This window comes from Serinus canaria, chromosome 2 (assembly GCF_022539315.1).
Source record: "Serinus canaria isolate serCan28SL12 chromosome 2, serCan2020, whole genome shotgun sequence".
NCBI classification, from domain to species: Eukaryota; Metazoa; Chordata; class Aves; order Passeriformes; family Fringillidae; genus Serinus; species Serinus canaria.
The window spans coordinates 86195373-86339551 of NC_066315.1; the positions used below are offsets into that span (position 1 = coordinate 86195373).

Here is a 144179-nt window from a genome sequence, read left to right on the forward strand (position 1 = left end):
TGCTACCTAATGATCAGAGCTGGGGTGAACAATGATGTTTCAAATTTTACCTCACTTCAAGACAGCAAAAATACCTGGAGAGCCTGGTTCATTGAAACACCAAGAAAAATGTGGCATGGACACTTGCAGAGCTATACACAAAGCCACACTGTGCTCAAGCCAGTTTGAGCTGGGCATTGACCCTCCTAGACCCAGACTAATTCCACAAGCCACAGGGGCTGTCTCTGCCCCAGGCTGCTTAGCTTCTCTTCATTCTAGCAAGACCCAGTAGTCTCTGAATGGCAGTAGATGAGTCCCTTGGCTAACAGGCAAACAAGACAGCCCAGCTGGAAGAAAGATGAGCTCTCTTTTATCTGGCTACTAGACCAGTATTCGTGGTAAATAAACAGTTAACCTGAACAGTAACAAAAATTTTGGGTGCCTTCTGACAGCCAAAAAAACCTTGCCTTTCTTTTTTTTCCCCTGGGGCTTCCTCTTTTCAATAAATAATTCACTGCTTGGACAGTGTTCAGCAGAAATTAGTCTTTAATTAGTATTTAGCAAAATACATTCCTTAAGCTGGCTGGCTGGACTTCCCTCAGCAGTCTCATTATCCTTCCTTAATGGAGTAAACAGCACATCTACAACCTTCAGGAGCAATTTAATATTTTTGCTTTTACTACTAAAGGTGCCTTTATATTCATTTCCTTGCATGGAATCAATGGCTGCACCATGAAGACAATGCAACTCTCCCTTAATAAGGTTAGTTGTGCCTGTGATTAATTACTTTTGGGTCTTAATGATTCTCAGCATGGGGTGTCTTTTCCTCCTGCTTCACTTCTTGGAACATTTGAGTAATTTTTTTCCCTTTCAGCTGTTGTCAAATATCACTGGTTTAGATCCTAATTAAAGCACTTAATTGTGGAGCTGATTTTGTTTCATGCAAGGTGGGACAAGATACTGTTTGCTTCTATTAATTCTCTATTTCTATCTTACATCTTTTAAGGAAGAACTTTCTCACTGCATTCATTTAACAAGGGCTTTTTTCTACTAGAGGTGAGTTTCTCTTTCTATCACATGCATTTTTCAGTCATTCTGAATATAATGCCTCTAATCTACTATCTGGCACGTCTCAATCCTCTGTTCAAATCACTTCAAAAAGGATTCCAAGCAGAATATTCAATTAGGAAGACATGACTGAAAAACAAAAATGAAATTTTAATGATTTAGTTAAAGTCCATGGCTACTTCAGCTAGGCTATATTCAGTTCTGCCCTCATGAGCCCAGACTGTATTCAATCAAAGCTGTTCTGGTTGTCATCTATTCATTAGCAAACACCCCCACCTCTCCCCACAAAAAATCCCACATAAAAACTAAACCCACCCAACCAAAACAAAACCAGAACCAAAAAAACAGACAAAAAAAAAAAATCCACACAAAAATGAAACCAGAGGAGGGGAAATAAAAAGCAAGATGTCTGATCACAGGTCTAGAAGAATATCTCCTGTAGAAGCAGCAGATCCAGACATAAGAAATGACAATGACATGGAGAAGTGGACTTCACATTGATTAGTGTTTATGGGATAAATGAGAGGTAATTTCTCACTTTTCACCATAGTGGCTCTTCTAAATCAGCACAAATGAATTGCTCAATAGTCCCTGTCCTAGCACATGAGTCACAGCATGGATTCCAGCTATGCTTAAGAATACAGGGGACAGAAACAGATAATCCAGATTCAAACAGATGGACGCCATCTCAAAAATTGTTTCTATTTTGTAACCAGCACTCTCAGGAGATGCAGCACACAAGACTACCTAAGTGGCTTATCATCCAGACAGCTGACTTTCACCTTGCAAGGTGGTTATGATTATCTACTAGATTATACCCTGGCAAGAAATTGGAATGCAGAACTGTGCACCTACAGGGCTTCTTGCAACATTTCTCAATGGGATCATTAGGGAGAATAAAAGCACACAAAAGTGGAAAAAGAGAACTTTCTCCCATGACTAGCTACATATTTTATAAATGCCCAGCTATCATTAGTAGCTATAAATATTACTATAAAAAAAAGCAGAAAAGTTCAATATAAAGAAGAAAAACATTTTTCAATATGTTGGTAATTAGAGGACTGATCGAGTCACAAAAATTTAATATGGGGGTAAGGGAAAATTCATTAAATGCCTGAGAGAGAAAAAAACATCAAGGCTGTGCTATGCTTCTGAGGTTTCATGAGCAAGGTGGAAAAAATCCTAGCTAAAATAAAGTACCACCAGGGCCTCTGGCCAAATATAACAAACAGTGGGAAAATCACTCCTCAACAACAGGATACATGCAAAATGTCCAGGGCATGATACCAAGACGGCTGCAGGCGATCAGGAAAACCACAGGAAGTAAGACAATCTACCTTGCTAGAAGATGTTAAAATATCAGCCTTGACAGAAACCGAAGGAGAGCAATTATCATTAAGGCCACAAGAAATTGCCTGACACCAGCTTTCCCACAGTACAAGGAAATTACCTAGCTTACCTTGCTTCTGCATTTTAGTCACACTTGTTAAACTGTTATTTAAGGCATTGAAAGGATAAGGATTAGAGGGTATAACATGGGTACCTATGCCCAGTCCAAAAAGTCCAACGCATTGCCAGAAGGGTTGTGGGGGCAGAGTGGGGAGCACTGCAGGTGGAACAGACAGTGAGAAAGTACAAGTGTATGCCAAAGGCATTACCAGTCCTCACTACAGCTCGGGATGATGCAGGCTCACATGAGCTCACAAACAGTTTACATCGAGGAGGCGAACTTGGCACTGAAGGAGGAATTAGACCATTGGGCTACAGCAAGCAAGGACTTCCCAGAAATCTGTGATTTTAGCACTACACTGGCAGATCATAATAAATATGTTATGGCAGAAAGAGTTCATAAGCTTAGGAACTTATGGATATGATGAAAGCAAAAAAGAACCTGTGACAAAATAAACTCCAAGCCTCCATTTTGCTGAGGTGCTGATGGTGTGGTGGACTTCATTAAAAAAGAAACAAACAAAAAAAAACAACAACCCCCCACCAAAAAAAAAAACACTGCACAAAAGAAATACTCCAAAACCACAAAACAAATTAAAAAAAACCCTCAAACCCAAACACCCAAACAGACAACAACAAGAAGATAAAACCCCATAAAATTAACCAAACCTATTTAAATGCTATATGACTTTTCCAGGGGTTTGTGTACATGGATGTAAGACAGCTACATCAGTAAATTGTACGAGAAAAAATAAAAAATAATTTGAAGGCTCTAGCACTCAAAGAAGTCATTTAGCATCATAAATGTTTCTACCAGAATATTACCCATGTTGTAGATAATTTAGTAATTTCTACCTTAAAGTACAACAGCCACTCACTGTTGAGTGGGATTATTCCACAGCAGCTTCAGGCTGCAGCATGCAACTGTGTTTACTATACAAAAGATTACTGTGTTTACATGCAATCTTTTGCTACACAGATTTTGCACATTTGGGCTTTTTAACCAAAAAGTGTTGTTTCGAAGAGGAGAGCATAATGCTTTTAAAGCACTCCTTCTGAATGTGGGATATAAGGTTTGGCTGGGATAGGGGAAGAAGTACAGTCTGAGCTCAGTTTCCATGGAAATTTAAGAAATCACAGCACAGACAAAAACTTGTTCAGAATGATTCTAGTTTTGCCTCCCAGCAAGGTTTTTGCTTCCCACATCAGTGACATGCTGAAATCAGGCATGCCTGCAGAGCTAAACCTTTATCATATTAAGATCTAGGGTACTTCTAATAAAACACACAATTTGAAATATTCATTTGACTTTTCTGGTTGTAAATTCTGGTTTTGGCTTCTTTTTCCATTTTGTTGCAGACCAAGGAAAGAAAAGTCTGAGCCTGGGTGGCAAAATTCTTCTGAGTTCTCTACTCCTTGTATTCAGAGGGGAAGAGGTGACACTATAATGATAAAAATGTGGGAAGCCAGCAAAGCTAGAATTAAATTAGAATTCATGCTCATCTTCTCTGCAACAACCTGACGGCTTCTCTTCTCCTTCATTAGCAGGAGGAGGCTGAAAGGGGAATGCAATGCAATAGTATGATTTAAACTGCAAATCTGAAGAGGGGGGAATGCAATAACCACAAGCAATCATTACCAAATGTGACTATATGGAAAATACCAGCATACAGTCATTTTGCTTTCATGTATTTCCCTTAAGGAAAACAGTATAATAATTAGACATTCAGCTATTTTGCAGTCACAGGAAACAAAATGCCTTTTGGAATAGTCACTCTGAACCAGTATCACATGACAGCAAAAAGTATTCCAGCATTAGCTTTCAACCTTTACTCTGTCTACACCTAAGGAAAACCTGGAAAAATAACAGCAGACTTCCTTCTGTCTAACTCACCTACTTAAGAAACCAAGATATACAGCAGCAGATATCTAAGGAACAGAACCACACATCTATCTAATGAGAGCTTATCCAGAAGGAAAACAGCTCATTTCTAGATTGTGTTTTATTGTGAATGTTGGGCATCTCTGATCCATTTCAGTGTATGATAAGTTGTTTTCTGGGAATACACAAGGTTGCTTTCAAATGGAGAAAAATGAGTTTGCACACAGATCTTAGCATAAAATGGTGAAGGCCAACGAAGAATGTATCTTGAAGAAATATTTGGGAGCCTATTAGAAGGCAACCCACTCAGGCTCTTCATAACCTTCTCCTTGTTCTCTGCAGGGAACTCAGATGACTGTTGGCAAATACCTTTGAAGGCCATACAGCCAAGTCTCACAGTTGGAAGCTTCCTACAAGGCCATTGGAATTTGACCTTAAACTTGCTAAGTGCTGCACAGAAGGCCATCAGCTCTCTGCCCAGCATATGTGCCACAGGGGCTTCTCATTTTGGGAAGAATAAAATTGAATTTAAAAATGTGATCTGCCACAAGGCTTTTGAGGAAACAGCTCATCTTATGTGAAGATCAGATCTAAAAGTGCAGCCCTTGTATATCCCCTTGTTGCATACGTTCACTGAGAGGGCAGATCTGTAACTTGTGAAAGAAAGAAGAGCTTTCTAAGTTATTATCAGTGCAGCCCCATCTGTCACTAGTTTTCAACACCAGTGATCTAAGGCTAACCAAAGGGATGAGCTACTTCACCAGGGATATTTTCATACACTTTTCAGGTATGAGAATGGATCATTTCCCATTGGAAGGATTGCTACTTCTTTCAGAATTGTCATGGATGCAGTGAATTGAAACCTCTATTGCAAAAGTTGAATAGCTCTGTTGTGTTCACTCTCCGTCTTCACACACACAAATATATATACACGTGCTATGTATATATATATACACACGCTATTTATATACACATACACACACTACATATATTTTTATATCATATATATATATATAGATATGTTGCTTTGCTGTTGAATAGCTGCAGTTGCTTTAGCCTTACAGTTCTTCTGGACAACCGACAGAAGCAATGTCCGTATTTTACAGGCAAGCTAAGCATCTGCCCAGTCTGTGACAGGGCTGACAACTGAACTCTGAAAATAAAAATATCTTTTTCCTGTTGAGGAAAAACCCAGAACATTCATTTTTCTAACTTTTAGTGAAGAACCAGTGTTTCACTGGTTGTAATAGTGTTGTAATTTTGGTAGATCAATCTATGCCATGAATCACATTAAGATTCAGTTCCAGACCAAGACAAATCATGTCCTCTCCACAGCTGCCAGGGTGACAGGACTCTTAGGCACTTTAGGAGCAGAGGACCTTTGGTAACTCCAAACTCTTCCCTTCCCACTGTGGTACACTCACTGATCCAGCTCTGAAGAGAGTAAGCATGTTCAAATAACAGCAGCACTGCTGGAAAATAATTCACAGACCAAAGCACAGCTCAAAGATCCTGCAAACATCTTGGCTGAAGCTAAGTGTTAAGTGTATATTTGGGCAGAAACACATGGGAGTGCCTTTCTGGCTAGGAAAGCCTCTGGTCCTTCCCCATGTATGAAATGCCAAGGAAGAATAAGGAAGTTGACAGAAAAGTTACAAGGCTAGTACCTTCTGCAGTCAAATAAGAGAGTTTTGTTTTGAATGTCATTTGGAGGTGAAGGCAGATAGTGATGAAATGGAAAAATTGAAAAAGGGTCAAAGCACCAGGATATCAAGAGCAGCCATCCCTCACAGTAACAATATGGATCTAGTACCATTACCAAATCTCTCAGCTCTTTGGATGGAAAAACTACAGCCTTGATGTCTTTCAATCTTTATTCACCTAAAAGACATGGCACAATTTGCTAGGAAAACAGACCCTCAGGTAAATGTAAGGACACAAGATGGTAGTAGGGACACCTTATAAGTCGTGACTAAGGGATGCACTGTATCCTCAAAGGATCTCCTTGACCCTGGATCTTGCAGTGCAGATACCTAGACCAGGAACTGCCCTGTGGTCCATTTCTCATCCCATGACCAGGCACAGCTGCTCAGCAGAGCACAGATCTAAGAGCCACAAGCACAGGGCTGATCTACAGCTCTGCTGTTGACCTTGCATCAAGGATAAAACAAGACCAGGGCTGACTGAGGGGTGCTGATGGTCCTGCACAGCACCTGGCTTATCCAAACCTCAGGGTGTGGGAGAGGCTTACACCACTGACAGGAGACTTCAGGAAACAGATTTTTATTAATAAACTGCTGTGTCTGATATTCTCTGACACCCATACAGAGGAGCAGGACTGTGAAACTACTGCAGAGTAACAGTGATGCTCAAGGCCTGGTATTCACCAAAAGGAAGTACTCTTTTTTTTTTTTTTTTAAATAACTGCATTTCTTTCAGCACAGACATAAAATTCATTTCACTTCTATTTGACACTTACTGTCAACATAGGGTCAGTCCTTTGTGTGTTGGGTTTTCACACAGTTCAGGGAAATGCCTGCATTTGTTTATTTTAAAAAGAGAAGATTTTTTCCCCTATCAGGCATAGTATTTTTTACAGCTTATTTATACAAGATGTTAACAATGGGTGAGATTTAAGCTGACAATGTCTCCTTAAGTTAAGGCTAGTTAATTCTACAGTCTAATAAATTTCAACGTTCCTATAAATATATGAACTTCTCCTTCACACCAGGCCTAGCTTGACTTTGACAGTCTTTGGGAGAAGGTTATCAGGTCCCTTTAAAAAGCTGGTACAAGAATGGAGAGCAACCCAAAAGCTGGACCACACTTTGAAGGGCATCTCACTAGTATGACAAAAAGGAGCTGCTTTCCACCTAGCTTGATATGATTGTCTCCTTCTCTCTTGCCAATACACTTACAGTAATGCTAGTAAAATATCATTCTTTAAATAGAGATGGTTCAGCTGGTACACAGGAAAACAATACTAAAAGAGCAAATTAAAAAGTGGCTTAAGAGCAAGAGAAAATATGACTGATTAGGCACACCAAATTACTGAGATACAGTCACTGTTTAAATGTGCCTGAAGAAGAGGGAATACCTTTTTGTTGCTTTAAGGTTAACAGACTCTTAGTTTTTAGCCATCATCACTAGGAACTATCCTTCATCTATGGATCCCTCACAGAGGGAGAATCTTGGACAGATAGGTCATGCAAGGCCAGCATCAGCAAGATCAACAGCCCAAGTACTTTGCCTCCCCAGTCTGTTCTCCATCTGCCTGGTACACTCCATGCCTCAGGTAAGAGCAAAGAGGGGCCTGAATTGGTTACAGGGCAGATTGCCTCTCTTAGCATCCAGTCACGCACAGCAAAAAACTACTACTGCCTGTTACTTCTTGCCAGGTAGATATTGAGATGCTATCCTTGGTTATTTGAGCATAAATTGTTCAGGTGACAGTGCCCTTTGGCTGTGTCCTAATGTTTTTGCATTCAAACCTGTCATTTCAGTGTAAATCTTATGTGCAGCTGCCTACATCATAATGAATGAATTATTTTAACTTTCCAAAAATAAGTATTCACATCCTTTAAAAACATCTAAGCTATTTGCACTGCCAAGGTCTTTCCCTGTCTCCTTGACATCTCTTCCTGCATTGGGATGTAAAATGAAATTCTCTGCTCCTTAGAAAAAACTGGAAAGAGCTAAAATGCAAGGAGAGGAAGGAGAGTAGCTTCTTGCCACTTTAAAGGAGTGTTCATCAAATGTCTGTAATTTGTCCTCATGTCTGTCCTTGCTCTTTGCTTCCAGTCCCCTCTGGCTTTAGCCAAGCTCAGCTGGACAGCTTCCAGTCATTTACAGGAATAAAAAGTTTAAAAAAAAAACAGGAGCTTTGATCAAGAAAGAAGTTTAGCAAGGAAGGAAAAAGGGAAGCACAAACACTGACAACTCAGGCGAAAACCAAGGCGAAAGCAGGTTCATTATGAGCTGACAGACGTTTCTATGTCTGCTTGCAAAGCCAAAACCTTCCCTGCTGCTCTCTCTTCTTCAAAACAGTCTGCATTAACAATGAAAATAATGTTCTGTTTTCACCTCTGGTTTTCCCCCATGTGGCAGCAGTCTTTGCTTTTTCAATTGTAAAAAGTTATTTTGCAGGAGACGTCAACTGTACTGATCTTTGTGCTTGTGCATGCACATGTACGTGCATCCACCATCATCTGCTCTTGGATTCCTGTTGATTCATAGCCAATTCTCCCTCCCCCTCCTTTATTTATGCCTTAACTTGAACTGTCCATGTCAGCTGCTGTTGGTGGAGAGATCTCTTCACTACTTTGCTATTATAAAGAAGGAATAAAGCTGGCATGGAAAGTACCAGGCTCCTCCCAAATTTTTCATTGTAGACATAACCTAGCACATTTTGCATTATATCACAAAGTCCTCCACCCGAATTCTAAACGTCCAAAGCAACCTCCACACAAACACCCTGCTTGCTTTAGTGAAAAAGATTGAAAAAAGCTGCTCCATACATGCAGTCTGCATTGTTTGGGACCTTCAAAAACACCTCTGCTTCAGGTGTGCCCTAAATCAGACTGGATGAAGAGCAGGGCAGTTCTGGAGAGTACCTTTACAGTAGTTGGGGTAGTTATACTGCGTTCATGACACTGGGGAGCCAACTGGCTGCTGCCAGAAAAGTGGTAAATGTCTGCAGAACAGACCTGACAGACAAACCTTTGGGCAAGAGGTCACAGCACTCTGGTCAATATATACTGGTAACAACAAAAGCAGAACCAGGTTATTGCAATCCTAAAATTCCTAGTTTCTTAGCTTAAACCAAATATCTGCAAATGAACTCTGGGTTCTGCCTCTTGAGCCCTTACTTTGTTGGGGTTTTTTAAGACAACAAAATAAAGTAACTGTCACACTAATTAAAAGCACAAGTGAACCAGAGGAAGATTATCCTCAAAGTCCTAAAACTACAGGGCTTATTTGACTAATTCTTTGGTATATTACACTTTCAGATCGTGTTTTGATATTGAAAGGAAAAAAAGCACACATAATCCAAATTAATGCACTCTCTGCCCTTCAGAGTTCATGTTGAGACACTGGAAAAATGCCCTTTCTTCAAACTCTAATACATGTTTTGGCTTGTGACTAGTTTTTTGCTTGGCTTTGCTTTTTACTTTATCCTAAGAAGCATAATTTTTGCTAAAGAAAAATTACAGCAAAAACATCAATTAAAGTAAGTTCAGGTACTGGAAACCTAGGTATTTTTGAGTAATATCACATTTCCATTTTGACAACTACCTTTATACCAAAAAGTGATTTTTTTTTCTATTATTATATATGTAAATTAAATCAATAAAAATTGCATGTGTCTTCTGGTGCTATGTATTTTGGAAAAGATGCTAAATATTTAGAGGTACAATCAACTCATATAGTTCAATATTTATTATTTTAAAACTACTGCATGCATACAGATGGACGAATAGATGTGTCATGTGCACAGAATTCTGTGTTTTAAAATCAGAAATGACTACTAGATAATTTACTTCAATCTGCCATACAATAAAAGCCTGTGAAGCCTTCTGCAACCCAGACATTTTTATTTTGCTACAGTATATCTTGCAACAAGGCATCACATTCTTCGTTGAAAATTTGAAGGGCTTGCTGGTTTATCCCAACGGTTAACCACTCTCCCTGTTAAAATCACATCCATCGTCCCAGAAACTCAACCGTTTCTCTTTCAAATATATTTTGTCTGCTTTAACTCCCAGACATTGTTTCTTGTTATGCTTCTTTCCCCAAGACAAAAGGGCTTTTTAAGAACCCAGCATTTTCTTCTCATAAAAGTACTTGCAAAATTCACTCATCAAGTCACCTTTCTGTGCAATGAGGCTAAAAAAATGGAGTTCTGTAAGTCCTTCACTAGAAGATGTATCTTGCAGTTTCCCAGTCATGCTTTGCAACCCTAGCTCCACTTTTTCAATGTCATTCTCAAAGAGTATGCAGGACACCCAAGCATGACATAACAATCTTCTGAGTATGAAGCCATTATAATCCTCCACAAGTCAATAAACTCCCACCTATTTTAAAATTAACAAAACTGAGGCAGTGAAAAGGATTGGCTCAGCTCTTTGAAGAGCAAGCATTAGAATCAGGATAAAAATACAAGAATAATTTGGTCACGGACCTGATTCTCATGCCTTATATATGACTAAAACTCTTGCCTCTACTACAGCAGCTCCTGGGCAACGTGCTACAGTGACTCTTTGCAGTATGTTTAAAAAAGGGCCTGTGTCCTTTTTAAACATACTGATTCTGGGGAACAAAATGTTGGAAAGAAGTCCCACAGAAAGGGACTTGGGGATCCTAATCAATGACAAGTTGAACAAGATTCAGCAGGGCTCTGGCAGCCAGGAGGACCAAGCATGTCCTGTAGGGCATCAGGCACAGCATCACCAGCTGGGCAAGGGAGGGGATTGTCCCACTCTGCTCTGCACTGGGGCAACCTCACCTCCAGTGCTGGCGGCAGTTTTGGTGCCAAAAAATAAAAAAAGATATTAAGTGATTAGAGAGCATCCAAAGGATGAGAGGTCTGGATGGAAAGCCTTATGAGGAGTGACTGAGGTAATTTGTCCTGTGTAGCCTGGAAGAGAGGAAATTGAGGGGAGATCATTGCGGTCTTCAACATCCTCATGATGGGGAGTAGAGGGGCAGGAACCAGTCTCTTCACTCTTGTGACCAGGACAGGACTCCAGGAAATGGCATGAAGCTGAGGGAAAGGAGGTTTGGGTTGGGTATAAGGAAAAGGTTTTTCACCCAGAGGGTGATTCTTGGGGGATGGCCACATGCAGGTCTAAGAGTTGAACCTAATTTTTGTGGGTCCTTCCAACTCAGGATATTCCGATTTCATGGTTTGCATTATGGAAATTGTTAGAGAAATCTTAAAACTAGAAAGTGAGTAACTTCCTCTCCTCCTTGCTAAGTGGCCCAACAGAAAAGTGAGAGACCAGGCACAATGGGCTGGAGCTCAGGAACAGTTAAGGCAGGTGGCTAATAACAGGATCTCATTCCAACCTCCAGCTAGTGCCAGCCCCCAGCCTTCTGCTTTGTGTGCACTGCTGAGATCCTCAGCACCTCTACCCTCATGTTCCTCAAAGGAGCAGCACAAGACACCAACCTGTCCCATTCATCTTCATGCCTAGACCCCACCAGTTTCAATTATCTTTATCTCATCAAGATACAACCTCATAATACAGTAAGAACAGGTTGCTTTCAAGGAGATTTAAGTGGCAGTTATTCAAATTTCACCCTTGTCTAGATTTACACTGAGTACAGAGGAAGTTTTCCTAATTAAAAAAAAAAAACTTTTTAAAATTCAAATATCAAAAAAATACCAACTGGTGGAAGGGTTAAATTGTGAATGGGAAAACTCCAGCCTAACCAATTATCCATTGTAAATAAAAGTGAAGGAGTCATAAAACACCTCACAGACTGTCATTACATTCAAGTTGGTCATATCTAACTAAGGGTAAGGTTTCAATGAAACTGCACATACAGACAACTGCTTGCAACCCTATTTAGTGCCTGCATGTGACCATCCAAGGCCTGGGGACATGCACATTCTATTCAGACTGGATGGATTCCACAGGAGACTGAAGCTTCTAGAGGAAAGCTCTCCCATGGTTGAGGGACAGCATCCAGCACCTGCACAGAATTATGGAGTATGGCAGGAGTGCCCTGGTGCAGGAATAGCCAGTATCCACCCACAGCACTGCCTCTCTCCAGGCGTCAAGGAGAAACACTCACACTGAACAGAAATTAGTTGGCAGCTATGTATGTGTGTGCCAGTTATAATCTATTAATGCCTCAAGATGGACAGTCCTAATACTGAGGGTTTGTTCAGTGTTTGGTTAGTTTTTAAAAGAAAACCAAGGCTTGGCCAAGTTTTCATCCCATAAAAACCAAAACAAGAATATATGCAATATTCTCACTACCTTTCTATTACAGGCACTCACAGCCTGCATTGATAGTTGTGGTTGTAGTCCAGAAATTGCTCCTACACTTTAACAACCATCCAGCTCCATGGAGAACTGACATTCAATTTTGTTTTAGCCCACCCTGTCGGATTCTATACTCATAGCTAGAGTAATTGCTGCTCCAAATTGAGAATGAATCTTATCTTCCCAAGATATCTACTCTACCCATTTCTCCCCAGTCCCCACATCTCTCTGGCACACAAACAACACGGTTGAACTCTGCAACTCAAAAAATTTTATGAAATGAGCTCTAGGGTTTGTTTTGTGGAAGTGGATCTAAAGGGTGGAGTAAAAGACATGTAGAAAATCATTAGCTTCCACTTCCTTTTAGAAGTCACAGGGCCATAACAAATAATCTTAAGACCTCACTATTAAAACCCAGTGACAGGACCAGCACTCCAGGACAATGATACACTTCTTCGTAAGGCAGGACAAGCCACAGGAAATCAACCTTCTGCCAAAGGATATGAAAAATATATTTTTACAGGGTTTCAGAGAAGGAAGTAAAGCACAAAGAAAGTGTCAATGCAACATGTTGTTCAGCTCTGGGAAGCAAAAGGCAACCACCTAAAAAGATAATGTCCCTACAGTAAAGATGTGGTGGAGTGCCCCACTTTCAGTTGAAAGAATGCCCATTTAAGAGCTCGCCCTGGGTATTGTGCCCTCATCAGTATTTATTTACAGGGTTTAGTAATAATTTTAATGGACAAAACCAACATTTTTCAGAAGTGTTTGAAATTATTTCCCTGAATAACTGCCTCCACTCTGGGGAGGATGCCATGTATGGCTGCCCAGTGTCCACTACAGACCTGTAGTGGACACTGGGCAGTAAAGGCCTCTGGCACCTCTGATCATGGCACCTACAGAAATGGGGTACTGGGGCTTGCATCTCCCTCTGCAATGGTGTCTCACATTTTCCCACTCAGGGAAATGACATGATGCCCAAAGACACTTCAGGCATTGTCACCGACATGTTTTATGAGAAATCCTTTCCTTAGGATTTTCCCCTCCTGGGAAGCTGAGAGGCCTCAGGAACAAACTGTAAACAATTCTTATCTGCTGCTGTGGAATGCAACAGGGGAAATCTCTGATTGGCCTTGTCAAGCTGTTTGCAATTAAGAGCCAATCACAGATCACCTGTCGGGCCGGTCTCGGTCTGGGAGACCTTTGTTAGTCTATTCCATTCTACTCTTAGCTTAGCCTTGTAGTGAAATCCTTTCCTCTATTCTTTTAGTATAGTTTTAATATATTATCTATCATATAATAATAAATCAAGCCTTCTGATACATGGAGTCAACTTTCTCGTCTCTTCCCTCATCCTGGGACCCCTGTGAACGAGACAACAAGGCATACTGGAGACTGAAGACTCCAACCTAAAGACTTTTGCCATAGCACTTTCAGAACAAACAGGCCACACCTGCAGACCTGGACGTGCTGCAAGTCTGTGGGTAAGCACTGCTCCAGCCACCACTCTACACCTTGCAGAAGAGCAAAGCTACTGTTCAAGGCACAGTGCTGGAAAACCTGCTTGTTTCCAAGGTTAGGGATTCCGGTAGCCAAGTTTAGTGATACATCCTCTACAGGCACCTCACACATGGGAGTGTGAAACCCAAACCTGTTACCATAGTTATGTCAGCTCAAGGGATGGAAGCCTGGTATTGTATTTGCAGGGACCCCTGTAGCAGGGAGGAATGATGAATCTGACTCCATGTTCTCAGAAGGTTAATCTATAACTTTAGGATACTACATTACATTAAAGAATACTATAATACACTAAAGAATACAGAAAAGATACTTACTGAATGCTAAAAAGACAATGAAAACTGGTGACTCTTTCCAGAGCCCTGACACAGCTTGGCCCTGATTGGCCAATGAGTGAAAACACTCACACCAGAATCCAATGAAACAATCACCTGTTGGATAAACAAATCTCCAAACACATTCCACAAGAGCAAAATGGAGGAGAAGCAAATGAGATAAAAACTGTTTTCTTTTTCTCTGAGGCTTCTCAACTTCCCTGGAGAAAACTCCTGGGCAAAGGAATTTTTTCAGAGACTGAACGCTACAGCCTGGGACAGGTAGACAGGGAACACATCTGCTTCCTTCTAAAACTGCAGCCTGTGACTATGAAAATTGATCCATGCTTGAATAATTGATCCAACCTTGAATAAGGACTACAGAAGTAACCTTTCCTCTTGCTTTCCACGTTCAACTACACAACTTCAACATTCTTTGCAGAGTTACTGGTGTTGTCCCAAGAGCACAGCTAATCACCTCAGAGCCAACAGTGTGTGTTTGACCTGCCAGTGAGGGTTTCATTCTGTTCCCATTTAGGCCAAGTGGTGGCACGTGGATGCAACATGTTTGTCTCAAAATTAAGTCATCATTGCACTTTGCAGTAGTTAGCACACTGGGTGGAGACCAGACATACATCAACCATGGAGATTAAACTCGTTTCTGTTTCTAAAAAAATTCCTTAAACTTCCACCTTCCATTCCATAAACGTGCAAGGCATGCTTGCACATTTAGGTATGACAATCACTTTTTCTAGTTAACTTTCTTCCACAGCACTATCAAAAGGACACCTCTCACCAGCACTACATCCACAGTGTTAAATAAAAAGGGACAAGTGGTGTGTGAGAGAATTATCATTAGGGCAAGAAGGGGATCATCTTTGAGTTTTAGAACACATCACACACTGAGCTATATAATAGCTGGCTACCAAATCAGTTCAGGAGTGCTACTTAAGGGCTTTCACTTAAATAAAAAGGTCCTCAAGAGTTTTGAAGGTCTCCCCCAGCACCATCAGAGAAGTACAGATGAGATCTGAGCAGCTAGAACCAAAAAAGAAAGGCCATAAGAGGATACAACAGTAAGAAAATACATCTCCTGGTGAAGAAATACGCTGGTGTTGCAGGTTCACCTTACCTGCAAAATCACTGCAGGCAGTTTTTTAAAAAATCATAGAGCCACAACCTATGTCAAGCGCTGTTTCTTCCATAAGATCAATAAAAGGCAGGTCACAGCATTGCACATACAATTACCTTTCTTTCCAGAAAGTTAGATTTAACAAGGGAAAAAAAAAAAAGAAAGAAAAAAACCCCAAACTGTAGATGGCAAAGAAAATTTCTAAGAGCTGCCACATTTTAACTGAATTTATTTCTATGGTCCTTAACCATAAGTTAGACTATCAGCCATCCCAGCAATAATCTTTATTTAGATAAATAGCCCAAAATATTCCTGGAAGACTGGAATACATGGTGGTAGCTTTGCTTTTAGTATTTAATTTATCAATTAATCTGCAAGGTGACTGTGAAGACTAACTTGCTGTTAGCTGATTGAAAAGTTCCATACCTTCTCGGTGATTTCTCTTGAGCAGCTCCTCACAGCACTAACTCCTCCTTCTTCACAGCACAGCCAACAAAGGCCAGCTCCTTCCTCACCCAGCTAACCCACTCTTTTATAGCACTCATCCTCATTGGACATGCTTTTATAGCACTCATCCTCATCCTGTTAAGGGCACACCTGTTCCCAGTCTTTGGTAATTAGCCCAGCTGCAACTCCTCAGGGGTGAGATTGCCTTCTGCACTCTTTATTTTCTTACATTCTATTCCCCACACTAAGTTACATTTCAGCTTACAGGTACAAACTGCTTAAACATGTCACAACACTTCCTGTACATTCATAAGTGCTCTCAGGTAGGCATCATTTAGAGATGAAGTTTTTCTCTAAATTCCTGTCAACCAAAAGCAAGAATGTGGGGAAAAGTATTGTGTCTTCATGGGTGATTGGTGAGTGGTTATCTGAGGGCTGTTTCAGTTAAATTGCAAAAGCTTAGACTTGAATTTACACATGATAATTGAGAAAGTAAACAATATTGATTGCAGCTCAGTATCTTCTTTCCATCAAGGCCAGAGAGAAGCAAGACTTGAAATGTTCTAACCAAATCAATTTCATGTAATTACCCTTGAAACATGACTTTACCATCATGATTCTGTAATGATAGTGGGAAAATAAGACTGACAACCCAAGGCATATTATAAAAAAAGGTAGTAATGCAATACAGATATTTCCATCACCTCTAGTTACAGCATTTATGCACACAGTTTTTAACAGCCACATTTTCTCATCAACCCCCCAGTTCTCCCCAGAAGTGTCACAAATAATTTTTGAAACAGTTGAAAAATATCTACAGAGAGCATTTCCAAAAATTGATGCCTCACCTGCCAAATTTGCCAAGTCTCAGAAATATATACTCTTTCACACACCTTAAAATATGTATAATAAGTCAGTAATCTGTGTCCCTCATTCTGACCTTGGGAGGAAGCCAGTAGTGTCACTGAGCATTATTTTTAGGGTAATTAAGATTTACATAAATGTGTGTAAGCAACTTTCTTGTGGAGCAAGTATTTTTGTCTTTTCCTTTTTTCTAAAGAAAATAACAGAAAATTCAAGCCAAACTTCTCAGAGAAAGTTGAAACAAAGTCTTCCCTGATCATGCCAAATTTCTTGTCTAAATAAAATAGTACCCTAATCTAAATCAAGTGTGAAGAAATAAATAAACAGCTTTTAAGTTATCCACCATGTAAGAAGACATACAAGAGTGATGTTTGTGGAGGTGAAATTGAGACAAATTTATTTAGTGTTCCTGAAACCTTTTGATAATGATCCTCACAGAAGGTTTATTTGGAAAACTCAGTCCACCAAACCTCCTCTCATTAGCTCACAGCATGACAAAAAAAGCAGGGAACTTCCAGAAACCAAACAAATAAAAGTGAACTTGAGCCAAGTCATAGCAAAGCAAACAGGGTGGTTGCAGGCACAAGAAGTAGTTCATCTACTTATTAGTGACTCACAAAGAACAGCAAAATACATTTTTTGGTGACATTAATGTTTTCTAGTTGTTAAACACTGTAAGAAGTTTTGGGAAAAAAAGAAAAAAAACATGTTAAATTAAAGAACTGAGCCCCAAAATGGCAGCAAACTTGCTTTTTATACATTGGCAATGTTCAGGAGTTGGCTGAGGCAGAAATGGTAGGTCAAGAGGGACATTTCAGTAAGAACCCTGGAAAAATTTGCAGCAGCTGAGCACAAGCTCAGCCTGAAAGCCACTGAGATGCTTGGGTTGGATAAATGCAGCATCAGAAACAGTGATGTGAGCAAGGAAAGGGTTGTCACAAAACGTGCTTGGAGGGTTTGCCAGAGTGAGGTAACCCCCAGGAGGGGAATGAGGTGAAGCATGGGGGTAAATGGCAAAGGTGAGCTATTGCTGTTTCCAACATTTACAGGCTCACTGAATTAGAACAGGTCCATACCTACATGGCACACACAGGGCAGGGGCAATGAACAGTCTGAGGAAGTATTCCAGGGGAAAATGAGGGCTCTGAGCACTGTAAGGTCTGAGCTTCAGGAATGATGCTTGCATTGGGAGCTGCTGGTGTTGTGTTCAACCAGAAATAAGCATGAGTTGAGAGAAACACATTGGGGCTCCACAAACATTCAAGACAAAGCAAACAAGTGAGAGAAAAGTAAGTCACTCACTATAATCTGGAGTTCCAAGAGCTGCCACAAAGTCAGGTAAATTATAAATTGTACTATGGACAACTTGCAGAGGAAACAGCAGTTATTAAAAAAAACCCAAAAATAAACCAAAAAACACCCAGACAACTAAAGCACCCTCTAAAGTTGCCATCAAAAATGACATGTCTAGAGAATCAGGTGATAACCCAAGATGGAAAATAGAGTACTCTAAGACTCTAATAGGTCTCAGAAAAAAACTACATTAGATTGATCTTTTGACTTTGTTATCAAAGAGAAGAAAGGAAAGCCTAAATATTTCATGAAAAAGCATTCAAGCCATGTTCAGACTGGCTGTAATATGACAAATAATTTAAGAACTGCTCCCTATAATACCTGACTTTATTAATTTCAGTGTTAATAAATTCTTATTTTTATCACTTCCAAGCATACTTTCAAGACTTCCTTTTCTTTTGTTTTCAGTTGATGTTAAAAAAAAACCAACAATCACTGTGACATAACAATCACAAGAATGGGTAACAATGCCTGCCATAGGAATGAAAGTGTAATTGCTTGAGCTGTATTTTCCCCTATTGACTTTTTACTTTTGCCTTCTATCTGTTACATTCTACCTCCATGACTATCTCTATTTCTGTCAACTCTATTACAGGGCTTTTGTACATACCAGATATTTTTTATTATAAGGTCACAAAATCAATCTGCTTGTGTGACCTCAAAGAACAGATTCACAAATCCTCAAAGGTTTCACTCATCCCAGCTGACTGCTGCCTTTGAAAAGGAGTATAAAATGTCATCTCAAAGCATTCCTCAAGGCATCCAAGTCCTGTGTAAAAATGAAAAATTGAGGCACTGACCACTCGCGGTTGTGGATACAATCCTGCAGGCAAGGACTAACCCAAACTCACACGGCCTTTTCTCCTCCCTCTCCTGTCAGCATTTTTTGTATATCCCAAGCTGGATTGAGTGCTTGCTAATGAATTCACAATACCTTCTTGCCCCTCTTTTTCTCAGCATGGACATAGCTGCATCCAGTTCTCTGTACCTCCAAAAATGCACTTAAATAGAAGAATTGCAAAAGGTGAGTTCTTTTTATCCAGATGTTTTCTAGTAATGGTCTGTAATGTTGTTGGCAAAGAGATGAGACAGCTGCCTCCCTAATAAGATTGGCATATACCAAGACTATTCATGCTTAACTCCTGTTTGAAGGTTGACATTTATTCTTTCCCTCCTTCTTCAAAACATATCAAAGGGAACTGATTTGAAACACATGATCAGTCTTCCACTTTTCTCTACCTTCCTCCTGAAATATTCAGGAACCTGAAAGTTGAGAGATTCACCATACTGAAACTTGCTGTATAAAAAATCTGGTTTTCACTTTACTCAAAAAATATCTGTATGTCACTTATATATCTTTAAAAATGATACTTTATATCATTCAGAATAGAATGTATCTCACAAACTTTGCCTCTGTTTTTCAATTCTAAAGGTAACACAAAAATTGTCTGGAATTACAAAAGCTATCTCTTTTCCATTTTTCCACCTCTAAAGTCTTTGTGTCTTGCCCTGTATCTGTTTCCTCCTTTCCAATCTTCACACCTGTTCTATTTCTTCTCATCTGGCTGACATGCTGAAAATAATCACAAAGTGTCCCTTGTCACTGCTGCCATATCACTTAATCCCTTAACTCCATTATCAGAGTGCCTTTACAATATGCTGGGCCTTAGCTAGTCATTCAGAGCTCTCCAGTTACACCAGCAGTGTACCAAAACCCATCTTTCAGAAATCTCTTCACACTCCACTGCATCCACATTCTACTTACCCCTTTCAGTCACAATTCCCTGGGGTCTTCCCAGCTGCACTGCTGGGCATTGCTGCCACCAAGCTCCAGTTTCCTCAGATCCTGCTCACTCAGGCTCTTTTAAGTCATCCCGATCTGAATGGGGTCTCTCGCAGCACCTGGTACATCCCTAGGTTTGGAATGCAAAGCAAAGGGGAAGGGTGTGGAGTCAAACAAAGGAGCCCACGTTCGGGGAACTGAAAATGAGCACTGAAAGGGGGTGAACTAGAGGAGAATAACTTCCAGTGCAGCTCCATCTCTGCTTGCAGTGACACCATCCTTCCCCTCCCCAAATGGATCATCACCTGCCTCCAGCAGCACAGGGAAGACTGCACAGGCCTCAGGGACAGCACTCATCTTGCATCTGAAAAATGTCAAGCAGGTCTGGACTGCAGTAGGAGGTGAGAGAGGACAGAAAAAAGATGTATTTTTATTTAGCTCCAATTTCACTATCATAAGATCAAACTAAGTGCTTGATAACTTGAGAAGTCATTCTTTCTCATCAGAAAAGTCTGTCACCAATCACTTGTCTTCCTCTCCCTTTCCTAGTACTTCCCAGCACATATTTCAAACATACTTGCTGCCCCAGAATCTTGGCTTAAATGCAGAATGCAACGAAATTTATCCTTGATGTGGCAAAATCTGGGCTGCTGAACAAGTCTAAACTTGAGGCAAGGTCTGTCCATAGTGATTCCGAATTTTTGCCCACATCAACAGAGCAGTGGCAGACTGGACCTTCAGACTTGAAGGTGCTGGAAGAAGCAGGCACAGAGCTGCTGCCTCTGGACATGTTACTCCCCTGTAGGGCAGCACCCTTGCAGGCCCACTGATGGAGGCAGAGCCCTTCTGGAGAGCAGCCTTTGCAGCCCTGAGGTTATTCACTGGCTAACACACCCTGCTTGTGCTCCCAGGTGAGCTCAGGGAGCTCCCACAGGAACAGCAGCAGCCTTTCTCCTGTCAAGGGCAGATTCACCCTGAGAGCAGCAGGGCTTCCAGGCTCCAGAGGAGGTGCCCAAACTCTTCAGCTGTGTCAGCACAAAAAGTCAGAAACACAGCTGATCACAGAGATTGCTGTTTGGCTAAATAGTCTCTTTCCTCACATTCACTGCTGTGCAAAATCACTTCCCCTTGCTTTAAGCTCTTTTATCAAGTGTTTCCCTAAGGAAATATTTCTTATTATCCAAATCAATATCCACTGAAGTGGATTTAAGAACCTTTAAGGCCTGGATGCCTGCTATTAACATCAACTTAGATAGCTACTCTGTTAAACACAGGCTTTCAGTGGTGATTCATTTGCTAGAGTCTATGTGCCACAGGCAGTGAATTGTTTTCTACCAGAATACTCTGTACCAGCTTCTAGAAGGCATCACTGGATTGTCACTTCTTGTGGCAGGGATTGTTTTATTAGAAACTAAAATATTTTCCTGAAAACACTAGGTTTCTTCCTCCTATCCTATATTATTACCCTGTGACTCCTATCCACCTGTGAGATGTTGCCATGAGTAAGTCATGCCCACTTCCTATTGGATGATCGTGAAGCTTTCAGAATAGAAAAGAAAGTCACAAATGCTTTACATGAGGTAAATATCCCATTTTTTTCATATTTCAAATGAAGAAACACATTGTAGTTTTATGAAAATGTGCAGATATTTTCTTGGGAAGCTCCTCTTCTCCTAACAAACTGCATTGGTGCCTGCATTTTCTCAAAAAGTAAACAACCCTGCATACTTATGTAATAATTTCCAACATGACTCATACCTTCCTCTTAAATGGTTTTGCAGCATGTGCATACTCCTCCAACCCATTCTTGCATCTTTCTTCACTGCTGAGAAGGCCTCATCACAGAGGGCTTGACCTCCTAAAGGAAAACACTCCTGGCTGCTACTGATTGCTCACAGTTGCAGGTGCTCAGCTTTTCCCAGAACTGAAATCTTCAAGCTGTCAGCTTGAATTGATTCCAAGGAAAATATTATCAAAATCAAATCTTCTTTCTACCTTCATATATACCTCCTTCTTCACAATGTATAGGAAACCAAGGCTGGAAGACAATTAACCTCACTTCACCTCTTTATTCTGAAAAACTAAATGGTCTTAGCTTAGCTTAGCTTGGTCAACCAAGCTGAATGTATTTAAATTGATGCACCCTCTATCTGGTTTTAATCTTTTAAAACTTGCCAAGCTGTTCTTAAGTGGTAGATTAATTATTTACTCCAATATTTATACAAATTCCTGTCTGTGTACACGTGTAGAAGAAATTGAAGTTTCAATTGAGGATTCTGATAATCCATCCTACATGAAACCTTGCAGATGTGGAATGTGTTCACTGTGTGTCACAGGTGCTGATGCAACAGTCTCTGACTTGGTTAAAAGTTGCAGAATTTAGCATCCTTATGTTTTATAGCAGGGTGGTTGATGGTTTTATTTTGTAGGGGGGCGAGAGGTTTAAATATTTTTTCATTATTACTTACATTACCTTAATCTCTCAAACTTGTATTTAATGTTTCCCTATTTAAATTTTACTGAACCTTTAAGAATCAAATATGAAATAGTAATTATACTGTATCAAAACAGGGAAAATGCATCAACTTCTTTTACACTAAGAGAAAAAATATCTTTAGAAAAGGAAATCTAGTGTATTTACATAGCCTCAATTATACTTTGCACCTGCATGAAAAACAACCTCTGAAGAAAGTTTAAATCTTCATGAAAGTCATATTTAACAGTAATTTTTCTTCCACACCAACTTGTAAAATATATGTTCAATCTATTCACAAAAGTGTGACATGGAATGTTTTTAGATACTTTATTTTGGTTTTTTGCTGGGTTTGGTTTTGGTTATTTTTTTTCTTTTTACTACAGTACTGGTTTTGCACAATTTTTCAGACTGAAGAACCTTATGGTTGACATTTCATCAGGCAGCATGTGACTCTGTTATTTCCACAATAGCAAACTGCATTCTTATGCTCTAAAAATCTCAGCTCTCCATGACACTGATTCAGAGGGATGGTTACAAATAACCAGTGGGAGGCACTAGCTGTGTTCACTGAACTGGAAAAATTTGCAGATGTTTGATAAACACACAGATGTAATTATCACTTCAGATTTTTCAGCTAAAGCTAAATGAATTCTTTGCTGTCTCTGCAACTCAGGCACAAACACACAACAACTATGAATATTTTTGGGCACAACCCTCCAGCTGCTTGCTCTTCCAATACAAAAAATTACTTTCATTATTATTTTGGATAAACATCATTCATATTTATAAAATGTTTTTTGTATTTATTCCACTGCAAAGAATGCAAAAACCAATCATCTGATAACTGTTGTACTTTTAGAGTTTTTCCAGTAGGAAAGGCAAGAGGAAACCAAGACAAATCAACATGTAATTCAATTGCCCCTCCCCTTTCTCCTGCACCTCAGAACACCCCCTTGCAGAAGGACAGGCTGAATTCCATCTTTTCTGTAGCACTATTGAGGCCTCAGGATTACCATACACAAAGGATATATGTTATCAGCTCCAAGGCAGATCTCACAGGGTGTACCACACACTTTCTAGATAACAGCATCTAGTCCTCATGGGCTACACTGAAAACAGTATTTAAAGAAGTCACACTTTTGAAACTTTTGCACTTTTAAAATATAACTATTACAAAGTAAATCCAGTGTTTTCTTAACTTTTCCTGTTAAAACAGACATTAAAATGTCAAGTTTTTAGCATAAAACATTTATATTTCTGTGCTTTACTATCCATGAAAAAAATTATTTTCCCCCCTATCTTTTCCAGAAGTGACACTTTAGGGCTTGAACGTGCAACCAGGATCCTATGAGCACTAAAATAGCTGATGGACATGCTCCAATACCAGGGAAAAGACAAAGGTAACTCTGCTGAAACACACTTTGTTAAAGCAATTTGCCTTGCATTTTCCCTGGGCTAAGAGCACAAACAGAGACAGGCAGAGCAGTTGTGACTCAGTTCTGAGCCTGAATTTTGGCCTTGGCAGTACAACTATAAAAGAGCTCCACATTAATTGGAGTGAGAGACTGAGGAGAATGGGAAATATCCCTGTCCCTGCACTCCCCACCTAAAACCCCATCATCAACTGCAGCTAGAGCATTTCTCTGCAGCTTCAAGGAATTGTTTGAGACAAAAGCAGAAATCTGTAGCCTGTGCCTCACTACCCACCTGCAGAACTTCCCCCCCACTGCAAAGCTCAAGCCCAGGCCAGGGCTCTGCTCAGGGTTGGGAAGAGTTATGGCTGAAGAGCTCTGTTGTCTCAAGGGATCTTTCTTCAAGGATATAAAGATGCATTCAATGCTGTCTTTTATATCTCCTTTTCACAAATCCAACTGAATCACATTTAAACTTGTACAATCATGCTCTGACTTATTTGCAGTCTCAGGATTCCTCACTTGTCTTGCTCAGGATGCATCTAAGCTCTCCAAAGATAACCAGGTACTCAAAATGAGACTTTCCTGTGCCACTTCAAAAATATCCACAAGCAGTGTGTGGCTGATCTCCTTTCTTTTGGCCAAAGACAAGACAGATGGTATAAAACAAAGGAGAAAATCATTTCAGGAACACCTGAAAATCCAGTGAGAACGTCAACAGCAAAAGTACCCTTTCCTTGACAGACTTCAGAATGAAACTGGCAGCAGTGTCATTTCCTATGAAAAATGTATACTTGAGGTAGAAATGTTCAGCTGTCAAGGGAATATTTATGAAAAGTTCTGTAAGAGTTGCCTAAACAGCTGCCAGCTCTATTATGTACCTAAAAGCCATAGTTGAGATTTTAAAAATATTTCAAGACAAGAAATAAAAAATTATTCAAATGCATGCCAGCATTATCTGTTAAATGCTAAAGCTTTTCAGTGACCTTTGCTTTCAGATGTTAATTATGCATCAGACAACACAGCCTTCCAAATTCCTGCTAAGACAAAGCCAATCAACAAATACTTTCCCCAAGATAAAACAGCCTTACTGTACAGCAGTGTAAGTCTCTTGACAACACTGCATACAAAATTCTGAAATGATCCACTGGAAGTAGCAGTTGCTCCAGAACTGTTGGCTTAAGAGTTGGCCAGTAATTGCACCAGATACTAAGCTGTTCCTAGGATGAAACTATTCGCTGACTCTGATGATCATGGGACTGTTATTATTTATCAAGTGTCAATGAGATAAAACTGTAATATATGCAAACACCACACATCTGTCCCAAGGTACTTAGAGGACATATTAGAAAGGTAATTCAGTTTATCATACCACAGTGAGTAATTAGATAAGTTCCCTGCAAATCAGGATCTCTTCCCTGGGAGTCACTGTTTTAACAATGTAGTGAGACCACAGTTCTGAACCAAAGGAACTGCCTTTATTTTCTAAGGTCACTGCTGAGTGCCTGTTTTACAAAAGTATTTGGATTATAGAAATATATTGAATATTACAGTAGACTTGGAAATTTCTAGCTTGGTAAACTACTACTACATTCTAATCCATTTTATCTTCCAAATAATCTATTTGTAAACTAAGGACCAGTAGCAATGTCTTTATGCAAAAAACATTCCTATTTACAAAGTTTGAAGCCTAATTGTTGCTTTGCTGATCCAGTATCTTTTCCCTTCCAAGAATGCTGGTCTCCCCAGCAGCATTGTTTTTTTTTTCAGAAAAATATACCAAAGCTGTAAATTGAGGAACAATTTGCCAAGTAAGTGATAATATTGAATGGCAATAATTATTGTTCATGTTAGACACAAGCCTTAAGAGAATTCTTATGACATCACTTCTATCTAGTTTTATCTTCTGAAGTCTGTGCTTATTTCTCAAATACACATTTCTATAACCAAACACTTTACACTCTTTTCTATCAACCATTGCACTCAACACCTGCTGTGCCTACAAATTTACTTAAAAGTAACACATGTAACTATTCATATCTAACTTCTAATTAGTTTTTAACTGTTTGCCTAAATGTCTGTTTAAGCTACTGTTCCAGGCTGCTCTGAAAAGGAAAGTAGTCATGAAAGAATTTGTGGGCTCAGAGCAGGTAGGTGTTACTTCCTGCTGCTCACCATGTTCCAGACCAGCACATTTTAACTCTTTCTTCAGTTGACCAAACAGTCCAAATCAAATATATCAAGGTAGAGTAAAGGAAGCATAGACACTTGAAACTTTCTTCTTTCTCCAGAGTCTGCTTTAGAGTGTCATTCAGTATGAAGCTGCCTGCAGAGCATCTGTCTCTCCCATGGCCACCAGTCTCTGCAGCAAGGTGCAGTAAAGCCCTGGGCTGGCATTGGGTTTGCAGGGGCGTTCCACTAATGATTTCATTGTAAAAACACACAAAGTACCTGAAAGTCAATAGACCCAGCACAATCCCCAGAGTGTTCCTTACAAAAAGGACTTTTCAGAGCAGAATCAATGAGAATTTTGACTTGTTGCTCCATGAAATGTGAAACAAGAAGCGTACTGAGAATCATTCTTCCACATCCTTTGGCTGTTGTTGAAGATGAAACTTGTATTTTAATCTGTTGTGCCCTAAAATATGCCAGCAGTAAATTTTTCTCTGCAGGACTTCTTTGGCTATTCTCCCATATCCTCTGAACCTGACACAGCTGAAAATTTTCTGTAAGTAATTCACCTCTTAGAAGTTTGTTAGTGGATTTTTTTTCCCTTACAGGGACATGACAATTCCTAGCAAAGATTTCAGATAATTGGTGAGGAATATTCCAGTGAAATTTATGGATTCAATGCAAATATTGGCCTGCATTCACCTTGGGAAAAGTAATTTGAAACTTGGTCAATGATCGATGAAAGAAACTCTAAATTCAGTTTTCAGGAAAACCACATTTTACATTTGCCATTTCAGGTGGGGAATGCTTGCATTTGCATGTTGTGCTATTTTCCCATGGTTTCACTTCCTGTTTTAATCACAATTTCATTCTGAAACATCAAAATTCTTTGCAAGATAATAATTGTTCTGAAGAGCTGCAGCTCCTAGAAAGAACACAGTCATCAACTGCAAAAAAGCAATATCAAAACCTGCTAAACATAAAGATGTTGAGAAGTTTCTATAATGTAAGCTGCCAAGCAGTTCTTCATTTTTAACTGTGCAGTCTCACCCCAATCTAGGAGAGCTTAGTCCTCCATGAAAATGGGGTACAGTACACAGCCATGATGCCTTCACTTTTTTGACAAAATGCTTTTCCTCTGAAAAGCCCTGTCTGCATTTCATGGAGTTCTAACCCAATCAGGAACCGACTAAGCAGATATTCTGGAAAAGGCAAGTTGAATGGACAAGTCCTACAGTACTGAGAATCATACCTTTGGGTTTTTTACTTCCCTTCTCCAGCACAGCCAGCCATCCTCTGAGCTCTGCTTAGTGGACATTCACGGCAAAGATGTTTTACAATCATCTTCACAGGTGCCTCTGTTGGCACTGCTGGGGCAGCACTTTTTGGCTTAGGACTAAAACTTGGAACCTCTCCTAAAAGCATGTTTCTGATGGACAAGAGCAGGGTATAATTCTTTCCTTAACAAGCATCAAACCCAAAGGGGATTGCATCCAGCCTGGTTTTTACCCAACTACCATGTGTTTAAAGACCTGCCTGAGAGGGTTCAATCAATACTCTTTGCTGCCTAAAACACCAAGACATTACTCTTGCCTCCTAACTGCTTTCCCCATGTAGAGCTGGGGAGGTGGTTTCTTTGCTCAGTTAAAGCTGTTCTGTTGCCCACTGAATATTTAAAAACCTATTAAAATGGAGTGAGCAGCAGCCTCTAGCCTCAACATAGAGAAATAAATTCATCTACTTCACATGAAGTTGTTACTGTAGCAGCAGGAAGGAATTAGCATCCCATTCCACAAAGGCTGCTTTCAGGAAGAAGAGTAAGCTGATCTTGCACCCCCAATTAGTGTTTAACCACCAAGCTGATTTAAAATACCCCATATATAATGCTTATGTAGGCCCTGCTTTACAATACAGTATCAGTCACTTCTCTGTTGTGCCAAGAGCCCAAATTCAAACATGCAAAATAGGTCAGCTGAGAGTATGAGCAGCTAGCAGAAGCAGAGGAACCACACCTAGTTACAGGTTTGGGAGAGCTCAGGTGTGTTTCTGCTTCTGAGCTGCTTAGCTCTGCCAAGATTCATCTAAAAACCGATTTTAGGGAACACAATAATAAAAACAGTAATCCCACAAACCTCAGTTTCCTCAAGGATTAAAATGAACTCAGTAGTTCATCACAGCAATTGTGATATTGGGCATACAAATCCCAATTCCCTTTCCCCCACTTTGTGACTCTGAGTGGATGTAGAGCAACACCCAAATAACAGCTTCCCTTGCTTGTCTATATTTTATACTAGTTGGCACAGAAAAAAATGGGTTGCCTGGAGAGAAAAAGAGGAATGAAACCCAAAAGATGATTAACACTCTCAGGGGTCAGAATGAGAGTCCAAGACTTGAACTGTGACAGAGCCTGAGGAAACCCTGATAAAGCAACACTGCCAGAACCATCAGCAGAGCCATGATTGCTGTTTAGCCTTTCAGTAGGGAAAAGGTGGCAGTAAATCCTCAGCAGGGAAAAGGCAGCTGTAAACCCAATCTGCAGTGGGCAACAAGAAGATTCAACAGTTTACAACAGGTGTGAACTTTAAACAATCCCTCAGAAGTTAGAAGGGTGTCCACTGAGTCAAAAGACAGCTTCAGACCAGACCCAGGAGGGGGGTGCCCACTTCCCACAGGTTGCTCCTGCTCCAAAGAGCAGAATGGCACCAGGAAGCAGGCACATGGACTCACCTCACAGGCAGCCTCATCCCTGCAGGATTTCGCTTCCTTTGGACCCCACCTGAGGCATTGCCTCTTGTAGTTACACCTCAAAAGCTCTTTCCCCCTGGCAACCCACATCACTCAGCTTCACCTTTACGAAATCCCACACTGGCTCCTGGTGAGGTAACATCCCAAAACCTGTTTCAGGAAAAGCAGCTTTGGTGGTAGTAGACACGTGATGTGGCCTGTATTCAGGGAGGACACACAGGAAAACAAAATCCTGATCTCTTCTCCTGATGTGCCACTGGCTTTCTCCATCTTCAAAGTGAGCTTTGCAGAGTGGGATTTTTCAAAATCACTTAGTACAGGGGTTTAACTCTGGTGCCTCTGAAGTATCTGATTTAACTCCTGCTGTTTGTAATGAAAGCAGTGGCATCAATGCTATTTATCCCACCAAGAATTTTCCACTACCTCATTTTATCTGTGAATAATAAACACTTAGCAGCAGTCTCCTGCTTCTCAGTAGGCTGAGATCTGCTGTTAACAAGTTACCCAAATACCCTAATCTGGAAAGAGCTAAAGAAAAAAGAACTGTCTGGCAGTAGGAATATCCATCTTTTTCCACAAAGGACTCCATGCATCAGCGAAAATGTTCCACTAGATTTTTGCTTTGGGTTTTTGGTTTTTTTTTGGTTTTTTTTTTTTTTTTTGATTATGAGGGGGGAAAGGTTTTAAAGATAAAACTTAGTCACGAGCAAACAGTACATGGAAAGGGTCTGTCTCTTTACAAAAATTGCACCACTGCCTCAGTATCACTTAGCTGTGATAAAGAGGCTGCCACCAGCAACAGTTTACCCAGTTCATCTTCTGAACTGGATCTCATCAGAATTGAAAAACAAAGCCAGTGGAATAAACAGTCAGGGCAGTGGGGCTTTCTTATACTTTTCCAACTCAGCAAATCTGCAAGATTATTCCTGTGTACCCTAGAGCACAATGGATTAGATTCCTCTCTCACTGAGGAGCAATTAATACTTGGAGGATAAGTAGTAACTACAGGACATTCCAGAAAACATACTGGCTCTGAGGAAAATGAAGCAGCACCTAAGCAAACCACAAAACTTGACAGCATTTTCCAGCACCTCAAGCAGCAAATGTTGCTGTTAAGAGAGATCAAGGCAAGGCATCATTTTTTTGAAAACGACAGAAAACAGAGAATGTTTTTTTCATTCGACTTCACAGGTATTTATTTGGAAAACATGAAAGTCAACAAGCTAACATCAAAGTAAAACCATACAGAGCTGAAAAATTTATCTGGCTTCAGCATGACTCATGAAACCATTTCCATTTCTAAATCTCCAGCAAAAATGCCCTTGTGCAGCCACCATTTTTGTGTTATAATAAAAAGATACATTAAAGGACAGGGTTCAGTAGCATGCAAGGATCTGTCTTGAAATTTCAGATGCTGATCTCACAGCTACCCAGACAGCAGGCCTTGCTTATCTCTTCAGACAGCCATGAATGCTTTAAATACAAGAGGGAATTTAACTGAATGAAACATTCCCCATTCTAAGTATTCACAGAATTTTGAGATAAAGCAATTCTTCTAGGACCTATTTTCCAGCCTACAAAACAGAGGCCGTAAGACTTTGTTTATTCAGAAACTCAGCTGTCCTAGACAGTGCAATGAATGATTTTAAATCTTCAAGGATGATTAATACTTTCATCAGTGAGATTTTTCCATTGGTTAATTAGTGTGAAAACATGTGCCCTAACTCGAGTCCAAATTTGTTTGGAATCAACTTCCAGCTACCTGATATTGACATTTTTTCTACTTGAAAAGAGGCCTCTGATTTTTCAATTTGCTTTTCCCTAGACTTTGATCAATCCAACATCAATGACCTCTTTCTTGGCTAAACACTAAAATGACATTATTTTAATCTCACATTAGAAAAAATATTGTCAGGACTGAATTGCCTTTTTCTGATTTCAAAACTCTTTTTTCAGTCCGACACTCTTTCCAGTGCATGAGCCTCAGGACTAGCCTGAATATTTTCTCAGTTCCATTACTGCCATAGACACACACATGGTGCTATCATTTTACACATCCCAGGATCATATTTCATGGAGTCACAGGATCAGTTCGGTTGGACAAGACCTCTGAGATCACTGAGCCCAACCTATGATCCAACATCACCACACCCACTAGAGCATGGCACTGAGTGCCACATCCAGTCTTTCTTCAAACACCTGCAGGAATGGTGACACCACCACCTCCCTGGGAAGTCCATTCCAATATCTGATCAGCTCTTCTGTGAAGCAATTTTTCCTAATATTCAATTTGAACCTCCCCTGGTGCAGCTTAAGACTCTGTCTTCTTTTCCTGCTCTTTCCTGACTGGGAGAAGAGGGTGATGCCCGCCTGGCTACGCCCTTCTTCCAGGTGGCTGTAGAGAGTGATAAGTTCTCCCCCAGGCTAAACAGCCCCAGCTCCCTCAGGTGCTCTGGCCTCAGCCATCCTTACCCAGCAAAGGTCCCTCCTGTCCAAGCTGAGGACTGCCAGCTTTTCCAGGAGGATGCTCCGGGAGATGGTACCCAAGGCTTTGCTGAAGTCCAGGTAAACCCGTGCACAGCCTGTCCCTCATCCACCAGGTGCGTGGTCTGGTCATGCAAGGAGATCAGGCTGGTCAGGCAGGACCTGCCTTTCCTGAGCCTGTGCTGGCTGGATCTCCTCCCTTGGTTGTCCTAGCCATGCTGTGTGGTCACACTCAAGGGGATCTGTTCCATGACTTTGGTCTCCACCAAGGCCAGGCTGACAGGCTGTAGCTCCCTGGATCCTCCTTGGGCCCTTCTTATGGATGGGAGTGAGCCAGCACTGATGGCAAATGACAGAGAGCAGCTTGGAGAGTCCTTCCAGCCTCTCCCCCATCACCCTGGCATGGATCCTGTCTGCTCCCATGGATTTGTGAGCATCTAAGTGGCTCAGCAGGTCAGTGACTGCTCCCTCCTGGATTATAGGAGGTCCTTTCCTCCTCCTGTTCCTGTCCACCAGCTCAGGAGGCCACTGGTCCTGAGGATAACAGGTCTTACTGCTGAGGACTGAGGCAAAGAGGGTGTTAAGTACCTCAGCCATTTCCTCACCTTTGGTGACTACATTCCCTCTGGACACCCAATAAAGAATGGAGGTTTCCTTTGGCTCTCCTTTTGTTTTTAATGCATTTATAAAAACACATTTTATTACCCTTTACAAAGCAGTCAAGTTCTAAATGACCTTTTGCATCCCTAATTTTCTTTCTTCATGACAGCCTTAAACACTTCCTGAGCTGCCTGCCCCTTTTCCTAAGGTGATACACCCTCTTTTTTTCTCTGAGCTCCTGCAAAAGCTCTCTTCTCAACCAGGCTGATCTTCCCTGTCAGCTCATCTTCCAGCACAAGGACAACCTGCTCCTGCACCTTCAAGATTTCTTTCTTGAAGTACATCCAGCCTTCCTGAACCCCTTTGCTTCTAAAAACTGCTTCCCAAGGGACTTTCCTAATCAGTGTCCTCAACAGGCCAAAGTCACCCTCTGGAAATCCAGAGGCCTTTGTTAAACTCTGCCCCCCCCCCACCCCCCTTACTTCTCTAACTATTGAAAATTCCATCATTTCATGGTCGCTGTGCCCAAGGCAGCATCAGACCATCACATCTCCCACCAGCATTCCTCTGTCTGCAAACCACAGCCTAGTGGGGCATTACCCCTGCAGGCTCATTTTTTACCAGCTGTGTGAGAAAGTTCTCTTCCACACACTCCAGGAACCTCCTAGACTGCCTCCTTGAGCTTACAGGAGACATCCAGCAGGTTAAAGTCTCTCACAAGAACAAGGGCTGGAGATGGTGAAACATCAGCCAGCCACCTATAGAATGATTTGTTTTAGTCATCATTCAACACCACTAATTTTCACCCTGTAAGATATCTAAACTGAATCCTGAAAGCTTTAAGGGGGATTAGCTTCCAAAATATAATCCTCATAAAAGATGTGTAATTCTGAATGCATCACCTTGCATCTGGCTCTATGAGTGAGATCAACTTGACAAGCAATCAAGATTTCTCAGAAAGAATTTTTACCTGCCATTGCAAATCCTCAGTTATCACACTTAACTTTCAAGTAGTTTCAATGTTTCCTCCTACATCACAGTGTTCTCTAGAAGTATTCTTTTTATTATTTCTGTTTATAATTTTATTATTTCTACTTATTATTCTATTTATTATTTCTACAGTCACTTACTATGTTTTAATTAAGTTTTAATGTGTGTTACCAATTTCTTATTCTTGATCTTATCTTGACATAGTGTTTGTCAGGTCTCACAGAAGTCTGTGAGGTCAACAAAATTCTTCACAGTCAATCCATTTGGGCAAGACCTGCCATGTGAATGACTGCCCAGAAGAGAGGAAACCTCTTCATCAGAGAAATTTAGCCAAATAATTGTTTTTCAAATTTTATTTAATTTGTTTGGACATTCAGAGCACTTCTACTTTGAAAGATAGGACTTAGGTGTAGAAAACCAGCTATTGTATCTAGGGAAGGGGCTGGTATCTTTGCTCTATGGTCATGGTGAATTTCTTACAGCTGGGAGAACTAAAACTCATTTTATTCAAATATTTATTCCTTAGAGATAAAGAGAACAGAAACATTTGAAAATGCACAGGCAAATCAGATGTTCTCGTACAGAAACTGAGAAAATTCTGTTTAGCTACTTAATAGCTAAGTAAGGTAGTTCATTCTGGCTAGAAAATTAAATATATTGGAACCTTTTGTCACCACAGGGCATTCATTTGCTCTCATAAAAGAGCAGAAGTGTGTTAAAGGCAAGCTTTTAAATGCTTTGAAAGCAGTGGTGATGGTAAGCGGAGAGCTCAAACTAGCTGACACTTTCCCAGATAAAAATGGCTAGGAAAACATTTTGGATTCTATCAATTCACAGTAACTGGCAACACTTCAAAGGGAAAATGAAATTTATTTCCTCTTGAAAGAAAAAAAAAACCCAGTTTAAATCTTCATGAAGAAATTGGCTTTACAGTGTACAGGCAGCTTATGTTTGTCAGGACATACCAAAAAATGGGAGCAGAAAAAGCACCATTGCAATAGTGCAGCAATGACAGTCTGGCTACACCTGCCTCCTGACTGTGTTTCATAAAGCAAAGAAACAACTAATTCTATGTCAGTTACAGACCACCAAGAAGCACAATAAAAGGTCTGACATTCCCAGTGTGTAAGCTGCTGAATTGCCCTGTCACTGACTCACTTCTTGAAAGCCTCCAGCTAAACCAGCATTTGACAAAAGCCAGTAGCCTTTGCTCTACACAGAACAGAATTTGTTTGCAAAATTGTAGAAGATTAACTTTAAAAATAAAAAAACTAAACTGAACTAAAGAAAACCTGACATTGCTGCTTCCTGAAGGGGATATAATCTGGTTTTAGGCTTTCCATCAGACATCTGAACAGGTTGCTGTGACTTTTACCAGGTTGAATTGAAATGAGTAAAATTGAACTGTCTTCACCAAGAAAAAGTTTCGGCACGTCTCAGGGAAGGATGACCTTTTAGGACCTTTCTTTGACAGCCATCTAAGCAATCATTTGCTTTGATAAAAATAAGATCTAGATTCCCTTTCTGAAATGCACAGATTGGTTCTTTGGGGTTTTTTTTGGAAATGCACCACATTTAAGCAAAATCTTACAACAAAAGTCCACACCACAAAGTCCTCTTGGACTTCACATTGCTCTCACTCCAAGACTGATATCTCCGTTGTCAGAAAAAAAACCTGCAGCTCCTTTCAACCAGCAAACATGAAATAATGAAGTTATTATTTAACTGCCAATCAATATTACTAAATTGTTTTGTTCTATATTTTGGGGCTTGTAACCTGTATGTGGACACTTACTGAACATGTGTCGTCTTGACATTTACCATGTAAACCCTCCAAATCACCAGGCCAGTGCCAAAATCCCTGGAATGATTCTGGCTGGTGGGACTGCCATTTCCCAAGTTTGCCATCATTAATTTGAGTTCTAAAGCTAATGAGAGTAGTCTTGAAAATACCTCGAGTTTGATAAACCTACCTGGATATCCTCCCTTGAATAGTAATTATAAATATATTCATCATTACAAGTCACTGACTGCACCAACCTAGAAAAGATTAATTATTTTAACTGTGACACTCCTGTTACTTTTGTTGGTAGAATTGAGGTAGAAGAGAATTATATGGAAATGCTTCTTTGCCACAGTGCTTGTTGCTAATCTGGTGATCATTAACCTGTTTGTACCATTGATCACTGATTAATTTCTAACTCTCCATATCAAATGCTCCCAGTCTTTCAATCCATAACCCCAGATGGGGGGATCAGCAAATTTAACTCACCAGCATAAGGGTGAATGTCCCAAGAAACTGTGGAACTGGTGAAGAGTGTGGAGGGGAAGCTGAATGAGGAGCAGCTGAGGTGACTTGGTCTGTCCAGCCTGGAGGAGACTGAGGGGAGACCTCACTGGTTACAAATTCCTCATGAGGGGAAGAAGAGGGGCAGACACACTGATCTTGTCTCTGTGGTGACAGTGATAGGACCCGAGGGAATGGCCTGAAGTTGTGTCTGGGGAGGTTTAGGTTGGATATTAGGAAAAGTTTCTTCACCCAGAGGTGACTGGGCACTGGAACAGGCTCCCCAGGGGAGTGGTCACAGCACCAGCCTGACTGAGTCCAAGAAGTGTTTGCTCACTGCTCTCAGGCACATGGCGTGACTCTTGGGGTGTCCTGTGCAGGGCCAGGAGTTGGGACTCAATGATCCTGATGGGTCCCTTCCAACTAAGCATATTATATAATTCTATATAAGTTCAAACAAGCCAAAATTTACCAAAGTATACCTTTTTTAAACAAGCCCAATTACATTCAGGACCCTGAGAATGAATTTTTTTTCTTTGGAAAACTGAGAAACACAAGGTGCAAAGCTTTCAACCTGACTTCTCTCCAAGAAGTAATCTCTGAGCAATCAAAGTGTGCAATCAGCAGTGCTTTAAAAAGGATATGCTAAGTCATGCAATGCTTCTAAATTAAAAATTTTTCTCTCCCATAAAACAAAAGGAGGGTTTAAGTCAGGCCAGCCAAAATTATGTGTGATTTTCCCTAAAACTTGTCAGACAACTTAAGCTGAAAGATACTCATCAAATCATTAAAGCACCAAAAGTTCTCAAAGTTTTATCACAATGGTCTCTCTGCTGTTTGTCTTCTAAAGCAAAGAAAAGCAGGTGTTTGCCAAAGCTAATCTTGGTTTTACTTTTTATTAATAAAAAAGATCAGATTCTGGTAAGAAAGGCAAAAATAAAGCAAAGAGCCTAGTTATCTAAGGCATGAGGATTTGATTCCATCTGTGAATCAAGAATGCAAGTGTGTGCACAGCTGTAAGTCTAGAAGGGAAAACAAAAGAAAGAAAACCCAATAAACCACTCCACATAGCAGTCAGTGCAGACTTTTGAGCCCTGCTTTCACCTGCATGTATTGCAAGCGCCCTCAGTGTTTAAAATCTGGTTACACTGAAGGGACAGGTGGAGATTTTTATAGTTATTATTACAACACCAAGAATGGCATAGCAGCAGTGGAGGAGACTAGTGTGCCTAACCTTCCTCTTCCTTAAACAATCCTGAATCTGCCAGCTTCACCAAAACACTTGCAAGGGTGAATGCTCAGGACTTCAGGGAACCAGATCCTCAAAGAAGTTGTCAGGGGCCCATCACAGCAGAGGTAATTTCAGCATTAATCCTCTAATTTCAAAGATTACCTCATATAACAAAACAAAGAACTACTTGCAATGATGTGAAACATGAACTTTCTTGAGAAAAATAGTTTGCTCAGAGTAATTTCTGGTTTGGGAAAGTAGAAGGAAGCTATTAATTGTTTGATATAAAGCTATGCCAACTGATACAAACCTCCTTCAGTCAAAAGTATGGAAGCTGAATTGTTCTTGCATTTGATATGATTATACACTATAATTCAGTAGCAGCACGAAATTTTGTACACAGCATGAGATACCATCTTGGTGCCTTTTTGAACAGCTTTCAGTTTTCTTCGTTATCATTTCACCATGTGTTTGGATGTCAGCTAGATGTATTTGAATGTCTAGGGTATATTTTTTCTCAAAATGCCAATTGCTTTTTTCTATGTGGTAAAGCCAAAAGACTTCAATCTTTAAAATTGTATCTCTGGTCAAACTCAAAAGCACATTTTTTTCTTGTTATCTGCTTGATAACTCCTCCATATTCTTTACCCTTCCACTCCCAAAATGTTAATGAACTATATTGGATATGTAACTCCTGAATTATTTTGAAGAAACACTTGAGATTGAGCGAATAGGTTGGTGCTACATCACTATATATTTATCTGAGATGGGTGTTGAACTGAACTCCTTATTTACTTTAATAAAAACACCATTATGTGCACAATAAAACGACTTAAAAAAACCATACAAGAGCTATGGATTTCTCACAGAAGAAGATGTGCTTTGGCTTGCCTGATTACAGGTGCAATTGGTTTGGTTCTAACTTAAAGGGAATTCTGACAATCTTGGATAACTTGCTTCAATTAAAAAAAAAAAATTAAATCATAATTATGTTACTAGAGTCAATTGTTAAACCACTCCTGCTGTATATGCATTAAACAGGTTTGACCCCTTCAGAGAACTAAGGAGGTACCAGCTAAAACTGACTCTCCTGTAGGAAATACTTCAACTGCTCCCAGAACAGTGAGAGGGGTGGAAACTGCAACCATCAGCCATATCTCATTTTTAAAGGTGAGGAGTCATGCAGGGAGGATCATGCAGGATTTTAGAATGATCTAAAACTCCACTTGGGCACTAAACAACCATTTCCAGTTCAGAGAGCAGGCCATAATGGAAGCCACTTGAATTACCTACAGGTGCTTGTGTAGGGCCTGGGTGTGTGGCTGTGGCACTGCAGGCAGTGCAGCAAACTGCCAGGTGCCAGCTGAGCCACAACTACCCTGGAGGCTGTGTCCTTCCCTCCCCACAGAAAATGTAAGGAAAAGCTAAGTATGGCTTCTCTCAGTGACATCAGTTACACACAGGGGCTGCAGATCCAGCTTTGCCTCCAGCACACGTGTTATTTCACCAGATTAGCTGCTGCCTTTGGGGCTGATTCCAAAGAGCTCATCATTCAAATCAAACTCAGTTCTCTTTATGTTATTGGCATTTTATTTCAAAATATATTAACCATTCTGTGCTTACAAAGGACTGCAGTGTGAATACAATATCAAGTTAAAAGCTTCTTAAACCTGCTACAAAACCCATTTTTTATTAGGATGAGGACTGGTGCATACAATCAAAATTATTTAGTTTAAATACCTCTGCAGTCTACACAAGTAGCTCCCAGCCTTAACTTACACATTTTATTGGGCCACAGATGGACACAGGGGTTATATTGTCAGTATTTTACATGCAAAACCAGGTACTCTATCAAACCCAATTACTCATACCATCAGTTTTGAACACAGTTCCATTCTGAAGATGTATCACATGTACAGACAAAATTTGTGTCAACAGACAATAGAAGTTATTGCTCCAAATCCCCATGGGGCCTGGTAGGAACACACACTAGAACAACCTGTGCTCTGTAATGCAAAACATTTGCTGTTAGGTTTGAGTAGGGATAGCCAGTCTTAGGATAGGATGTCAAAAGTTTCTTTGGATTTGGTGAAATTTCCCAAGGGAAAAAAACTCCAACCCTCCCATGTCTTTTGACCAAAACATCAAATGCTAGCATATATAAATATATATATAAATATATAGGTAAGAACCTAACTATTGATATAAGAAGTTGGTTTCCAACCATCCAACCATCACTAAAGCACAGAAAATTGGTTTTTAAATCAACAATCTGAACAAATTGAATGCTTGCTGAACATATTTGTGATGACAGATGACAAGCTGAAAACACTGATTTACACAGAGAATAGGTTATGAACAACACAAAAGTAGCTTGTATCAATACTTGAGAAAGATTCTGGTTTAAGCTGAGACTGGCAGGAAGAGTAGTAAATACTGGGATTTTTTTTTCCAGCCTTATGGAAAAGCCAATTCTTAAGCCTAATAAACTTTTGTAGTGTGGCTACTTTTTGGCTTTGTGATGTCTCTTACATTTAATCTACATGAATACCATGAAACATTTCTTTGACTTTAGGTCCTCATTGGATCACTGTCTATAACACTCTAGTGGGTAAAAAGTGAGGCTAGGAGAAGAAATCAACTTTTTGCTTTAAAAACATCACTTTAAAAGTTCTTCATATATATATATATATATATATATATATATATATATATGCTAGAGCACTCACTCTGCTTTATTAGCTTGCAGATTCACCCTGCTGCAAGCAAATCTGCCCTGCATCTCACTCAGACCTGGCTTTGGTGTCACCAAACAGTATTTATATCAAAAAATTAACCTTAAATTCAATGCAACATGAATTATATTTGTCCAAGTCCACCCATACGCAGAGCAGATCAAGGATGCATTTATTTCCAGCTAGCACTTCCTTCCTGAATTGGACATACTATTTCAGTATGGACGTTGAAAGCACACCTTCAGGTCCTGGAATCAATTCCCAAAGGAGGATGGAAGTATTACTCTCATGTACTAAACCATATCCAAACAAGATACCAGAGGAGGTGTGGATGAGTTTAAGAGTCTGAGGAACTGAAGATGTATTTCATTACCTAATTATTTTGGCAGTTTTTTAGAGGATGTGTGCAAATACTTCCAGGAACAGCAATCTCTCAGCAATGCATTATTAGCGGCTTTTCCCTACTTTACATGAACTACAATAAAACAGTGGTAGTCACGCTACCAGGATTTGCTTGGCTCTTCCTCAATCTGTATCAAGTAAACATGAATTGTAGAAAATGTTGCTTGTTTTCATTATATACAGGCACTATTTTGTTCTCAGGTATCTTAAAAAAATAGGAAAAAAATTCAGTTAAAGTCTGAATAGGACAGAGACTCTCAATATTTGTATAACACTGCATATCAATATACACATTTGCAAACCCAATGCAGAATCCCTGAATATGTTTATGACTTTTGGCATTGTTTCTTTCAAAACACCAAATTAATTTTCCATATTGTTTTTTTTTCTTATTTCCAATTTTATAACTTAAAATCAATTTTGGAAAAATTTACCATAAAGCATTAAGGTACCTTAGTAAAATAACAGATAGACTGTACCATGTCAAAGATCAAGTCTCCCTATTGTTTGTTAAGAGTTTTAAGACTAGTTTTGTACAAATAGGAATAATAAGGAAATTGTCAGAGTTGGCTTCAGCAAAAAGTGTAGGAAATAAGTGTAAGAACTAAGAAGAAACCCTTTGAAATACAAATCAATACAGAGTTTATAAAGATGATGCATCCATGGATTTAAGAGATGTCAGCTGACACTCAATAAAGATTATCTGGCAAATCAATTTTCTCCTGTAAAATTGCAAACTCCAAGGTAAGCAACTGCATCTCTAGAAGAATGCTACCTCTGCTATTAAACTAAAAGAATGCTACCTCCAACCCCAACACCCTTCAGTACCTTCAAAGGAAATAGCAGCCATTTCCAGAGGTAGCACCCTTTAAGGTGGCACTATCTACAGTGACAAATTAAAGTCAATATAATAAACACATTGTCTGAATAAAGGCAGCTGTGGAAACACCCACTACCAACGATGCAAAGCCATGGAGTCTCAGTAGAATAGTGGTATTTTTCCTTTCTCAGTGGATCAGGTCCATAGGAAAGGCCACACTGCAGTATTCCTAGTACTAGGGATCAGCAGCATAGCAATTCTGCTGCTGCTTTTTCCAGAGAACAATTTCATCCAGTTTTGTTTTTTCAGGCTTTCTGAAAAACAATGTTGAACACTGGAGCCATACACCTATTTCAAAAGTTATGCTTATACCCACAAAGGAAAACACTGGAGACAGCATCCAACTTTCCCTGAACAATGCTTTTTTGTTATTTTAATTAAACAGATTATGGATTTCCTATTCCAATAATCTCTGACAAAATACACATCCACTATATCCTTCTTCCCTATGTCTTTAAGAGAAGCCCCACTGAGCTTGAAATCAGACAAGCCAAAGTGTACCTGCACACACACAGCACTCTGCATGGAAGTATCATGTGAGTATCAACTTACCTTCTGAAAAATGTGCATAATATGTATTATTATAATGTTAAACTGTTTCTTTTTAAGCAGCCTTTCAAAATAAGTAACTTCTGCTCTCAACTGGTCATGGTGCACCTGTGCTGAAAGCCACCACATTGTGGTAAGTCTGCCAAAATGAATGTGTGACAGGTTCTTGCCCATTGCACTTTGTTCCTTGATGGATCCAATTAAGCCAGTATGTACAGTGACCTGAAGCTAACAAGCTGGGCCATGAACTGGCACACAGTCACCTCTGCCAGCTCTGCTACAGCAGTGCTCAGCCAAGGTACAGGAAGGAAAGGCTAACTCAGACTCGAGTGCTAGAAACAGCACCAGCCCTTTGGCACTACACTTGATTGCAATTCCCCAAGGAGAACGATAAAAACCACCACAGATGAATTTCACAATTCCATTGGACCACATTGCCTTGCATTACTACAAGCATTCCCTTCTGAATTCTAAATTATTGAACTCTAAATGTACTAAATACACTTAGCATGTACCTGCTCCTGGAATGGCTATTTACAGTAAAGCTAAAGACCATCAACTTCTTGCCTACAAGCAAGAAGAAAAGATGGCCTCTCCTAAGAAAACCACACTGCAGAGAGTGGTGGGGCTTTTTTTATTGGTTGGGTGGTTGTTGCTGCTGAGGGATCTAGGAGCGGGGAGTGGGTTGAGGTGTTTTTTTTCGAAAGCTACAATCCATGTACTAAAAACTTATCTCACCAAACTGCTGGTTGCTTTTTGCAGATGAGGGAATATAACCATGAACTGGCACTTTTCAAAGACCAGATGTCAAAATGACCAGTTTGATTATTTTCAAGACTGATCTATACTAAACTATTCTTACAAAGGCTGAGTCTGCTTAGAAAATAATATAGATTGCTAAATACCCAGTGACAAGTTCTATTTCTACTGGTAATTAGACACTTGCTAAACACAAAATCCAAATAATCAAAGTATGCTCTTTCACATGGTGGTATTTTGTGGGGTTGTGGTTTTTTTTCCTAAACATGGTGAAAAATCAGTGAATATTTCCTATTCCAAGAAGGTGTTATTGGAAGTTTTGTTCCTTATTTTTCTTTTCTTTTTGGCAATATCTGTTACTGCACCGTTACTGAACCATACAGTCAGTTCCTCAATCAGGTACAGCACACAGCATGAGCTTCTGAAGCTACATTTACTGATTAAGGATGTACTATGGATGGTTCTTCATGGCAAGTCTGAGCTGAATTTGGAACAGAAAGCATCAAAATGAAGCCTCATTTCAAAGGACGACAAACTAAACAACATTCCAGTAGATGTGAATCCTCTATATAAAAGGATTTCACAATGGAAAAGGAACATTTCAAAACAGCAATGTGTCTTCCCAGGTGATTTTATTCATTTGCATTACTGAAGTTAACAGTGTCTCAATCATGGTTTTAATCTTCACAGCAGAGACCCTTCTTTGATCTAAGGCAATTGGTTGAAGGGGAAGAAGAAAACTGAAAACCAAACAAAATAATGCATTTTAATGACTCTTTAAAATGACTAAATCTAGTACCACAGGAGTATGAAAGATTGTCTCAGAAAATGGGATAGCAAATGTGGACAATAAACACGTCTTGACCAGTGAGCAAAGAGGTGCTTTAAATGCTGTCTATAGAAGCGACAAGAATTACACAACAATTCAGTGCAAAACTGTGAACTAAAAAAAAAGTAATACAATAAAGAAATTGCCTAAATATCATGGTGGTCTCATTCCAGCTGGTTAGAAAGTTGCAGGAGTATTTCAGTAAAGCCTGAGGTTTCCCCACATCCTCCACCCTAGCCACCAACAATTATAAAAACATGTTTCATTTAAGCTTTTTCATAAGCCACCAAACTGAGGAGATGAAACAGATACTTGATTCAAGCAACATATACTTCTTATTCAGTGAGTGATGTGTAGACCTTTCAGAATTTAAAATATTAAATGGTATGTTTCCATATTTTGATAAACCTGAGTCAACCTACTAAATTAAGCCCAAGTCTGCCCCTCAAGCTCATACCTGCAAGTGTGCACAAAAAGCATATTTAACCCCTCTCATTTAAAACAATTTTATCAGTAAAATTGCAGCAGCTTTTTTTGAGAATCTGAGGAGCAGAGTATTTGTGTCTTGTTAGGCAGCCTTTTTATTGCAAACCTATACCAGGACTTTCTTCTTTACTCAGTACCAGAGTACTTCCCAATCATTTTCCATGGCAACGTATTTTTTCAAAACAATGTAAAAATACACACAATATCATAGAAAGAACCTTCCAAATCTGTCAGCACTCCTGGAACTCAAGTAAAACAAACATCTGCAAGCTGTTTGTGCACCAGTCTTAGATAGCCTTATCCCTGGATAAGATCCCTTTGTTTCAAGCATTGAAGTACTGTCAACAATAAACACAAGGCATGCCTGTATTTTGTACAACTCCTTATCAATCAAACTCTGAAATCAATTCGAGTTACTGGAAACTGAATGGTGGTTCTTTGGTTAAGCAAACACATCTGCTACTTTGTACTAGGGCCTCACTGGATTTGTGGAAAAGCTATGCAAGTATGAAATATTTACCAAAAAACCCCACTTCTCATTTACAAAAAGGATCCATTTATAAAGATCCATTGTGTCAAAATGCTTTGACAATCAATACAAAAGGCCTTAAATGTCACCAAAGCTGCTTTTAAAGCAAAAATACACATTCAGCATCTTTGTTAATATATTAAGGTATATCTTATTAATAAAGATATATCCTATATCTCAGTAGGATATGTGGCCAGATGCTTACAGGGGTAAAAAGCCCCAAATAAGCTAAATCAAAATCCATGCTCTCTCCCCTTTCTTTCTGGTAGTAAAATTTCCTTAAAATGTGAATAGAACTCAGCCACAGCATTTGAAAACCAACATTTAACAATCCTCATGAAACATCTTCCTACTACTGGAAGGAGATGTGACCATCCTACATTACTACTGTCTGAAAACACTTAAGGCCTTTGATAAAATTTAGTTGACAAGATGACTCCACTGGGAGGGTGGATAAACAGCAAAATATTAGATTTTGCTGAAAATGGGGGCAAGATTTAAACTACTTAAACAAGTTTTCCTATGTCAGTAAGAGGAAAAATCCCATTTAACATTTTGCATTTCTATAATTATCAGGAAGATATTAAAAATACCAGTCTCCAACAACATTAAATTTCAGTGCATGTAAGTGAATAATATTTAAGTGTTATTATGAGTTACAGATGATGGTCGAAGCTTATAAAGAAACACCTAGAGGAGAAGCAAACTATTATATTATACTTTCATTTCACAATGAGTGGTTTGCCCTTCTTTTGCCACCAGATTGCCTAAAAATAAATATTTTGGAATTACAGCTTTCTTTAAATCTACTACAGTTTAATAAGACAAATAACCCAATAAATAAAAGCCAAGTTAGTAATTTCAGCAGATAAGATAACGACTCCAGTGGATGTACCTGTCCTCTTAACTATTCTTTTGATAAGACAGAAGGTCTTCAAAGTCTTCAACAAGGCAGCTGACTGTGAGTTGGTATGCAAAGCCATGGGAAGTAGACATTCTCCTTCAAAGAGGCAAAGTGCACAATAATGTAAGGCCAGCAGATGTTCTAGTGCTTTCTCCTAAAACCCAATCCATGCTTCCCTGCGAGCTGCCCCCAGGCCCAGCTGGGAAGGGACAGAAGGCCATCCATGGCTGTTGTGAACCCAAGACAGAAGACAGCGATTCCCTCATGTTGCAGAGGTACAGCCCAGCACCTCCCTCACTCTGCAGACATTTTCACCTCCTCAGGACTCTCTCTAGGTGACCTGGGAGATGGGAGGAGGAGAACAAAAGTGAAAAGTAAGACACAAACCTGTCCAGTGATTCCAAACAATTGTTTCCTCTAAAACAGAGGAGAACCAAACACACATGAAGATTTTTTTTGTGTACTTGGAAGCTCTGTTTCATACAGGCCAACTGGAATGTAACTTTTACAAGCCAGAGACTACAGACAGGTCCAATTTGCAGTTTTTCTCCTTAATTACACAGATGAAAGGAGACAGCACTATTCATGTGAATAAGGCAAAGAATTATTTCTGACAAGCAGAGAATCCTCTTCAAGAAATATGTATAATGAGCTAACCTATATAGTTTAACAAGACAGTAGAAACATTAAAATAGCTACTGTTGCTAATATTGTCACAATGTGATTTACAATTCTAAGTAGTTATTCAATTATGAGTTTATACCTAACTGTAATTATTATTATTATTATTATCCCATTCCTAACTGTACAGTTGAAAGATACATTTCTATATTCCATAATTCTGTAACTTCAATAATGACATTACTAAGGACAATACTTTTAATGGGAAAATGGCATATAATGATATCACATTTTTATAATCTATGTTTATATTTTGCAGTACTGTACATTAGGACATAAAAAGCAAGTATTTTGGGGCAGGCCCCTTTTTAAGGGCAATGAACTCTTAGACAGCCAGGAATAAGAGTTTAAAAATTTTGTTCAATCATCTCCTAGCATAACAGCAACATATAAATTACAGGACATAAAGGTATTATCAGCAAATTTTCTAAATGAGCCTTCTGTAAGAGAACATTAAACAAACACTTCCTATATATGTGTTCCATTGAGTGCTTTACTTAGCCATACTTTTTATTTCTAGAATATGGGACAGCTGAATCCTCCTCAAATACTACAGTACTCATGCAGATGTGAGTGCACACTACTGTATAAAAGCCAGGCACACATTCCCTACACCTGTGAACAGGTACACTGATGTGTGTGAAAACACAATTCATACAAGTAAGGCATTTCCAGCTCACCGGTAGATCTGTAATGGCCACGCTGTCTGTGATGGAGTGGGCACAGAATTCGTTGGACTCACCAACATGGCACTATATATATTGGAAGCGACCACAAGTATACAAAGTAGAATTGGTCCTATGATGGCCCCTTCCAGTCCCAGGTAATATGCTCCACCAGCTACTGCAAGGCCTGTCAGGTAAGGGTGACCCCCTCTGCCACAAGAACAATAAAATTAAGTTAAGAACAACAAACACAATATTATTTATTAAGAAATGTGAATTAATACTGAAGTTTTATTAAGCTTAGGAAACGACCCAGCTAGCTATAGCTACCCATATTTACACTATAAACTGCTGTCTGAATGCCTGCACAAAGGTTCCAAGCTGTATTCTGTGCTGCATTTGCATGACAGCTCAAACACTGTTATAACCTGGAATGCTGGTAAGATCCACAGTGGAGTAGTTACTTTAGAGATCTGCTGAACAACGTCTGAAGGATTTAATGGCAAACACACTTCCATTGGTGTGGAAGTGTGTTTGCCATTAAATCTTCAGACATCATTCAACCATCTTCCAAGATGGTTGGTTACAGAGTTGTTCACACTTTATGGTCAGGAACTGTTCTTTATTTTAACACAATTAGCAACAGGTAATATGAGGACCCCTGAGCAAAGCCATTCAGGTAGCTGATGATAGCAACTTGCAGTGCATCTTTTTAAGAACAGTTAGCATACAGTCTTTAAAGAAATAGCCATGTCTTCTCATTTTGTTCTAAAAAAGCCTCTCAGAATAAGTGTTTTCTATCATTAGCTTTTAACCTTTTCAGATGAAAAACAAAGCTGGATTTTAATGAACATATTAATATTTACTGGAAAGTTGGGGCCAGAAGAGCTTTTTGATAAGAGCTCTTAAGGCACCAAGTAAACCATGCCATTTTTATTTTCTGTATCTCAGATTCTCATTTTGCACCTGTGTTCAGATGCAAAATGTGAATCCTACCAACAGCATTTACACAAAACCTGTTTGTCATTCTTCATTCTTTATACCTAAAATGATGGCAATATGGAATTGTAGAAGAAAAACTACAGTTGAAACTTGGCATACAATTCCCAGAAAGTTCCTTTAAATTCTGAGTGCAATACATAGGAAATACCATCTAGTCAGTTCAGACCTCCAGCAGCTCCTGAGGTTTCTACCCTGGTCCTGATTTCTACTCAACTCTCAAATTTTAGGTCTTTACCTTCAACACAATCGTGTGCAAAACAAGGCCAAGAAACATGACCTAGTAAATCTGACACACCTCAATCATGTCTCACCCAGATCAAACTTAGCCTACTGGCAGGACCAGACTGCTTTCCTGAGGAGACAAACGTGGCCTGAAGTCTTATGTTTCTCCAATAACAAGATATTATTAATTTCTAAACCTTTAAAAACTTCCTTTTTTCCCAGCATTTGAATCAGTTTAAACATTATTTTGCCTAGTTTTTCTAGATTAAACAATAGATCACCTAATGAAAAAGAACTACAGTACAAAGGTAATACATTTGGAAAACGCTGCATAACCTAATTACAGCTATTTCAAATAGGTTTAATCTAATCTGCAAGACATCATGATGCTCACTGTTCAATTTATTGGGAAGAACACAATTTTCCTTCACTGTCAGAAAATCTATTCCTCTCCCATATATTTTCTGGACAGTAAACAGAGTTTGTATCCTCTACAGTCCAAAAAAAAAAGTATTCTAGGAAGCCGAAGAATTATTGGCTATTTAAACAGCTACTAACCTTAAATTTATCCATGATTTATTGTTGGGAAAAATTGTAATTTAATTATACTTCACCTGTTAGGTTTAATTAATGCAAAATAACTAGAGCTGCAGTCTATGAAAATTAGTATTAATATTTAGCATATTATCATTAGGTACTCTCAGTTCAGTGTAATTATATTTACAAAATTAAATACTAATACTAACAACACAGAAAAAATACTAATTTCTAACAACACAGAACTGAACCTCTTTATATCCCTATTCTACATTAACTCTATTTTTTTTTTTGGTCCCAAAATAGCTCATGGTTTTATCTGCTCTGCAGCATTATCTGGCATTAGGAGATAAAAAGAAAATAATACACACCTTTACTCAGTAATTAGATAAACAGAAAATATAAACTAATTCTAACAACCCAACTGAAACAGTTCATTTTGCTGATGTTGAGTTCAAGACCCCTGAAGTGTCAAAGCTCACAGAAAAGTGGCCTGGGAAAATGAAGGCACTTAGGCCAGTAAAACCGCTTACTATTAGGTTATTCCTGAGCTTGAAGATACTGTTTTGCATGTTTCAGAAAAATGAGTTTAATTAAAGGCATCAGTGATTGTCAATCATTTTTACAATGCTAATTTTAAAAGGTGTTCAATGTACTTACCCTGATATATCAGAATAAATTGCTGTATCTACAAAATAGGTTGGCAAGAGGTGAAAAACCAAGAGCAGAAGGGCTTTGCATCCCTGTCCTTGCACAAGCCACAAATCTAGGACTGCAGGGACTGCTGCCCAGTATGTCCCCAAAAATGGCACTGCTCCAAGGATTGCTGCTAATGCTAGAGCACACAGAATCAGAAGTGAAAAAAAGATCACAGAAACATATTTCACAAATATATTTACAGCTACATTCTGACACTTTTGCCACACCAGTAAGTCCCCCTTCCATCAACTGCTATAAATAAAGCATTGAAGAAGTGCCACATGAGGGTCTTGGTGTTTTATAGCTGTGGTTTAGGAACATTCCCCATACAGAAGAGCTTCAGCAACTGACAGTCATAAGGAGTTAAGAGGCATCAGTTTAGAAGAACTTCAAGTTATACCAATCATACATTTCTTACTGATCTAACTTACTGCATCTCCTGCAGTTACCCGTAATAGTGAGAAAGCAGGCAAGCATGAGATTTATGACTTACATATTTCTACATGCAAGCATGTGCACACAGCTGCACACACTTCTGCTTACAACAAAGACCTGTTGTAATCTAAAGCAACACAGATCTGCTGTTACTATAATTTAAGGCACCTCCTATATTATAAACATAATACAAAGCACAACTAAGTAGCATCGTTTTTTGATTATTTTTTTTTTGGTCTCATTAACCAGAAAGTAAAAACCTTTAAGATTTTGCATGTAGTTGAAAAAAATAAGACTGATTACTTTCTAAGTAGGTATAGTGACAATCAATGCCTTTAAGACAGTTGCACTTTACAACACAGCCATTTCCCATTATGCTGGGGTTTGTTGCTTCATAGCAACAAACACATCCCTTATGCTTCCTTGTACACAAATATTTTGCAATTACTATTATTATCATTCCTTTTAGAGAAAGAAGGGCAAAGAGGGACAGGGAGAAGGTTTTTCTCTGAGAAACTGTCCAGCCATTTCCAAAACTAAGATTAAATAATAAAAGAAAGGGCTGGTAATACAGTCAGACAACGCTACTGAGAATAAGAAGCATTCCTCTATCATGCATTTCCATGATATCACATCTTCCTGCATTTAGGAATCTTAAAAATCAGCACCTGTCAACAGTGAAAGAAACAGAAGCTAAGACAAGTAGAATAAAGTTAAAACCTGAAAATACTTGTACTGAATACAAGAGAGAAGGAATTTGATCTAGCAAATGAAACAGAAAGAGGTAAAATAGCTGGCAGGGAATGTGTTGTGGAAACAGAAAAAGCAAGGCTCAGGGTAAGACAGCAATCAGGGCCTTCTCTCCATCTTTCCCACAGCCAAATTCTCCAAGACCAGACATAAGGTTGTCAGCAACACTTAATATTTCTGATTTTGTATAATAAATAATTATGTAATGTTATTTATAAATATAATTGCTCAAATTCTTACCAGATGGTATGAAGACTATGTTAATCCCAAATATAGTGTGAGTCAGCCAAGTGTAGAGTCCATAGAACCCAGCCATTTTGAGGGAAGCATCAAACACACCTCTAAAACAATCAAAGAAACTCTGTTTTAGCAAGAGGATTCCAAGAACTACAAAGACACACACACAGGTTGCTTTGAATAGTTAAAAAACCATCAGTGCCACAAATAACACATCTTAAAATGTAACACTGAACCCTTTATACATCTGTTCCCTCTGAGAAGAATAAATACTCACCACGTATGTAATTAAAAGCATTTAGACAGAAAACACAATGAGTTCCAGGGATAGATTCCTTGAAAGAAACTGCTCAAGTAATAGGCCACATTCTCTATCAAAAATAACCTGTTTTCTATGAGAAGCAGTACCATCCTACGTACTAAGTACTTTTTCTTTCCTCTTTTCCACTTCTAGGTGTTTATTCATTTTCTTTATCTGCTTACATTTCTATACCTGCCCTTTTTCACTGGATCCCCCAAGATTTTAGGTTGCTTATTAGGCTACATTATTAAAAACCAAATGGTAAATCTGGGAACCTAATTCAATCCTGCTGAAACAGGATTGAATCCAAAGTTCTCCTCTCTTGAGCGTGACCACGGCTTCATGAGACAGCGAACAGGAGCTAAGTGCTGTGACATTTTTACAGCACTAGGGCAGGTACACCTGTGGAATATCCCATAACTGAACTGGAAACCCATGCCTTATTAGATCCACAGTCACAGAAACCATCATCTCAAACTGCTAAATCTCATTATTGTATTATGTCAGTTTTTCACCCATATTCAAGAAGCCAAGTTTCCTGAAATCAATATTTCAGCTTGAATCCAAGAAACCAAGTCCCAAAGCTCAGAACAGTTTTTACAGTTCTATCATTGCATAACTGGTGGCACATGCACCCTCTTAGCAAAAATAAACATGAAGTTTCCTGATGTTAATTTCCCATTCATAACTCACAGTGATTGTGTCTTGGCAGTTTTGGGAACTCTGGCAGTAGAGCAAAGAGGACAGGAAGACACACAACAGCAATCTTTGAAGGGCATAGAAAAACTGCCCTTTCTGGATCTAAAGTCTGGAACAGCACAGTTTCCTTCCTCCACTGAGTCCATAAAGCCTTGTAGCAAAGAAAACTGTGATTCTGTGATATTAAATTACTAGGTAGAATCTTTCCTGAGCTATCAAGAAGAATTCCAAGACTCACAGTTTTTGTTCCTTTGGCCACTATCCTCATTTTTATTTCTGTAGGCAGAGTGCATATTTTTGCTATTGTTTCCTACCTAAGGACTCACTTTTAGATTCTTACATGACTTCAGAATCAAAATTATCTTATTTAAAATTTATTCACTGGAAGCTATGAGTGCATAATAAACTTCACACATCAACACTACTGTTCAAAATGTAAGATTCTCTTAAACTAACCAGAAACAACTGTTGTCAGCCATTTTCCCTCCAAAAGAGGGAAAGGAAAAATAAAGGAAAAAAAGCAAGCTTTAAAGAAAGACCTGAAATAACAAGTCTAATTTTGACAGGCAAGAATTACTTGGAGCAAAAAGAAAGGCTGAAAACATTTACAAATATGTGGCGGCCCCAGTAAAAAAAAGAGCCTCAATATTTTTCTGTTTAGATGAACTTATATTAAAATGGGAAGTCAGACCAAAATATATAATATCTACATATTCTGAAGTGTGACATACTCACTTGTATTTGAGTTATAAAAAAAAAAAAAGTTTCAGACATTAAAAAAAAATTGGCAAGGAGGCAGGAAAATCCCAAGACCCAAGGCTACAGTAACAATGCTAAATGTGAATTTGCATTAAAAATTCAAGATACTTTCATACTTTAGCTACTTAAAAGTCTTAATTTTCTGCATTTTTTGGTGACATTTAACTCATGTCTACTCTTTCTGAGGATATCAAAGGATCATAATATCTTTCTAAGAAGAACCTGTGCAGTAATCTTCAAGCAAATCTTTTTCTTATCCAATAGGAACTGTGGCACAAACTCATCACAGATGTAAAAAAATTTTATAACAGTCCTTGAGTACCTCCTTATTTCTTCCAAAAAGTTTTCTGTACTGTAGTAAAATTAACAAGGTCTTAACATTTTCTATACATATGCACCAAAACTACATTTCAGTGTACAAGAGATGAGACAGGCCGCTAGCTTGAGAAAAGTATGTGAAGTATCAACTTCAGCTGGAATTAAAATAGCCACCTACAAGCAGTCATTTTAGATTTTCCCAGAGAGACTACAGAAGAAGGAAAGACAGTGCTATTATGGTAACCAAAAGAGAGACAACAACCCAGGAGAAAAAAATGCTGAAGGTGTCTAGAAGATGAGTTGCTTTCTTAGTCTCAGCTCAAGGACTTGGCAGACAGATGCACTGGTAGAACAACAGCAAACTAGTCTGGGACTAACAGGTAGTCCTGGTCTGATGTCATTCTGCAAGTTGACACATAGTATGTTTCAAAGGCCAAACAGTGCATACCTCTGATAGAGGTAGAACAGTAGAGCATCTCACTGGCTCTGTGCTTCTGACACTCACAACTCATACACTGAGAGGAGAAGCCACCTCACAGTGCTGGAAGTTGAGAAGTGCCAGTGATCAAGCAGGAGGAGAGGGGAGGCTGCACCTAGTTTCATTCTCCTCCTCTCCCTCCCCCTGGTTTGTGTCTGCCTCAACTGAAGTCATAAAACATAACAAAGGCAAAAGGGATACTACTTTGTGGCAGGTGTGCACCATGAGAACCTTAATCTCTCTGAAAACACTATTTGTTACTTTCTGGTAACTGTCACAAAACCTAGAAATTGTATCTTAAAGTCTGGAAATTCAAATCTATTTTGCTTCATGGTTAAGGCAGAAAAAAAAAATCAGAAAACACTGGAATCTTATCAGCAATTTGCTTCAGCCACTCTGCACCTGAGATACCAGACCTTAAAGATGATGTGGGTGTGCCAGTGCCAGTGCTGCATGAATTTATTACCATCTGTAAAATGCAGACCTTCCTGGTGCAATTATGACAGTAAGTAAGTTTCATCTCTTAATACATTACTGGCACACATACAGCTTCTTTTTATATACAAGAGTAATTGTATGATTCAGAAATCAGAAAATCCAATTGCTGCTCACGTCTCACTTTGGCACTGTATCTGGATGAACCACTTTACCTGCAAGAGCTGTAATCTGCAAATGTGTAATTTATGAGCACTTCATGCCAATTTGGCACAAGGCACACTCAGACATACATATTTCCATTTAAGTGAGCTTTGAAAAGCATGCAAAATTAAAATAAATAAAAATCAGAGGACATGGGTCATGCTACATATTATTCAGATTAAAAACGAAGAAACTTCTGTGAAATGCTTCTGCATAGCTGGCCTACTTTTTTTATTTTTGGGAAAAAGTTCCTTCTACTAAGTTCTGTCCCTAAGGAAGTGAATTTACTTGTAGACTCCACAAGCGAAAGGGCCACTTTTTCAGGGTTTTGTGGATTTTTTTCTACTCTTTTACAGACTGGCCAAAAAAAGTCTAGAGCATCCCTTTTATTACTGCTGTAGTTTATATGTATGTCCACCTGAATTCAGGTGCACTTCACAGAGCCTGCAGGTAAAGTCTGCTCACTGTTACTGACACAATGAGATTTCAAAAATTTCATCCTAACACTGCAGCAACCCCAGCTGAAAAGAGCCCTTCAGCTCAGATCATGGGTTTTTTTGACCTTGGAGTTAATTTCATTTTCTAGATCTCTCTGCTCCCAGAGCACTGGAGGAAAGAAGAGCATATGGGCTGAAATAATGAGAATCTGAGTTACCAGAAAGATTAGAGTATGCATATCACAAGTTCAGAAGAGGGATTTTTCTGGTTATATACTAAATTCATATGAACCCCGGCTTGTGAATGGGCATGAGAGTAAAAACTAGAAAACAGTGGTATTCATCTTTGGAAAAGTTTGCAAGAAATAGTGTTTCTCTAAATTCCTTACAAAACCCTTTACAATCCATACAACAGTTTATAATCCAATTAAAACACAGCCCTCAGCCAAAGGCACTGTTAGAATAAGACAATTTCACTTTTTTGTCATCTTCCTCACACCACTGACGTTTGGTATTTTCCCACATTCTCTCAGTAGAGACTAAAAAGGATTGTACTACATCTTTGTTGCAAACCTTTCTGTACAGAGAACTGACTAATTCAAAATGATGCTTTAAGAGACACCTCAGCTATTCAGTTTCTCTTGGGAATACAACCATCACATTTTAAAAGAGAGTTCAAAGAATAGGAGAAATGCATTCAAAACTTCACAGCATGCTTTCACAATTTATCTTCAGAACAGGTTAGCTCAGAAGTGTCCCAGGAAAGGAGCCCTTCCATTCCCCTGTTCCAAAGATTCACTTCTGTCCCAGATCAACCCTCCTCTGTCTACTTGCCAGCACAGTCTTCATTATGTGCCATGACACTTTCTACAATGAAATCAGCTTTTTCATTTTTACAGTGAATTCATGACAATGGTTACATGAGAGGTTAGTTTTAACAAAATAGCTCAGGTCTCCACTCCCCAGCCAGCTCATAAGCAGTGACCTAAATAGTTCCATTCCTATCAGGAGAGAACAGTAGACTCATGGCTGGAGAGCAAGAACATATCAGTGCTGTCTTACCCCAGCTGAAATTAACACTCACTGTCACCTTAACTTCAAAACCAAAGTACTCTCTGTGGTGTGTGAAGAACTTTCTTTCTTCACACACCACCAAGATCTGTTGCAAAAGACAAGTTGCCAGTGACAGCTATTGTCTTTGAAAAGACCAACGTATTCTTCTTCTACAATGATCCCCCAAATTTCAAGTGATCACCAGGTGAACATTGAAGAATGAAATGACTTCAAGAAGTCCTTTTGAAAAAAACCTCTTAAGCTGTTCTTTGACTCTCTTAAAAGGTTCTGTTCTTTTAGGGATAAAAAATGACCCTCTTTATATTTCAGTTTCAAATTTAACATGAAAGTAAGCTGAGAGCACTAAGACAAATTCCAGCTACGAATAAAGCTGAAGTGGCAGGGAAGATTTCTTGACAGAGTAAGATCATCTCAGGAGCAATATAAATATGCAAATTACTTTCAGAGATGACTCCATGACAAGATTTCAACAGTTTTGCTGCTGAAACTAATTCCTCCTCATGAATGGTACAACTAAACAAAACAGCTCCAACATATGCAGGCTAGTAATGACACTAATCAGATAAAGTGATACAGTCTTCCATCAAAGCATGGTTCCTCCAGATGGTATAACTGATGCAAATATTTCATTGCCTCTCAAGGCAGGACAAGGCTCCAATGACTTTATCAAAACACCATTAAAGTGTGGCAACCAGGCTGAAGTACACGGTGGCACACAGGCTTTCTTCCCTAACAGCGAAATGTCTACATTCTGTGAAAAATAACAATTAATCTGTGAGAAATTCTATATCTGACTCTTTAAAATACCTTTGTATTTGTATTCATTTTTAATTACTACTTTGACCAGTAATTGTAAGCTTACAATTATTCTTCTGAGAAGCACATTTGAAAGGACCAGTTATTTCTGAATCACCTATTTCTAACATTTCCAGATTTTTATCAGGAGTAGACAATTTTTACTAAGTGCAATACTTAGTGGTCTTAAAATTGATCTTGGAACATAACATAATAAAAGGCAAACTTGTTCAGCCCAAAGATCTGTCTAGCCAGCTTCCCATCTCCAGCAGAGCCCAGAAGCAGATGTTAAGGGAACAAAAGAAACAGACAAACCTCTTTAACAATCCACCCTGAGCATTCTTCCAACCTCTACTTCCACCTCAGGGGATATTTTGAACCTCATGCAGGCTTTCTAATAATTAATTTTCAATTAATGTATCTTCTTAGTCCTCCTGTTCAATCCTGCAAGTTGCTGCAATGCCAGTTCTTTTGCAAGATCTTTCCCATGCTCATGAACCAATGCCTGCTTCATGAACCAATGCATTTTTTCAAAGTGCCTGGTCACTTTTTGGTGATGCACATATTATATCCTAGAAGGGACCACAGACAGTCCAACTCAGTCATCCTTTTTACACTGGTTCTGACTGTACAAACTTCAATTATGTAACATCCTTTTTTCTAGGCTGAAGAGTCCTTCCTCACAGAGAAACTGAGGCACACCTTCATTTCTCTAACCAGTTTTGTTGCACTCCTAGCTCTTTGAGATGCAGGAACCAGAATGGCACACAGTAACTCATACTTTCATACAATGGGACTATTCTGTGTTTCTGTTTTCTAGGTCTGTGGTAAAAAATCTTAACGTTTGATATGCCTGGCACATGTTTTTTAAGTTATAACCAAGCACTGAGCTAGACTGTGTGCCAGAAAATATAGCTCCCAAGTGATAAGAGTCAGCACAGCAGTAATCAGTTTATGTGTGAAGTTAGGACTGCTCCTCCCCCACATGCATCATTTTCATCTACATCACTACATTTCATCAGTCATTTTACTTCCCAGACATTGCTGTCTTCTGAGTTTGTCTACAATCCTGCTGCATCTACAACTTCTCTGGGAAACCTGTTCCAGTGTCTCACCACTCTCACAGTAAAGAATTTCTTCCTTATATCTAATTTAAACCTACCCTCTTCCTGTATAAAGACAAAACCCCTTATCCTTGAAAGTCTCAGGAAAGCAATACTGTAAAAAGCCTGTATCAAATTTTGGTAGAACATAACACACAGATTAACTTATCAAGGGTCTTGCTTGCCCACACTTCAAAAACCATGAGGAATGAGGCAGAACTTCTCATCTGTGAAAATTCCACTGATTCTTTGCAACTAAATCATATTCAATGGGTGCTGGCTCCTACTAAGTCTTACAGTACCAATACCCATCCAGATTACAAATTTGTACTTCCTGGGTTCCCTGGAATAATTTTTTTTTTTTTATTTTGCCCCTGAGATTTCTACAGTGACTTACAATCAGTCATTTCATTCCCAACAATTTGCTATTGCTCATTTAAACTGTTTTATTCTAGAAGCTCTTCTACAGTCACTGTAATTTCTGAGAGATTCTACTTTCCATAAGAAAGGTTTTACTATGCGATTTCCTCTACTTACCTTCACAGTAATAAGCAAAATAACATCAATTTACCTCCCCCCTGCAACAACCTGAGCCTTGTGGTTGCTGAGTACCCCCTTTCCATCCTCTCAGCCCTCTGACTGCTTGTTGCTCCTGTCAAATGTAAAAAACTATACTTTAGTTTTAATAGCACTTTATGCAGCTTTGAGTAAATGAATTCAACTCAGCACCTACTCTAGGTGCTTTATGCTTATTTCTATCTACTGAAGTTTATGATCCTTTCATTTCATAGCAAAAACTTCAGCTTTTAAGAGGATAGTTTCTCATTTCCATGGCCTTTAATATTTTGCTGTTCAAATATGCACTCTCTTCCCTTTAGCCTTACTCAGTTATTAGCATGCACTGGCATGAATATTTATTGCTCCCCACATCACTTGTAAGGATATAAATTCTTTAGGATTGCCATTTTAGCTTGAAAAGTTCATTAATGAGAGCAACAGCTGTCTTGAGTCAAAACTGCTTGAGATCCATTGCAGTCTTACATTCAGGAACTCCTAGGCTATTCAGATTATTCCTATTATAAAATTATGAAACACAAGCATAAAGGAGTATTTTCATTGCTTATGTTGGTGGAGACAATAAACAATGGATTGACCTTATAATTGGAAAGAGTGAAAAGCTAAAACTGTGATGTTAAGTCTTTGAAATATCAGGAAATCAGATAAAATACAGATCTGTATTTTAGACAGCAGAAACCTAATCAAGATTATAATAACATATACTGCAACATTAAAACACTCATAAAGAATTATCAGATGTGCAAACACAGAACCCTGCAACCATATACTAAAAATAATTCTAATACTATACTTTTATTCTTAGAAACACCTGATGGAATATCCTTTTCCAATATATTTAATTAAGTCTTTCAGCAACCTTTTTCTTTCCATCCCTTCCAGTTAGCTTTCCTCTTTGATTCTAAGGAAGGCTAACTGGCTGATCTAAATTCCAGATGTACCTTAAGCATCATTCTCTTTACTGGTAGAGTTAATGTCATTACCAATGAATGAATCATTCATTCAAATATTGGGTTTAGATATATAGGTAACTTTTAAAAAGTTGCTGTAGTAAAGAAAAGTAGTGTGCAAATAAAGCTTAAGTGCAAAACATAATTAAGGGACTTGCACCTAAGATGCAGTGTAGTTACTTTAAAAATTGCAGGGAAATCTGCTTATATGTTTAGATGTGCTCCCACTCACACATGCACTAACACACATCCTCAGCATGTCTACAGATATTTTCAGTCTTAAAAAACACTGGACAGCCAGAAAATAACACACTAGAAATAAGCACTAAGACAAACTACTGTTAGAACATAAAAAACATGCCACCTGCGATACGAAAGAAGCCAATGGCAAAATATCAGCACTGTCCCTCAAAAAGCAAGGAGTCCTCAGTAGCCTCTCAATGTGTTTGATACCAGCCTGCAGGGCAGAGAATGGAACCGTCTGCTTCAGCATCAGGTTAGGCACTTAGATAATCTTAAGGGTAGTAAACTGTAAAACTCAGAATAAATTTACAGACTGTGACATGCTTCACCAAAATTATATATGCATGATAATGAACATTTTTCATAGTTTCATGTAAATTTTGGATTAAAGATAAAGTATGAGCAAAAAAAAAAATTTCTGAAATTTTCTTTAAAGATCCATTTTTCTTTGAAATATTCTTTGAATAACTGATTGAAATAATGTGTACATAAAGCAATTCACAAACAGCTTTTGTTTTTAAGAATTATTTTCTATACAAAAGGAAATACAGGTAAAGACAAATCCTAGGGTGGTTCTTTCTGCAAATATGAGAATATTGAAGACTAAAAAGGTGGTGTGAGCAAGTCATGCCTTTATTGCTACTAAAATAGGCAGCCTAGAAATACTATTATCTACCCCACTAAGATAACGAGATTATGGTTATTTTCAGTTTGGTTCAGCATAGGTACTGAAACAATGTGGCATCTCTTATAGATTTATAGACACATTCTACTCTTTTCCCAATAACTCAACTGAAGCTTTCCTTTCCTCAGAAAAATTAAAAACAAAATCTAAGTGTCTGTTATTGCCGATTTTACACTGGGCAATTACTTCATTAGGGAAGCATTCAATCATTTAGGTTGGAAAAGACCTCCAACATCATCAAATCCAACCTTTGACCTATCACGACCTTGTAAACTAAACCACAGCACTAAATGGCGTGTCTGGTTGTGTCTTTAATACTTCTAGGAATGGTGATTTCACCACCTCCCTGGACAGTCCACTCCAATGCTTGACAACCCTTTCTGTGAAGAAATTCTTCCTAATGTCCAACTTGAACCTTTCCTGGTGCCACCTGAGGCTGTTTCCTCTCATACCTGGGAGAAGAGGCCAACCCCCAACTGGCTACAGACTCCTTTCAGGAGTTGTAGAGAGCAAGAAGGTCCCCCCAAGACCCCATTTCTCCAGGCTAAACACTCCCAGCAGCCCCTCACAGGACTCATGCTCAGACCCTTCACCAGCTTCACTGCCCTTCTCTGGACTTGCTCCAGCACCTCAATGTTCTTCTTATACTAAGGGGCCCAGAACTGGACACAGCACTCAAGGTGTGACCTTGATAGTGCTGAGTACAGGTGCCCTGCTCCCACTGTTGCTGATACAAGCCAGGATGCCATTGGCTTCATGATTAAGACAGAGTCATTAAAACAAATGTTCAATTCTAGTCCTATCTCATAACATACACCTTGAGTAAAGCTTGAAAAATTTCAGTAAGGTCCTATTAAATGCATTCCTGTGACATAACATTTCAGCAAGAAGTAACTCCTGCTACTAAAGAACATTCACTGCATGCAAAAATTCTGTCAAAACACAATCAGTTAACAGTTTTCTTTGAAAAATTAATCTGAAAGAAATTATTAATGTTGCAGTAAAACAAACGAGATCACACATTTTGCTTTTTCTAAGCATTAGCTTAACATGCTGGAAGATTATTGTTTTCGGTGGGAATTGTATCATTGTCTCATTTTCTCCATAATCATTGCCAGGATGCCACAGCAAACCAATTAGATGTTTAAACAGCTGAGATTTTTGTTTGTTTGTTTATATGCTAGCTCTTTACAGATTTCTTTAGATGTTGATAAATAAAAGTTGAAATTTCATTAAGAACCTATTTATCTATCAAGACACTATAGTTTTTTTCACATCAGCTGTTTTTTTTTTGACTTTCCAACCAATTACAGCCAAGGATAACAATTTCCTCTTTAGAAATAGGTATTTAAAATAATTTTTTTTAACCAACTAAACATCTGATTAAATTTGAGGAGTGCATGGCAAATGAAGAAAATGAAGCAAATAACGATAACCCTTCTCAAATTGAAAACAAACAGTACTCATCTTCCTGGCATTACTGAACAAACTTCCACTAATACATTTCAAGGCATCACTCCAAACACTGATCTGGGTTTAAGACCATTTCACAATGTCATCAGGCCCCACCAAAACTGAAAGCTGCAGTCACTTTAAGCCACAGCCATACCCGTGTGCATGCACTCATGTGAAAGTATCGCACACACTAAATTGCACTGAGGCCGTGAGAACATGCAACTTAGTAATGTGCAATATCTCCACCAGAGCAAGCAGAATGGGAGCTTCAGGGAAGAAGGGTATGGTGCATTCAGGAAGAGAACGACATGCTGCTCAGGGAAAGGAAAATGGTTCAGGCAAAGGTGTGCATGCTACTACTTGGAAACCTGTGACTTGGAGAATTACTGCTTCATCCATTCAAAAACAAAACAAAAATAAAAATCCAGACAAGAGCAACCCCTCCCTAGTTCAGGGGTAAAGAATTTAATTTTCCTACTTTAGCAGTAAAGTAGGTGACTCATAACAGATTTTATTTTACAGAACTCTTCTGAACAAAGCAAATCTCACACTGTTATGGGCAGATAACGATTCTCTTGAACCTTCAGAATACGACATAACTGACTATAGTTACAAGGAAGAAAATCACTAGCTACTATTGAGAATTAAAATGATCTAAATACAGTAAACTCATCCAAGTGGTCCTCATGTTTCTAAAGCAAGTCATCTTCCTAAACCTGACAAGAGTGGTGCCAAAAGAATTCCTGCACCTCAACCTACTCTGGCATATACCTTCTGTCACAGCTGTCAGGCTCCTTGCTGCTTCCCTTTTTTCGTTCCTATGGCTGACTTTAAATGGTTTCAGTGTAAGAAAATCATGTATTTACTATATTCACAGGCAGCTAATCACCACTGTCAGTCAAAGGAGACACTCACACATGATGAATTATTACCCCTTTGTAATTAATTACATTTTTGTCCTGATACCCACTTACGCGATATGGAAAAAACGACCAAAAAAACCAAACCAAACCAAAGAAACAAAAAAAACCCACAAACAAACAAAAAAAAAACCAAAAAGAAAAAAAAAAGAAGAAAAATTAGAGGAAATAAAAGAGGAAGAAAAAAGAAAAAAAAAAGACAGAACTGTGGAGGGATTAAATGCAAAAGACAAATGAAGAATATGACAAGAATTAAAAAAGAGTAATGAAATGTGGCCACACCAAAAAAGTTAGAATCAGACTGAGAATAACCTGAGATTGCAAGCCAAAGGAAAAAAGAGAACAGATACACCAACTGGCTTGAAGGACCAAAACTACTAGAGAACAAAAGCTCTTTTACTGCTGAGGCATTAGCAGTATTTGGGATGATTATAACTTTCCTAAATTTTTATTTCCTATTTATAGGCAATGGCACATGAAGTTCCAGCATGGAATTTTGAACTAGTTGGTTGATTTGAAAGAGAACCAGTACTTCATACATCAGTCAGAAATCCCTGTGGTCACATATACCATCAGTAGTAATCTTAGTTCCAGATTTTTTACTGTGTTTTAGGGAGTCATCACGTAACTACTGACCTTTCCTCTTCCCTGTAGATTACATGCTGCCTTCCACAGATGCAAACAATGAAGAGACACAAATGCAATATATGACAACAAAGCACACACAAGTGTTTAGTCTAATCATAGGAGCATTTTCATGATGAAAGTTACCCAAAATCGGGAAAACTGGTTTATGACCAATTTGCAAATCTGTTTGTTCCATAGTCCAAACACTGTCAGTTCCCATCTGGAGGGCTGCTTGGAGGCAGGCAGCACTGCCTGTGAAAACTGGGAAAACTCAGTCAAAGTCAGAGCAAGTGGCATATCTGGGGTAAAGGCAAATGCCCAGCCAGCTTACAGTAACATTCACAACACAGGAAAAGACCAAACTAGCAGCAAATCATTCCTTAGATTGCCATTTGCCTTCCAGTCCCAAGGGAGACCTAGAAAAGAGTTCTTTTGTTGACTGTCAGGGGTTCCTTGGCCCCTTCTTTCCCGCTGCCCCTCATAAAAATGTGCCATCTCTTGAGCGCTGAGGCCTGAAGGATTGGGGAGAGGAGGACCTTCCTTCCATCAAGCTGCTGCCCTCCCCACCTGGCAAGGGACACTCCCATCAGCTGTCCTGCCTTCCCCAGATGGGAAGGGACACCCATAGCCATGCAGAAGGTAACCTGTCCAACCACCACCCAAGCTTTGACTTCAAACCAACATCAGCAACAGCCCCATCACCGCTCTGAGTCATATCAGTGACAGCAGCATCTCCAGAGCTGGAATTTGTCCTGCTGAGCACACAGCAGAGCTCCTACAGCCATCCCCTTCTCCTGCCCATGCTCACCCAGATGGTTACTGAAGGCTGTCACGAGCCTTGATGAAGTCAGAGCAAGTGGCATCGCTGCTGTCCCCTGATCCTCCTTTGAGGACAGTCACTTCCTCAAAGCAAGGCTCCTGCTTTTCCCAGCACAAGTTGTCCTTGGTGGAGCTGTGCTGCCTGGTGCCTCCAAGTGATCTTCTGTCTTTCCCAGCTTTGCCTTTGTACCACTAGGTTTGCCAAAGAAGTCCTTGGCTCAGGCATAGCGTGATGCTCTTGTCAAATCCCTGCTCAATCCCACCACCTGATACATGCTACTGGCATTTCGCTTCTCTGGTGTCCTGGATGAATAAATTTCCTATCAAAGAACAGCAGGGCAATTCATCCTATGGTTTGCAGCAGGAAGTTCTTGGATCACACTCAGCTTCTTCAAAACTCCTATAGTGTCACCACAGCTGCGTTTTTTCCCACTACTCAAATTCAAATTTATAATCTGTGGTATTTTGACAGGTACAGTGACATTCAACACTTGGCTCAAAGCAGCCTGGAAAGCTGCTCTTACCCCTATACAGCTCATAAATCTACTTGTGTGAACAGAGAAAACTGCCACTGTATTTACAAACTCACCATCAAAGGAGTTAGAAAAGTATTTATAAAATTTATAGCTATTTATTGTCCATAAAATAAAAAACACAGTGCAGTTTCAATGAGAGAAACTGAAATGGGAAAAGTTCTTTGTTATAGAGCTTGCTGGGTAACATCTTTACATGAAGGGATTTCAACAAAAACAAGTTGCCAATTGCCCTCCTCTTCTTTCCCCCTTGCTTTTTTCCTCTGAAATGGCAAAGCACACAAGGAAACAGACTTCCTTTATTACATCTAAGTTTCCTAGTGCTTTTCACAAACACATTTTAAGTAAAAGAGCATACAAGTGACTGGCAACATGGAGGATGATTATTCTTATGTCATTTGGTTTATGAGCAAGAGAGAGATTAGGTCTATCTCTTGCCAGGAAGATCCCTGCCCTCTAAACAGGACTAGTTAGTTAGACTGTCTTAGCTGTCTTAGCTTTGTGCACATGGTATGTCGGGGTGAAGAGTGGTGGGAGCTGGAACACAGCTGGTGACTTCTGAGATTTATCAGAATCTTTTTGGTCAACTTGAAAGCATGGATATATTGAGGGTGAATTCATATTGTGTAATGCTGTCATAGTCTAATAATGAAAGCAACTACAGGTGTTTCATTATTTGATAATTCATAACACAAATGGAGCCTCTTCCCTCCTATCACCAAGCACTAATATCCACTTTGCATGCCATTTACAGATGAGGTGAAGAAGCCATTTTTAGGTTCCTGCAGCAACAACTCATCTCCAAAAAGAAAGAATAGTTCCTACCTTGGGACAAAAGAAAGGGCTTGAAGTAGCAATTGTTTTTCATATGACAACAGATTCATGCACAAATTCATGAAAAATTGTTACTACACTCGCCATATTTACATACTGAAGATCACAGTAGGTTTTGAGTGGAAAGCTGGCTAATTAAGAAACATTGGGATAAATCCTTAGGTACAACTGAGAAGTGAGGAATTTCTAAAAATCTCAAAAGAATCATTCCAAAGAATTCAAAAAGGCACCAAGTACAGGCGATTCCAATCAAATATGAGTGACTGATTCAGGCTACCTTACTGAATACACAGACCAAGGTCCCTTGTGTATGACAAGCTGCTTCCCATTCCCCATTGTCCAGATTCTCCAGACACTGGCTTTTTCCCATCATATTTGCAGTCACTGATGCATGCTGGCTCTTTCCTACTCATTTTCCTGGGGCTTCTCTAAAATTATTTTCTTTCTTTCCTCCATTCCAATTCTGAGAAATACCTTGGGTCACCTGTTTCACATACCTGTAAACTTGTAACTGCATTTAATACAATCCTCCTCACATAGTATCCATGCCCAGATAAACCATATCCTACTTTTTCACACTGTTCCCCCCAACCTTGGGCTAAAGAGAACAATGGGTGAGACTAGTATCAGTTTCTAAATCCGCTCACAGTATTCAGAAGAGATAGAACTGAGATACTAACCATGTGATCAATGAAAACTCAATAGCAGTCACTCAAGAGAAGGCTATTAACTTTTTGGCAGAATTCCAAATCTGTTGCCTTTTACCTGAATTGCCCCTTCATTTCAAATGACTACAGCAGTTAGCATTCTAGATCAAGATCCTACACAACATAATACAAACTTGCCATTGTTAAAATGGCAAACATTTAGCAGTGAGTTTGGAAAGCAGCTCTAATACCTCTCCAGTTTAAAGCCTACCCATCTATTGTATGTATGCACAAGATGACACTGAAAGCAGTGGTGTAAGAGGCAATGGCTAAATGAAATTCAGCACAAAGTCTGTTCACTTTGCCCAGACCATCAACTTTTTTTAAAAAGTAAACTATGACTTAAACATCTTATTTAAAATCCAATTTATTACATTACCAGCATGTTAGTGTTTCAAGCTGCTAACAGGTGAAAGCTGATGATTTTATTAATCTGTGATTAATGAACTTTACTACACCACCCCAAAAACAGCTTTACTGTGAAATCTTTGTGAACCATATCTAAAAACTAAAAAATTCTCCTTTAATTACTGAAGTAGTTTAGAGCCAACATACAAAAATGGTGACTCAGCATGAAACACTGTGCATGCATTCTGTAGGTGCAGCACAGCAGTGCTCCAAGTGTGATAAGGAGAGCACTCCCCTGGTGTTCCCTTTGATGTAATTTGGTTTATAGAGGTCATGAACCAGATTTCTTTCAGGTGAAACTGAACTGGAAAATATTCTCCAGAAGCATATCTAATATACATTCCAGGTACAAATGGGTACTTATTCTCCAACATCAGACAAAATATTTCAAACTAAATAATTCTGAAATGTGTACAACACTGGTGTCAGGTCCTCTATTTCTACTGTTTTGCTGCATGCATCTGCTCCTACTGAGCTGCACCAGCTGTTACTGCCAACACAACTCCAAATACTGCTTCCTGATGAGTTAGGGATATCATGGATGTAGCAGTTTTACAAAGCACTACTATTCATGACTGCACAGACCTCTGAAAATTCTTTAGCCAAGTCCAATCAAATTAACAATCAAAGGGGAAAAAATCATCAATGCTAGGTTCTTAAAATAATTTTTGCAACTCATCTTTGAAACACAAGCTGTTGCAATTGTTAATTATCTGCAGCTGAACATAAAATTTAAAGAATTTTAAACAAAGGGCAAGAAATCAGCAATTTACCTTATTGCTTCCTCCACAGATTGGCCAACTATATTTGAGGAGGGACCTGGCTGAGACAAAGGTGTCAGGCTTATCACCCATTTTACTGGCTTGTAATATTCATCACTGGAGCTTAAGAGGTAGAACAGCGTGGTCAGAAAAATCACCTGCAAAACAATTTTAAGTTTTAAATGACAAGGTAATAAATACTTCACAGAATTAGAGCATGCAGCTATGCTTCAGACATTGAATTTTACTGAAAAGGAAGAAGATACTCTTCCGCAAGCCTGGATTTAGAAAAACAGAGCTGAAAGAATTATTTACTCCCCTGCTCTAAAAAGGACTTAACATTTACAGCTAGACATTATAAAACTTCTGCCTCTGTTCAGCTTCTTTCCAAAGTCACATCTAGACCAAACAACTAGAATGCTGATAAACATCATAATTGTGGGGCTCTTTGGTTCTTTTTCAGCATGCTTAATCAAAAAATTTCAGCATGTTGCAGATCAAAAAATTGCTGAATAGTTACATCTACTCTCCAAACAAGCAAACAAAACTGCCAAATAAATTTGGGCTGTCTCAAGAGTCATTATGCAGCTGGGTATCATATATAAATTACACAAAAATTCACAACCATAAATTTTATGTTAAGCTGGCAATTCTAAGCAAATATTCCTCCTGTAAGTTTGATGAGTCTCAGCGGAAGTGATGGCAGTTCCACTGTTTCAGTTAAAAGACAAAAAAATTATAATCAGTTTGGATCAGCTTCCTCTATGTTGCAGTCAACTATGTTTCTCTTATCTTCCTGTCAGTGGGCTCAGCAACTTCTTGGGTAAGAATGAATCACAGAACTGTGTCCATCTTGAAACAGAATACCTCAATCAAGAAAAATCCATTCTGGATACTCCAAATGTAAACTATGGCTTATATTTCTTTCCTCCCAAGATTAGAAAGAATTCTTTCACTTTCCTTGTTTCCTACCTACTTGTATTCTAGAATAAACCACATCTTAATCTTTTCTTTATGAGCCAAACAGCCTGATCTCCATAAGTCTCTTACTTTCAAGCATTTTATCCAGTTTGCAGACACCTCATGCTCTTTTCCTTCACTCCCTCTGAAGATGCTCAGAAAACAAAATAAAAACAGCACTGCAATATTTCATAACCAATCTCAAAATGACATCTGTCTCTGTTCCTAATTTCTTTATACTCAGTAAAATGCTACTAACCATTTTCCTCCTACTCTGCCGTCTAAAACTTAAACTTGAAAGTCACTTTAAACTATTAACCTCTGTCCAAATTGCCATATATTGGTTTAGGCCATATTCCATCCCCCCAGGTGTTTAACTTCTGCCTTGGGAGATAAACCAATCTAGCTAATAAAACAAGTCATTACATTACAAGTCATTATAATAGCATGCTGTTAACATTAATTTTGAGCTTAAAAAAAATAATAACAATAATTAAGCCTTTAATGAGAGACATTCTAGCTCCAGCAGCAGTATCAGCTATGTTTTGCTACAGCTTCAAGCAAGAGAATCTTAAATCACATTTTAACATCCTTTTTAATTCTGAAACCATGGCTATTTTTCTTCCTTGATGGGCTCTGCCATTTCTAAGCTACTATATTTCCTGATTTCAGTAGAAAAGTCTATACTGAAGCAGGCACCCAGATGATGTTGTGTCTTCCTTCCACTGAGCAGATCCTTCTTCACATGCAGTTTTCAACACAGAGAGCAGCATATTGCCCTAAGCACAGTGAGTATAATATCTGCTTATCCTGACTTTTCTTCCTCAGTGTTTACAGAAGAAATTTGTTTTCTTAAGGAGACACAAGGCAGGCATACACACCCAAAGGGTGAAAGCCAAAGCAATGGCTGGGAATGAACAGCGGTGGAATAAAATAGCATTAAGCAGAACTCCAAGACAGGAAAACTTACAAATCCTACTCAATTTCTGCTAAAAGAAGGTGGACCACACAAAATTACTTTTGGAATTTTTGAGTATCTGCCTTTTAGGAAATTAATGCATTTCCTTTAACACAATAGGTGTAGAAATGCAAAAAAAACCCTGTAGTCACAGAATATAATAATATATTATCAAATGGCTTGCTGACTCTTCCAACAAGTAGAATAACCTCAATACTACATTCAGCAGCAAAAGATATGTACTGTCTTAGAGCAACTGGAGGATAAAAGCTTTCAGACCTCTTTTACAGGATATCTGAGATACCTAAATTGTTTCCTAAGCAACAATTCAAGATCCTGCTGATGACTATGAGAAAGAATTTACCAAAGACAAAACAGTATGACATTTCCATAGTTAAAGAATTGATGGATTACTACTTCATGCTGCAGAATTTTTCCTGTAGCTGAAAACATTAAATACTCTAAGCTGAGGAGGGATAGACTGAATACAAGGAGAAAACTCTGGGTAAACACTCTCTACCAAAATGATAATTCAGCATTTCCATAGATATCAAGAAACACACAACCTAAATACTCATGCATCAGGTCCATTGATTCCGTAAATATTTTTTTGTCTGCTTTTCATACTCAATTTTCTGCTGAAAAGCTTCAGGGTTTTCTTTGTTGGGAGTTTTTTGCTTGTTTTGGGTTTTCTGGATGTTTGTTTAATTGTTTGTTTAACAGCATCCAAAATCTGTGCATTCTCTGCAGAACTGTAGATGCCCACCAGCCAAATGGAGCTTTTTCTCTTCCAATCTTTGTCACAGAACATGAGCAGAGTGAGTAACTGTGTGCACGTGTGAGTACACACATGTGCATATAATTATTCACCCATTATACATCCATGTGCACATGTGTGCAGACAGAACTTGGATTCAGAAGTGAAATACAAGTGACATTTCAGTAACTAATGATCAGTTTTCAAAAGACTGTTGAAGATCTGAACACAATCTTACTGGATCGTGGATGGATGTGCTACACAGATTGACATTCCTACTTAATTTTTTGATGGAAGATGTATTTTTCAAAATTGAGCTTTTGAACAAAGTGTCCATTATTTCCATGCTTTAAAGAACAAATTTTTAAACCTAAAATAGAATTCAGTATTTTAATTTCTATTCAAGATGACTAAAACTGAATTGAAATGTAACTAGAAGAAAAGCCAATCACTTTGAGCATTATCTTGTTGGAAAATTTAAGTTAGTTTGTGTCACCCCAAATTACTAAAAACTTTTCCGTAGCAACTAGGAAACCTGAATGAACTTGATATAAGTCATTAGGCATGTAAAGATAAATTTTGTATCTGAGCCTGAGTGCCTTGAAATCATTGGCAATTAGTTCCCAAGCTTGCAATTTCTGTATACCAACATTTTGGACACAGTTTTAAACGTGCCAGCTTGGGTGAAGTTGTGGACTAGGAAGAAATAAAATGCACTCATGCAATCTTTTTTTATGGAAGACAACTAGAGAACAAAATTGGTGATTTCCCTGCAAAAATTTTTTCCATCTCCTGAACACAATGTCTTGTATAGGGATATTCTTATGCAGACATGCCATAAGATTTCAGTTATGTAAGACATAACAAACTACAGCTTAGTACCTTCAAAGACTGAAACAAGAATTTTCACTAACAAAATAGTGAAGACAGGAAGACTTACTACCTCCTAATCTTGCCCTCCGCCTAGAATGCCCCCAAAGAGATAGCAAATTGGCAAAAGCTCACAGAATTTTGGTATTTGATGAGTTTAGAAGATGTTTTCAATGCTTTAGGTTTGACTTTCATTGTTACAATATGTGCAATTAGGTTACTCCAGTAAAATGGACCATGTAAATCAATGACACACTACTCACCACTGAAAGCACAAAATTGAGAAGAGCTGTCCCACTGTGGAAGAGGATTGTCACTAATGCTGTAACCGTAGTAAACAAGAGGCTCACATTGCGACTCATCACTATCCACAGAGACTCCAGGATCTGAAAAAGGAGGGAGAAGACAGATTTAGACATTGGATGCTACTAGCAAGGACAGAGAACTACTTGCTGAGTGATTAATCTCCATCAAGCTAAACAAAGATGACCTAAAAAAAAAAAATCATCTTCCCTCACTCCTATACTACAGCAGGTTCTATCATGTGAAAATGTCCACTTTACCAAAGGTAAGTTTCTGTGCAGCTGATTATAAGGTTTTGGAATTTTTCTCTCAGTATTCAAAATTATTTCATTATGCCAAATTGCAAAAAAACTAGATGTGGTGACACTTGTTTACTGTGATTAACATTCCAGCCAAGCAGATTTTGTTTTGGGAGAAAATATTCACCTTTTCAAAAGCAGAAATATTAAGACACAAAGAACAAGGAGTAACATTACAAGGTAGAAATAAATCTGATGTTTAATCAAATAATAAAGTTACTATATCAATATATTTGTTGTTAAAAGCTTTCATGGTAATGAAATGCATGCTTTTAGTACGATCTGCAGAAAAATGCAAAAGTTGTGCTTTTGAGTTACATCAAAAGCTACATCAGTAAATCAAGTAATTATCAAAAACTAGCAACTATTAGTCTTGGTTTAACAAATAGCTATTAGACTGAATTAAAACAAAACCAATCAACCAACACCTCCTAAAACCAAAAAAACCTTCCTCAGTAATCAGCAATTGTAGAGCAGACATGTGATCACCTCTCCTTTAGAAGTGAGTGAATCATATTAAACATGAACTTGAGAGGGAATAAGCGCCAGGGGAAATGACAGGGAATTACAACACAGAAAGACCTACTTAGTTCATGCTTCCTACTATTTAATGGGAATTATGAATCTTAAAGCTCATCTTTTGTACAGATTTTATTAGTGTCTCTTGAGAATTCAAGTGAGGTTAGAAGTGAAGAGGACACTGCTGAAAAATGTTCTCTCACTGGCACCTATCCCTTTGCTTCTTCTACTGACTACAAATTCTTTCTGGGGGTGTAGCAGCACGAAAAATTCAAGCAGCCCCTAGGTAACATTATCATGTGCACATTATGTTAGGAGGACTGTAGACACACAGGACAGTGAATTCTGAGGGAGGGAATGGTTTGTAGCTAAAGCAGAGGCCTTCTGGTTGGTATTCAGGAAGGATAATGCCATCATTGTTAATAGCAGGCCTTAAGCTGTATGCAAGGTTCCCCTCCCAGATATTTAAGCTTGTTACTAGAACTTGGTGGGCAAAAAGGAGCTTCTGTGCCACAGGTCTTCTGTTATAATGTGCAGTTTAATCACAGAACAGCAGCAAAGGCCTTGAAAATAGGGACATAGGTTGAAAACAAAGGTCCCCTCAAACAGTGCTTTGAGTAAGAAGGCATTGAAGATGCACAACTTTGTGAGCTAGGAAGATTGGTTTTCCATCAAGAAAATGAGGTAGGAACTAAGAAAGGGGGAAAGAAACCACAACAGGCTAACAACAGGACAAGGCAGCTGTCACGACCTGTAAAAGTAATACTTTTCCCAAGTATCACAGCCCACAGTATGACAGGGCAGAGGCCAAAGGGTGGGAGCTGTCTTGAATAAGAACACTTTATGAAAGGACAAGCTCCTTAATCTGAGGGAAGAGGATGTCCATAAAGTTCCAGATTTGCATACCTCAAAGCTCTTCAGCCAGCTCATTTATACTTCTGTGACTCAGCCCACTAAGCACAGCCTCTATTGGTGACAAATACACAGCACCATCATGATGGTTTTTTAGCCTCACAGCTCATGTAGGACATGATTGTTAAGGACTGACCACTTTCAATACATAATGATAATGATTAGGATACTGCAAAGCAAATCACTGGCATGAAGCCTGTTGTTAAGGAAAAGTGGGCTAGTCAAGTTTTGCTCTAAAGAGTAAAACTACTCTGCTTTAACAGCCTTCTAACCAGTAATCACAGCAATTGTTAAAACCCTCACTTGCAAAACATAACCTGAGCTGATACCAGTGAGAGTTTACAAGGAGAGGCGCTTGTTCCATCTGCCAGAGGAGAGCACAGAATTGGTGGGACTGTGAAAGTTTTCAAAATAGGATTTTCTCCAGTATAGGCAGGATTTATTGAACACTTTCCCTAGAAGCTTAAGCCTGAGGGCTGATAACCAGGAGTATACAACTGCAGGTAGTTTGAATGTAGGTATCAGGTTGTTCCATTAACATCAGGAATGGCTCTTCCTGCGTGAACACCCTTGTTTTGTGGAGTCATTGATTGGAACTGTTGAACCAGTTATCACCAGCATCTGCTTTAGAGTAAGTGTAGATAGTGCCTTTCTACAGCTTTGGTATGTCTTAGGAAAGCAACTGCATCTTTTAGGATTCCAACTTTTAGTCTCCAACCACAGAGTATTCCTTGTTATGCATATGTATCATTAAAATGTCAAGATACAAGCTTTTCATAGCTAAGGTGAGAAGACAGACATAGCAGTCACTAATCATTACTGAATACAGTGTCAGAACGTGCTCAAATACCTACCACTCACAAAACCAAATTACATACAGCTGCACCTAAAGTTCATTATGCTGTTTGATTCCCAGAGCCCACTGCAGCTAAGTTGATGAGGTCACCTACTACAGTAAAGAATTGTTAACACCTTGCCAGCTGAGTGCTCCAAAACACAACAAAGTCACACACTATTTATGCAACAATGTTACAGCACTTTTGGTTACTTTTTTCCTACTAAATAACAGGAAAACCACACCTCTTTCCCCAAACCACTGCTCTGTAAGCAGCTGTGAGGGATCAGTGTTTAGAAGAGCTACAAAGCTGTACAGAATTCAGGACTCTCACACATCACACTGTGCCACCAGCAGCATCAGTTACTCTGCCTTTCCAATGTGTAACAGGCAAGAAAGAAAAATTCTCAGTCATCTAGAGTGTCCTCTTGGCCACTTTTAAACTGGTCAACACCTGAAAATGAGGATTTAAAAGGCACTTGATCAAAACAGTAATTTACTGAGAACTTCAAGCCAGCAAACTTCTGGAAGCCAGATAAAACTGTATTTAACTCAATTCTGTATAAAGGGAATAAAACTGGATGCAAAGATGTGAAAACACCCCCAACAGGCTAGTTGATATATTACTGAAAAATGGACTGAATTAACTATAAACTTACGAGATTACTTGAAGAAATTACTGGAGCCAGAGAAAAATATTAGGATGTGTAGCAACTCAGTGAAATATCTGAGGAGCTGACTTGATTTAAAATGCACAGATCAGTCATGCTAAAAGCATGGAAAGGGAAACCTAACTAAGCTGAAGCTTGCTGTGAATATCTCTGTGCAAAGTCTTCCATCTTCCTGTCTGTTAGATCTCTGAATTAGATACCACCTGCTGGTGGAATGATGATTATTCTTGTGCAAGGAGCCAAAAGATCAAATTAAGAAGACATTAGCAATGTCTCATGTAACATCAAGGGAGCTCTGAGTCATCATTCACAGATTTAGCCAGCAGCAATTCACTTCCTCAATGCTACAAGCACACAAGAAATGGAGAAAAAGGTTTATGAATGGAAAAGCAGGTGAGTGAGGAAAGAACGACTCTTTTATCTTTCAGAAATTAAATCATAATAGTCCAGCTACATGCTGCCTATTTCATCCATCTGATAAACTACCTTAGAGTGGAGTATGGGGTGCAATACAAAACAAAGTGAGGCTCCACTCTTGCTCTCTCTGCCAAGAGTGAGATTAAATAAACCCCACTTCAGAAACACACCGCTGATTATATTATGCTGATTTTTAATGCTACTGCCTCTAATACTGGAAAAAGGCAGCAGTGCTGCTAACGCCAAAGCTTTTAGAGAAAAAAAAAAGGCAAACTGATGACTTGGAAAAGCTTATCTTCGTATTAAATCTTCAGGCAATTTACATGTTTATATAGTAAATTACTTTAAAATAATTAAGTCTGTCTACATCAAACTGCAGCTAAGCATAACTGCTATAATGAACAGCACATTTTGAGGGGGGTACAGAAGTCTTCCAAGCTTTACCTGATACTCGAAGTTGCAAAGCTGAATCGATGAGTGTTGTTACAAATTAAATGAACACCAGCAATTCCCCAGCCCACCTACATCAGTAATCTAATTACATGCCTTCAACTCTTAAAATGAAAATTTCTTCCATTATGGGAAAAGCCTGGAGTGAAACAGTAGCATATGTCTTCTCTTAACATTTTTCTTACAGCAAACACTCCTCCTATTAAGGAGAAAGAACACTTCCTTTGATTTCCATCAATGGAAAAGAGCTTATCTACTTGTGGCTGTAATATGACTTTGTCAAACAGCTGTATTTTTAGAGAAAACTCATCTGTTCTATTGGGAAGTACTTCAGAAAGCCAAAGCAAGACAGTTATTTTTTGGTAAACTCAATCTATGCATAAATATTTGTTACATGCAAGTAGTGTAATCATGCCCATTTATTCTTTTCCAAAAGTGGAGGAAATCTCATTAGAACTTTGTATCTACTTCTTTACACAGCTCTTTACAGCTATCTCATTGTCTTTAAATTATCTGTATGTTAAAAAAAACCTGTCAACACAGCTTTGGGACTGTACCGTGTCTTGCTATATTCTTAAGAACTGAGAGCCAGCATTGATTTCAAGTGTTCGACTTCACTCTCCCCACAAACAACACCCTCAAGCAAAAAATAAAAAGAACAGTTTGGGTTGGAAGGGACCTTAAAGATCATCTGGTCCCAGTCCCCCTGCCATAGGCAGGATCACCTTTCCTTAGACCAGGCTGCTCAAAGACCCATTTAATCTCATCTAAATCCCACTCAAAGTTCAATAAAATATGAAAAAAGCAAACAAACATAAAACCCAAACTAAAGAATCTAAGCAACAGAAAAATTAAATTCCCCAGAACATACACTCCCAGAAGCACTCACGTAATTTAAAATATTAACCCTTCCCAATTCAGTATGCCATTCTAATAACCCATTGTTCCACTTCAAAATACCAGGAGAAAGGTTTTCATGCTCTGGTAAAAACATACATCTTGAGTACAGTAAGGCTGCTTTGTATCTTCGGCTAGGTAAGAAACTTGCTTAAACATACCAGACTTTGGCAAAAGCTATTCTTATTTTAATAATCTCCAAGTTTTAATGACCTAAACAAGAGCAGAGACTGTATTTTCATCAATTTTAATTAAAAACATTAGCGTGAGTAATATTTATGCAATGCACTGTAGATGAGCAAGCCAGGAAAGAAAATGCTGCCCAGTAAGGATGTGAAATCAGGATTTAGAGCTTTATACTAAGCTGACTGGTTTACAGTCTGCTATTAAGGACATGAGTACATGGAGAAAAAAGACAGGTGTTTCCCCACTGCTGATGAGTAATGAGTTCCTGGAAATAAACAGGAAAGCAAGTCAATCGCCAGCACTTTTTTCTTGAACTTTTATAACAGGCTTTAGAAATAAAGCAAGCATGTTAGCTGGATGAAAATTTTAATGTTTTTCATTCTTAAATATTTATTCTCTTTACACTTTACTTAGCCTCTCTCCAGCCTGCTAAGATTACTGAAGCACATTTTACATTACAGTTTCTGAGCACTGTGCAGCAATGCTGCAAATGACACACTCTTATCAAGTAGTTTCTCCTCCTTCTGTGCCTCTTGCCTAGAAGGAGGCTCCACATTGATTTTATATCAGGATGTGCTGTGCATTTTTAAACCCTTTGCCTCAAGCATGCATGGCCAACTTTGAGAAAGTACCAAGCAAATTTCATAACTAACTGAAAAAAGGTTTACTGCAATAAAGTTTCTCTCAACTCTTTTTTGTCTCACATCTTCTTCTATGGTAGAAGCTGTAACAATTTAAGCAGCAATTGGGGGAGGACAGAAAAAGCACACATGCCTATCAGTCTAAACCAAGGACTGCTTGGAGGCACATACTAGCTTCAACTACATCCCCAGATCTGCTATAGTGCCAGTTAGGTATAAATAATAGTCTTACAAAACTGAAGATAATGTAATGACAACAGCTCAAGTCAAGGATGAACTATACTGGGGATTGACTCTATGTATTAAGCATTTAGGATTTCACATGATTTTTTTAGTGAAAAACCTTAATTTGGATTGCTTTCAATGCTTCCTCTTTTTCTCCCCATAAGGTGAAATGTTTGTATTCAGGAATTGAGACTGTATAAAATACTAACTTCATTCTCCACATAACTTTCATAAAAGAAGAAAAAAATAAGCTGCCTCCAACTCAACAAATAATAGTAATTTGAGGTAAAAATAAAAATAAATAAATAAAAAAAAGGATCACCCCCCCCCTTTTATTGCTTGGTTTTGTTTTCACAACCTCTAAGTCAATAGCTTCTTCAGTTATAACTTATATCAATTGTTTTCTTCTTTAAAGAGAAAAGACTTCATAGAATAATGCACTGAAAATCAGCTTGCAGGTGACACAGGTAACAATATGCCTCAGGAAGACATGTAGGAAGCTGGTATCCATGAAGATACTGAAAGCACAAGAGCTTCTTTATCATAAACATTTGTTTGTTTTACAGTTATATCTTAAATAGGCTTGCAACAATTGCTTAGGCAATTGTAAATAACATTAACAGCATTTCTATAATTTTCCATTTACTTGAATCCATAACCTTAGTGGTACTCCAAGGAGAAATTGCTATCAGTTAAAAATTAGACCAATTTCATAGTAAGTGCAAAGAATCCGTACCGAGAGAAACGTTTCGATGTTATCGTGAACAAAGGATGCAACATCTTGCCAGTCCAGAATATCTCCAAGCCAGCTGTTCTGACGGTTTATGTGCCACTTGTGTCCTTTGTGTCTTCCAGAATGTGTTACATTCTTAAAAACAAAGAAAATAGACATCTGAATACAATTTAGAGATACGAGAAAGACAAAAGCTAATGCTTTAGAATGGTGTTTTCTTAAAAAGGAATAGATCCAACATGCATTTAAATACTTAGAGCTGCTTCAACTGGCATTCCCTAAAATACCTGGAAGTACTCTGTACACTGGAAAAATTAAAATCTGACAGAAAACCGTTGTTAATTATCCCATTTAATTACATATGTGTATATTGTATTGATTCACCTCAATTTAAAGTTAACTTTACTGCTTGACTGATACAATAGGATCTATTTTGCTCTTAATGAAAGCACATAAGAAAGAGGTAATGATTTCAATTACTGCCTACATAATTCACTGTCTGTAAAACACAAGTTTTCCCAGCACAGCCCACAAAGAAAAATGCAAGCAGAAGTCCAAGCAACTAGTTTTCTCACTACTAGTTTCTACCTCTCCAGAGGAAATGTTCAATCACACAAAAGCTAAAAGCTAAACTGGATGCAGGAGGATTTCTTCTGACTACACACCTTTGTAACTGCAATGCAACAAGACAACAGGACATGGCCATAAAAACAACAGCTAATTCCTCAAGTGGCTCCTCCCAAATTATGATGCTGCTATTGCCCAGTGAATAATACCCAATTACCATCTTGTATGCCACAGGCTGGGACTGTGACGAGTGTTTCAGAGAAGGATGTCAAAACTCTCTGTAAGCAAGCTTAAGCAAACCTGCTGACTAAAACATCCTAGTCTTTAACAGAAGGAGACTTCTCAAGTTCTTAACTCTGATTTTTACAATAAGTATTCCACTACTTGTTAAAATTTTCTGCACACTTTTAGCCTTAGCCACCTGCATGTCAAAATGGCAGTATCTTTCTTTACCACACATGGAAAATAACATTCCAAGTGCATTCTCTGCACTGATTTATCTAAGAGCATTGCATTTTCTGCTCATTACCAATTCTCTCTAGATGCACTGTTACACTTTGTGAGGTACTATTAGCAATGTTCTATAACAATCTACTGCCAACACAGAGATCTTTTTTCTGAGCTAGCAATTTATTGAGAGTAGAAACAAATGAATAGATGAAAATCTCCCTTGAATAGGCCTTCTGTATTTGTAAACTGAAGGGAGACCTATCACCTGTTCATCTAGTTCTATACCAAAACTGTTATTTCTTTAATGCAGAGATCCTCTTGGAAGTTTAGAGGTACTTGAAGAAAACCTGCATAAAGCAAAGTGTTAATAAATTTGCAATCATTTAAATATACAGAAGTATTTCAGGAATATGACTTCTGGATTTGGTATTTCCACTGCATAAAGGCTAATGAATTGCTCTTTCCTTTACACTGCAAACAGCACTGGCAGCATAAAATGACTTAACTCCTAGGAACTTTTCAGGATTCAGTGTCCAGAACCCATTGTAAGATGGCTGCAGAAATGCATTGTAAGAAACTTAATGAGAGGACAACTATTTTCCCACAATTTAAATTAATAAAAGTTACACAAATCATGCAGAAGACCAGTTGCTTTTTCCCAAGACATCAACAACCTGAATAATCAGCAGAAAGTGCTAAACGATGAAATACTAATTATAAAAAGTGAGAAAACTGTAAAATGGCACACACAAAAACATATAACTACTTGAGTGTAGGGCACAGCTCTGGCTATACTAAAACTGTGACTCTAGAACAATGTGTCTTACACACTTGAAACTTCTATCTTCTTTTTACCGACCTTTACTCAACTTTCCAACTTTCTGCTAATCTCTTCCTCAGAAACGCATACTTGGCATAATTATGTCAGAGTACTAAGTGATAGTTTATATGAATACCATTTAAATGAGTTACCCACCTTTACAAACCAAGAGTGATAAAGCCTGTCCCAGAGCTCCAGCACTTGTTTTTCAATCACAGCAGTGTTATTTACTTTTTCTCCTAAAATCTTATGGAGCTAAAACACATAAAAATCTATTATTACACAGGACAGAACAAAGCACGCATCCACTGATGAACTTCACGCTTGATGAATAACGTAAGATTGTCTGTAAAGGCACATTTCAAATCCAAGCTATTTGAAAAATTAGTATCAGCATGAAATACACACTTCAGATAAAACGGTTCACAATTCAAAGACTTTGTTAAAAAACATTCTGCTGTACTAAAGACTTCTTTCTGCACTGTAAAACAAATGCTGTCTCTAAAATCCTCAATCCAAAGCCCTTGATCATATCTTTAGAGTTAATATTTCATATAATTTGAGATGTGTGCTAGACACCAAATATATGAGTAAGAATCCTGGCAAATTCTTCTTCTGAAGAATATAGCTTAACTATTCAAATTATGATTTAAAAAATGTCTAGTATACCACACCCAGCCCAAAAAGAAATTAGGGGAGAGGGAGGGGCAGTGGTCGCAATGGAAGTTTACATTGTCTATAATACAACAGCCAAAGTCAGTTTAAAAAAAATACCTTATTTTATTTGATGCATTTTCACTGGGAATCATTAGAATAATGACAGTTTCTTCAATTCTTAAAGACAAACTATCCCTTGAACAGAAAAGACTACTGAAATCACTCCCACTCTTCCTTCTAAAGTCCCAAACCAGAGTGGAAAGAACAGATTTGTCAACAAAATGGTTAAACATGTGGAAAAGAACTACTGACAAATGTATTTTTATTTCTTTTTACTTTTATGAAATACAAGAAATTAAAACAAAAACCAAAGATTTTGAGCTTTCTGACAGCTCACTCTTACCTTGTGCGTGATCCATTCTCGGCCATACTGGTATACGTTGTTGGCTGCAGAATTGAGTGCCTTCTGAATGACCTGGGCTTCTGGGAGCCAGCTGAGCAGGTGGATTTTAAAGAGGGAAAAGAAAGTTAACTCATATATTATACCCACTTTATTACACTCAAAACACATTGCAAATTAACATTCTGAAACAACAAATAATTATGGTTAAATACATATAAAATTACTACAAGTCAAATGTTTCCTTCTACATATTAAGGAATAGATTTTCCCATAAGCAAAGCAGATTTTAATCCAGGGCACGTCATTGCATTTAAAATCCTCCAAGGTTCCTGAAGCCTTAATTTGATATCTCAGCTTTTTCAGAAGAGATCTGTTCTTCAATCTCTATGTGTGCTATTCACACAATATTTTTTTTTCCCCAGAGTTTCCTGAAAATATCATATGAAGCAGTCTCATCTAGCTGCAAACAGAACCTTTTGAAATTACCAAGCTGAATGTAAATTGTTAACATAGTTTCCATGAAAAAGCAACCAGCTGACAAAAGGTCTGGACATCAGTTATTTCTAAGTCCTCACCAAACCACCTGCTTGTGAATTTCTTCAGGGCTCACATCACTTTCAAGCAATGTACTCTACTGAGTTGTCAGCATTTTACCACTTGTGAATACAGGGCACACAATCTCTGCTTTGACTTTCTTTTTACATCTTGATTCAATGGCACTTCTTGGGAGCCCTTCCAAAGCAAAACGAAAGCATTCAGGAAACAGAACTGCTGTATTTGTTCACCTGACTGAAGATCAACATGGAAGCTCCTCTGTCTGTATAATGCTTCAGAAATGTTCCAGATTGGAATCCCAAGATATTTCAGTCACTCATCTCTAAACATAATATGAACATCGAGCTCTGAAAGCTGGTAAAGCTTCATGGATTTGGCAAGAGGTATTCTTACTCTTAATGAACCAAAATATAGTGCTATGGATACTTCAAATTTGAATGCAAACACTGGAAATAAACGTTATACTAGAATTCTGCAAATTATTTAACTAGTACTCCACTAGTTTCATTATGTAAATAAGCTTCTGACAGTCAAATTCCCATCTCCATGAGTCCCACTTATTTCCATCTTACAGCAAAAGAGAAAGGCCAAACAGCACAAGAGATGCCATGAAGGAATAAAACCAAGAGCTTTGAGTGCTTTCTGTTCTCATGATTGTGATTACTTTAGTAGTGCTAAAGCATGTATTACTACACTGGTTATTAACTATATCCTTTTAGTTCTGTTTTTGAAAAATTGTTTTGATCTTATTATACAGCATCTGCTTTCTTTCAATCTTCTTAAACCACCATCACTTTCATCTAGAATGTGCCCTTGAAAGAGTCAACCATTCTTATTCTGGAGAGATTTTTTTTTTTTGCTGTCATTAAATTGGTATCTCACACTTGCCCAATGTCTGTTTACCTGAAGCAGAATGAAAGCCACCTGAAACACACCCTCCTTAAAACCACACTTTTCAGTCTCATCTATTCCCCCTCTGATGTTCAATGACTCATTTGCTCACCAGTGTGCCCACGTTTTCCTCTGGATGCATTTCTCTCAACACCATCCCTCTCCCTTACTACTTGTCTTGGTGCTTTAGTCATTACACAGACCAAACCTTACAAACTCCCCACTGCACACACTGCACACATCTACCCATACAAGGAATGGCCCTGCCCAACTGAGTCACACCAAACTCCCCCCACCCACCCCTGAACTCTTCTTTGCTTCACTCCAGGAATAATGTCTTCAACTCCTATTCCTTCAAATGCACTCAACATCAATCTCTCCCCATTTAGAAAATAATTTAGATCTATCTTGAAACTTTCTAGAGCATTCTTTGCCAGCACTTCTCTTTCATAGAAAAAAGGGACAAAATACAGATCTCTTCATTTTCTGCACTATAAGTTTCTTCTCTATAACTGTAGCTAGGAAAGTTCATAGGGTCGTCCTTCACCACCAAAACACAACCAGCCTTCAAATGAGACACCACACTGACAGTCCTCCAGAGTGAGGCACAAACATCTCTGCTGTCTGACAGTTTAGCTTCTACATCTGCCTGTGAGAGATACCCACATTTCTGTTCACCTAGGGGATTTTTAAAATTAAAAACTATGCATAAGAGCACCTGGAAGCTTGTTCATCCACCCTATACTATTCGCTTAACTTCAGCATTCTTACTTTGCCCATTCTGGGTGACTGGCTACTGTCTCATTGATCAAGCTGCTTGTGACTTGAATCATGTGAACGCTCTCTTGATGTACCTAAATTAAAGAGAGAGAGAGGAAATGTTATGCAATGCAAACTACAACTCTTCCTACATTCAGAAAGAATTCTTTTTTTGGGGGGGGGAGGGGGAGTGAGTGGTGGAAGAGGAAGGAGGATGTGGACGAGGGGGAAAGCAAGAAGGAATGCAGTGACCAGTTTGTACATTTAAAAAATAATTCTTCTAGTGCAAACAACCCACTAGGAAAAAAAAAGTTCCATTAAGGCAAGAAACACCCAGTCAATACAATAATGAATCCTGGTCACTAGTAATAGCAGATGGAAGTTTAAATCTCATCCCATCAGTGGAAAAAAAAACCAAAAATAACAGAAGCACTGTCAAGAGAAGTACTAAAATACAAAGCAAAGCTTCAGATACAACTTTTTAAGCCATGGATCAAAGAAGTGTAAAAAGTAATGAATACTTACCTCTACCATGACCAACCCTGCTATGAAGTGCTTAACTAAATAAATTCTTCAGCAAGAATGCTAAAATACACGCTTTATAAACATCTTAATACTCCTTCTGTGAATGTAAGGGAGCTTTAGGCAGGAATGTTTGCACAACTTCAAAAGTCTTTAATTTTAAGTACTCAACATTACATATGCCTACATTTTGGAAAAAGGAGATTGACATCAAACCCATTGATCTTTGCTCCATAACTGTATTAAACATTCAATCTCCATTAACCATTTCATGTATGAACACAGCTCCATTAAGGAAAAAGGAAAAAAAAAGTACATGAGTGACCTCTTCTGGTGAGCAAAAAAAATAGACCCATCCAAACTCAGCCATAAACCAAACATCAATTTCAGAGAATACCTGAGCATAATGAATCCCAGTGCATTTAACTCAGAAAAGGATACCATGAGGTTGCTACAGGCAATTACACTAACAATTTGACAAACACAACTTAATTATTTTGCAAATGTTTCTGATGTGAGGTTTATTAAAGAGAAAAAAAATGTAAGTGGCTCTTCTGTTGACAAGGAAAGAGTCAACAGGATGCAAAACAAATCTGTTCCTGTAATACATAAGCTAGTAATTCTTTTACTAGAATAAACTTTGTATTTACAAATGTCTATATATTAGCCTTGTCATATAGGTAAAAACCACAGAAATACAAAGAAATAGAAACATTGAGATTTTTATATATTTCTGTATATTTTATAGTCCTGGAATACTGACAAGTTCAAATACAGAGCAATTAGTTCCTAAACATCTAGAAAAATTATTTAAGTTTACAATCTCATATAAGTAACCTTCATCATCAATGAAAATGAGCTTTATGATTATATTCGTTAGCACACTGTACCTTTGCAGTAAGGAGAAGAGCTAGCAGAAGGGTTCCTATCACCAGCAAAAATATTATGAAAATGCTGATTATTTTATCTAGCATTTTCTCCAACCACACGATAATCTGTGCAGAAAAAAAAAAGAACAAATTATAGCACATAAATCAATCTTTAATTAAAGCAATGCTGTATGTTATGCAACAGTATTGTTATTTTTATTTACAATCACAGTACAAAATCAGGCTCTAATCAAACAGCATTTATGCCCAAGCTTGGAGATGAACAATTAACAAGCAATGTTAGCATGATTAAGATCATGGTATGACATGTGATTCTGCAAAAAACATGTACACATTACCACAAAACACAGCAAGCTCTCTGCAAAGCAAGCAATAATTCGACAATTACTTGCTAGACCTAGAGAAGTACCTAAAGAAGACATTCATGTCAACTAGAATCCAGAAATTTGTCTTTGTTTCTTGTCCTTCAGCAACCAGGAAACTTACAGATACTGTCTGCACAGGACTTCAAAGCTATCAAGGTATACTATAAAGCACAACCATAACTTTCAGATTTGAATAGCTAAGAGCCATCTAAATGACAAATGAGGTATTTTTGCAAGTAATAAAATTTTCAAAGCTGCCTCATCACCTTCTGAACTGAAATGGGACAGGTGGGGTTCTGCATTATTGAATATCAGCCAATTATTCAGCACCAACTATTTCTATCCACTTCCAGTCTCAGGAGGATGCTCAGCTTTAAGCATGCATCAGCTAAACTGACTGATACAGGAAACAGGCACATTTGTTGTTCTGTCAGTTTACAAAAGGCCCATTCTATACAGGTCCATAAGCAAATGGTGATACCACATTTGAGTAGAGAAATTGTGATAATGTCATTCAAAACAATCAAACTGCTCAGTCACATGACTTTGCAGAGTGCTCTGGAACACAAGGTGAGCTTCATCTCATACACAAACTGACTGTTTACATAAAAAGCTGTGAAAGCACATGCAAGCATGACCAAATACATTTTTCTAGCCCCTATGGTTCAAATACCAGATCTATTTCTAGTCCACTTAGCATTACTACAGGAAAAAGCAGCAGCACAATTGTAAAATTTGTGATTCACGAGAACTAAGGTCAAAGCCAATGTGTAGTAAGCGAAAGTACTTCAAATCCAAGTTATATGTTCAATGATTAAGTTGGTGATTTTTTAGTTAGAGATCTTACAAAACTACTAATATGCATGCTAATGGTTTACATTAGTTCTTTCTGCATTATTTACCCTATCCCTACACATGAAATTAACGCTGGAACAACAAACTTCTCAGACTGCTGTGTGATGACTGAATTGGTCAACACTGAAGTCAGATCTCCTATTTGACAAAAGCAAGGATTTTTTTGTGTGTGTGTTCACCCAGTAGTATCTGAGCAGTTTATGTATATCAAGTAATTACTTTTAAATTCCAAGTTTTTACCAGCTCCTTGTTTGATACAAATTAATATAAGGTCCTGTAACAAAGTCTGTACTACATTAAGAACTGCAGAAAGGAACTCAGAAAGCATGAGGAAGCATGAAAAATCTTTTGTCTCAAGTATTTTTAACCTAAGTTTGGTTTTCAGCATTGCTAACAGATTTCAGCCATCAGAAATGCATTGCCAGTGCTGGAGGCAAGTGACCTGCTTGCAGCAATACCGCAGCTCTCTGAAAAACTTTGAGCAGCCTATGTAGATAGGGCATATATACAGGGGTTACCTCTTTGGAAATAAGACTGAAACGAGATTTGCTGTGTCCTCCCAAGCCTCATGTACATCTAGTGATTATGCAAGAGAAGCGAGAAATGAAAGTCCTTGTTTCAAAGGACAGAAATAACAAATATCACCAAGAAAACACCACTGGATAGGCAGGGGAAGAAAATTTTATAGCATGGACTTCAAAATGAAGCTATTAAAAATTAAAGCTGCACCCGTCATTTCAGACAAAGTTCAAACTCTATTTACTTTCTTAGTCAGAGTTTAAAGAAATCCAGTAGTCTTACATACAGCACCTTAATCAGATTTACTGAATCCATGTAATTGGAAGTACTGTCAGAGATTTCAAAAAATGCTAGGCTCAAAAATTGTGTGAGGGGTATTCAACAGGTGAAATCTCAGTGGACGTGAGGCTGAATGCTTTAGATGTTTTGCCATGTAGCAACTACTGAAGGTCAAGCTCCAAAAGACCAGGATGAGGACTCTCTCTGAGATGGCACAAGTATCCTTCCCAGACACTCGTACTGTCAGTTCAAATATGCCTGGACTGCCATTAAGGTGCAGCTGCAGCACATGTAAATCCTGGATTACCTTTAATCTAGTTAGTAAAGTCATGGCAGCACTGATGATGTACTGGTACCAGCAGCAGCCTCAGCCATGCCAGCCCACCTTGTCTCTATTTATTTGAGCAGGTAGCCCAAGAAAGGTGATGAAAGCCGGCTTTGGCAAGCCTACAGGTACTGCAATTCCATCTCTCAACACAGACTTAAGGGGATCCAAGTTATCTAAGTGGTACAGATACATCACAGCAGAAGACTGAATTGGACTGAGTACTGTAAAAGTAAAAGCAGATGGACATTCACTTTAGGTTATATTTACTCTCTTTTTTTCCTTCTATTAAAACATACTTTCTTCCCCTACATTAACCCACAACACTTCCTTAGGAATCCCTCACCTTTTCACACTCATGGTAAATAATGCATAGGTGCAGGTAAGCTACTCACTGCAGGGATCTGCACTGTTAAATGCCTGTGTGGTTGTATTTATCACTGAATCAGGTCCAGACTTCACTCTTACCCCGACCCTGCCAGACCTCCCTTTACACTCTTCCTGTAAACCATGGGCATGCACACAGAGACAAACATGTACTGACTAAACACACTCATTAGCCAGAGGTCATGAAGTTTTATATTCAGTTCCAAGCCTCTAATCCAAAGGTTAGTCACCAGCAGAAAGCTGAGGCTGCCACAGCATCTGAGATTATGCAAAGGTAAAGGAAAGCCAGGCTCCTAAGCTACAGAAGGTCAACTTGTAAAACCAAACTGAAATATTACTGATTTGTGACAGACTGTCAACAAAAAAAAAAAAACCAACTATCTTTAATTGTCACAGTTTTGAAAGGAAAGGCTATCAAGGTTTTTATTTTTATTTAGCTCACTGTAAAAAGGTATTTTATGATTGAGTTACATTCTGTTATAAAGTTCCTCAATAATTTGCAAGCACTCCCTCTTTCAACTTTTGGATGATGACACAAAACCACATTATACTGAGCTGTAACAGAGCTACCGTCCATACTTAGAAATCCTACTATCTAGACAGGTTCTCCATGTTTTGCAGTATGGTACATCATCTACTAATTAATATTTGCAGGTTTCATACTGCATAGCTTCAGGACAGTAATTTTTCTAGTATGCTTAATTTACATTACCCAAACAGCACACCTAGGCATCTACTTCGTATTTCATTAAATCTACATTAAAAAAATTACCAACACGGATTTTTATTTTTTTTTTCTGTAAACAGCTCAGCTATTTATGAGGATTTTTTTCCCAAGACATTCCTTAGACTTCTCATTTCCCTCTTCTTAGTTAATATTTGAAGATACCATCTCATTAATATCATCTGCAGAGAATAAGGGGAAGTCTGTAACCAGAACACATCCCAAGGTTATGGTGAAATGAGTCAGCTAAGTAGTTAAGCTAGAAAATATAGAGAACAGTTTGTGTGAGGTCTCAAGTCTACCTACACCAGTATCCCTCCAAAAGCAGCAGAAGAATTTAGCTCCTTCTAAAGACTCCTGACATAGACAATGTTATTAAGAACAAACTATGCCAGGCTGACTGAATCTATTTTATATTTTGAGCTATATATACCACAAACAGGACTCAAAAAGCCAAGGTTTATCACTAGCAGTCATAATCTACCATAATTTCAAACTCTACCATATTCATATGATTTTAAATTTCCTGCTGGATTATCAGAAATTTATGTCTGTGGTCTCTGAAGTACAACCCTTCAAAGACAGGCAAAAAAGGAATCACCTTTAACTGCAGCTATTGTTCTGTAGTACAAATCCCCTCTTTTTTTCTGCCTCTGGTAGAGGGTAACATTTTTTAAGTTTTTTTAAAAAAAGTTTTTTTAAAAATCACCAAAACACTACACACAACAAAATAAACCCACTGATGCATATTTTTTCACTTTTTAAAAAAATCTTGATTATAATATTATTACTGTATGTTCATGCACAGAAGTCAACACTGTAATACTATCAGGATTTCAGGATTTTTACTTATGAAACTGTAAAGTAAAACAACACTTTTCAAAGATAACTCCAAGGAACTAAAAAACCATACTCTGTTAAGAAATTATGCCCACAGGGCTTTGTCAAATAATGCAAATTTCTAAACTAAAAATAAAATACAGACATTTTAGCATTTAAAGCTATTATAGTTAAATTGGTTTTGCAACCTACCAGTATTAAGGAAAAAAACTCCATATCTACTCATATGAATTTTCAACAAAAATGATAAATGACAGAAAAAAAGCAGTTGAGACTAAACTTTTTCTTGTGGGTCACCAAACTCAGCTCTTTACCTGAACTCTGCTAACAAACCAGTATTTAATTTAAAAAAAAATTATGACAGGTTACGGTTGCACATTTTTACTAACCACAAGTCACTCACATAAGATAAACATTTCAGAGTTGGAAAATAAAAATGTGATTTTAAAACGGGAGAAATGCAGTCAAGGGCAAAAGAACATTAAAATGCCCCTCTTCATGGACAAATATAACTCAATCATGAAAACATATCACACAGTTTTTAAAGCCACACGATAGGAAAAAAATATTTTAGCTGTACCAACTACCTAATTTTTTTTTAAACCAGTCTTTTTCTTCCCTTCAGATTTGTTCAGATTCAGCAGTTCTGAGGCCACACAAAAGTCTCATTTTGTATGCATTCACTCCTGGTGCACTAGGTGCTGTGCCTGTGTACACAGACAAGTTTGGCACTTCAAAAGGAAAAGACTGACAGCACTCAGTGAAACCAGCCCATGCTTCATTTGCAAGCACTTACAGAACTACAACTGTGCTTCACAGCCTCACCACTCCCCTGGTAATTTGGTTAACTGATGCTTTCCCTGAGCAGAGAACAGCTCTCCAGACTGGGAGAGAGAGAACTGGTTTTGTTAGGTGTACAAGTGGGGACCAGGCAGAGATCAACTATTTTTAAATAAAGTGCCCTAAATCACTCTAGCCCTTGAAATGCTATTGCAAGACTCGGCTGTGCTAAACACTTCACTATGTGCATTCATTGGAGTAGAAAAGATCAGATAGAATTATATGACCTTCAGTAGCTTATACCAAGAGCTGGAAAAGAGGCATTTGAGACAGAAATCTATATGAAGCAAGGCATGTTAAGGAGTGTTCATGCTGCAAAATAAAAAAAAAAAAAAAAAAAAATCAAACTCCCCAAAACAACAGAATCCATTAGCTGGAATCATAATTTTTCTGTTTATTTACCTTCTTATTAAGCCAGTGCCACAGCTTGTCAGTGGCAGGCGGAGATGGAAGAAAAGGGAAAAAAACACAACACAGTGGAAAATTATTGAAAAATGCAGTAATAGGGGAAAAAAAGCAATGAGAGGCAGGCAAAGTCATCCACAGAATGAAAATGAAATTGTTCTAGACACAAAGGTAAATTGCAATAGGAAGATCATAACAAATTCTAATGCAAGAACTTGGGTTTTACTACTAACATGCACTTTTGAAACAAAGAGGGATATAACAAAGATGAACAACTTTAATGGCATTAACAGAACTATCAACATAATCTGGACAATTCCAGTTTAATTATACTGACAGCTACCATCACATTTCAGAGCAGGACTTGTACTCTCAGAAGGACATTTCAGCAAAACACCAAATCTTAACATGAGGTACTCATTTATGGCATTAATACTCCCATCCAGGCATTCAAATATTCCCATTCTACGCATTTCAAAACACTCCTATTATGTTAATTACTCTTGGACAGATTTCATATGTTTTTTTGGTACAACATTCATATTAAAGCATTCATATTCAATGGCACAACATCAAATACATAATTAAGTCTGATATACATACAACAGCAAATTGTAGATCATATAAATGTACAGATTTCATGCAATTCTCCTTGCACTTCTCAACAGTCAATTTCTCCTTTTGCACTGAAGTTATTTTTCTTTACTGATGCTCATCCACATGCTAAAGTACACCCATTTCAGGAGCTAGTTTATGTAGGACTATACCACCAATTCTAGCCATTACTAATCATTAGTAGCATAATCACAACAGAGGAGAGCTTTAATGTTGTTATTCATCTCTATTAGAGATTAAGATCGTGTAAGTGAAGTTTGTTTCTCCCTGAAAACAAGACAATGAATTCTCAGTAAATCTAACATGTTCGCCAGTTGCCAGAAATTATATTAGCTCCCAATGGAAACAAAAGGTATGAATATTTCAAATTTATAAAAAATCGCATAATGTTGATTAATTTAGAAGCAGATTTGCAAAGAAACATAAACCTCAGGAAAAATGAAAATAAAATAGGTCACAAAGCACACATGTTTACTGGCTTTTGCTACTTATGGAAAGAGTCACAGTCAGAGAAATCAATTACAAGGGTTCAAAAGCCTCAAACTGACACTGCAGAGTTTCTACCTCTTTAACTATGGAATAATTTATCTGTGAAAAAAGGGAAAATTGCTTTCTGATTAAACAACAAACCTTTAACTTCAATTCTGCACTTTAAAACCTACTATCTGTACATGAGGTTTGTTTTGGAAAAAACACAGATCTCAGGGCTGTATTGCTCCACTTTGCAATTCCATACTAAATACAACAAAGAGCCCTAAGATTTTAGCTGAATGTGAAAGGAAGTCTTTGGTATTTTTCTACAATTTCAGCCTTTGGGAATTGGATGATAAATACAGGAAATAACATTATATGTCTAAAATAAAATACCTTTTATCAACATTTAAGACAATACCTGGGAGGCTCTACCTGCCTATTAGCTTACCAATACTGATGTTTAAATAGTTCTACAAATGTAAACAACCTACATCTGAAAATAGGCTACAGCTTAATTCTAATCTTCAAGTCATCCAAAACTAAGGAGTCTATAGCCACTTTTCCAGTATTTTATTGGAAAATTATTCATCTAAGTTCTTACATGTGTAAGAAAGTATTTTCTATAATAATATAACTATTGGCAGAGATTCTGCTTGTTTTCTTTGCTTGGTTAAACTATGTAATGAACTTGGTACCAGAAGAAATAGAAGCTGACTTTATCCAAAATCCAAACAATCTAAATAATCCACATATAAAATTCTAGTGCACTATACCTAGAAAAAGCATATAACAACTACATGATTCACTCAAGTACATCAGAAAGCATGTATATAAAATATTAGTATATTCCACGGAGTAAAAGTCCTGCATGCAGCTGAGCCACTGCCAATGCTCCTAAACTCCCTCACAAATTCTATAACCAAACTGCAGTCATCATGTTGTAAGACAACAGTCCTCTTGAAAATAAAAAAAAAAAAAAAAACCAGTAAAGAAAATTATTAATTCTTTACTGTTGATAAAAACACACGTGTTACCCCACCTATTAAGTTTAGGATGGTTTGGTGGCTGACAAGAGAAACCTCCCTACTTTCTCCTCCAGGAAGCCTCTCACATCTGAACTGCTGTCTGCTGACTCTCCATGAGGCAAATGTACAGCCACAAACAGTCCACAGTAACGACAGGATACAGAACCCACTTCCTATTTTCAGAGCCCATATTTAAAGGAGACACATTCATACAGAGACAGACCTACTGCTTATAAAAACAATAAAATGCAATGCCCTTTCCTTTCTCATGACCAGAGTTTCTCTTAATTTCAATTTTTTCTGCACTTTCAGGAGAACTAGGGGTAAATGAGAATTGTCAAAGAAGAAGAGCAGTTCTTTTTTTGATGGTTTTGTTTAAAAAGCAGATATAATCAGTAAAGCTCAGATTTGCATCAATGAGCAGCACTCACCCATTTCTCACAATGGGTTATTTTCCAGACTATCTACACTAGACTCCTAAAATCTGTTTGGGAAAAAGACATGCCACTCTAAGATATGTTCGTTATTCTCACTACATTTCACTCAAATCTGGAATTATATCCTAACTGGACATACCATGTTTGCCAGCCCAAGTACTACCACTAAGTGTTTGTGTGAAAAAGACCTTGTCAATGGCTGGCTGTACTTAGCTAAGATTCTCAACACATCCTGATGCTAAGATTCAGTTTCCAACTAACTTTACATACAAATAAAAAACCAAACCAAACAAAAACCCTAAGCAGATCCAGCTCCAATGAAAATAAGCTAGAACCAAAATATTAAAAATTAAACCTCTAATTGCAAAAAAAATGATCCCTCAGTCTTGGTTGCTCACACACTGCCAATAAAAGGTAACCTGTAACAATTTACTCTTTAAATTTCTATTTTGTGTTCACGTATTTTTTACTTTCTCTTCAACAATGCCTACTGAACCCAAAACATTTGGTAATACAACTAAAAAAATCTTGCAAGGCTGTAATTTTCACTTCTCTTGTTTCCCTGTCCCTACAAAAAATGTAACTGCCAATAACCTGTGGCATTACTTCCCAAATTCTGAGATACCATGCATCCATCATCCTACAATACACAGAATAAGCACAGCCAGTAGAACTTAAAAGCTATGGATGTATTAGTGTGTTAAGCATTGGAAGACTACATATAATTCCAGCCATCCATGATAAATGCTGGCTGAAACAGAATTAGAACAGGCACAAATGAGGATAAGAGAATCATGCAGATTATCAAGTGCCCTTCTTGTAATGTTTGGGAAAGCTTAAACTGCTTTAATACACAGAGCACACACTCAGGAGGAAGACAGCTGTCATCTAAAAAATGGAGGGGTGAAGGGAGATGGGGAAATGAGTTGATCAACACTGTTCTCCTGCTTAGACAAAAACAACACGTAAATCAACTGACCTTAAGTACATTTAAGCTGAAGAGCGAGAGGTTCTGTTGCACATTAAAGCCCTACCTTCTTTAAGGAGAAAAGACTTGCTGGAATTAGGAAGGATACTGTATCATACAGTTACACAATACAAGGATACCAAACTTGACAACTCCTGAAACAACAATACATTCAACATTGTGTCTAGAGTGGCTTCTTACTTACAGAACAAAATCTTATTATGAAAAGTTCTGTATAATGTAAGCTTTTATCCCCACATTAGTAATTTTCACTACCTTTGGAAAACTACTTTATTGTGTTTATAGCTGTATTTTGAAAGGCTTTTCCTTTTTCAAATTCTTCCTCCATGAACCCTGTGAAATCATCACCTTTTTCCTACAGCCATTTCAATGCTTCTGTTGACCTTTTGTCATCCATTCACCCATTAGACCCAGGCTTAAGCTCCTCCCTCTCCTATAGGAATTTAGAGCTATAAACTGCAAGACCAATCTGCCAAGGTACATATGCTCTGACAAATGTACTTACAGGGTTCAGCTCTTCAGTTACAGAAGTCCTAAGATAAGGCTTTTTCCAGAGCAGAGAATACTTCAACAACACAGTTACAGAAAGCACATTCTTACACAGCTATCACATACAAAATAATCCATCTATCCGTTTACGTGATAACTTAAAATTCTTAAAGAAAGAAACTTTATAAATTTCCTGGAGCTTTCCAAATATGCAATTTGCAATGCAAATGTTGGCATATTTTGCATGGGGAAGAAGTGAAGAGAACACAGAAACTTTATTCTATGGCATTTCCCAAATACTTTATCCCACATATTTCTTCACGTACAGAGAGAAGACTCATTTCTGTACCACCACAGTACTGTGTGCAGCAACTTTGCTTCCACACAGTACAGACAAATGTGTCTGAACTAACTTGGGCCCTCCTACCCAAACACAATAGTCTGCTTTTTAATTAAATTTTCACATAAGAAGTAGGAACATCTTATCCTTCAGACTAAAGCTCATTAGGTTTAAATTCAAAATCCTTGTAACCAGGTAAGATTAAGAGAACTTTGCCTTACTCAGATAAGGAACCTTATAAAGGTGATTCAGCATTTTAAAAGTGATGTCTGTAAAGGTCTGCATGCAACCATTTAACAAATTTAAATGTGCACTTAAGTGTGAGTAGTGATAGAAGAGACATAATTTAAAATACACCATAAAACAGATACAGTTTTACATGAAAGACATTTCCATTAGTGACAGACATTTATTTCAGAATTAAAGCATCTCAGAATATGGTGAAACAGAGAATAAAACAAACTTTCAAGTATTTTAAGGAAGTAAGTAGAAATACCTTACTGTCAAGCTTTAGCATAACACTTCCAAGTCCTCTGATGGGCCGTGGAGCAAGAGCTTCCTGACGTTCCTTCACAAAATTTTCAACCAGTTGCCACCAACTTTTGCAGTGCTTTGCCATGAAGTTCAAAACTCCAAAATGAACCACGAATTTTTTAAGTGCCCAAACTGTAACCACAAGAAGGAAATTTACTATCAGAGATTTCAGAGGAGCACCACAAGACTACTTATTTATTCTATTCTGGAAGACTGATGAAAAAGAAAAGACTCTTGAGTTTTATTTCACATTAACAACTTCTGGAATTTGCAAGGGGTTTTAGTACTAACCTCCTCACTATCTTTGCAGCTGCGCTCATCCACATGGAACTTAGATGACAGCACAAGAAAAGTGACAGCACACTACCCAAAAATGCAGCTCAGACTTGATTAAGTCCTGGGATAAGAAGGTGCCACTCCATTATTCCAGTACAGTGGATTTGTTCCATATCCACACATACACACCATGCCAAATGGCTCCACATAAAGTACCACAATCAGAACTTAACAGCACCTTACGCATAAATGAAAATCTTCAGCCTAAATTCTTAAGCTTTAGGCCTTGTAAGTTGTTAAGGTGTATCTTTCCTTCAAGAACTGACAACACATCACGCAGAATTTCACAGTAAAGAAGCATCCATTTAAATCTTCTTTTGAAACATTACTGATATGAATTTGCTTTTAAACATTCAAGAAAGCTATTTGTGATTAGCATTTCATCTTGGCAATATGAGGATACTGAAGTTTCTATCACTACTTGTATCTTTACTTTTTTAATAAATCTTTTTTTTTTATTGTGACTATTCTCCAAACCAGAATCATTACTTACTGCCATTCATGAGCTCCACAACAGTTGGCAGTACATCACCTCATCATCAAAAATTCATATCATGTTTCTACTTGGAGATGTGTAAAATGGCATACATAACCAAAAAGGTTAACTTTTACTGCCTACAGGGCATTTACCCAAATTCCACAAGAGCTTATTCTCTGCAAGCCACAAGTTTAATAGTTTATGTTCTTGTTTTGGAGAACCAGTGCAATAATTCGCTGACATTTACCCTCTGGCACCACCATGTGGCAAATATGGGATTTATTCGCTTGAAGAAACAGAATAATCCAATAATTTCTCTAATAAAATGGGTGGCAAAGATACAAAAAAAGGAGAAAACACAGTGCTAGTGCCAGCACTGAACTTAAAGGCTGAAGTTTTGTACGATGAAATGCAGCTCATGGCCACAACACAAACTGCTGCTCAGCAAAGCCAAGCAGGCTTGCATTTTACAAGGTGAACAAGATACTCAAATGGCATTCTAACCTTCCACTGTTATTTAAGTGTTTACACAGTATCTTCTAAAATAAATGACTGTACACTCATTGCAAAGGAGATGCTACAGTCAATCAAACAGCTATAATCATATTAAGTTCAAAAGAGACAAGAGAGGAAAAGCTAAAGGTCTGTTATTAGAAAGCAGTGAGCAAAACAAGAAAAAGTCTGCATAATAACAAGTTCCAAACATCTGCAGGAAGCAAAAAATTACCTGAAAACAATTAAAAAAAAAAAAAAAAAAAAAAAAGGATAGAACAGAACGAGCAAGGAAGCAAGTGAAAGATCTTAAAAAGAGACAATACCTGGATTTCCAGGCTCAAATCACTCAGTAAAATGCTGCAAGTGTTCCACAACAGGTTTCATTGCTTAGCTTTTCAAGTCATAGCAATTCTTTCACCTTTTCATTTTATGGTTTAATTATGGTATCATTTTCCCACCCTCTACACTAAGCAATTTTGAAAGACCATTACATTCCAACTGAAGTATAAATGCATTCAAGGAAAAATGTTAATGGCACCAAGATGTTTCTAATAATCTAAATGCTACTTTGTATGAGTCCTCTTTACCAATATAAGGAACTCTGGTGAAATTAACACCTATTTAAGGTTTGGGGGGCTTTTACATACTAGAAGCATCCTCTTTAAGGTTTCAGAAGTGCCTCCATTATTATCAGTCTCTTTAAACTTGAACCATTGCAAGGAAACTTGCTTTATTAGCCTTCCTATTTTCCTAGTATTTCTACTACTCCCTCTTTAGCCATGCAGACTATCATCACTCACCCTCTGACCTTTAATGTAATCCACTGTTCTAAGCTTGGCTCTGCCCATCATTATACTGCCCATGTGTGATATCTTTCTGATGATTCAGTTCTATGCCACGAAAAAGCACATCATGGCCCAGTGTCACTGCTAAGGCAACAAGTCACAAATACTCCCAAAAGCAATTTCTCTTTTGGCTTCATTTTATTGTTTGGGCAGTTATTTCAGACCTAATGACTGTCAGGAGCAGTATTCATCTGTCTCATTTAATCTAGACTTGTGAGGCTCAAGCTTAAACCATTCATTTCTGTCTAGCTGCAGAACTGCTGCTCCCCTTTTTCCTCACATGTAGAGGTTTCTGAACAGTGGTTAAGTTACTCCTTGACTTTTCAGTAAACTAGTCACATAAACTCTGCTTCTAATAAGTCTAAAATTTATTTTCTAATTGCTTTTTCACTCATGATTGCCATCTCCCATGATACCCAGACACCAAAACTGGGAAGTTCCTTCTGCAGTAAGTATCCTGGGATGAAACAAAGGTCAAACCTCTCTCTGCTTTACCCTGCATTCAGCTATTTATATGTCTTGCCATCACATTATTACCCTTTAGCTGCTGCTACAGTGCCACAGCCAAAGGTGCAGCTGTTCCTTTCCCCATGCCTTGGAGTTCACAGCCCTTCAAATCTCCAAGTGTGACCCCCAAGTCACAAGTTCCAGATGGTTTACAGTAGCTTTGTGTACTGTGCAGATCTCAAGGCTTTGGTAGCAGGGTGGCCTCTGGGGTGGCCACCATGGGAAGAGACCAGGGCTTGCCTTGTCCCAGACACAGCTCCAGGTGGCTCCACAACACATCCATCACTGGGCAAAGCTGAGCCCATCAGGCATGGGTGTGGTAATGTATCTAAGGTTTCAGTGGAAATGTATCTAAGGAAGAGCAGAAACCCTGGGCAGGGAGAAGAGGAAGGAACACAGAAAAAGTGACTAGAGAGGAAAAAGGAACAGAGGGATGAAGAAAGGTAATGAAAAGGCCAGGGAAGCAGAAGTGCTCTGCAGAGGAGGAGACACACCACTCAGAGGGACCACAGGCTACAGAGGATCCATGGTGGAGGAGGTACACCTCCTGAAGGGACTGTGGCCTAAGGATAAGGAAAATCCAGAGCCCATACCTCCCTAAAGGGAATGTAGCTCACAGATAAGCCCACATTAAAACTGGAAGAATGACTGGTTTGGAGCATATTTGGCCACTAGCTGGGGCCAACCCACCACACTTGATAAAAAAGAAAAAAGGTATATTCAAGTGATAAATGCATTTTAAAATGCTAAAACATAGCATTTTTACTGAAGTTTAGAGAAAATCCAAGCAAACTAGGAAACTCACTTTGTTTACAGTAGGGAGATGGGAAAAAAGCCTTCCATTTCATAGTATCTCACACATACTCCTAGAATTCTCATTTTCCCTTTATGGTCCTCCAAAAGAGCAGAGGAAAAAGTGGCATCCAGATCTAAAATAATATCTTTTGATAGCTATCATAACTACTCCAGTTCTTGCCAGATAGATAGGAGAACAGATTCATATAGATGTGAAGCAACAAAGCTAATTACCCTCAGACCTAAAACTGGAACTAAATTTATCTTGTGACTCGTCCACAGCACCTAGCAACCCATTTTTTACAGAAATTAAAAGCTAACATGAGCTCTACTTCACTATTGAATAACAGCTAAACTATTCTTCATTTATAGGTGCAAAAATACAAAAGAACTGACATCAGGAGGAAGAACTAACTGGTCTAAACCAGAAGTATTCTTACTATGTAAGGTATGGCACTATATTATTTAAGGTAACTACAACAGTCAGTAGACAAAGCAATTTAACACAGTCATCCACTACATGGTAATAGCCAGGGCACATCAATCCTCCTTTTTGAAGCCACAGTTCATCTTGTATTAACAAGTAATGAAAAAGCTTTTATTTAAAACTCATACAAGCCTACAAGCCTTTCCTCCTGTTTTATTTAACACGATGCCAAACATTTCTAGTCATTGGATTATTACCTGCAAAGGGCACTGGCAATAGCTGCACAATCCAAAAATTTAGCCAGATCTGTACAATGACAATGGCCCACACAAGAGTAACAAAGTAAATATCACTAGTTTTCTTTTTTCTAAGAAAAGATCCAATCTCAGTTCTTTGTTTGTTCCCAGAAGATGATGAAGAAGAGGTGTTGAAAGATGATGAAGCTCGTGGAGGTGGAGGCTGATCACTTTCTGCTGTTGATCCTAAAACAAACACATGCAAACAAAGAAGTGGAAATTATCACATTAATATTCACTACAAAATAGAATATGTTCCCTATTCCCAAATAATCTCCTTTTTTTTTTTTTTTTTGGAAGGTGGAAGTGAAGGAAGGGACAGAAGCAGAAGGCTGTGTTTTTGTTGTTTTGGGTTTGGTTTTTTTTTCCTTTTAATTTCTCTAAAACACTGAGACAGCCTTGGCACTGATGTGCATTTTAGAAAGCTAGAACAAGGCTGTGTAAACTCTCCCACATCCTGCATCACCATGCCAAGCAGAGCTGAGAGGAGGAGAGATGAAAAGTTGCTACAGCCTCTAAGAGGGCTCCTGTAACTGCAGGTAAATTACAAACCAAATATGTTCTATCAAAGACTGGTAAGATGATGAAAAACACTAAAAATAATTAGCTTCTAGAAAAAAATCCGAAGTCTTAAAATAAATCTTTCACTTCCCTTTACTTCAAGTACTCAAAAAGGAATCTTAGATTTGCTCAAAACTCATTTAAACAGATCAAAAAATATTGAGTATGCATGGAAGAGAAAGCTTGTATCTTATAACTCTCACTACTTTTCCAGATCACTCACAACACAAACACAGGAGCACTCACACTGTCATCCTAAATTCCTCGCTCTGTGTAACAAATATTAGGAATATCAAGCACAAGTTAGTGGGTAACAAATTTTGTCAGTCTCTCACTCATATGTTAGCAAACAAGAAATTAAAGAAGAAAATGTAAACTGTTTTGTTAAAGACTCCATACATAAACAACAGTCTTTCCATGCAAAAAATATTATGTTCAAATGCAGAACATGTCAATTTATTTATTTATTTGATCTTTCAATTGCTGGATGACACCAAATCTATCTTCAGTCTCTTTATTAAAAATCTCTCCCTGAGAGAGATTTTTAGTAGCTTTTACTGAGGCTCTGTGCTGTTGTCCAAATGCACACATTTCCCACACATCACTACTTGAGGAAAGTCTGCAGCCATATTGCAGGAATGCACACAGCAAAGTTACTCCATGCTGAAGCATAAAAGACAATTCAATATGCCGGTACATACCACACAGCTGGTAAACGATGAGCACAACTCTTTCACTGGACTTGTGCCACAGACACCTCTCCCATGAAGAAAAACTGCATAAAAACTGTACTACAGCATACTACATGCACAGTAGTCAAACTACTCCTGTTCCACACACACATTTTTAGCTGCAGTGTGTCACCAAAACCATTCCTAGCCTAAAGCATGACAGCTAAAAATGTTCAGAAAGGCAAGACTCATTTGTCATACAGTAAGTAACAAACTGCATCCTCACACAGCAGATGAGCACTTCTCTTTTGTTGCAGAAACCTGCACTGGTATTCTAGGTAAGTGGAATTACTTTTACAGCTTATGAAGACATCCCCACCCCACCAAAACAACAATCCAAATCCACTGATTCACCCAGCTGGGATTGACACTGAGATGATGACAGAAACATCGGGTAGTTGCTGGTTATGTATTTGGTGGAACTTCAGAATATTCATGAAGGAACTATGGCATGCAACCTGAAAGAAGGAATTCTGCAAGCAGCTAAGCACAGCAGAAGCTCCAGCTGGGGAGGTTCTTGGCAAATCAGTGTGTATCTCATAGGGATGATGGCCAGCCCTACTATACAACTACAAACAACTTTTCGTAAGGGGACAGAAACAGTTACCTGTAAACAGAAATTTTCCTAAAAAGACAAAGTACTTTTGTCATACAGAAGAGGGCCTATGATTCCCCTGTACTTCTCAGTCTACATGTAATTAAGCAGAAGAGTACTAACAGAAACAAATGGATGCACTAAGGAAACACAAATTTGAAAGCAGTATACCCACAATAAAGAATTTTCCCCTTCCATTTATTCAACACTTCTTACTGTTCTGCTCCAAATTTAATATAATCAACATAAGAAGCAATAATACAACAAGCAGAAACTCAAATATTTATCAAACAAAAGGAAGCACTAAAAGCAAAACCAGAATAATTAGCTGAAGTCTATGCCTAAAATAAAAGTTCTTCAATGTTTTTTGCCCAAAAACTCCTTAGCAGAGTCAACCTTTGGGAAATAAAAGAGAACATTCCTTCTTTTAGTAATGAAAAATTTGATTGACATATTTTTGCAATGAAGAACGATTTAATTAAACAACTGCAACAGTAATGTTAAAAGCAGTAACAATTTAACAATCTTATTTCTTATTGTTTCCCTCTAAGCAGAATCTACACAGAACACCAAACCGAGGGGCAAGAGATGAGGGAGTAAAAGGAAAAGAAAGAAAGAGGGAAGGAAAGGATGAAGAATAGGAGAAAGGAAGGAGAACGGAAATGAGGAAAGAAAAAATGAGGAACTATAACTGGGAGGACACTGCCTTCGTAACACTTCGCTCCGTCTTCCCTGCACGTCTACCCGCCCCTTCTGCCTTCCATTTCTTCCCTCTCCCGTATTCCCTTCCCTTCTATTCCCTTCCCTTCTTGCCCTGCCCGTGCTTCCCGTCACTTCCTGCCCTGTCCCGTTACGTCCCCGTGACCCTTTTGCCCTGCCCTTCGGCCCTTCCTTCGTCGCCTGTACGTTCTTTCCCCGCGCCCGTCTGTTCTCCGTTCGCCGTCTTCCCCTTCCCTGCGTCCCCTGGCCGTCTGTCCCGTGCCCTTCTGGCCATGCCCTTCGGCCCGGGCCCCCTGCTGCCCTCCCGGCGTCCCTGCCTTCTATCCCGTCCCCGTCTGCCCTCTCCCGTCTTCCCTTCCCTCTGCCCCGTCCCGTCGTCACGTCCCTTCGGCCCGGCCCTGCGGGCCTGCCCGGCTGCCCCTGCCCCTGCGGCCCCTGCCCGGCGGCCCGGCCCAGCTTCCTTCCCTCATTCCTTGCCCCCCTTCTTCCCGTCCCTGTCTTCCCGCCCGGCGGCCTTCCCCTGCTTCCCTTCCCTCTCGTTCACCTAGTCCACTCTTGTGTCCTCCCCTGTCCCTCGTGCTTCCCCGTTCCCTTCGTCCCGGCCCGTCGGCCCTTCCCCGGCGGCAGCCCTCTGCCCTGCCTTCCGTCCCCCGTCCCCTTTCTGCCTGCCCGCGGCTAGCCCGTCCCTTCGGTCCCTGCGTGCCCCGCCCGATCCTGTCCCCTTCCCGGCTGCCCGTCCCCCTTCCTTCTTCCACGGCCCGGCGTCGCTTCGGCCCGGGTCGTGCACGGCACCGGCTCCCGGCCCGGCGTCCTTCCCCGCGTTCACGTACATTCGGTTACACGGCCCGGGCTCCCGTCTCTTCCCTTCCATCGCTTTCCCCTCCCTTTCTTCCCTCCCTGCTTCCCTTACCTTCTATCCCTTCCGTACTTTCCTCCCTCCCATTGCTCACCACTGACTTACCGGCCCTGTCCTCCTTTCTCTTGGTCTCCCCCGTCCTGCAAAGTTTTCAGAATGCAAATTCATCCCCACAGCACTTCTACCAAACTGAATTGTCACTCACAAAAACTGAATTGTCACTACTTACTTGTCACTTCTTTACACACGTCTATCGGGTCCCAGAACGACCCAGTATTCTCCTCATGAAGGCCTGCATCAGAACTGCCATTTAGATGACTCTCATAAACCAGTTCACAAAGCTGATCCACCCAGAAAAGAACAAAAATTGCAAATGAAAAAAGTCACTGCTGGCAAGATATGCTCTGCAAATCAAGGTGTGAGTGCCTTGTCAGCACAAACAGAAAAACAGAACTGTCAGTACAGTGATTTTGAGTAACTTCAGTTTCTGTAAAATGCCATTTAGTGTGCTTCATGATATTTTGGGAGATGAAACCTGAAAAACACCTTTCTGTCTTCCAACTAATGAGAGCATGACAGTCAAAACAGCTAACACAATACTCAGGAAAAAATCCTAGCAAAATCAGAATGAATGGTACTTCTTTGACCAACAACAACAAAAAAAAAAGAGCAAATTTTCCAGGCTGCCTTATTAAGACCTGTTTTTTTCATTACACAGTATGTTCTCTGTCACATCAATTAGTTGCTGTCACAGAATTTTGAATTATTCTTCTCCCCAGGGAGAAGACAAAGAAACTGTAACATAAACAGAAAGGCAGGTGTCCTTATCCCTATGCAGGGCATAAGTTAGGAAAACAGTAATTTTATTACTATTAATGAAGAAGTCCTCAGAGCATCAGGATGAAGGTACTCCCTTCAAGAAAGACCACATCTTTCTGTAATTTCAAGTGAAAAATATTTCTTATGCTTTTTTTCTAGGAAAACAAAGAAGGGAGGGCAAAAGGGAACCTGAGAGTCCTTACTTCATTTAAGGATTTTAGTATCTATCATATTTGAAGCCAACAAGACAATAGAATCTTCTCTACAAAGTACTGCAGTGGCATCTGCTTCAGAAATTTCACACTTCTTTGCTGTATACACTGGAAACTCTTGGAAGACCAGGAAGAAACACTTAGACCACATGAACTGGTCCCATTAAACTCCTCACCCCCAGTACTAAATACCAGTATTCAACAATAAAATATGGAAAAACATGAGTGTTCAGAAGAAAATATAAAATCAACAAAGCTTATACTCCTACATGGTCTATAAATAAACAATTTTAAGCCTACTTGTTCTGTAATGGATTTAATGCAGTGTCAGGAAAATCAAAAAAGCACTAAGTTCTTAAGCTTGTACATAAAACTTTTTGCTGTATAAGAATAATGTTTCATCATCATTCACAAAAGATCCAAACCAAAGATGGACAAAATTATGATTAATATATCACAGAACAGAATACTAAATTTTACCAGATTGTTGGAAAATTATTTTAACTGTTGTTAGGAATTAAAAGAAAACTCCATGGGATTTTTTTTGTGCTGTGAAGGAAAACAACAGAATTCACAAGACAAAAAAATCCTCATCTGGTTAGCTGTTCCAAGAGAAGTCAAAAAATATAAAAGATATAAAAGACACCTTTGAAAAACTGCTGTAGTTATCTCTTCTTGAAAACAGAAAGTAAACTGTCTTAAAGAAGCAAAAAAATAAGAACTGGTACATTAAAAAATAGCAATGAAAGAGCACAACCACTTACATAGCTCATTTATGGGCATCTATTACTTTTCCAGATTTCAAAATTCAGCTTAAAAAAAATTCTCATTTCCAAAATTAAAGATTGGACACAAATACAGCAGAACTGTCACCATAATGCTCTGATATCAAATTTCAGGACAGAATTCCATAAGGTTCTATGTTTATATTGATGATAGTAATGCAAAATGTAGAAAAAAAAATAAAAGTAAGTTGTCTAAAGCTGCCATTTTTAGATTTAAAAATTAAGTTTTGCAAGTCCACATTCTCTCAAGTCGAATGATCTGTTTGGTTTGGTTTGGTTTGCAGGAAATGGATGAAACTTTTCAATTTCCAGAGATCTCAGTAACAGCTTAATTTTCTAGTATCACATTTCATCAAAGACCTACCCCAAAAAAAGATGGTAAAGTTCAAAATCATTGATGGTTATCTAAACACTTTGTCTGAACTCTTTTAAGCCAATTGCCTTGTACAAACTGAAAATATCATGTTACTCAAGCTACTAAGTCAAGTAAACTCACTGCAGGAAGGACTTTGAGCATGCCATATTTTAAGTGGTGGGATTCTCACTTCAATGTACACAAAAATTCCTCCAGTCTGTCTGTACTTGGTCCAGAAATCCAGCTATGTCGACATATCAAAAGGCCAGAAAAATTAAAATAATTAACAATGAAGTACAGGAAAAAAAAAATCACACCTTCATTCTAAAAAAAACCCCACAAAACAGTAATAAATCCTTATAATCAGGTCTTTAACAGCCACATAAACTATCCTTTGCTAGTCAGCTTTTATACTAGCATCTTCTTGACATTTTTTAAAAACAGATAAACCTGATTGACAATTTGGACACTATTTTGGACAGAATAAAGAGGTTATGGACTATTTTGAAATTTTATCTGAATTCCATCCATTTTCATGCCTTTAGAGCAAATTCAAATGTTTCTTACAGAGTATTCAGTCACCTGAGGGTTGGGAGGAATGTTCATTATTGGACTCATCTTCTGTCATTGAAATTGCCATGGCAATTGTTGAAGCAGCAATGGAAATCATCTGACCGGGAAGCTCTGCCCCTGTAAAATACACACATGCATGTGAGTAACAAAAAGCTTCAGCCTCAGAAAGTTTTATTTTGTATTAGATATCCACTGGAGCTGTCAGGCAGCAGAAATTATATGCATAGATGCTGTGAGTGTTTAGTATGTATTATAAGTAGTCAATATGATCAAACAGGAACGAGTGCTATTAATTTTAGCATTGCAATACACCTGCAGCCAAAACTCAAAACCAGTTATTTGCTTAGTGCTTTTCTTGATAATGAACTGCTACCAACCAAGACATTCACAGTTGCTGACAGTCTGATTATTAAAAAAAATTTATACCAGTTAATCATCTTTACTAACCAACTAAAACAGCCAGACAGGAAAAAGGTTTCCTCCATCAGGAATTTACGATGCCTTTGCATTTTCAAAACTGACTTGCAACAGGAAAAAAACTATTCTTCTCAAAATCTAAACACAAAACATATTTTTAAGAAACTATTTTAATAACAAATGACTGGATATTGGAAACTTGCTGGATGGAGTTGTCTTGGTTTCTCTCATAGTCAGCATTATAGGAGCTACTAAAGTCATATTGCTCATTTCTTTCAAAATTAGCCTCTGATTTCAAACATCCTGGGCTACCTTCATGCCTGAAATTACATATTGAAATCCACAAAGTCAAGGAATTTGGCTTAATAATGAATCGCTACTTTACCATGGAAAAGATACATCAGTCCTTGGCAATCACGTTCTGTAAAGAATCCAAGATTCACTTCAGCATGAGTAAACCACTTTGAAACACACTAAACATCCTATAGCAAATTCTTGCAATCCATATGCTATTGAATTTATGGGGATACAGTCCAGATTATTTCATGTGACTTAAGAGAATTTTTGCCTCCAACAATAAAAGAAACAGTGACATTTCCTTACCAGAAGACTCCTTTCCATTCTGCTGTTCATGCAACATGCCCACTGTCATCAGAACAACTATAACCAGAAATACAGGAATTCTCCAGGAGCCTGCCACAGAAGCTGAAAGATACAGTGTTGGGATTCTTTTTTACAAGAAAAATTACACCATTAATAAACCCTACATTTAGCAAAACCAACAAAGGCAGCACTTCAACCAAAAAACAAAGAAGTGGTAAAACAAAAGGCTTTCTGCATTAAAGAAAAGGAAGAATTGAAAACAAAAATGAACAAGTTTCTCAATGAACAAATCAAGTTGTTACTGTTCCTAACTTCAGTGACATTATGCTAATATAGAGAAGAATTTTGAAAACAACATTCAAAATCATGTGAAAACACACACAAAATTAATATATTTTTGATAACAGAGAAAAGTCATGTTCCCCCAAAAAATGTGTATTTATGTTAATCTCCACAGAATGAGATTTTTCTTGGATTTTGCCTATTCAGCCTGTACTACCAGTAAATACAAGACTGTCAAAATCTAAGCAAATGCAAAGTCACTACATACAGCTTAAACCTCAGGGAGGCATCCCCACATGGTCCGAACAACCCCTGAAACCTGCTGCTAAAGTAAATCATGAGGTACACTGTGAAACCTTCTATCGTGGTAGCCATCCATTAACTGCAGGATTCTTCCACCATAAACTCTGATATGAGAATATCTATTATATTAAATGTGCAATGTAAATCTAACAGATTATAGTAATCTTATATTTGTACCAACAGATTATATAGATTACTGGCAAATGTATTTTATACTGCTGATATCATCCTGATATGCTTGTTGACTACAGACAGAATTATTTTTTTTTGCTTCTGTTACTACTATTAAACACATTTTGCAGCTTCAGCCTTGGTTAATGGCAGGCTTTCAATTAAATATCACATTTGAATGTCTAAAGCCAGCCTCATGTGACCCCAGCCTTTCCTCACTGTCAAGAAGTTCACATTGTCTGTGAATCAAATAAGGGGAAACCACACGAAGTACAAAGGCATGAGGAGTGGAAGACATTGCTCAGCCTTCCCATTCCCTAATGCTCCCTTCTGGACACATGCAGTCAGAATTACTGACCAGACAAAACAGTTTGCATTTCAGCTAAGACTATTTCACAGATTTAGCAGAAGAGCAACCGAGGAGCTTTGTTTACAGAACCCTCAGTTATCAGAATAATAACTTCTTGTTACTCACCTAAGTGAAAGAGCAGCATAATCCAGACAGGAACAGAGACTGCTTTTAAGTAACGTTCAGTGCTTATATTCCACTTGAATGAAACCATCAGCAGGTAACCAACTACCAGTGTCCATATCTTTAAGAAAAAGACACACATAGGTATGTATACATACATGTATATACAAAAGAGAGCTCTACTGTACTCATGGATGTGTGTACACTCATGCACACACCCATAACTGTCACAGACAGAGGACTGAAGTCAGCTTGTAAGTCTTTAAGAAGCCCACATTACAATTAATTATGTGAGTTCATCAGCAGCACCCATGCGGCCATGGGGAGACAGAGCTGGCCAGCACAGCATGCTGCACTCCTTCCAGCATGGAGCAATTTGCCAGCTCCTGTGTTTCAGTCCTAAGAGACAAAAGGGAGCTTAAGCCAAAGAAGCCATTAGGAAGCACAACAAAACTGCTGCTCCTCAGTGGTGCCGGTTCACAAAAGAGAAGCCTTTATAGGCCATGTCATTTTTTCATTTTTTTAACTAAAAAAACCAAGGACAAGAAGACATCAGCGACAAGTTGGGTTTGCTGCTTCCAACTGCCTTCTACTACTCTACTCATCAGATAAAAAGCAATACAGATTTGGAGTTAAGAATCTTGAGATGATGAATTCAAGCTGAAAAGAAAGAAGGAAGCAGGAAGAGGTAAGAGGAGGTGAAAAGCTGCTACTCAAGAGAGGATGTGAAATAAAAGAAGTACAAAAACCTGTGAAAATTAAAACCCAGTGATTCATTCTTAAATAACTGAAGATATTTCTGGCTCAAATTCAATGAACATACCCTATCCATTACCAACCAGTTAAGTACACCGCAAAATTTACACTTATAAATCCATAAATTCCAAAGAAGTTTGAACACAATTTCTATTAAGAGCATTTGCTGAATCAGACATCACTGTAAGAAGGAAGAATGCACAGGGAGAGACACAGAACAAGTAATTAGGCAGAACACACCAGAAGAGTTTTCACCTCCACACTGTACAACTCATGCTCAAAACACAAGTCTTTGTGAAAAGCAGGTTTGTGTGACTACTGCCACGTACCTAACTGGTGGAGAGGAAATCTTAGCTGTATTGAATTGAGCAGCCCAGCAGTGAGTGATGGTCCCTGGTAACCTCAGAGGGAACAACAGCATAGGCAAGGTAATTTAAAATCACTTTAGATATGTGAACAAAGGTATACCTGCCATTTTACACTAATGCTTCTCATCTAAGCAGATCACTCCAACTTTTCACTTATTTCTAGTTTTGCATCAACAGAGTTCCATAATGCTTATGGTCAAGTGAAGACTCAAAATAAATGTCTAAAACTAACACAACCTATGGACATCAAGACTAAAGTCACAAACAAAAAGAAAATCTTACCAGAAATGCACAGCAGTACTCCTTTAATAGGTTGAAACATAAATTCATTCAAAAGGCCCTTCACAGCACAGCTCTAATTCCAAGAGGTAACTCATCACAAAGATACTATCCTACTCCCTAACATCAGCTACACAGCATCTTTGTACGATCAATGTTCCAGTTCCAAGCAGATTTTCTCATTAGCATTTAAATTTAATGATAAATTGCAAATAGGAGACTCAGTGAGTTCAGTAATTTAAACTTTCTGTTTAAAAACAAGTAGGAGGCTAACAGGGTATAAGCCTATGTTTAACAGCCAACAAAGCAAAACACAACACACTGGTTTTATCCATGCATGTAACTGAACATTATAGGGCTTAGGTATTTAACAATTTTTTTGTGTTTGAAGTTAAAATAATTAACCAGTTATCATTTCTAAAAGCTTAGCATATGATCCAAGTCAAAGTCTTTATATCTACTGAATGGAGAGAAATTGCTTGCTTTTAAATGAAGCAGTCACCCTTCTCAGAGATCAAACAATAACCTTCCTGAAGCTCTGTAAAAAGAACTGTGTAGTCAACTGACTGGGGCAAGAAGTTTAATTTCAGTGACACTACAGAATAATCAGGTCTTTATTGGTTAATGTTATGGCCAAGCACATCCCTAGACTGCAAGAACCAGTGCACAGGAACTAGGGTAGCCAATTTCCAATAGTTCATAGCTGAAAGCAACTGAAAAGGCAAATTAACTTAAATTGACATGGACTAGGATTTCATCCCATACTGACTTGGCAACAGCATACTTTTTTTTTCCCCTTAACCCTTTAAAAGTGTGTTACATAATCCTTCCCATTGTTTTTCTGGATGGTCTCCAAAAGTTTTGGTTTGAAAAGCATGGAGAATATTAATAGCCTCTCTGCTATTATATGTCATTCTCAAGAACTGACATAAATGAAACAAAGAATGAAAGACTGCCTACTTTGACTAAAATTAAGCTACTGCAATTATTGCACTGAAACTGTAATTGATAAAGCTCCATGCTAAGACAAAAAGCCCATATATTTAATTTATAAGGATGTATAGCTAACCAGGTAACTAATACATACACTGCAGATTTTGCAGAATATGTATGCTATCATTAACTATTTATCAAGCTGAAATCAGTTGCAGATGCCTAACTTTCACCACGTACTCAGATTTTAAATCACTCCTCAATCACAATTATTATTTACCATAATTACACAATGCACAACTTCTATATATTGCAACTTAGGGATAGTTCAATCCTGCAAGCTGCCCTTCTTCATTCCCTTGCTTATCTTAACAGACAGCCAAGACCTCATTTTTCACATCTCCTCTGCATTTTGTAGCATCTCTCTCTAACTGAACTAAGTATTGCTTTGCCTTTAGACACGTAAAACTGCCCACTTTTCTCAATAAGTGCTAAGACTGCAGAGTAACTTGGATTTTAGCATCCATTTCTGTGTTAAAGTGGTAAATTTGAGAGGCAGATTTAGAGACATCTAAGCCAACTATGAAGGGCTTTAGTTCTCTTTAAATTGCCAACTAGAGACAAAATTACACCACAGAAAGATGCAACTTTTATGTTAAACTCAAGCACCTGTTTCAGTGATTTTTCTTTGAAATTTCAGTGCTGGAAAGTCAAGGATTTATCAGCATGAACTATCACCAACATTTTTTATTATTGAAAGTTTGTTTCTCCTTGCTGTTGAAGAAATTGAAGTTGAAGGATTTGAAAATAGGAGCCACTCTTTTGGCTTTGACCTCATTTTTCAAGAGCCAGCTCTAACTACTCAACTTTTGACAACATTTATCCTGATTTATGTTGGAGAGTAAAATTCTTATTTACACGGTTCCCTCCCCTTTTTTCTATCAACAAGTTAACCTCTACTGGGAAGATTTTGCAGATGAGCGCATCCAATAACTCACTGCTACTGGAAGTGGCAATGCATTATCTCCTACTGCCAGCTGGGCAGTCCTACCTCTTCTGCACAACAGCTTCAACATGCATCCAGCCAGCTCAAGGTTCATAACCTCATAAAAAACTACCTGTTATTCAGTTATAGCAAAATAAGCTCACAGGAGCATAGCAGGCACCAACAATAAGGCAACAGGGCATATGCAGAAGTGCAATAATCAAGAAGCGCTTCCCACTGCAAAGCTGTTGGAATGCTGCCCCAACCCCTCAACATCCAGCAGCAAATGCATTTCCCACCTGCTTCATGCGCCTTCTCAGGCACATGTGATTGCGACAGCCTGGTCAGAGAGAGAAAGCCAGAAAAACTTTCCCAGGAATTGTTCTGGGAAAAGCTGTGAGAAGCTCGGAGAAAAGAATTAAAACAATTCTTATCTTAAGGCTCTGCAGCTGGTCTTTTGAACAGTTGTTTCACATTAGATGTTTACCAAAGGGTGGTTTCTTAATTAGCCAGTGGTGACAGTGTTTTGATTACATGACCAATCATGTATTGGAACCATGTATAAAAAGAATGGGCTTCCTAATAAAATTATTATTTGCCTTCTGGTGACCTAGAGTCTATATATTGACATGGACTTAAACTGGACCTAAATTAATAAAATTATTATTAGCCTTCTGGAGATCTAGAGTCTATGTGCCACTCATTCATCCGTTCCTGACCCAACGGCGACAGGCACACGGTATGATTCTTGGGGTGGTCCCATACAGAGCCAGGAGGGGGACTTCAGGGATCCTTCTGGGTCCCTTCCAACTCAGGACATTCCATGATTCTATGAACCACCCCAGAAGTAAACACAACAGTGAAGACTGAGAAGATAAACCAACAGTTAATTCTTCTGATATACGCCCTGCCAAAATTTTTCAGTTTTTACCAAGTCAGCACCTAGAAAACAGAGTCTGAACTCCTTCCTTCTCTTATTGTAGCTCTTCTCTCTCCCCCAGCCATTTTGAAATGATGTTTATTTCCCCAGCTGCTCTTTCCCTCTTGGAAATCATACAGCAAGGTTTTTAAGATTTTGGTTTAAGTTTTGGTTTGTTTGGGGGATTTTAACTGACCTTTAAATTTAAAACTGTTTGATGGATCTACAGATCTAATTCAAATTGCTTTCTATTTTCTAGTCTCAGTTTTTTGGGAAAAAAAAAGAAAAAAAGGGCCAAACTACCTCATCAGTTCCCTTTAATATTTTAAAACAAAATTTTCATTTGGAAATAGAGATTTTAATTAGTTTTTCTCAAAATAAAAAAATAATTTTAAAAACTGACCAAGCATTAACACAGGACTTTTGCAAACTTTTAGAAAAGCGCTGCAGAGTGAAGATGGTTTAAAGAGGTGATCCTGTGATACCAGTTCACTATTTCTACATCTCCCTCCTCAGTGGTGTTGCAGGCTGACAAAGGAAAACGAATCTACCATAAAAGCTGAGCAAAAGTGTGTTGGATTTGAAAAAGGAAGTGACACAAGGCATTAAATGCACTGCTACAAGCCAAACTGTGTTTGCCTTTGAAAAAAAATTGTGTTTTCTTTATCTGCCTGTTCATTTGAAAATGGTTTTCTAAACACCATAAAAGATAATGAGGCAGGTGACAAATTATGAAAATGTCCCTTTGACTCCAGTTTCCAGAACCAAAATGATTTAATGTAGTTTTAGCATATTTTCATTAGTACACAAGAGGAAACATCCCATAATGTGCAGAATAAGTGTCTAAAGCCTGTCCTTTAGCATGGATACAGCCTTTATCAAACATGTAAGAAAATACCCGAACTGCAACTAATCACACATGTAAGACTATTTTTCACCTCAGAGCAAAGACAAGCACCTCCTCCCTTCACTTAGGAAGCCTTTATTTACCTAAAGCAGGTTCTAAGTGGACACAAGTAACTTATTCCTTGTCCCAAGTGCAAAGGACTGGAACTGTGTGCCCATTCTGTTTCTTCTAGAACTCCCAAACGTGACATATATCCATGCTGGTATTTCTGGCATTAAAAAAGCACAGATTACTAAACCACATGAAACAGAAACATGGTGTTTAGTGAGATCATCCCTTTCTGGAGGGATGAAAGTATGAACTTATAACTAGAACCCTGGGGCAGGGGGAAACTGACCATTAACATTAACACTGACACACATGGGCTGAAAATTATTTTCAATGTGTCCTGCAACATTTCCTACACTGAATTTAAGAAAAAACAAAAAAAAAAAAAACCTAAGATATCCAGAAGACTGAAGAAATGGATGTTGGGAATACTCCTTTAGTTCACTTTTCCTGTCTTAATACAAAAGCTACTTATAAGAAACTGGTAATAAAAATGTTGTTCAGAAATCAAATGGAATAAGATTCTCTTGCAAAAAGAGATTTCCCAGAGCACACAAAATTCTTTCCCTGCAGACAGAGCACCACTCCTCTGGCAAACTTCATGGTAACACTTTTGCAAGAGATGGCTTCTCAACACACACAATTTCTCCACATTCTTCTTTTATTATATAGAGCACAGTTAAAATTTTGCTGGACAGTTCCATAATGATCATTCCTTTCAGAGGTACTGGAAAAAGAAACATCATTGTGTTCAACCAATACATATAAATACTAGTAAATAGCTAATGTTATGTAGCATGTATCAGTAGGCTTTAGGCTACTGCCAGCTTTGAGGCTGTAGCTCCTGGCATGTAAATTGGAACAAGCTCCTTGGCTTCTCCAAGAAAGGTATCTCACAGCAGGCTCTTCCAAAACTGAGGGTGGGTGTGGAAGGCAAAAACAACAGTAGAAAACACTATGAACATCCCAGACTTTCCCTGCCCATCTTGTTTTTAAACAGGCCACATGTGGTCTCTACACAGTTTATCTCTACCACACAAAGTTGTGAAAACATACCAAAATCTGTAGTTTTGGTAAGATGTGTTTACAGTCAGTGCTTGGCTGTATCATTTACAAGCCAGGATACCATAATAATAAAGGATACTAAACAGCAGAAAGCATGCTTAAGAGCTTGTTCAGGTGTTTGTTTTGGTTTGGGGTTTTTTTTAAGGTGGACAAATTTCAGAAACTTCCAAGACTGCTCTAGGAAGAGAGAGAAGGAAAAAAAAGCTCACCTACCCTAAACCCTCAAAGAAATAGAAATTGTACACACATTAAAAATCAGAAGTGTGCCCTTTTCTTTAACAGAAGAGAAACTGCCCCATCAGGTGAACTCAACCAAAACACAGATGCATTTTTGCCCCCACAGGTGATATTCAATAGGACTGTGGAAGCCAAACACCTCAGAGCACGAAGAATTTCAGTCTGCAAGGGCTGCTGGGGGAGTGACATTTAGTGCATCACAAAGGAGGCTTCCCTGGTGGATGTCTTGCACAGAATCCCTGGTAGGGAGCAGACAGTACACCAGCCAAAACAGGCAGCATGTACTCTGACAATATTCCAATACACGGCAATGTTGGGCAATGGCATTTCCAGATCTGCCCAGCACCCTGGTGAGCATAAGACTGATAAAGTGCTCCAACTGCAAGGAAACCCCCAGAACAACATGAGTTGTACCTCATACAGTCAGAGATATAAAAATACACTGACACACAGATGTGACTACACTGTTGTGAGCCTGCAATAACCTGTGACAAAACAAGAAAGACTGGCCAAAGAGAAGAATTTTGACAGCCCTATAATCAAGTTCACTACAGAGAATTCTGCTCATTATGATTACATCAAATTTAATTACCAAGATGAACCTCAGAGCCAACACAGAGCAGCTGTATAATTCTTTATATCGGCTGGGATCTACAAACTGTTTCCCAAATTAATACGAACATGTAAATTCTTCTTCAAAAAAAAAAAGAAGAAAATATAATGAATAGCTGGAATTGGATATATATTAAGTGTAAAACATCAGCCTAAAGTAGTTTGAACTCTTGCCACAAAGCAAAAAGAATTTGGTTTTTAGATACAATGCTGGACATAGGCATAGCTCCTGCAAAACTAGTGAAATTGCTGCAGCCCAAAAGAGTGTAGGACTATATTCAGTCCACTATGGGACAAACTCCCATCCTTTCCAAGAAAAAAAAACTATAGAGGAAAACATTCCCACTGCCTATTATATGAAACTACTGTTTGTGCAGGGCACTCTGCAGAATTCTGCAAATAACCAAGAGAAGGTTGAAGTCAGAACAAGGAACTCATCTGGAATTTTTAAGTAGTCTCCAATTTAAGGCCCAGCAGCCAACTGCATTTTTTGAGCAAGATTCTTCAAAGATTATAAAGCCTGAAGGGAAAGAAAAGGAGGCAGTGGGAGCACGATGCTTGTAGACTAGCCTAAGATCTTGAACTTGTTCTCCAAATGCAGTGTTTTGCAATCAGCTATCAAACAATCCAGTCATGGAGGTACCCAAATTCCTGAACTGCAGGTGTGACTTCAGAGCCATCGATGGGGACACAGGCACTTCTGAATCTTGACTCATCAACGCCATGAATGGCTTTGCCAGATGTGAGGACAGCAAGACAGGAAAGCTCTTTAACATACTGGTGCCAAGATACACCTTACCATGTCATTGTCACATGCAATTTCTGCATTTGAAGAACTTTCTTTTTTTCTAGAACTTTAGAGGATAGTTTCTGTCTCAGTATCATGGCCTAGTAGATACAATAAAAATACCTTTAGTTAGGAAATAACAAATCAGTATTCCAAATCCCCATAATTCTAATGAGAGGCATCCACTCAGTTCTCTAGCACAAGAGAGGGAATCAATCACAAAGAAAGAAGACAATCATGCATACAGAAGGAACCATGGAGGATTCAGAGCCCAGAGAATTACAGTACAATGGAGAAACCAACTCGTAATACCCCAAATTCCTGTGCAGCTAACAAGCAGAACATATGCATGCAAATAGAGTCCTGCAATATAACATGGCAATTAAAGGGCTTTTAAAGTGCTTAACTGAAGTTAAAACTGACACTATTAACTGATCCAGCTCAGGGCTCCTGAGTCTCATGGATAAAATTAAATTATCCTGCTACAGCTCTGAGATAATACACATCAAGCACTGCAAAATTAAAAAAAAAAACTGGACTAAGAAAATACTGCAAAGTGAACAGATAATGCCAAACTGAGTTGCAGTTATTTACAAAGGAAAGCCCACAATTTTTTTCTCCTGTGAGGCCCCAGAAAGAGACACAAACAGCTTGATTAGAAAGCAACCGGTTTGCTTAAGAAACTCTGTGATCGGTTACCTTGACACAAACCCAAAATTTTCCCAAGTAACTCAGGTCTGAAGAGTTCAGGGAGCTTACTGTTTTGTGCAGTTAATATCCTGCCATAGTTCAATGAACACAAGTGTTAAATAAGAAACACCAGTGCCAACCAGAAGGATCACAGACTGCTAAACAAGGTTTTACTGAGCAGGCACAGACATTCAGCAGTGCCTTACAGCCATAGTTACAAGTGTCAGTAAGTGCAGCTTCCTTCAGTACCCTTATATTTACACGGCATTAAGTACGGGTTAATTAAAAAACTTTTAACAAAATCCTGGACTTAGCCAGATCAGTTAGTGCAGCAATATTATAGATTTGTTAAAAATAAAACAAAGAGGTCAGTGCTAAGTTCTTTAAAAAATCTTTAGCTTACCAAGCAAATTGTGTGGCAACAAGTCAAAGCTTCCCACTAGTACCAGGCCATGCTTTAGTTCTGTTACTACTCAGCTGAAAGTAAACATGGTAGTATCTTGCCTCTTTATAAAGAGAGAATGTACCTCTGTCTACTCAGCCCTAATTATACTCTGAGGATGAAACAGACCAGAAACACATGTTCTCTAACATCTTCCAGGACCAAATAAAGTAAAAAGTACTTTCTCTCCCAGTGTTTACTTTCAAGAGGCTAAACACATTCTCCTGTCCATTCTAATCACACTAGAGGCAGTCTGTCAAAATATTCTCGGCCAGTCCATTCAGGAGCACTGCTACCTAGGGGAAGGGCACACTTTTTTTGTTTAAAAGACAGAGCTGCTTTTGAAAAGTCTTTGACATTAAGAAATTTGAGCATGCCAGTTGTACATCAGTATTTAACAAAAGCACAACTTACTGATTTGATCTTTCACATATCCATTTGCTTCTGATATGTAGCACTTTTTGTATTTTCAGTTATAAGTAACAAAGTGTAAGAGTTCTGCCAGAAGTTCCAACTATACTACCTACTGAAGAGAACACAGGGAATAGTCTCCCAAGATTTGTTACCATCAGTAACATTTCTAATTTTTAAAGTTCAAATTGCCTTTGCACTGCTAAGAAGAAGAAGAAAACCCTACGCAGTACACTGAGAAATAAGCCTTAAGACGCCTTCCCCCATCCCGGGTCACTTGTGGAGCTGCGCTGCTATTTCGCAACACTTTAACACACACCTTAGAACTCAACAAGCCTCGATGTTTACCCAAGAACCCGCCTGAATCACCTCTGCCTTAGCAGCATCTCCAGAGGCGAGGCGTGCCTAGAGCGCGGCCGCGGAACCCCGACACTCCCTCCCTCCCTCCCTCCCGCACTCACCCACTGGCTGCTGAAGTAGTCGAGCCCCTGGCAGATGATGCGGGCGGCCTGTGCCAGCAGCACCTGCACGCCCAGGGAGTTGCCCAGGCAGTAGAGCCCGTAGAGCAGCGGGCCCCCGGCGCCCAGCAGCAGCAGGAGCCGCCGCCGCCGCAGCACCTGCTCGCCCAGCGCCTCCACGCCGTAGTCGGCGAAGCAGATGGGCAGGAGGAGGGCGGCCAGCAGCACCGGGGTGCGGGAGCGGTGCAGGCGGCCCAGCCAGCGCCGCCCCAGCGCCGTCAGCGAGGTCTTGAAGGGGTGCAGGAAGGTACCGCAGAGGACGGCCCAGAGCAGCGGCCGCAGGAACGCCTCGAGGATGAAGTACACGAGGACGGCGGCGCCGCAACACAGCCCCGCAAACAGCAGCGCCCCGGTGTTGTAGAAGGCCTGCTTGATCGGCTTCTCCAGCCGCGGCAGCGACATTCCCGCCGCTCCGCCCTGGCCGCCCAGCGGCAGCCGCGGCATGGCCGCGCCCGCGCCGGGGGAGCCGCCCGCCCGCCGCTCCTGCACCGGCGAGCCCGGAGGGGCCGCGGCGGGACCCGCGTCCGGAGCCGCGGCGGGACCGGCGTCGGGAGCCGCGGGCTCTGCGCTGTCAGCCATGGCGGGCGCGGGCACGGCCGCCGCTGGCGGGCGCGGAGCGGGCCCGGGACTGCCCGGGCGGTCGTGCCCGAGGGCGCGCAGGGGCCCTGGGCTGTAGTGCCGCCGCCGAGCGGCTCCGGGCGTGCGCCCAGCCCGGCGGGAAAGGGGCGGTGCCGGCCGGGAAGCGAGCTGGGAAATGTAGTTCTGCCGCGGGAGAGCGGCGGCCGCGCTCCCTCCGCCGGCAGGAGCTGCAGGGCTGTGCCCGTGCCCTGAGCCTCCCCCGTCCCCGCCGAGCGCGGGGCCAGCGCCTTCGTGGCGCCCGCTGAAGAAGCCGACCGAAGGCTGGAGCACGGAAGAAGAGCCCAGCAGCTCGCGGCGCAACCTCATCCCCATCCCAGAAGTGCAGCCCTGTCCTGTTTCGCTGAACGCTCTGCTCTCCCTACTGCTGCTCTAGTCTCGGGGAGCCGAACAAACTCGGAGATCAGGAGTGTCATTGCATGGTGGAGAACAAGACTGGTTAGGCCAGCTGGAGGATTTTGTCTCGTCTGAACATGCTCTGGCAACAAATCGTTTAACAAGGAAGCATCTGCTCTTTTACTGGCAATCAGGCCCACTGAAGAAGTAGTTGAGCTGTGTGGTTTTTTAGACCTGACATTTATGACACTGTACCATCAAAAGCTATTTGCAAATAATCTAGAGAGGAGCTAACTTCCTGCAGCTGGCATACACCAAACACCTGAGTGCAGGCATGATGGTACCTGCTAACATTTTGCAGTTGCTCTAAATGCGTCTGTAATAAATACACATGGCCTGAGCAAGTTTTACAAGGGCCAAAATCCATGACATTTGAACAAGCTCAGTGCTGGCACTGTCCTACTCAGTTTTCCTTCCCTGGCTCAAGACAACCTTTCAGAAGGTACTAAAGCTATTGGTAATGCTGCCATAAAACCCTCAGAGGAATCTTCCCCTTTCTTTTCAAGGAGGTAGAACTTATCCTCTAAACCATAATAAAGAAATCACATACCACTAAACATATAAAAAGTACACAGATATATAAAAATAAAGAGGAAAATAATCAAATTCCTGTATTTTTTTAGAATTTACTTGAAGTTCATAAGGTTAAACTTGCATGTTAGACTGGAGTCCATGAGGACTTTAGTGGAGCATTTCTTGTATGACAGAGATGTTAAAAAGCTGAAATTATCCTGAGCACAATTGTCTTTAACTTGTAAAGTGGGAATTCTACACCTATTCATACCTAGCTTTTAAATGCAGAGGAATACCAAGACAATGGCTAGATGTGACCTATCCCTATCATATTACCAAGGGTGAAAGGTAGAGGTTTTTCCACACCCTTCCTGTAACTATGTTGCATCCTGAAGCTGAGCGTGAGGCTGGGCCCAAGCCAGTTTTTGAGGTTTGGCACTGCAGTCCTGACTTGTCCCTGCAAAGCCTTTCCTGCCAGTTACACTAAAGTTCACACTTGTAAAGGTTCCTCTGAGCTCCTGCAGCTCCCTGTTTTCCCTTTGCTGAATAGATCACGTGTAGGTTCAACAACGTACTTTAATTTTATGCCATGAAAGCACTTACAAACCTACAGGCACTTTGTTTGATCCTGATGAGGCATTACAAGCAGTTGTCCATACAAGAAGCTTTTACTGAACCTTAAACTGATACTGTCACTCACAGCTCTTTGATCAGATAGATCTGCCTCCTGGCAGGGTGCTGAAATAGGTAACAACAATGCATCGTTACCTGAATGCTTCTCTTTAGTTCAGAAGCCAAACTCTAATTGCTCATTACAATACCTTTATTGCATTAAAGTTCAATTAGCAAGTGTCAATTAAGATTTACACAGGGGGAGAGCGGAGAGTTCTAATCCTTCTGTTAGCTAAACAGAGATGCCAGCAAATCAAATCTTCATAGCCACATCTTTATTCCTTTGATTTTTCTTAACAGACTCAGTCAGCCATGTTCTGCAGAAACAGAAATTAATGCCACCTCCTTGACTTAAGTGAAGCTATAAATATTGTTTTACATAAGCCAAGGATCTGGTCCCTACTGTTTAAGACCTTTCCTTTCCAATTATGTTTTTCATTCCCCATTATAAACAACTAAACATATTAGAAAGGGGAAAAAAACCAACAATGCAACAAAATAAAATATTTCTAATTAATGTATCACCACAACAGAATTGCTTAAGAACAGGACATGACCCACAAGCGTCAGAAAACAATCTCTGAATCTTTGACAGCTGAGGGGAGGATGTGTGATTTTCACAAAACACACCCCAGCATCTAAAGCTTAACTCCACAACAGATTTCAAATAGCAACAACTGGTTTTGCCTAAGATTTGAAATGCTAAGAGATTTTAGATTAGATGTCCATAACTTGCACGGATACATTTTATTTAGGCATTTTTATGGTCAAAGATAAACAGCACACCTCACGGTCCTATACTGCCAGAAACTCTACAACAACCTCTTTGATCGTATTTTTCCTATTAGGAATTCTTCAAGGTAAAAGAGGGCAGCAATGGAATGCTTTCACATCAGTGGAGAAAATATGTATGCACCTGAAAGTACCTGTGATAAGTATTGATAGTCTTTGGTGCTCTCCTATGTAGAGGGAAGTATAAAATCAGGTATTAATTAGTAAAAGAGAAACTTGTAACTTCTGTCTGCTTCTGCACTAGCATCCACGATTTTGTGCTCTGAACTGACACCTTTTGAGTCAAGTTCAAGAGGTCAGAGACACCCCTAGCTCTTTATTCATTCGACGTGAACAAAGTCAACACAGACCAAAGTTCCAAGCTGCTTTACACATCATACCAAAATACTGGGTGCCGAGGCAGCCACAAAGCAGAGGAGATAGACAATGCCAGCAACTCCAAGTTAATCATTATTTACATCCAAAATAACCACATGGAGCTATGAAATAAGTCAGGATCAAAGCCACAAGGTGTCAGCACTGGCCTGTGTATTTAGAAAATAACTATCCCTGCGTGAGAGACTATTTGTTTTAACCTGTGTTACTGAGCATTTGCAAGCATTCAGTTGAGGTTAATCTCACTTCATAAATTCACCTCAGTTTAAAGACAAAGTAATACCATCTTCAGATCAATGAAAAATACTTAATGTAAACTATTATAGTTTCAATAGTACCAGAAACAAAGGAAAAAAAAAGTTAATGATTGAAGATACAACCTTTGCATCTTCAGGCCATCTGCATATACCTTTGCATTTTGGGCTAATGAAAAATTAATTATTTTATGCAGCTCAACCGCTAAGATGAGAAGACTCCAAATTAAATGTCATTTACAAAATATTGGTGAAAATGAAATGAAAACCAATTCTTGGGAACACCATGTCTGATTGCCAGACAGGCAATCCCCAACAGGTATTATAGCCTGACTTTATTGCAGAGAGAAGTTTGTTCAACATCTCAGTTAAAGTGTACAAAATTATCAGCAGAGCGACTCTTGAATGATTCACACAGAAGACTGAATCTTGTTCAGTTAACAAGGGGAACGAAATGCATGGTTGTAAGGCAGAGTAGTCAATAGCACCGACACAAAAGTGTTCAATCACTGGAAAAAGCATGCAAAACAGCAGCAGTGGATGGACAAAACCCAGAGCACTATCTTTCATGGCTATCCTACATGATAGCTGTGTGCACGAACGCGAGCTGGATATACAGAGATCTGAGTAACACAGGAATGTTGGGGATTCATCAGGTTTGTGACAAATTCCTCACCAGTCTGTCAGCAGTCATGTAATGCAAGACAAACAGAATATAATTTAAATAGATCTGGTATATGTTATGTATCATGATGATGCCTTGGACAGTGCACAAGTAGCTGACACACACAAGATCCATCCCTTCTTGCAGCCTGCAGCTACAGGCTTGCAATAATACTACAAACACAACAAACAGACCACACAATGTAAAAGCAATACATTTCTTGTTGCCCTGAGCCAACTTTTCTTCCCAGTCCAACAGTAAGGAGGATTAGGGAGCTAAAATACCTGCTGAAACCTGAGCGATCTGAGAAATTGAAGCATTCCTGTTTGAGAGACTTCTACAGCTGCTTTTGCTTGCTGAGTATCATAGCACTTCCTCCTCTCTGTTGCCAAATTCTAATATAGTTTTATTTTCTTCTTTTCTGCAAAAGCCTGTTCTGGCTTCTTCAAAAGACATTCTGGCTGAGCAACAGGGCACTGATGACAGTAGATAAAGAACACCCAATTTGTAATAATGCAATTTGATAATATTTGTATCAAATAGTTACAAAAACACAGCACAGGGGTTGTCACAAGAACTTCTAAATTCTTATAGCAATACTTACAGCAATTGACAATGTAGTTAATACTTTCCTAAAATAGAAATGATCACATTTACTTACAGCTTCATTGTGATTCACATAGTGGGGGGGAAAAAGGCAGTCTTCTCACATCTGTTAATTTGCTAATGACCAGCCTCACTGACTTAAGTGGAATTAGTCAGGCTAAGAAATTCAAGACCATGGCACTGGAAGGAATTATTAACATAGGCAGCACAGACCTCTTTAACCTCATGGAGACTTTTTTCCCTCCCTTTATAAATGCCACACCACACATTTTCTTAGACTAAAAAGGCATTTATTGCAACAGTTTTATAAATATCATTGTCTGTCACTGTCAAATCGCTAACAAGGCTCACTTGAACACCAACATTTAGTAGAAAACAGATGTTACAAAGCAATAGTTTAGGGCATGCACTTATTGTAAAGTAGTCCCATAGGTCATTGTAATTTCATTATCTATTCACTCAGTGTTATTTTTGCTGAAAAGACTAGAGCACAAAGAAGTTTGGCAAATTCCTCTGGACTACAAAACCTCCATTCCGCACTCCTATCCAACCAAATGCTCGTTGACTTCACATGGCTGCTGAGTATTGGCATACAGAATGAAGCCTGGCATAGAGAATGCAGAACACCACTTAACACTATAGTTACAAGTTTCTTATTTGTATGTTTTATCTGTATATTAGTCTTGACAAAGAACTGAATAAAGTCAAAAGGTAGAGATGGCATTTCAGCTTCAACCGTTACACTTCATGTAATAAGAAACAAGTGGTAAGAGTTAACACAGTTATGACAGCCAGCTTATTTGCAAAGAGGTTAAAGCAAACCAGACCTCAGGATATATAAATCAGAAATACCAAGATATAACAGGCATCAGTTATAACCTAAACAGAATTCAACATGCTAACAAAATATATCTGCCTAAATAAAGGCTAGGAACATCACACACAAATCTCAGGGTCCCGTTTTTTCATTTTTCTAATGAGTTTATAGGTCTGAAATTTAATCTTTGAATCCCTTTGTCAAGACTTGAATGATAATTCCAACTTTGAAAATTCTATTGTGGTAGTTTTTTATATTTCAATATTTATAATTTGTTTCATATCACCAAAGGTAAAAAACAGAAAAAGAACCCATTGATTTCTATGTGAGAAGTCAAGTATTTCGAAGCAGACACCATATTCTGGAGTTAAATAACAAGATTTTTTTTCCTCCTAGGTTTAACTGTGGCATCTGTGCTTCCTTCCCTCTTACCCTAATACTCCATATGACAGCATTCTTTTGACTTATTGAACTTATTCTTGTTTCAGCTTGCATGCAAAAAAAGTGAAAATAACACTGTAATACGTCTAAGACTGTGAGGCTAATTTTTGTACTGAAGAAAGAAGGTGTGTGTATAAGAACTGCAAACATAAACACCACACACATAATATCTCAGGTTTATATATTTTCTTCCTCTATCATTCTGTCTCCCCAAAATCAGCTAGGAGTCTGGGAACATGAAAGGTTATGTGTTTTGTCTCCAGAGCAGAACTTAGCCTTTTTTTTTTTTAGACTATCTTGTATAATTCTCAGACTTTACATGCACACACAAATACCTTCAGCTAAATCACATTGCCTAAACATGAATTCTGTGAAGAATACTTTTCATTATCTAAACCTTAGAGATCACTGTTGTGAAAAATCAGGAATATTTTTATTCCTTGGTACAAAATCTAAGTGATTTTTTCATTTATTTAGTCTTCTACCAATGCCACCATAGAAAATTAAACTGAATGACGTCAAAACTAAGAGAGAGATATGAAGCTAAATCACGAGTTACCATAAAATGTTCGCTTCCCTGAGTAAGCATTGGAGCCAGAACAGATTTGCAGCTGCTCAGCACTTCTGAAAAATCCAATTACTTCTTCAAAAATGCAAATATGAATTTGAGAATCATTTAGAAACAGCTCAGAAAAGTACTGGCAATTTTGTAATGCTCCAGTCTATAAAGAGTAAGACACCTTTACAGAAAATGTCTTAAGAATGCCACATGAAAGTTCATCTTGCAAGGACGTTCCTAATTAGCCTTTAACTGCAGATCTGATCGAGCCTATGTGGAGCAGCAGCTGTTCTAAGATACTGGATGTGAAGCCCTGCACTTATTCCAACCCCACAGTGGTTTGGAAGAATATTCCTACTTAGCTAAGAAACACAGAGATAGGACAAAAGCAACAATTGCGAATGGCCATGGAACCTTGTCAGGGGAAGTTCAGATGGGACCTTGGGAAAAGATTCTTCTCTAAGAGGGTGCCCCATCACTGGAACAGGCTCGACAGGGAAGTTCAAGGAGCATCTGGATGATGCTCGGAGTCATATGGGTTAGTTTTAGGCAGTCTTGTGAGGAGCGTGGCATTTGTTGGGCTCTAAGATCTGTATGGATCCCTTCCAACCTGAGACAGTCTACGAGCTCTAATCAAAATACTCAGTAATCCAAGGGCAAAAAAAACTGTCCCTTTCTTTACAGCAGATTCATTGCTATTGCCAAGTTGTAACACAGATTTTCAAAGCGAGGAATGTCTTTTAAGTCTGCATTTTCACACCTATCAACTCCATAAGCTGCACATATCCTCTCTGACATTTCAAAATTGCACTGCTTTTGCCTCACTCTCTGAGCCCAAATTAGGTAAGTTAAGTAACCATGTTTAAGCATATATAATTCTATCAAGCCCACTGTGAAAATAAAAAAAAAAGTTACCAAAGGGATTACTTCATATTTATAAAAAATATTTAGAAAAGGAAGGCTTACCTAGATCTTACAACGTATTTGCAAAAATCAGATACCTCAACGTACAAACTGCATATAAATAACTAGATAAGAAAAAAAATGTAAAAAGCTGGAATATGGTTATTTTTCTTTCTTTTTTTATTAATTTTTGTACACAAGGACTTGACATTTTCTTTAAATTCTTCCTGCTAGATCCATCTCTATCCTGGGCAGGCTGAGGGAGAGCTGCCCAAAGAGACTGCTACAGAAACACTAATAATAAAATTTTAATTAGAGGAGCTAATGTACAAATCTGTCTTTTGACACTCAGACTACAGCCAGCAGGGAGCACCTGCTCACTGGCCATTCTACAACCTGAGCAGGTACTCCCTGCTGCCTCTGGGGTCTTGTTGGGTTTTTGTACCTCTGAAGGCCAGATCAAGCCTCCAGCTCTTAACTTGGAGCCTGACAGCAGAGGACATATTGTGGTATGGTCTGACCTGATGCCCACATCAGCCCTTAAACATCTGGGACCTGCCTGAAAGCCAAGATCTCTTTCAGGTCAGACTCTATTCCTTCCTACCCCTACATCAAGTAATACTTACATGGATAAAGACTGCCAGATGGGCACTGCCACACATAAATTTATACAAAACCAGAAAGTACGCCAAAACCATTCCATTGCCTTCCTTGTTATTTGTCCTTACTGCCAGTCTTTCCATTCTTCTGTTCCAAACTGTTTGGAGTCACCAATGCCTCACTATGCAGCATTGAAGCAAACTGCTTTGCCAGTTGCATTATATGGGGTTGAAAAGGATCACATCAATTCATGTAAGCTATGCACATCCACAGCTCCATGAAGCACTAAAACTTTGTAATATTTAAAAGTATTTCTGATTCTATTATAAATCTAAGGTTCTATGCAAAGTCATCTTTTGTGTAAAACACTAACATAATAGCTACTTCTGAAAATAACTGGTATTAGACCTTATGTAATCCTTTGAAATACATATTTTCTTCTTGTTATGCCTATTACCAAATACTTTACTTTGGGGAAATTATTTGGAGATGTTAAATCAAGAAGAGGGTGGGAAGAAGTACACCTGCTACACAACAGTGTGCCAAACCAACGAAACCACAGAGACACAAGATGCCATTTAGATGCTATTAAAGTTACATAATTTGCATGTAAAGTTTAATTCTGCCTCTGGAGTACTGGAGGATGCAAACTTCCAACGGACTAAGAAATGGAGGGTCTACCCTCTAAAACAGGAATAATTTTCTTTTTTGTAAATCTCTCATGCATTGGAGGGATGAGAAAGTAAGGACAAAAAAAAAAAAAAGAAGAAGGTCCCTTGAATTTATAGTAGTTATATTAGTTATAGCAGTAACTAAGAAATAACTCATAGCTATTTAGTACATAGAGGCAGCTGCAGGGCTCTTTTTTTCAGGATATGATGCCCCAAGTGAGATTCAAGTCCACTGCCTGGGTGCCACGCTGATTGACACCACACCCCACTCATTCTCTAATTCCTGTGCTGAAGATGGGGAAAGTCAGTGCCAAACACAGCTTTAACATCATTTAACCCAGACTGGGAGTTTCTTCAGATTAGGGAGGCCACAAGTGTTTATTTTCTTACTATCCAAGTAGTGCAAAACCCATCAAGACAAAGAAGGCCACAGAGGGAGTTCAAACTTTTCTCATCAATATGTTCTCTTTCAAAAAGAGAATACTTCCCTTGTAATAATAGAAGACACCATCATCTGTTATCTAGTGACATTACCAAATCAGCTAGGTGCTTTTTTTTTTTTTGAGGGGGGAAATCAATTAGCATCTCACCTATACCTAAAAAAACTCAGTTATTAAATACCAGCGATGAAAAAAAATTATGCAAAAAAAAAAAATCTTTCTAATTAGTAACCACAGTCAAATTTCCAAACAACACTATAATCTAAATATGCCCTCTCTAAACTCAATGCCTTTGTATGAAGTCACTCTGCAGCAAGAAATTTTTAAAATTAAAGCACATAGGAAATATGCTTTGATAGTTGTTTGGTAGTAATCATACTAAAGAAACAAAAAATTATTGGAGAGGGAAGCATCTGCCTCCTTTTCGCAAACACACCTTTTCTTCTACTTTGTGTTAGTACCAATCAATTAGAAAAAATAACAAACAAAAAAATCTTTGAAATGCCACAAACAATTAAAAATTACTTTGAAGTCTGTTACTTTATAGTAACTTTGTGTAACAGGGATAAATCCTGTTTTTCAATATTAAAAAGAAAAAGAAGACAACATGTGAAAACCAAAATAGTCTCCATGACAAGTTACTATCCCCACTCAAATGTTAAGACTTACCAAATATCATACAAACTTACATACCACATTTCCCTTATAACCCTTTTCTCCTCAGATTTCATCCCAACTACCAACTTCTAGATGCTCATACCTCCATTGTTGGGCAACTTGAATTCCACAGTCCTGATTTTCACACTGTGAAGAGGAACTCTTAGATAAACTCAGTGCTAAACTCAACCATCCACTTAAATGCCAGATAATAGATTGTTTTGCTGCTTCCTGTGGCCTTTTATTTCCTCCCTTTTGATTAGAACTACTTTATTAGGCAAATTAAGTACTGTGAAGCTTAGATGAAAGATTTTTTAGAAGTGCACATTTCTGCTACTACTTCAACAAGAGAAAAACATGATGACAAAAACACAGCACACTGACAAGTAATTTGAAAAAGGAATAAAAAATTATGTAAAATACTTTGCTTTTGCTTCAAATCCTGAACTTTACCCACATCTGGGTCCATATATGTAGAAAACACATTGACTCTGTCACACAATTTTACCTTGGTATTATTATTGTCATCTATAACATACCTGTATGCTCAGGTCCAACCAGGCTATCCTAAATCCAGAGCTCTATTAAAGAAGAAAAGAGAAGCCAAACTGGGTTTCTATCCTTGTTCAGTACCTTTAAATTATTAAATTAGCCCTTTAGTGGGTAATCAAGTAAACAGCTGAAACAGTAAAAACCAAGCCATAAACTAAAGCAACCCTCAGGCTCTGAGAAAGAGCTGCAATATCTCAGCTGCCTGAGAGAATTTACCCTAATGATTTCTTCACTTCACCTGTTTGCAGAATGTAAAGCTCATTATCCAGGCTTTTGCTTATCTGCTCCAGCCAATCTTAAGGCTAAATTACACAGCTGTTGTGGGCCAAAGCAGACCTTATTAGGTGGTCTCTACTTGATCAGATGATGAGTAAGTTAACCAACCTGAGAGAAGTAATTCATACTAAATAAAGCTACTGTATGTAGTTTATAAGTTCACTTCTGAATTTCTTTTCCCTTTCCTGAACTCTAGTCCAGTAATTTTATGTGAACAAATCCTTAAAGACATCACTGAAAATATAAAATAATATTCAATCTTTTGAAATAGGGATAAAGTGTTTGATATGAAGATAAGTTCATCTTCAATCTAATTCATATACCTTAAGCATAAGTTTGAAGAATTCTGAGCCTAAAAAAACTTAGGTCTACAGACATCAATCTGTGAATAATGATGCAAACCCAAACAAGCTAATTAATCATTTTATACTCCATGCAGCAATGACAATAGAATGGAGTTGCATTACATATACTTTACCAGATTCTATGTTAGAGAGTCCTCAAGTGTATCACATTAGATAAAACTTTGGCACTACTTAGGTTTCAATTCTACTTAAGTAGAATTTTAGTGTAAGTTGGCAAGTGAATGAGTAACCTTACCTAAGCACATTTGACTGCTACATGTAAACGTGTCATACACTTCCTATTATGTAAAGAACAGAAATTCTTCACTCCAAGTTTTTATTATAGTCTGTGGCTCACAAATGCATTATGGCACTTTTCATCTCTGTAATATATAGCATTCCTCTTGTACTATTCATTGGTGATAAAAACAGCTAATGTATTTCCTTTTTAGCTCATCTTTTTCCACAATACCTATATTTTAGCAGTGGTTTGATGAACAAAAGATACTGCTGTTCTTATTAATCCCTGTCTTTTCTTACAAGTAATCTCATTTATATTTCTTTGTAAGATAACACCAGCTGCCTACAGTCACCCTTAACATGAACAGGATTTAGTGGCATACAACACAGAAAAAGAAATTAGTTCATACTACTGCACAATTACTTAAAAATATATTTACATGTCAGCAAAATTGCTTTTTTTTTCATAAAAAGAGAAAAATTGATTTAATCTATTAGGAGGACAACCTATGGCTTGTTGGGAACTTTTATATTCTGCATGTTTTACACCGGGTGTTCCTATGTATGGAGAATTTATATTGCTGTATTCTCCCTTTCCCTTGTTTAAATTACTTTATATCTCACTCTTAAAAGAAGTAGGCAATTCTTTCAAAGAGGCTATTGAAACACAATAAAGACATTCATCACCTATTTCTGTTGAAAAAAAAATCATGCTAATGCTTGAATATGCAGGTTTAGTTTTGGAAAGTAGTACAGCAAGTACACTTTGATAAATATTAAAAAAAAAAAAAACCAAAAGAAATTGGGATAACTATCCACTATTGAAGGGCAGTTTTTATACTGCTGTGTTGGTTTCCAGGTCTTAATATTAGAAACTGCACTTGTAGTTATGCTCTCTGCCTTAGAAGTACCAAACAGCATTGCAGTGTTTTCCCAAATTTGCTTTTTTGTAGCAATTTGGAAGGCAATTTTGTTATTTGATAAGATGTCCGTCACTAAATTCACCTGAATACACATACCATGTTTTGGGAGGCACCCCTCCCAAACACACAAACACACACATACAACATTGATTTTACAAAAGTCTCATCTTCCTTAAGCAAGTAATCACAACACTGAAAATACTCTCCTATGTGTTCACTGATTTTCTTAAATGATTTTTCACCACTCTGCCACTCAAGGGAGATGGTTATTTCACTCTTCTGAGAAGCTAACTATGTTCAAAAGCAGCTAGATGAGGATGGTGATGTGATATAAATTCCGAAAGAAAAATGCATTGTCCATCCATATAGCCGTCCATCCTGAGAAACTTCCACTGCCAAATTCTTGCTATTTCCCATTGGTCATGGGGTTCCCATCAATAAATAGAAAGTCAGTGCAACAATGAGGAGCAAGCAGAATGGAGAAGAGAAGGTCTGATAGGCAGCCGAAGGCATGAAAATATCTTCGTACTTGTAAATACTGACAACACGCTCTGACACGGGTGGAGAGTCGATATCATGCCGAGTTATAGAACCTTTAGCAGGTAAGGGCAGAAAGAAACAAATTCAGATGCAATTTTTTCTATAACTCTGTTTTTTCTATAACCCTACTGAAGCAATAGGCAGGGAGGTAATTTTCAAACCTACGGAAGCATGCAATGTTACACTGTCAGGGAGTACAAATGAAATTCAAGCAAACAACAAACATCCTTCAAATGAATTAAGAACTTCTAGTTATGAAGTTCTTCCAAATCCAGCTTTAGGAACTGGGAATAGTAGATATATAGCCAGGAAAACAAGACACGTCCTGTCTTTATTTTTTTAAGCCTCATGCTGCCAGAATTTTAATTCATTAAAATAAAAGGGTGGGGAGAGGGTGTGTCTAGCAAGAATCACATAACTGAAAGACATTTATGAATTTTGGCACATCAGCTCAGTTGGTGACATCAACTTACCCTGGATTGCTGGGCCCCAAGCAAATAGGTAGTACCAACTCAAGTGCAAGTCTACAATGGTTTCTTCTCGGGGAACATAGACAGGACGCTTGAATCGACACGTTACGCGGTTGTTTTCAAAAACCCCTTCCTCATCCCTAGCAGGATTTCTCTGGATTTCTTTAGCCCACTGACCAACATTATAGAAGTGCTGTATTCGGACTCTTCCGTTATCATCATGAACACAAGCCATAACATCATCTCCTCCCTACAAGGTTAAAAAAAAATTCAAAGATGGAAAACAAATGGTCATAAAACACTTCCTCGTTTATGTATATAATTTTAATTAGTCAAAGCTAATCAAGACCTGGGATGCTCTTTCCTTGTTTCCAATTATATATACACAAATATTTGTATCCCTAATCAGATGTCTTCAGTAAGATTGAAAAGCACGTTAAGTGGGTAGCAATAATTACATACCCTTACTACCTGTGAATTCTCTTTTGGATCTTTCTAAGAGTTATTTTACTTAACATATATTTGTAGGATATGGTATCACTCTGAGATCACATAATTAATTGATCTGTGGAAGGCTGTTGTCCTTTGTTATTTGTGAAGTTCTGGCATACTGCTTCATAAAATGTTGCAGTCTTGAATCCCTGATATGTACAAAATCCACTGCATCAAATCATGGACAGAAAGCCAATATACTTTAGTGAGACAGAGGAAACAAACCTACTACATATGAGAAAATAATAGCATCGATTACAGTAAGTTTTTTCTAATCTCTTCTCATGTTCACTTAAGGAACAGCATTTCTCATATCTCTTATTTCTTATAAGAAATGTTGTAATAACAGAATACAGTACACCACAAGATGCAAAGAAAAAAGTAATCAATATGTGCTTCTTCACTTAGCATAAGCAGCCACCAAAGAATCAAGAGACAGAAGGGAGAAGGAGCCACTTCTTTGTAAAGGTCATTCATGGAAATACTAAAGCAGTTGCTGGAGTAGTTACTCAAGGTGACTGACAGAGTGGTATAGCACAGGGATGACCATGAACTTCAGCAGTACGACCCCACAGAAGCCTTAGCACCAAGAGCCATCAGAACACTATCCAAGCTGGATGAGTGCCACAGCTATCAGCGCTGTATTTTATACACAGGCCCTACTCCTCCCGTATCTTTCTGATATGTCATACTGATGAAAGACATGATGCTTGCTACTGTGATCATTCCTTAGTTCTCTTTTACAGGGAAAAGAGAGGAAAAGGGTGTATTTCAGCACTATGGGAATATTGCAATGTGCATTTGTAAAAGATGTGCAAGAAGTGGGTGGAAAGAGAGGACAACTATGTAAAACACATGCTTGAACAGTTTCTGCACCTTGGTGCTGCTGCAGACCTTTCCAGCCTCTGTCTTGAGACTATCACTGTTCTCCATAACTTATTTCCCAAATTTAACTTTTATACATCTAAGCACAAATCCCTCATTCTTAAGTACAAAGAGGCAAAAATAAAGGTGTTTTTACACTGAAGGAAGAAAACTAAAAGGGAAATAAAAAAGCATTTTGAATCTCAGTTAACTGAATGACATTTCAAAATCTTGCCAAGGCACAAAAGCCTGAAAGTGGAAAAACATAATGTTTTTTGAGACAAAGAAATAGGTCATAGGACTTTAAAAAAAAGTCTATTGAGGACACAAAATAATTTTTTTTTCCTTAACTTCTGAAGCTATTCAGGCCACACCATTTTGATTAGGGCCTCCAAAGCACAGCCCATTTCTCAGAGCTAAGCTGATTTGACCCAGAGCCATTTTATCATCAAAGCCTGTGCATCCCAGGACACCAAAACATCCTGGAAGTTATGAAAAAGATGAAGTCAGCAGGAGAGCCAGAGAGGAAGAGAGATGTTAGCTGGTTTAGCCTAGCTGATTTATGGGCATTACATGATATGTGGAGCAAATTTGGAAGCAAAACATTTCACTTTAGACTTCCTTTATTCTTTTTACCAGAAGCTCAGACTTAACCTGCTGCTTGCTGTGCCTGCTTTCCAAGTGGCTGATGAGAGGAGGGAAGTGGGACCCTGGGGTCCGCTGCAGGTACCTCAGAGGTACAAACTGGTAACACAATCTGATAGTTTGGGGCAGATACTTAGAGGTGCTGAGCTGCTTTGAAAACCATAGTGAGTACCTGCATTGGCAAGCTTCTAAACTCTTCCCAAAATTTGGCTGTAAGCTGTTCTTTACATTAAAACCAGAAACTGTTCCTTGTGACACAAAAACCTTCTATAGTCACTGTGTTCATTTACAGTGTTATATTAAAACATATGTAGTAATGACTGAGAAGCACTTGTCCTCACATTTTCTTTCTATTTCTCATTTTGGGTCAAATGATGCTTTAAGTTATATCCTTCATTTTTTTCCTGTACTGCGTTTGTATATAACTCTGAACTTCATATAAAGGGTCAGCAAGTTCTCTTTGCAGCTTAGTTAGACAAAACAATCCTTTTCCAGCCTGAGAACGAAGGACATTGTTGCAGCTTCAGGCACAAAAAGTGTAAACAAGACTGAATTGAGGAGAGCAATCTCAGAGGATGGGACTTCATAAAACTGCTGTTAAGTCAGCAAGTCTTCCAATTCATTTTTTGTGGGTCCTGTCCCAGGACATCATCTAATTCCTGTATTTTTTCAGACTGCTACTTTCAACACCACAAGAAACAGTCCTTTCTTTGACTTGTGATTTAGGACATAGGTCTATGTAGTCAGGAGTGTAGGACATAGTTCTATAAAGTCAGGAGAGTTTCTGTACATGAACACCAACATTATAAACTGCATTTTAATCCTAAACATTTTACCAAGGATCACAGACAAAACATCTTTGCATAAGTCATCTATTCCCCACATTTTTTGAAGTCCACACATTACATGCTTCTGTTTTGCTCATTGAAGTTCAATGAAAAGTGGAGCTTTTGAATTAAAAAGTACAGGAATAATAACAATAACAATCCAGAGGAGAGAGAAGAAATTTTAACAAGACTGCCTTCTTGAGTATAAATGTTTAAATTAGCATGAGTCTTTTTCTCACATATTTGTGGCTTCTCTGGAACAACACATGGGTATGAAAAAAACCAAAAAATTTCCCAAGTTAAAAGTGAAATAAAAATTTATACTGCTGAAAGTCAGCTGATTTTCTCAAGAATAAAATTATTTGCTATTCAGTTTACGATGTGTCTTTTGCACAAATTAGACTGACATAAAGCACAACAGGACATTTCCATGTGAATTGGCTAATCCCTAAGGACTTTTCTAATGAAAAGGCAAAAAGCTAGTGACAGTCAAACATTCAGAGCTGAACTGAAATACTGTTGCAGTTCTCAGGGAAGAAGGGAAAGGAGATGTTAGGAAGGATGAAGCAGTTTTCTGTGAGGCAGTGCTCCCAGGGGGGCTACTGAATGGTGCTTTGTTTTTAGCAAGCCACCGATCAAATATATAAATGTACAGAAACCATTTCTATCCCAGCATGTGAAAGTGTGTATATTGCCAACATGAAAACCTGTACATATCTTACCATTTTCTTGTCTGAGGAAAATCCCACTGCCACCCAGCCATCTGTGTCAGCACTCAACTCAAATTCAACATCAGCTCCAATTCTGCGGTAACTTAGAAAGTAGTCACAAGTCTCTGCATTGCACCCAGGTTTACCATACCTAAAGGGCATTGGAAATATACATAACACTTTCCTTGAAATTTCCTGCTATGGAACTTAATTAAGGTTTTGCAAGAAAAAAACTAAAAGAAAGTATTTTGGTATAATGGCAGTAAAGCTTATATTCTGCTGGACATAAAGTAGCACTAATTTTCTGCAAGTACTACTCTTTTAGTGTATAGTATTCAAACAGTACAGCAAACAATAACACAAAATATTACTCTGTTGACCTTCCTTGTTCTGTTTTTTTAAGTGCTTCATGAAAACACAAGAAAGACCTGTAGGTCCATAATTATAACAGGTATTCTTAAATAATGTCCTTAAATAATATATGTCCTCAAATAAGACCATACTATAGCAGTATGGTCTTACATAACAAACATTTATTTAAATTGCTATGAAACACCAACCAGATTCTCCAATACCATCAGTCAGCATCTGTAAACATAAAGACATCTGCACTCTTATCTCAGACTGACCTGAAGCATCCCTTGGTTTTTCCACAGTCATCCACTCTGATTTTTGCAAATGGGTCCACAGGAGGAGCAGTAGGGAAAGGGTAACCTGAATAATCAGAATAAATCATTACTAAATAAAATACAAGGACTAAAGAGCAGGTCTTCCAGTAACATTTACTTTGATGATAACTGAACTTTTCAGATAAGTGACTGCTTTGTCATGTACAAAATCCACTGCTCAGATGATCCTGGATCCAGGTAACAAAGTAACATAAATAACTGAAAACAAAACTTTTCTAAGGTTTCCTACATTCATCAAGGAGGGAGAAGAATGCTGGAGGGCAAAAGTTAAATGTAAGACAGCAGGATCATGGACTATTGCAGTCAACTAACAATTAGGGATCTCCACTCAGCTCTCTGTGCATTTGTAGTCCCCTCAGGAAATCCGTAAGAGAGCCCTTAGCCATAAATGACAGCATTAGCTATAAATGCAGACAGGGCACCAGATGCAGAGCTGTAGGAATTGATACTGAAAGGACCCTACAGTACATCCTCCTTTATGAAGTAAAATAAAACACACACTGCAGTAAAAGGTAAGAGAGTATCAGGGCAGAGAATTGCCTGCAGTTATGGCCTTCAATCACTGGTGAAGGCAGACCAGAAGAGCCAGATAGTGAGAGTCATGATTCCAACCTATCCCGTCTGCTGGACTGTAGTACCAAAGAAAAAGTGAAAAAGTTTACTAACAGACCTATTCACTCTTGGCTTGTGGGAGCTGGAGTCTGTTGCATAAGCACAGATATTTTAATAGGATGTTCTTTTACTTAGCCAGATAAAAACCAAAGTGCTACGTGTGGAACTAGAAAGTCCTCTGAAAATGCTTCATTGAGAAGGAAAAGTGCTTCATTGAGTGGGAAATGAACACTGCAGTTAGTTACAGCACCAGCACACAAACTTTTGATCTACACAACTTTGGGCATTCGGGAGCCCTGATTTACTTCCCTAGATTTCTGGCAATGGTAATGGAGAAAGTATGCTGTAAGCTGCAAATCACAGTTACACTAACTCTATCAAGGGCAGGTAAACTACCCTGCATAAATAAGTTTGCAGAATTTCACAGCAGCGTGTAGTGGCGCATTACTGAAACACAGGTGACAGGACATGGAATTTTCTCACTCCTTACTTATTTCCAAATCCATTGAACAAGTGGTTTTCCATGCAGCCTAGCAGCAAAAGTGGTGTTTTAAAATTCCACCATTTGTAAATTCAAAAAAAAAAAAAACCCACACCAAAACGCACGAACACGCTGCTTCTTGACACTTTAGGGCGTCACACATCCTTTCGAAGCCCACACACCCCAGGACTCTTTTTTACGCTACCAGCCCGGAAAGCTTTGCAAGAGGGGAAGGCGAGGGGCCGCCGACTGGCCCCGCTCTGCGGGAAGGCTATGACCCCCAGCCCGCGCTCCCGCCCGGAGGGATGCCCGTGACCGGGGATGCCCGTGACCGGGGATGCCCGCGGAGCGAGGCGGCGGCCCTGCGGAGTGCGGGGCAGGGCACCCTGCGGCCCCGGCCCCGAGCGGCTGCGCCGGCTGAGGCGGCCGGGCCGGCGGAAGATGGCGGCGGGCGCTGGCCTTCGTGCTGAACAGCGCTGCCACCGCCTCCCGCCCGCAGCCCCCGCGCCCGCCCGGCCCGGCTCGGCCCGGCGCTCCCTCCCGGCCCCGGCGGAGCCGGGCCCCTCGCCCGCCGCGCCCCGCCCGGCCCCGCCGCCCGCCCCGGCCGCCGCCGCACCCTCCTCGGAGAGGTAGCGCAGGTCGTAGAACTCGCTGGCGAAGGTGCCGTACGAGGAGTCGTGGTGCCGCGCCGCCTCCTCGCCGTGCTCCCCTCCGCCCGCCTCCCGCCGCCCGCCGCCCTCCTCCGCCGGGCTGGCGGCGGAGCCGGCCAGGAGCAGCAGCAGCAGCAGCAGCCGCCGCCGAGCGCCGCGGCTCCGCTCCGCCATGGCGGCGGCGGCGGCGGGGCGGGGAGGCGGCGGCGCCCGAGCGCGGCTCCGCGGGGGAGCGGGGGCGGCGGCCGGGGGGGATCCAGCCCCGGGCACGGGCGGTGCCGGAGGGACCGCGGCGGTGGGCGAAGAGACGGCGCCGGAGGGTGCTGGGGGGAAAAGGTGTCGGGGCGGTGTGTGCGCGGGAGCGGGATGCGGCGGGAGAGGGATGCACTGGGAGCGGGATGCGCGGGCGGTCACAGGCACAGCCCTGGCAGCATCGAGCCCTCCTGCAGAGACCGCAGCTGACAGGTTGCGCGGTGGCCTTCCCTGGAGCACTGATTTCCCGCATCCCACAGCACGCCCCACCCAGCAGAAACACCGCCGCGGACACGTCTCGCACAGCCCGGGCACAGCCGTCGAGGGGCAGTACCCAGCCATCCCTGGCTGCCCCCGTGGCCTCGATTCACTAAAGCTTCTTGGCATGTGCTTCAAGAGGACGTGATAAATCCTGCTCAGTAATTGCCGGGCAAACTTAGATGTTTTCATTTCTTAAAAAAAATATTTATTATTATTATTAATATTATTATAATTATTAATGACTTCTGGGATGGGACTGGAGACACAGCGCGACTTAACATTCTTTTCAGGTAAAACCCCATGGCAGCGAGCGTTCGCTATCTGATTGCATGTTCTTGCTTTGTATTTTATTCAATGTAAGTGCAGAAATACCAACATACTCCAAACCTGGCTGGACTGAAGGATTTCCCAGGTTGTCCCCAAAGTTGTCTTGGGCTCTCGTATCTGAAGCTGGACTTGCATCTAGGCGTTAAGCATACAACTGCATTCTTGATGTGCTCTGTATCCACAAGCTGATGGAGGAACCATGGCCTTTCATTCCTTGCATTACTTGGGTTTGGATTGCTGTTTTTTGGTTATAACTATAATTTTATTTTTATATTATTATGCATGGTCACAGACTCCTCTGAGAGTCTGGAATAAAATTTGGGAAAACATCAGAGGGGAGGGGAGGGAGGGAGAGAGAAAGAAGAACACAAAGCAGTCAGTAATATTGTGGAAATTAAAATAACCCTTAATTTAAATATTTTCTTTTTTTTGTATCAATGACTGTACTGAGTTACTTTTTGGTGGGGCACTGAGACTGCCCATGACCTAGGCTGCATTAGGGATAAGTTCATTCTCGTGGGCTGAATGGTGGCTTGTCACACTGGAGTGTGCTCAGCTGCATCAAGTGGAGGATGTTAATTCACCATGGTTTATACTGGTGGAGTAGCATGCTATTTCTAACTGCAAATAGAGGAATAGCCACACAGAGAAATAAAATAAGTTGCAAAAATAATACCAGTTGCATGCAATTTCAACATATTCCACAGTAGCATATGGAAAAAGCTATAGGAAAGCAATGGCAAGCTCAACTGCAAAATATTTAGTCCCTTCTCCCTGCCTCACTGAACTTGGCAAACTTTAGCAGGCTAGTGGAAAACAAGTAAACAAATGGCAATAGAAAAGCCCTTATAAATCAAGCTAACAGGAAAGTAAGGCTGCAGCTTATTCTTTCTGGCAATAATTAACTCTGATGAAGGCCCCCCATCTCCCTTTTTGAAATAGCTAGCCGAGGGTTGTGGTGCCTGTGAAGAAGCATTTGCTCAGCAAGGGAGCAGCTGTCAGCTGCATGCTGGTTTCTCCTCCCTGGAACAGGCTTTAGCACACTGTGATATGGGCAATGCTTCACAGTTATCGTAAACACTTAGGATATTTGTCATATATTGTTTGTGCCTACATGACACCTATCATTTTAAATCTGGCAGCTGAGATGTCTGTCTGTGATTACAGTGGAGCTGCACTGATTTTCTGAAGTGAAGATACAGCTAAGAGACTGACCTTCCTCCTAGTAAATCCTTAAAAATTAAAACTAAAATACTCCTGAAATTTTGTTGCTCAGTAAAACCTCTTGTGATTGTCTGAAGGTTGTCCTTATCTTAAAAATGGGTTGCTCAGGGAAGCAACATCACATTGAGACAGGTGGAGCTCTAATGAATACCTTCGGTTTTCACCAGACAGGAAGGTCTACACTGCAACTAACAGCACTGCCAGAAGTACTGCAGGAAAGATCCTTGTCTGATTAAGTCGTTGAGGTTGTCATCAAAAAAAAGCATTAGCAGAAAGAGCCCAAACTGCAATTGCATGAGCAGCCTTAACCTGCAAATGCCTGGACTCTGAATGCCATATCTCTCAGCTTGCATGTGCTTGTAATGCCTTTCTCAGAAGAGACACAAACAAGCAGTGTGAGAACCACAGGCTGGAAGTCCTCTGGCAACAGGAGTCCTCTTGCTTTTGCTGAATTAGGGATGTGAGCATTTCCACCACTTCTTGCACCATCGCCTCCTGCCTCAGGGGAATCTAGCAGTCAAATTCTTTGGCTGATTAATTGCTCTAGCTTGGGCAATTCTGTGGTGATAGCACTCTGTCTGTGTGTATCTTCCCAGGACTGGAAACCAGATTTATCCCCAGCCTATTCTTGAGGCCCACTGTACCTCCTTTCTTGGCTGTTTTTGTGATTCACAGTATACCTTTCCCCTGGAGGCTCGTGCTTTTTGGGGCCTTTGGACTAGAAATTAAAGTTTCAGGTAAAAATTATAGTTTATATAACACACATTTAGAAAAAAAAATCTTAGTTCTTCTGGTCATTTTCATCCAATCAACATGTACTGAAAAATTAGTATGTATCCATCAGTGCTGACTGAGAAAACAACTCCTGAGACTGCAGTTTTCTTACAGCAAATGTGTAGTAACCTGAACCAGAGTTTGTAATTCATATGCAGTTTTCTCAAACTTTTACAACACTCTTGTTCAATGTGGGGAATGTATCTACTCTACAAGTCATATATCTTGGACTTTCCCTTATTAAACAACAATAAATTGAGAAATTGTTGAATCATAAGTTTTCATTAGTAGTCATTTATCCCGTGCCCTAGTTAACCACCTGAGATTCTACAGAAGCAGGCTTGTGATAGTTAGTTACTCAGACTAAGACATGGGAGAAAAAATGGTAGGAATTTCTTGCAAGCAGAGCTTTTTCACAGCGTACAAAACAGAATGATGATGGGAAATATGTCAAATGCCAATAGATGAAGTACATCTCCTATGAGAAAAGTGAAAACCAAGTGACTCCCTTAGAAAAACCAAAGCATTACAAAGGAAACAGATGTGTGCTATTTCTGAAAGCAGCTCACAGAGGAGATGAGTGAGCTTTTTGGAGGCATGGTATTGCTTCAGTTCGTCTGGGGAAAGGCAAGAAAATATAAACTCTAAATATTCTATCACCCAAATAAAAACTGCATTAGATCCTTAGATCATCTTTTGCTCAGCACAGGTGAATTTTTCATTCATTTTCTGCTGTTGCTCAGTTATGTATTTGGTCTTGCTCCAAGAGTGATTGTGCCATTACTGCCCACAACAGCACTCCTTTCTGTAAAATTAATCTAATGGACAAAACTTAATCTAGGAAAAACAATGTCTCCAAGCTCTTTTCCACAACATACACCAATCTAAAGGCTAAGTCCAGAACTAAATCAGCATGAGTTTTGCTTCAGTAAGCACTATGGACCCTTCCCAAGGTATATTAAAGCTGCAGCTTTGTTTGTTTGTTTGTGTGCTTATGTGTGTGTGTGTTGGTTTGCATTAGGTAGTTTATAACTTTTCTACCAAGACTGCATTATTTTACTTTCTGGCACTCTGCTACCCCAGCTGGAATGCAATTCTGGGAGGTGAATCTACCCTGAAAGCCAGATCTACCAGCTGGTGGCACAATCTGCAACAGGAGGTTCTAGAGCAAAATGGTTCACTTTTTTTTTTTTTTTTTTTTAGCAAGTCCTCATTACAAAGAGGTTATTTATAGCGTTATTCTAATAAGGAGCCAAAGCAGAGCAGCCTTTTATTAGAACTCACAATAAAGGGCATTACACTGAGGCCTCTCAGTGCATAAATACCACTTACTTACCATGCAAAAGTTGGCCTGGAGAACAGAAAAAAAATCTGCTTGTGTTAGCAAAGAATTCATTTGGGTAGGAAAGTTTTAAAGAGTTTAAGCAGCATTAATTCAATTAATTCCACATGTGACAATGTAATTTAATCCTAATTATTTAAGAATTCAGAAATGGGGGGGGAAGAGAAACTGTTCTCTCCTGAGACTTCATCTGAAGAGTTAAAATAAAAGTGCTGCAAGTTTTGCCTGTTGGAAAATGACCGTATAAAACACCCTTTCCGCAGGCCAAACACAGATATCTCTGAATAATAATAATAATAATAATAATAATAATAATAATAATAATAATAATAATAATAATAATAATAATAATGATACCCTTATCTTCTAGGTGAATATAAGTGGGTGAGAGAAAGCAGTAGACAAGCTCCTTTTGGCTCACTGATCTGCAGTGGAGATGTTTTCTATATCTCCTGACCGAGGCATCTTCAGCCGGGGGATCTGAGGGACATAGGTTTTGGCCCCTCCTGGCACAGGCTCCTGGAGGGTATGCTTTGTTTCCACAAAACCGTCAATAAATTCCGGGATGAGGGCAGTTTTCTCTGTCTCTTGGAGTCGTTGGAGTGCGGGTGAATAGCAGCGCCCAGACTCCAACAACATGCTCCAAGTCTGGCTTAGGGATGGAGCATCTTGGTCACCTGCTGCTGCTCGTGGTGCTGCTGGCCCCCTGCCCAAACACACCCAGCGCTATCGACGCTGATTTTTGGGCTTGTGTTGCAGGACAGCTGCCTTCTCCCTCTCTTCCCCCGCAAATGCAATAACGCCTTGCCTTACAGCCGCAAGTGCAGCCTCGGGGTGTTTTTGAGGAAAGGGGGAAGGAGGGGCAGACGAGAGAGAAGAAATCGAGGAGACAGCTGAGAGAGCTCGCAGGATACAGCCGGTTTAGGCTGGGGACGATGCGGCCGGCAGAGATGGGCACGCCTGCCCGCGGTGCCGGAGCATCGCCCCCGGAGCCGCGCTCCCGGCCCGAGCTCCGCCGCCGGCCGGTCCCGGGCAGAACCGGGGCTGGCAATGGCACCCGCCCGCCGCCGAGCGGCACCAAGGCACCGAGGGACGGCCAGATGCCCGAAAAACACACTCCCATCGCGGCGGCAAGAGGGGAAACTGGGCTTTTCTCTCTCTGCCAGCAGGAGCGGGGCGGAGGGGACGCTGCCCGGGGAGCCCCTTAGAGGGATCCGGGGAGCTTGAGGTAGCCGGGATCATCCCTCTGATCGTCGTGAACAAGGCGCACACTCAAATGACTGGGATACTAGTGGCACTTCAAGTCAGACTTCTCAGTTCTTAAGCAATAGCATGGAAAACGTTTCTGGAGCGGTAGGGTGAGTTACACAGCGAGGAAGGGAAATTCCAGCCCAAATTCCAGCTTTTGTCTCAAGCTTCCATCCTTGCATGTCGCTATCTACCAAGCATGTCTGTAGATGGTGAAGCCAGTCTGGTGCACAAGTGGCTTCACTGATTTAAAATAAAAAAATCTGTTATTTTGTTCACATAGAAACTGGGGAAAATTAGTTAGAACAAAGGCTTTGGGTACCAAAGAAGTTCACACTAATGGAGCAGAGCTCTATCTCTCAAAAACCTCACTGCAGGCTTTGGTAAGATCCACAAGGTGCATAGGACCCTTTGAACCATGGATGCAGGGACCAACTAAACATAGAACAAGTTTCTCTGATGTACAAAAGATTCCATACATCTGCTAGTGGTATAACAACAAACAACCTTGGAGAGTCTGGATATATTGTTTTGAATTGCTTGTAAGCTCTGTTAAAAGGAGAGACATTTTTAATATTATCATTTATGTAAGTTGCTACTAATATTTAAATTAGCAGAGTCAGGTTTACTCCCCACAAAATCAATGAACTGAGAGTTCAGTGTGGCTTATTTGTCCAGAAATTCTATAATACAGGAATGCTGATGAAACAGTGTTATTGAACATTTTGCAAAAACGTTTTGCAAAAGACAAGAAACATTCTTACCATTTAGTGTGGGAATAAAAACATCATATCTGAGGTGAAGCTGGGGATCTCTAGCCACTCTTGCACCTCTTTTTCTATTAACTGAAAAAATTGGAGCATTGATAAATGGTTGGGATTTTCTAGTCAAGATCTGCATGTGACCTAAGCCGTAAAGAATACTGAACTTGTTTTCTTGTTTCTACTGCGCAGGTATGTAATATATCCTCGGGTTAATTCAGTGGTTTACATACAGATGTTTACAAGGATAAAACTAATTAAAAATTATTTAACTGGCTTATCTTCATTTGGCATTCAATATGTGCCTGGAGGAAAGGTTTCCAACAACCCATGCTGTGCAGTAGCCCCTTCCCTTATACTTCAAAAAAATGAGAGCATGTTCTGAATCCTGAAGCCATTTCAGCATGCCATTAAGCTGATGCTTATGAGTTTTGTTCTGATGCTGTTGCTATGCCAATTTGAGACAGGAAAACAGTCTCTAAGCATTTACTGAAAACATTGCTCATCAACTGGAAAAAAAGAAAACGGGGAAAAAATCCAGACATCAATCTGGTACTTGAAGAGAAACACAAGCTCCCCTGTTCTGGCAGCCGGCTCTCCCACATGTACACGGAGCCCTCTCCCTGCCATTGTGAAATATTCACATATGTCAACCAACCAAAAACGTAGCAGTGAAGAGCAAAAGAGCACTAAACAGAGGCTTTCTTGCCACTCCTCACAGGCAGTCATAGTGTTGCTGAGTTGACATCCAGCAGTTTCACCAAGCTCAGGCCACACTGGGGCAACAACATTTTTCTCCATAAGAGCTGATGAGCACAAACCTTGAACCCAGACATAGCGAGAGAGTTAAACAGTATTTACAGTGTGATTTAGACAGTTTAAATCTGCCCTCTGACAATCCTTTTGGACCATGAGAAATTAGTGTTTTCCACTCCCTTAGGTCTTTTTTGCCCTGGCTACATGCTGAAGGAGGAAATTGCAGGTGGATAGAGTGTGCAATAGGCTGAGGAGGTGACATGATTTAACTGTGCAGGCTCCAGACAAAGTGCTAACTGTCAGGCAGGACCGGATGCTGCTATAGTCCCAGCTCTGGGCATCCCTCAAGGATAGAGTTAATGGTGTGTGGCACTAGGGATGGTAAAACAGCACAGCGTTTTCCATCCATAGTAAACCATGCTTCTTCTCATGAAATGTCTCAGCATTTAGTTGAAGTATATTTAGAAGCTTTCATGTTTGCAAAAACAACACAAAGAAAAAATCTCAAACTCATGAGAGCTCTCATTTGTCGTGAAGTACTAATATACTTTTACCCAAAGTAAAAGCCAAGAACAAGGCTTTGGTGTTCTAATCTTTTTTGGGAATCACAGTTCTTCTTTGTTTCTATAATTTTGTTCCAACTCATGACATCATACTGTGGCCTATAGTATTAATATTTATTTTGTGTGCCAAAAAGAGTTCAACAGCATCATAAGAGGGAATTTGGATAGTTTGCTTAGTGTTTATCCACGGGAAAGTTTTACTCTTGGTTCTCAGTTTGAAGAAAGTTCTCAAAACACAAGAAACTCCTGCTTCTGACCAGCTGTTCTCTGCAGATCAGCCCATGTTAAGTTAAGGTTGCTGCAGTCACCCCAGCCCCTCCACCCCTCTCCCTGCCCTCGCATGATGACTCAACCTCTAATGACACAGTCACACATGGGTTTTTCCACAGCACCTGTCCTGTTTGACAGCCTGTAATGAATGAAAGGGTTGAGCAATGTTTATTTTTATCTTCTCTTTTCTATTTGAGCTCTGCTTTGGGGACAACTGTCAAAAGCGTATTTAACCACTCACTTTTAAAGACTTGCACGCATCCTTCCAGTTGCATCCCCATGCTAATAAAATTGACCTTTAGAACTTCAGCTAAGTAGAAGACTATTTTACTTTACTTTTCTGATAGAAGAGGATACCCAGCAGCACTTTGTATTTCTCATAGGGGAACATTTCATCTTTGGGGGGAAAATGGAGCTCTTCCAGCTCTTCCACAGCACTGTAGTTTTAATAGAGTCATTCTGCCCCATTCCACACAGGAATGCTATTACAGGTATTGCAAGACAGCTGGCCATGGGACTGAGGGATGCTCACACAGACCATGCAAGTTGTGTCAACGAGCACTAGCTTAACAAGCATGTAGGCACAACTGAAAAAATAAACATTTCTTGTGCTTCCTTGATCCTTGTTTAAACAATTGATGCTCGCATGCCTTTCCCTCTTCTTCAGTGGTTGTCCTCTATCATCAGGAGTCTTATTTCCTTGTGCTGTTTTCCTTCTATCTGTTCCCATACTGGGAGGGTTTGACAGGTACCTGACCCAAGAAGGGGCCAGCAGAGAGCCTGAACAGATGTAAACCCTCAGCCCCTTCACTTACCCCAAACTTTCCTCTTCCGTCCTGGCTGCTCTTCCCCTGGAAACCCACCCACTTCCACTGAACTTTTGCAGGCAGAAGAACTTCCTCTGTGTGTGCACAATCATGACAAGCAGCAGCACACATCTGCCAGCTTCAGCTCATCATGTGTGCTTGGCCAGCAGAAATAGCAGAATGCATGACCTGCCACTGTAATAAACCTACAGTGAAACCTTCGATGCTTGCACGAACAAGAGCATGAGTGTTTTGATTCATTTGTGAAGGGCTTTCTCTTCTCCACTTACCAGGAGGAGCAAATAGGATGGCCATTCAGGGGTTGTGCAGGGGACCAAACCTTTGGCTTTGTGTTCCCTGGAACTGTGGTTCCCACCTGCTTACATCAGTCCTTTTTACAGATTAGTTCCTCCAGCCTCCATGACCGGGCAGTAGTGGGGCGATTGCCCACAGGGGACTGTATCATTCCTTATCCACAACCAGAGTCATTGCTTTCCCTGGCA

The 144179-nt window shown here is 39.2% G+C and overlaps 2 protein-coding genes across 3 annotated transcripts; both read right to left on the bottom strand.

Moving 5' to 3' along the window:
* Nucleotides 1-37747: 37747 nt before the first annotated feature.
* Nucleotides 37748-116456, bottom strand: TMEM245 (transmembrane protein 245). Of its 2 annotated transcripts, XM_009089299.4 has the most exons (18): nt 115725-116442; nt 105828-105945; nt 104597-104698; nt 103586-103693; nt 97331-97555; nt 93153-93322; nt 88286-88309; nt 82750-82854; nt 81350-81432; nt 79133-79223; nt 78229-78327; nt 76239-76370; nt 69411-69533; nt 65615-65760; nt 49485-49585; nt 48021-48195; nt 45615-45809; nt 37748-44593 (listed from the first exon to the last, which is right to left on the bottom strand). In XM_009089299.4, exons 1-18 carry the CDS (start codon nt 116358-116360, stop codon nt 44548-44550), a joined length of 2679 nt encoding a protein of 892 aa, XP_009087547.3. In that variant the 5' UTR covers nt 116361-116442; the 3' UTR covers nt 37748-44547. The 2 variants fall into 2 exon arrangements, with proteins under 2 accessions (XP_009087547.3, XP_030085484.2); XM_030229624.2 differs by lacking the exon at nt 88286-88309 and having other exon boundaries at nt 115725-116456.
* Nucleotides 116457-120778: 4322 nt separating this feature from the next.
* Nucleotides 120779-135266, bottom strand: FRRS1L (ferric chelate reductase 1 like). The gene is made up of 5 exons (XM_030235308.2): nt 135059-135266; nt 133290-133374; nt 132673-132811; nt 129126-129372; nt 120779-128705 (listed from the first exon to the last, which is right to left on the bottom strand). Exons 1-5 carry the CDS (start codon nt 135264-135266, stop codon nt 128533-128535), a joined length of 852 nt encoding a protein of 283 aa, XP_030091168.1. The 3' UTR covers nt 120779-128532.
* Between the last annotated feature and the right edge of the window lie 8913 nt (nt 135267-144179).

Excerpts from the sequence above, each read along its gene's own strand:
- FRRS1L (XM_030235308.2), bottom strand. The coding sequence starts at position 135,266 with ATGGCGGAGCGGAGCCGCGGCGCTCGGCGGCGGCTGCTGCTGCTGCTG. Across the intron at positions 132,812-133,289 it reads AAAACCAAGGGATGCTTCAG|GTATGGTAAACCTGGGTGCA; the intron begins GTCAGTCTGAGA and ends AATGCCCTTTAG. Across the intron at positions 128,706-129,125 it reads TTGGGGCCCAGCAATCCAGG|GTTCTATAACTCGGCATGAT; the intron begins GTAAGTTGATGT and ends TACCTGCTAAAG.
- TMEM245 (XM_009089299.4), bottom strand. The coding sequence starts at position 116,360 with ATGGCTGACAGCGCAGAGCCCGCGGCTCCCGACGCCGGTCCCGCCGCG. Across the intron at positions 105,946-115,724 it reads ACTACTTCAGCAGCCAGTGG|ATATGGACACTGGTAGTTGG; the intron begins GTGAGTGCGGGA and ends TTTTTCTTAAAG. Across the intron at positions 69,534-76,238 it reads ACATCGAAACGTTTCTCTCG|ATCCTGGAGTCTCTGTGGAT; the intron begins GTACGGATTCTT and ends CTCCTTTTTCAG.